Here is a 128,710-nt window from a genome sequence, read left to right on the forward strand (position 1 = left end):
CCTTCCCAGGGAAGGGCCACAGGCTCCGCAAGGAACCCCGAAGCACCTGAATGTGCTGTCAGGTGTCACTCATGGGACAAAAACAAAAGACAGAAAATAAAGCACTGAGGGTCCTGATTGTGCTCAGCCTAAGTCAGAACAGTAGTCTGCATGCCAGCCAACATGAGGTTCGGGTGAGACAAGTACACAGAGACACTCCTGTCCCCCACCTGAATGACAAGCAAATGAGTTCATCTGAAGGCCTGCCTGGCCCTTATGGCCTCAGCACTACTGGTCAACTGGAGTGGGGGCAGTTTACAAACCAGGGAGGGACAAGTACTGTGAGAAGGAAAAATGGCTCCACCCAGGCTTCCTCCAAGTCCAAGTGTTAGAAGAGAATAGAGGGTCTCGGGCCCTGATCTCTGCTCCACCCTCCTCCTGGGCTTCCCAGCTTCCCCAGGGGAAAGTCAACAACTGCTCTTGAAGATGTGATTCCAAGTTCAAAGTGGAGGTCACTGAACCCAAAGGTTTCAAGTAAAAAGGGATGCTTCCCTGTCTGACAGTTTAGTCCTGCTTAAGCATGAACTTCTAAAAAGCCTTGCTACCCTAGACTATCCATCAACAGGAGTACCTTGGCTGCTGGGACTTGAGAGGAAGTGCTTTCATGTGGAAAGACCCCTATGCTGACTCCAAGTGAAAAGGGGTTTTTGGCTGGGTGCAGTGGCTCACGCCTGTAATCCCAGCACTTTGGAAGCCCAAGGCAGGAGGTTCGCTTGAGCCCAGGAGTTTGAAACTAGCCTGGGCAACATAACTATTAAAAAAAAAAGTGGGGGGGGGGGGGCAAAGGAAGGAACGAAAGAGAAAATATAAGAAATGCTGACAAGTCCTGCTCAACTAGCCATGGTTACTTTGTCCCCTCAGTGGGGCAGCAAGTTGCTACTTTCAAGGCTGGGCGGGGATTCCAAGCCCCTCATGATGACTGCCACACACATTCTTCGCAGATGCTGGATTCCGCTCCTTGACACAGATTTAAGCACAGCGGCTGGCACATGGCCATATGCTCCACAGAAACCCTTCATTCGCTTAATTTATGCTTTTGGCATCTCCATCTCGTTATCAGACTAGAGAGGGTGAGGACTCTTCTCACTCGGTGCAACACCAAAAGCATGCCCCGTGCTCTGTGATAAATGAAGAAAACCAAGCTGGCATCTCGGCGGCGCTCCTATTCATGAAAGCCTCCCATCACACCGACATGGGCCATGACATGCAGGCTGCCCCGGGAGCTCACCCGTCCAGCCTGTGGGTTTTCTAACTAACCATTCCAAGTCAGCACTGCGGGTCACCAGGAGGCAAGGTCCATGGCAGGCCCACTGCATCCTCCCAGTGCTGGTGGCCGTTCCAAAGTAGCCTTCCAGGTACACAGGCAAAAAGCCAGTGGCTAGTCCCATTCTATTACAGGATTCCCAGAACCTAAGGGAGTTACAAAGGAAAAAAACCCAAACGACAGATTCCAAAGGCCAGAGAATGGGGTAGAAACACTCTACTTCCTTTACCTGGTCTCCCATCACCTATCAGAACCAGAGCACGTAGAGGACAGGGGTCTTCAGAGAGGAAGGACAGGGATTCAGCCCTCAGGCTCTGCCACTTCCTTGTAAGATCTTGGGCTCTAGGATAAGGTTCCCAGGGTCCTTGGTTTCCCTGAACTTCCGTCTCCTCATCCTGGAGATGGGAATAAATGCCACCTAGTGAAGGTCAAGACTGAAATGGGAAATACGGATTCTCAGCTGCAGTAGTCCCGACACCCACTGCCTTCAACACCAAGCACTTAATACAATGGTTGTCACAAACCAGAATGTTCTAGAAGCATAAGAAGCTAGCCCATTCACTGGCACCTGTGTTTTGAGCCTCATGCTGGACCCAGGGAAAGCAGAACACAGTTCTTTCGGTTTACCATCATCCTCTCAGTACAAACTCCTCCTGCCCACCCCCCCCCCAAAAAAAGTCCCACTGGGTGCCCATTTTTAATGGTGGTAAAATACACATAACCTAAAAAAAAAAAAAAACCTTAGCCAGGCATGGTGGCTCACACCTGTGATCCCAGCACTTTGGGAGGCCAAGGCGGGTGAATCACAAGGTCAAGAGATGGAGACCATCCTGGTCAACATGGTGAAACCCCATCTCTACTAAAAATACAAAAAAAAAAAAAAAAAAAAAAAAAAAAATGGTGGCACGTGCTTGTAATCCCAGCTACTCAGGAGGCTGAGGCAGGAGAATTGCCTGAGCCCGGGAGGCGGAGGTTGCGGTGAGCCGAGATCGCGCCATTGCACTCCAGCCTGGGTAACAAGAGCGAAACTCCGTCTCAAAAAAAAAAAAAAAAAATCTTAAAATGGTAAAGTTTGAAGTGAGTGTAGAGCTCAGGGGCATTAAATACATTCATGCTGTTGTGCGACCATCCCCACTGTCCATTTCTGGAACTCTTTTCATCTTGCAAAACTCAAATTCTGTACCCATAAACAAGTAACTCCCTGTGTTTCTTGCTTTTTAAAAATCAGAAGTAGTCCGGTCACAGTGGCTCACGCTTGTAATCTCAGCACTTTGGGAGGCCGAGGTGGGCAGGTCACTTATGGTGAAACCCTGTCTCTACCTAAAATACAAAATTAGCCAGGCGTGGTGGTGCGTGCCTGTAATCTCAGCTGCTGGGAAGGCTGAGGCAGGAGAATGGCTTGCGCCCAGGAGGCTGAGGCTGCAGTGAGCCGAGATCATGACACTGTACTCCAGCCTGGGCGACAGAGCAAGATCCTATCTCAAAAAAAAAAGTCAGAAGATTTCTAAAACAAGACAGCTTCCTAAAAGACCAGAAGTCACATTTTCCTGAGTGTACTCTATTCCTTTTTCTTGTTTTTAAAATTTTTACTCTACTCTGGAGCTTTCCAGCTACTTTCTGGTTTTTTTTGTTTGTTTTGAGACAGTCTTGCTCTGTCGCCCAGGCTGGAGGTACAGTGACACGATTCAGCTACTTTTTAAACTTTTTCCAACCAAATCTGAACATACATTTGGATCTCAAAGTCACCTCATGAGTCACTCCCAGGCTCCATTTGGTTGTTCCTGACCCTCTAGGGCCCCCAAGGGTGGCAGTCCCCAGAGCCACCACGACAGCTGCTCCCACTGACCCTGTTCCCACGAACACAGCCACCTCCAATGGCTCCAGCTCTCCCTTCCTGAGACTTAGGAGGAATTCAAACAGACCCAGAACTTAACATGCTCTATAAACTCTGGCTTCGAATCAACCTTTCCTGCCACATGCCACCCCCGACACCCCGAAAAAAAAGAAAACCCTATCAGGAAACCTAGAGGTAGGAGTTGGTGGACATGGCGCTCTGAGGGGCTGACTTCAACCACCCAGAGCAGGGAAGGACCCCTCAATTAGGACTAGAGGAGGAGAACACTTTAAAGGGGAAAGAGAAAGGAGGAAGGCTTTAGCTAGTCACATTTCCAATTACTTTCTCTTTAAAAGGAATGAGATCAAAAGGCTTGTCAAAATGGTTTTGCCTTTAAAAATCAATTTACCTCTTTTAAACCCAGAGCCAATAATGACCCAGGGTTTCCCTACCAGGGATGCATAAAAGGAGGAACATTTTAGAGTCGAGCTGGCCTGGCCCAGCCCCCAGCCTGAGGACCTGGCCCTGTGGAGTTCTTAGAGATGACACCAGGGATCCCGGCAAGGACAGCCCCTCACTGCCACCCCTTACTCTCACCGTGCTCCTCACTCAATGAGCCCCCTCACTGCACCTCCTAGGAGGTGCAGAGGCTGCCAGAATCCCCACCCTGAGTGAGCCTGCAATTTGGGGTGGGACACACAGAAAACAAGTCACGGCAAGGGGTGTGATGATGGCGATAATGACATTAAATTCCAGGCCGGGCGTGGTGGCTCATGCCTGTAATCCCCGCACTTTAGGAGGCCAACGTGGGTGGATCACGAAGTCGGGAGTTTGAGACCAGCCTGACCAACATGGTGAAACCCCATCTCTACTAAAAATACAAAAATTAGCCAGGTGTGGTGGTGCACACCTGTAATCCCAATCCCAGCTACTCGGCTACTCAGGAGGCTGAGGCAGGAGAGGAGCTTGAACTGGAAGGTGGAGGTTGCAGTAACCCAAGATCACGCCACTGCACTCCAGCCTGGGTGACTCCTTCTCAAAAAAAATAAATAAATAAAAATAAAATTCTAGAGGGTCCTCAAGGCCTCACAGAAGGTGCTGGGGCAGGAGAAACTGCAGGAGCAGGAAGTGTGAGGGAGGGGAGGGAGCAACAGGACCAGAGTCTGCTCCTGGAAACGGCCCATGGGCACCGGGCTCCTGGGGCACTGGGCTGGGCATTTCCTAGGCACCAATCGCTCACTGGCTGTCTTGGAATTGCTGCAACCCAGGGAGGGGGGTGCAGGCATCACCCCCATCTGACAAAAGAGGACCAGGCTAGGAGGGGTTGGACCACTTGCCCTAGATCACACCAGTGTCAGGGTGGCCCTGGAGGACAAGAGGAGCCGCCCCGGAGAGGCTGAGCTGGGAGATGACAGATCCAGGTGCCAGTTGCTCTGTCTGCAAGAAGGATGGGAGCGCCCCCCAACCCCCAGCCCTGCAGGTGGAGAGGCAGATGAGGCAGAGGTGACCTGAGCAAATTCTACCTCCCAGAAGAAGAAACAAGGGTCAGGTGGGAGAAGGGGGACGGACAAAAGCACCTGGATCTTCCCAGATGGCCCACACCTCAGCCCCCATCTGGTTCCCACTGAAGGTCTGGACAACCTGTTTTGGATTAACTGCTCCAGGTGGTTATCAAAATCGCCCAGAGTTCTCAGAAACCACTGCATCTTTCTTCCGGCATCTAAGCTTGGGATACTCACCTCTACAGCTTAGTCCACTGCATCTGAAATACTCAACTTCGTCAGCTCTACTCTGTAAAATTTGAATGCCACAAATTCTCACCCCAAAAACAGGGTGCTAGGAGACTGACCGAGCACAAAAAGTACCGAAACTGCTCCGGAGTTTCTGTCCTTTCAGCAGCCAGAATTCCACACTTTAAAGGCATGTAAATCTGACTTACTGGACAGGAAGGTGACCCTGTTTGGTTATTAAGGGTTGGAAAGGTGGCAAAAATTTTACTCTTAAAATTTTAAAGTCATTAAGCCTCAACCTTAGAAAGCTCAAGGGAGCCAAGCTGGCTAGACAAAGTTGAAAACAATCAATTTAATTTCCACCCCCCAGGGACTGAGCCTCCCGGTACCTGACATATGGCATTTCCATCAACAAAGCAAACACCACATGAAAAGCCTACAGGTCTGCGTGAAAACAGTAGGGGAGCCCTAAGCTCCAGCCCAGCCCCCTCAGAGAACTGCGCCTCCATCCCGGTTTACCCCCTTTTACCCCTAGACAGTCAGGGCCTGGGTCCCTGCCATGTGCCAGGGACACAGAGGAACAAGGCAGGCCCCATCCTCCAATTACTCAATAGTCTAGAAAGGGTGGCAGGTTGGGGGCGGGGCCTTAGCAGTGTCATTTTAACCTAGAGACAGGATTCCCGGCCCAGGCCTGGTGCGACACCGAGTTCCCTGATGGTAATGACTTATTCTCTGAATTATTTACTCCACTGAATGGTGGCCTCTGTCGTTATGTATCTCGTCATTAACGCGTGCTGACTGATGGCAGACAGATTTCCATGCTGGTGCGGTGACAAACAAAAAGACTCTGCCTGCTTTTAAGGAATTCTGTTGCTGAGGGATAAAAGCGCGAGGCTTCCTTTGATGAGATAATATGTGTAAGTCACTCAGCTTAAAATAAAATGATCATACAGGAGAAAGACGTGCAGTGCTAGAGACAGGCACACGTGCACACGCGCAAGACTAATCCGAATGAATCAGGGTGCATTACTCCGGGAGGGGTCCTGGGATAATCTGCTCAGTACAGATGAACAATGTGGCGTAAGGAGGGAGCTTGGAGCCGGGCGCTGCCCATCACCCCTCTCCCAGATGGGTGGGCATCCTCCCCTCCCACCCACATGTCCCCCGAGTACAAGGCCCTCGCAGAACCCCTCCTACAACCCTCCCAGGCTGCCACTATTAATATCTCTACTCTTCAGATAAGAAAGACTCTCAGAGACGAAGTAACTTACCCAACGCCACCAATCTAAGGGGTGCACTCAAAGGAACCCGCCATTCAACCTTGTGCCTCTGCAGATGGTGAGGCTCGTGGTTGTTTGTCCATTTCTATTTGGATGTGTCTCCTGCCTCCCAAGTCCTCTATCTGCAAGTAACTGCCCCTCCGCCTGCAGAACCCAGGTGAACCAACGCACCCCCTACAGAGCCAGCCTGGGACGAGGGGCTGCCACTATTATTCACTCATTCAAGAAACGTTTTCTGATCTCATTTGAGCCTCACCACCACCTCTAAGGTAATTTTTACCCCTGCTTACAGGTAAGGCTGGATGATGCTAAGTCACACTGCCGGGAACAGTGACACACAAGCTTCTAGACCACAGATCCAAGCTGACACCGGGGTAGAGCACTCACCATTCCTGCCTTCCCGCCCCCCATCCCACCTAGTTCTCTGGCTCTACTTTCCTGGCCTTCGGGTAACCAAAGAAGCCACCCCACAGAGCTGGCTCAGCCACTTCCCCCAGGCACTGGCCAACCTCCTCCTCCCCCAGCTGAGAAGGCAACCCTGCTCCCTCCCTCGCCAACACCAGGCCCTGAGCCAGGCTTGCCCTGCCGCGGCTAAAGGAAGCAACAGGAGGCTTCTCCCTGGAGCTGCCTGGTACCCCATCTCTCCCCCAGAGAGCACGCCTACATGCACCCCTCAACCCTTAGCCTCCTGGAAACCCAATCCCAAACCTCACGGTGGAACTTGGCAGCCTCAATACTTTACCTGAAACCCCTGCCTCCCCACCCAAATACCACCAACTCAGAACTGGGGGTACAGAGTGTAGCCCCTTCAACTTCTACAGTTCTGGCTGAACTCACCAATTTCAGACCAGCACTTTCTCATCCTCCTTACCTCAACATTCCCCTCATTACTGAAAAACAAAACTACAATTTTGTGTGTGTGTGTGTGAGTCGGAGTTTTGCTCTTGTTGCTCAGGCTGGAGTGCCATGGCACAATCTCGGCTCACTGCAACCTCCGTCTCCTGGGTTCAAGCGATTCTCCTACCTCAGCCTCTCAAGTAGCTGGGATTACAGGCACGTGCCAACACACCTGGGTAATTTTGTATTTTTGGTAGAGATGTGGCTTCTCCATGTTGGACAGGCTGGTCTCAAACTCCCGACCTCAGGTGATCCCCAGCCTCCGCCTCTCAAAGTGCTGGGATTATAGGCGTGAGCCACCACGACCGGCCAAGACTACAATTCTACCCGTAAGGACAAAGAGGCCCTGGATGCCAAGGTGAAGCAGCAGAGAAGCTCTGATTTTCCCAAAAGAGCAGCTGAATAACAAAAACGTATTAGCCCTGGAGGGGAGCCACGCAGCCGGCTTCATGGAGAGGCAGGGCCTGCCTGGGCAAGTTCTTCAGAAACTCCTTTGACAAACCAGTGAGAACAGCAAACATGCTGATCCTGGCATTTAACACCAAACCCAAGGCCAGGGAGAAACCTCAGGGTTTTTTTCCTTTTTAACAGCTTGAGAAATCCATTTCTCTCCTTTCTGTCACAAAAGGAACTGGTCCCCCCGCCACTTCCTCCCACTCCGGCTTTCAGGGTATGTCCATAAAGTAAGCTGTGTTTCCAACCTTCATTCACACCCGAATCACTCGATTCCCGGAACACTCCACACCCAGAAGCGCCGTTTTCAATTGCAGCTGAACAAGACCTAACCAACAATGAGCACAGCAAGTACCCACTGGGAATACCAAGCAGCAGGAACACCAAGCACCACTCACTCTTGGCTTCTGCAAGTTTCAAATTCATAGTTTTTAGCCATAATTTTTCTGGAAGCACAAATTCAGACCCCTTGCCCTCCAATCAGGGGATCACTCAGCTTCCACTCCCAGAAGCTTTGTTGTTCACTTTGCGCTCCCAAGATGGGCTCATAAACACACGTCTCTATAAATAAATGACCATGGATTAAGAAACAACCAGGTGCAGTGGCTCACACCTATAATCCCAGCACTTTAGGAGGCCGAGGCAGGTGGATCATGAGGTCAGGAGATCGAGACCATCTGGAATAACATGATGAAACCTCGTCTCTACTAAAAATACAAAAATTAGCCGGGCGTAGGTCCCAGCTACTTGGGAGGCTGAGGCAGGAGAATCACAGGAACCCGAGAGGCAGAGGTTGCAGTGAGCCGAGACTGCGCCACTGCACTCCAGCCTAGGTGACAGAGCGAGACTTTGTCTCAAAAAAAAAAGAAAGAAACAACTTCAGGGGTTTGAGACCAGCCTGGACAACATAGGGAGACCCCATCTCAACAAAAAATGAGTAACATAAACTATCCAGAAGTGGTGGTGCATGCTTGTAGTCCCAGCTACTGGGGTGGGGGTGAGGAGTGCTGAGTCAGGAGGATTGCTTAAGCCCAGTAGGTCAAGGTGGAGCCTGCAGTGAGCCGTGATCGCACCACTGCACTCCAGCCTGGGCTACACAGAGCAAGACCTTGTCTCAAAAAAAGAAAGAAAGAAAACGACTTGAACAAATGGTGAAAAAGTCAATACTTGACATGGTAAATCCTGTGAGAAACAGGATTCTCGAACAAACGCCATTTAGGAGAGGGAGCGGGGCCGGGAGGGAGTCCTGATGTGTCAATGTGGGGACGTCTCCAGGCAGGCCCTGTGAGGATGCATGTTCTGAGCGTCTGGGCTCGGTGCTGTACCCAACAGGCACAGGCAAGGGGACAGCCACAGGGGCCTGGGTGGCACCCCCAACACCAGGAGAGAAAGCAAGACTCCTGAGCCACGCCTCCTTCCTGCAGAGGCAGAGGAAAGGGTGACCACTCCTGGGATGGGAGGGAAGCTCCAGCAAATCAAGGTCTAGACTCAAGTCCTGGAGAAGGAACCCTCAGAGAACAGAGACTGGGTACGCACACTCATGCACACACATGTACACACTCACACTCATGTGCACTCACTCTCACACGCACACATACTCACTTTCCCTCCATCACCTTGCCCTGGCTAATCTCCAACTCTGCTAATTACATCAAACCCACCTTTCGCCTCCACACCCCGAGCAATTAGCCCTGAATCGCCGCTTCCTGCCGCTCTGGGGTGAGAGGTGAAATCTGAGGACAGCTGCTCCCCGTTCCACCCTCTGCCAAACCCCGGAAGTTTCAGAGGTGCCTGAAGCAACCCAGTCCCTTCCCCTGAGCTCCAGGGAAGTGTGAAACCTGGTTATCACGGGAGCCTATGCTCCCAGCTGGGGGCACACCACGAGCAGCATCCCTGCCCCACCACGGGTGCAGATCCTGACTGGCCCTGCCAACCTTCGCAAGGCAGCCGGAGCACCTGCAGCAAGTTATCTCCCTACACGATTCTAGAAAGCCTGGCTTTTAGAAAGAAGCTTCTCCTAGCAGCTGATGATTAAGAAAACGTGCACCTTTCTGGGGCTGTTTCCTTGTCTCGTTCCGTGAGCCTCGGTTTCCCAATCTGTAGAGTGGGAACAGTAATTTCTTCCTTATCATACCGAAGTAACAGTGAAAAATGAAAAGGCTCTAAAGCCCCCAAAGCCCCCAGCACGGGCACTCAGTAAAGGTTAGGCTCCCTCCCATTCATCGCTCAGTCTTTTGATTTGGGCATATCTGAGTCCCACAGTTCCTCGCTGCTATCTGATAGGCCTGCACAGCATTTCTTCCAACAACAAAAAGGAGAGGAGAGAAAGGAAAACAAGTCCAACTGGCACTCTAACAGCTTAGAGAAACCAAACCTGCCTCCCGAGAGGTTTGGGCGTTCAGCACTTCACCAGGTCCTCAGCCCGGCCAACAGCGGAACCACTGAGCTTGTAACACAAACATTGGCTGGCACGGCGATTCACGCCTGTAACCCCAACACCTTGGGAGGCCAAGGCAGGAGGGTTGCTTGAGCCCAGGAGTTCGAGACGAGCCTGACCCACACAGCGAGACCCCATCTTTACAAAAAATTCAAAATAATTATCTGGGCATGGTGGTGGGCACCCGTAGTCCTAGCTACTTGGTTGAGTCCTAGATTGAGGCCGGAGGATCGCTTGAGCCCAGGAGTTTGAGGTTACAATGAGCTATGGTTGCACCACTGCACTCCAGTGTGCTCAACAGAGCAAGACCCTCTCTCAAAAATAAATAAAAAGGTAAAATGAATAATTGAAAGAAACACAAGCAGCAGGAGGCAGCAGGACAGGGAGCAAGCTGGGAGTGCAGGCCTTTTGTTAAGTGTGGAAAGGGAATTGTAGTGGGCCTGAGAGCTGCAGCCGTCTTGTCTGGCTGACCAGCAAGCTACCGCCACCAGCCTGCAGCCCAGGGGGTGCATAGGTCTGCTGCAGAGCACAGCTTTCCGGGGGCCGATGGCCGTTCACGCTCCCCTAGGGTGCTTGCTCCAGGTGGGCACCGAGCGGCCTGCAGCTGAGTGGTCTGCTGGGCCTCGGGCAGCCCTTTGTGCTGATGCCCTCTCTCCTCAGGGCTGCTTCTCCTCTCTGCTGACCACTCTCCCTCTGGCCCTCCCACTTGGGGGGCTCCTGTCTCCTTGGGGAGTCCCATGAGCTCTGCCCAGCCCTAACCCTGGGGCCTGCTCCCACCTCCTCGGCCGTGGGCAGTTCTCATCCCCCACGCCTGCTTATTTTCCCATGGCTCCCATCTGCATTCCCAGCCGGGAACGCTCAGATCTACCAGTCCGACACTGGTGACACCCAGCTGGCATGCTCCCCATCAAGCCCACTTCTCCTCACCCAGAGCCCCAGGCCCACCCAAAGAGCAACACCAACACCCGCCCCCAAGTCACATCAGGATCCCAGGGACCCCTCACGCCAGGACTCCCACATCCCGGCTGGATCCCCATGGAGTCTCCCAGAGCTCATCCCCTCTGCCACGGTGGCCTTGCTCCAGGCCCCCGAGACCTGCCAAACCCTCCCAACACCTGTGCATTCTCCAAATGGGAGCAGGCATTTTCTTTCCTAAGCTCTCTCTTCTAGAAGTTCAGGTTCCTAGGCCAGGTGTGGTGGCTCACGCCTGTAATCCCAGCACTTTGGGAGGCTAAGGCGGGTGGATCACCTGAGGTCAGGAGTTCAAGATCAGCCTGGCCAACAAGCGGAAACCCTGTCTCTACAAAAATACAAAAAAAAATTAGCTGGGCATGATTGCAGGTGCCTGTAATTCCAACTACTCAGGAGGCTGAGGAGGGAGAATCACTTGAACTGGAGGCAGAGGTTGCAGCAAGCTGATGGGGCCACTGCACTCCAGCCTGGGCGACAGAGACTCCATCTCCCCGCCAAAAAAAAAAATTCAGGTTCCTAAGCACCTAAGCATGGCCTCACCCCCATCACCCCCAAGAGATGCCCCAACCTTCAGGCTGCTTTATGTCTCCAAAGCTCGGCAGGTGCCTCTCTTCCCAGAGGACACCCCCTCCCTGCCAGTCAACCCCACCAGTCTCAGGCAGGCATCTCCCCTGAGAAAGCTCTCCAGGATCCCTGCTCCCCGGGCCTTGTCTGGCCATATCCCATGTCCTATGTACACAGATGTTGCAGCTGGTCTACCTGGCCGCTCTCCCACCCCACAAAACGTGAGCATCTCAGGCATGGAGAGGACAAGAGAAACAGAAAGAGGAAGAGCTGGTAACCTGGTGAGTCCCACCCACCTCTGGGCCACCAAAGCTCCCACATTTGCATTTCCTTCTATTATACAAGCTCTAGCAAGGGAATCGGGGACTGGATGGGGGGGTTCCCACAGACCACTGCCCTCCTCAGGCACACCTCCCAGCAGTCTGGGGGATTCCCTTCCAAACTCTGAATTGACTGACAGCAAACCTTCAGATGGAAGCTGACTGTGACCTCCGGATGGTCGGGGCCACAAAACCTCCCTGCCCCTAATGGCCGCCTTGTTCCCTAACCCCCCTACGATTCCCTCAGGCAGTCCTGCTGTGGAGAGACCCCCAAAGAGCACTCAGATCCTCCAGCACACACCAAGTCCATCCAGACGAGCAAACACAACCTCAGGACCTCACGGGCCTGGCAGGGACTCCAGAATCTTCAGCCTGCAACAGCAATTTGTTAAAATAGCTGCATTTTAGCAAACAATCACAGTGGGCGAAGAACACAAATGAGCAACTGACCAAAGGAAAAGGCGAACACCTACAAATAAGGCCATCTGGGCAATAAATAGCAAAAATTCTCAAAGCATTCATGTCCCTTGACCTAGGAATTCCCTGCTAAGGAAATAACACTTGTTGAAAGACTTCTGCACCAAGCACATTCACAGCAGCAAGGTTTATAATCCTGAGACAACCACAGTAGTTACATCCACAGGACAAAACGTTACACAGACACAAAATTCGTATTAGGAAAGAATATTTAATGGTGGGGAAATGCTTGCCCACTACATGGTAAATGAAAAAAAAAAGGCAGGTTACAAACAGTATGATACGAGCCACACTTTAGAAAAACACACACACACACACACACACACACACACACACACACACGGGCCGGGCATGGTGGCTCACACCTGTAATCCCAAATCCCAGCACTTTGGGAGGCTGAGGCAGGTGGATCATGAGGTCAAGAGACCAAGACCATCCTGGCCAACATGGTGAAACCCCGCCTCGACTAAAAATACAGAAATTAGCTGGGCATGGTGGCGCAAGCTTGTAGTCCCAGCTACTGGGGAGGCTGGGGCAGGAGAATGGCTTAAACCAGGAGGCAGAAGCAGCAGGGAGCCAAGATCGTGCCACTGCACTCCAGCCTGGCGACAGAGCAAGACTCTGTCTCCCAAAACACACACACACACACACACACACACACACACACACACGAGAGCAAGCACAAGTACCGAAATGCTAGCAATGGCACCCCTAGGTGTTGAGAAAACAGGTGAATTTAACTTTCTTTCCATTTCCTAATCCATAGTAAGAAAATATTTTTATAATCAAAAATATTATTTTTAATTTCCTCACAATGTGGACACGAACTACAAAATCAAAAATACAGCTCTCCTCTTTAACCTCTAAAGTGAAAAGGAGAGAAACTAATTTCTCCTCTGCAAATTCATTACAATATATTCCTCCCTAAAGCAAATGCGTCTTGTACGTGCAGCCACGGCCTGAGTGACTCTGCGTTCCCTTGAATCCGGTCCCTGCCCATCAAAGCAGTTAGGCAGACCAAACCCTCTGGACCACACGTCTAATGTGTTGTTTCCAACAACAATGTCAAATGTACATTTCCTTCTATTCCTGCTTTTGACAAAAGATTTTCCGTGCTGGCTCATGCCTGTAATCGCAGCACTTTGGGAGGGTGAGGCAGGAGGATGCCTTGAGCCCAGGAGTTTGAGACCAGCCTAGACAACCTGGCAAGACCTTGCTTCTACTAAAAATCAAAACAATTAGTCAGACGCGGTGGTGCACACCTTGATCCCAGCTCCTCGGGAGGCTGAGGCGGGAGGATTGCTTGAGCCTGGGAGGTTGAGGCTGCAGTGAGCTATGATCATCACTCCAGCCTGGGAGACAGAGCGAGACTGTCTCAAACAACAATAAAAAACACAAAGATTTTCCTTCTTCAAATGAAATGTCCACACTTCTTAGAGATAATTGTAATTTTTGGTAAACAGAGCATGCTTATCTAATGCAACTACCACAGAGGCTGACATCTCAGAAACGAGGCTGAGCAGAGGAAGAACCTACAGGCAGGGTGCTACCATTCATGGAGGTCTGCTCTAAAGACCACGCAAAGCTCTATGTGTGTGTGTGTACATAAGTGTGTCTAGTGTGCACACACACATATATACAACACACACACACAGAGCAAGAGGACAAACATGTTAAGCGGATACCACACAATTAACGGCAGGCGCTAACCCCACGAGGGGCGAGGACAACAGGACTCAGTACTGGCTCCCGGGAACGTCTATCTTAACAGAACATTTTTATTTCTTAAGAAAAGGTCTCAAGCAAATATGGAAAAATAGAACCCTATGTTCATATTCATTGTGAACAACAGGTATGTGAGTGTTCATTATGACCATGTGTACCGTTTTAATTCTTCAAAGCAATAAAGGAAAAAGAAAAGGGCTTAGAGAAGCGAAGGCACTTGGGCTGTATTTATTCTGCTGTTTCGCTTGAGATAAGGAATATTCTGGCCTTGTGCCCATGCTAGAGGCCAGAAGTCAGAGAGCTGAGTTCAAGGAACCCAGAAAGCTAAACTTCCTTGAGGTGATTGTAAACTCTAAATCTCGCCGTTTCTGGTCACCATGCAACTGGAGTATTTCAGGCCCACCCCTTCACTTGACGGAGAGCACTCAGGAGGCCCAGAGAAGGAGAGCAGCCTGCCCAGAGAGACAGCGGGAATACAGCCTTGCAGCCTCTGCGAGGTGAGGCATGAAAAGAAACAGCAAATGCCTCATTTTAGAGTAAGTCCTATGGGTAAGTCCCCACATCCAGCCAAGGGTCCTGATCTCACTGGGAAAGGTATCCACATGAGGACTTGATGACAAATACATCAAATACAAATTCCATCAACACACGGGAGTATATCCAGGCCACCGTCTGAAGGGCTTCCCACCACACAAAGCCAAGGAAAACTCAGCAATGTCACATGACAATTAGGATCTTTCGGGACAAGGCACCAGACTGAGGTGTCCAGGGTGGGAACAGGGATGGGATGCCAGGCACAGGCCAACAGCACAGACAGACATGCCAGCCGCTGCTGCACGGGGTGCACTTCTGCTGCAACAGCCTCATTTTCAGCCTGACTCCACTATCTGCGTTTACTGTAAATATTCAAGGTTTCTTAATAAAAAAAGTGAACCATTATGTAAATCCAAAAAATTTAAAAAAAAAAAAAAAAAAAAAAAGCCAGGCCAAACACTGTGTGCCTTACAGGCTCATGCCTATAAGCCCAGTACTTTGGGAGGCCAAGGCAGGAGAACTGCTTGAGCTCCCAGGTTCGAGACCGGCCTGACCAACATGGCGAAACCCTGTCTCTACTAGAAAAACAAATAGTAACCAGGCCTGGTGGTGCATGCTGGTGGTCCCAGCTACTCAGGAGGCTGAGGTAGGAGGATTGCCTGAGCTCAGTTGGAGGAGGAGGTTGCAGTGAGCTGAGACTACGCCAGTACATTCCGGCCTGGGTGACAGAGCAAGACTTGGTCTCAAAATATTAAATAAAAAAATTTTAAAGCCAGCTGAAAAGGACGTTGGCTGTGGAATGAGTAAAACAAGCATGGGGGGACACAGGGTAACCCTGGCCAGCCAGGCTGAGGCTGGCTCCGGTCCAGCCTCACCTGCCGTCCAGGCTGCTCAGCAGATGTCCCATTTGAGGGTGCTGTTCTAGAGCCAGTGCTCCCACCTTGGACAGGCCAGCCTTTTCCTCTCCAAAATGCAGAGACTGCCCCAGTGCTCTCTCTCCAAGGCTCTGTCCTACTCTGGCTTTTTCTGCCCCTTCCCAGCAGCTCCCTCAACACTCCCTGCTCCCTCTGATAACCTGGTCACTGCATCCTCTCCTTCCCATCCCTCCAGGCTGAGACCCTCCTTCCTGTCCTGGGGCGATGAGACGTGCATCTAGTGTACATATGGAGAAAGGTCTCCTGGTGGGACTGAGCTCCTTCTGCCCAGGAGATCTAGCTCAACGTGACTCTTCTAGAAATCGCCAGAAATGTTCTAACCCAGTGGTTCCAGTGGTTCCCATGGGCATGTGCCTCAGAATCACCTGGGAGCCTGTTAAAATACAGACTCCCGACTTACACCCAGGCCCAACAATCTGCATCTCCAACAAGTTCCCAGTGAGGCTGCAGATCTGGGGACCACACTTTGAGAACCATCGCTTTCACCCACTGATTCTCAATCCTGTTGGGATGGTGAGACTCAAGCAGCTGGGGAACTTTTGAAAATGCAGATTCCAGGGCCCCGATCCCAGAAGAGTCCAATGCAGTAAGCCAGGAAGGCAGAGAATCTGGCTTAGATGCTGGTGCTGGGACAGGATCTCAGCCACACTGGTTTCCACCCACTTGCTGACCTATGCCCTCTGCCTTCCCAGGTCAGAGGTCAACTTGAGCATCCTAGTAACCCAGCCATGCTCCTTAGGAGAGGCCCAGTCTGCCAGATTGTCACTGCTCCAGTATGCTGCAGAGAAGGGGACAGTTAGGAGCACAGAGCCATCTCCTGGCAAACCAGACCCAGAGCCAGACCACAAGACCTTGATGTGTCTACCGAAAAGCCACAGGCGAGAGGGAGGCCCACCCATGCAGCCACCCCAGTCAGAGTAAGGAACTGAGGGAAGGTGTTCTCTTCCTTGGTCCACAAGGGGGCGTAGTTTTAAGGGAAAGAACTTCCCAGCGCCATATCCCCCTTCCATCCATCTCTCTCCATCTGGGAGATTTAATGGTTTCTGTTTTAATTTTCCAGGTGTGGGAAGACTCAAAAAGTCAATCACTCCAGCGGAAGTTCTAAGGAACTCCTTTCATTGGCCAGAGGTCTTGGAGGTGGTGGGGGTTCCTCCCAGGTTAAAAGTCCCCTTCTTCCACACCCCTTCGGACTCTACGTTTGGGTCCCCTTACACACACACACACACACACACACACACACTCTCTCTCTCTCTCTCTCTCTCTCTCTCTCTCTCTCTCTCTAAGTTCTCTCTCTCCTCCTTTTTTTCCCTTTCTCTACCTGAATAAAATCACTTTTCCACAACACTGTTTGGGGTCCAGTATTTACTGTGCGAGTGCACCTGGTCCCCTCTCATTCTTGAGAGAGCAGGAGACCAAGAACCTTGGAGAAACGTCCTCTCAGGGGAGCTGAGGACTCCCCTGAACCCCTGAACCCCAACAGAACGATGTCGGTCTCACTTCATTCCAAGCTCTCAGGACCTTTGGGGCTACTGTCCCAAAAAGAAGCTGGGCTGCAGCTCTCACGGAGATGTCCTAGAATATCCCTTTACTATAATAACCGGTTATGTTTGTGCTACACCATTAGGTGAGAGGGGGGAAAAAAGGCAGGATACGCCACTGTATATATGGCCACAACCACAAAGGCATAAAACAAAAACTATTCACTCGAGAACTGAAAGGAAATACTACAAATGTTAACAGTGATTGTCTCTGGCTGCTGGGCTGACGGGCGGTCTTTTCTCATGCTACTTGCTTGTTTTCCAAGCTGTTTAGAGAGTACATACAGTACGACCTGTACGACAAGAACTCTATTTTGTCATACATCAGAAAGAAAAAAATGACCCAGAACACGGTCCACACGGAGCGTGCCGGCTCCGGACACACGCGTCTTGTCAGCTTCCTTCAAGTGGCAGGACTGACAGGCAGTGACCTCTCCCTGCCAGTAGCAAGTGCTGTCAGCAAACATTTACCGACCATTTGCTCTGAGCTGGGCCGAGACTGTCAACACACACCAGCCCGGTCCTCCAAGAGCTCCCAGCACAAAAGGAGGGAGAGCAGGGACACAGGGTCCTCTCTCCACCGGGAAGGCCTTCTGGACCCCAGGGTGGGCTGGCCATCTTTTACTCTGTGTGGCTATTTCCCATCTCTGGAACTCTGCATAGTACCCCATGAGCAGCGAATTCCTTCTCAAACCCACAGTCTCAAGTGTCAAGTCCCTCTGGCCCAGCCCAGACGTGGACCCTCAGAGTGGCTGGTCACCAACAGCAGAAGTCCTCCTGGGCTGGCAGGGCCAGGGGATGGCATCTTCATGGCCAAACAGCTTGCAGCAAGAGCCCGACTGCCCCATGCTACTCACAAAAAGCTGCAGACACCTCACCTCCATTTGAGACCTTCAGCACACCCAAGCTCACCCAAAACTCACAGTGCAGAGGGGGGCGGGGAAGAGGGACGCAGAGACACTGTCCAGTGCTATGCCACTGGCTCTGGCCAGTGTTGCCCATTCCCTCCCATGACCCTCCAAATTGGAAACTCATTTGCCCACTGAAATGCCACTCAGGTATCACCTCCTCCAAGAAGCTCCCCGCATGCAGGCTGGGTTAGGGGCATCACCTCCTCCAAGAAGCTCCCCGCATGCAGGCTGGGTTAGGGGCATCACCTCCTCCAAGAAGCTCCCCGCATGCAGGCTGGGTTAGGGGCATCACCTCCTCCAAGAAGCTCCCCGCATGCAGGCTGGGTTAGGGGCCTTGCCTCCTGAACTTTCAGCACCCTCTGCTTCCCCTGGCACTTAGCACACAGTCCTGAAAGCATCTGCTGGTCACGAATGGCACCTGCAGACAGGGCCCATCCCCTGCGTACCTCCTGAGCAGCTGGTAGAGCCACCAGACCCTCATCACAGACGCCCAGGTCACTGGCAGCACCACTGCCTTTGCCCCACTGCCCCCATGTATGGCTGTTGCCAGGGAGACAAAGCAGAAACGCTCCTGCCTACAGCATGCACTGCGCTGAGCGTGGCTCCCCTTCCGCTCCCCAGAGCCAGCTCTCACAGGCTCGCACACCAGTCCTCCAGGCCTCTCCCTGACCCTCACCCCCCTTCCTCAGACATCTGGAACTAAAGGGATGGGGCTGGTTCTAAGCTTCCAGATGCGATGTCCAGAGGGCCCACGGTGCCCCCCTCCCAGTGGTCTCTGGACTGAGCACAGACAGCGGACTGAACTGCTCACCCACACAGGCAAACTATGCCAGCCCCGCACCCAACGGGAGGAGGATGCAAACAACCATGTCGGAAAACCCAGCCCATGGTCCACTCCCTCCCTCTCACGTTCAGTTTCAAATTTGTGTTGAAACAGAAGCAAGAGCTCCAGCAGCAACCACAGCCCTCAACAGGAACTGGGCCCAGCACAGCCCCAATGCCACAGTGCGCACTCTGCCTGGCAGCCCACCCAGCAGTCCCTCAGCGGACCCCAGAACCAGCAACCACGGAAAAAGGGCAGAAGGGCATCACAGCTGGCCAGAGGCCTTCCTCATGTCCATAGAGGCCTCACAACATCCAAAGATGCTCCCAAATCCCAGAACCAGGACTAAGTTCCAGCCCAGAGAGGCACATGCAAGAACAGGTCTCAGGCGGAGTCTGGTCACATGCTGAATGAAGCACTGGCGTGAATTTGGGAGGCAGCTGTTCTTGAGCAGGTCTCCATCTGTGTCCCCTGGAGTCCCGGGAACCCAGACAGATGCCCTGGAGGCAGGGGAGACAGCTGAGCACAGTGCACTGGGCTTCACCTGGGGTCTCAAGAAAAATCACACCGGGGGGAAAGTTTCAATGCTAAGGAAAGGTTTGAAAACCAGGTCTCCAAGGTACACAGTTTCAGTCCATTTCCACCGTGCTGGCCATACAGAGATCACTAACACCATCAGAGATTCTCAACTGGCCTTCCCAAGACTGGGATGGGTTTTTAAAGAGCGCGTCCCCATCAGGCCCACTTGCCTGACCCACTGACCACACAGATCGGACGCAGTAAGCACTTGAAAGACAGACGCTCCCTAAGCCGAGTGCTCCTGCTTGCAGCCTAGAGGCGGGTCAGTTACATTCTTAGTCCTGTCTTCACAGCCCTTCTGTGGTTTCTCCTCTCCACCAACCCTTGAATGACTCCTGTGCAAAGAGCCACTGAGCCAGGGGCTGTGGACAACAACCACATCAGGGTCACCTTCAGGGACCACATTCCAGCACATCCCCATTCAACTGCATTCATTCTCAGGGCAGAGGCTGCAAACCGAGGCCGCTCTCTGGTGCCTTCACAGCATACAGCACGATGCTACACACAGCCCAAAGAACACTCATCAAGCAAGGGAAAGCAGCGCAACACCTCGCCCTCACACACCCCAACAAAGGGTTCTCGTGAAAGCACACCAGCCGTCAGCAAGTAGACGCCTAGACGTAAGCACCGTTTCCTCCCGGCCTCCTGCGGGAAAACCGTTCCAGCAACTACCCTGACGGACACGCATCACCACTCCTGACGGCAGAACTGCCCTTACCTGGTAGTAGGTCTTAATGTTTCTCACCAAGATGGTCAAATTCTGAATGCGAAGGTTCACATCATTGTTGACGTGCTTATTGATGCGTTGATTTGTGGGCCTGGGATCTCTAGGGGAAGAAACAAGAGAATGTGTTGAGAAATATCAAGTTTATGAATATTAATGAATGCTGAGTATATGACAGAACGTACTGTTTGCTGCGAAGAACAGTGGCAAGGAAAACCTAGCCAACCCCCTCCCCAAGTGGAAAACCATTTGGGACATTCCAAAGTGGCAGGACAATGTATAAATATCATATACCAGTGAAAACAATTCTTTGAGCTATCTGCCCCTGCCCCCGTGCTTCCTCGAGAAGAATACCATTTAGTTTGTCTATGGCCAGTGGCAAGCGGGTAACAGCTGCCTACCTGGTATATTCTTGAATTATAAGAAAATACAGAACACCTGTTTGTTAATAATGATCATCTGTTCAGAGAGAATAAATGTATGATCAGAATCTGCTCCAGGCCTTCAGCCTGGAATGCCATCAGCCCCTGAGGCTCTCAGCTCAGACGGCTGCTGGCCCCCCCAGATACACCCACTTTATTGTTCTCTCTGGGTGTCTGCCTCTCACTGCCTTCAGCGCCACCTGGGTAGGGGTCTCCCGGCCAAGCTGGTCCTTGGTAAGAACAGAACTGCATCTCCCAGCAGCTGCCACACTTCCCTTCCCAGCCACAGCATGCACTGTGCTGAGCGTGGCTATCCTTCGGCTCTCCAGAGCCAACTCTCACAGGCTCCCACACCAGCCCTCCAGGCCTCTCCCTGACCCTCAGCCCCCTCCTCAGACATCTGGAACTAAAGGGATGTGGCTGGTTCTTTTTTTTTTTTTTTTGCGACGGAGTCTTGCTCTGTTGCCAGACTAGGGAACAGTGGTGCAGTCTCAGCTCACTGCAACCTCCACCTCCCAGGTCCAAGCGATTCTTCCGCCTCAGCCTCCCAAGTAGCTGGGACTACAGGCACTTGCCAAACGCCCAGCTAATTTTTGTATTTTCAGTAGAGATGGGGTTTCACCATGTTGGCCAGGATGGTCTCAATCTCTTGACCTCGTGATCCACCCGCCTCGGCCTCTCAAAGTGCTGGGATTACAGGCATGAGCCACTGTGCCCAGCCAGGGCTGGTTCTAAGCTTCCAGACTCAATGTCCAGAGGGCCCATGGTGCCCCCCTCCCAATGGTCTCTGGACTGAGCACAGACAGCTGGCTGAACTGCTCACCCACACAGGCAAACTATGCCAGCCCCCCACCCAATGGGAGGAGGACAGAAACAACCAGCCATGATCCAGCATCTTGCCCTCCAGTCCCGAGGTGACCATGAGGCTGTGCTGTGGCAGTGAGGTTCAAGCCAAATCCTAATCCTGCCACTGCTAAGCCAGGACTTCAGGTGGGCCACCTCGCCCTTGTGCAACGACTCGAGTACCTGGCCTACCGCAGGCCCTCAGTCAACACCGTTTCCATTCCCAGCATTCCTAGCTCCACAAAGAACAATCACATATCAGTGCAGACCCCAAATGTTATATTGTATAAAACCAACCTAGCCAAAATATATTTAAAGATTAAAAGAATTAACAGCTGAACAAGGCCAGACACAGTGGTCACGCCTGTTATCCCAGCGCTTTGGGAGGCCAATGTGGGCAGATCACCTGAGATCAGGAGTTCAAGACCAGCCTGACCAACGGGGTGAAACCCCATCTCTACTAAAAATACAAAAATTAGCCAAGCATGGTGATGGGCACCAGTAATCCCAGCTACTTAGGAGGCTGAGGCAGGAGAATCACTTGCACCTGGGAAGCAAAGGTTGCAGTGAGCCAAGATTACACCACTGCACTCCAATCTGGGCAACAGAGCAAAACTCTGTCTCAAAAATGAAATAAAATAAAAGCTGAACAAAGAAAAATACATGAAATAGCAAGAAAGACGGGGAAAAAAATGGGAGTTTTTGTGTTTTTAACAGAGACGGGGTCTCACTCTGTCACCCAGTCAGGCGTGAAGTGGCACCCATCATAGATCACTACAGCCTCGAACTCCTGAGCTCAGGGGATCCTCCTGCCTCAGCCTCCTAGGCAGCTAGGACTACAGGCCCAGCTAACTTTTTATTTTTTATTTTCTAGAGAGACAAGGTCTCACTATGTTGCCCACACTGGTCTCGAACGCCTCAAGCCATCCTCCTGCCTCAGACTCCCAAAGCACTGGGATTACAGGCATGAGCCACCGTGCCCAGCCTAAAATGATACATTTTCTTTTTTTTTTTGAGACAGAGTCTTGCTCTGTTGCACAGGCTGGAGTGCAGTGGCACGATCTCAGCTCACTGCAACATTCGCCTCCTGGGTTCAAGTGATTCTCCTGCCTCAGCCTGCCAAGTAGCTAGGATTAGGTGTGTGCCACCATACCCAGCTAATGTTTATATTTTTAGTAGAGACAGGATTTCACCACGTTGGCCAGACTGGTCTCAAACTTGACCTCAGGTGATCCACCAGCCTCGGCCTCCCAAAGTGCTAGGATTACAGGCAGGAGCCCCACTGTACCCAGCCAAAATGATACATTTTCTCACTTAACACACCAATGAAATCATAATGTTCCGCTAAACACAGGTCTCCCTCTGTCATGCAAATTGGTCTTGGGCTGGTCCTCCCTGTAATTTACAATCCAGGAACAAAAATCCTATCTTAAGAAACTGACATGATCAATCTATGACACTCTATGGTGTACAATGAACCCTGTAAGAAATGCTAAGAGACACAATTAATTCATGTGGGAAATCCCCAAAGTGTCATTTATTTTCCAACCTCAGGCAAAAGTCGGGTCTGGTTGTGATGACACTAGAAATCTACATCAAGTGATGAACATGTCCCTCCCTCATCTATATACAGGACATGTCTCAAAATGCTCAGTGTCAGAAAACGTTTCCCATTAGATGACAGCACTCCGCATTACTGAATTCGCATCCACCCTTCCATAGACTGCGGACTGCTTTTCATAACAAAGGCCACCCTTCCATCTTACAGTCCCAAGACACCACGAAGGATGCCTAATTCAGAAGAGGGACTGTCTCCACAGTTCCTTCTGTCATCTAGGCCCCGTGATGAAGGTGCTGAGCCTCTTGGGGGTTGGCGTGGGGAGTTAAGGAAATCAACCTCAATGCCATCTGGCTCATTCAAAGCCAATAATTAGTAGCAAATTGACAAAGAAAAAAAAACCTAAAAATCGAAATCGCTTCAAATGTTTCTGGAAGTACAGTGATGGAGTGTGGCCAAGTCATTTACATGTTACATGTTTCTCTTGGAGTCATGCATAACTGAGAAGATAAAGGTTAAGAGTTCTGTGGAAATTAATTCAGGAAAAGAGGAGGCATTCAGAACTTAAACTGCAAAGGCATTTTAGCTGCAGAAGTGTTCCTGGCATCATAAAGTAATTTCTCTTAAAGGTACAATTCTCCTTCCTTTACTGTAGATACCTTAAAAGATGAAAATCAATTTCATAGTGACAAATGCACTTCTTGAAATACCAGAACCCAGAGAACATGCAGCGCTTTTTCTGTGTTGTGTTTTGTTTTCCTTTCTCCATCTTTGTCATTGGAGTCCTGGCTTTCTTTGAAGTCAGATGGGACCACCACAGGAGTGCCTAGAGCGGAAAGCCTCAGTACACAGTGTGGACAGCTCCAGCACGTGCAGAGGCATAGCATACACTCAGGGTCAGGAACCTCGGAGTCCCCTCACATCACAGTACAGAAGCCTCTGACCATCCCTGCTATTGTTCTCCCCAGTTCTGGGAAGAAATAGCTCACTGAAACAACACTCTAAAAGAAGCCTGGCTGTGAGCGGTGGCTCATGCCTATAATCCCAGCACTTTGGGAGGCCGAGGCAGGTGGATCATCTGAGGTCAGGAGTCCGAGACCAGCCTGACCAACACTGCGAAACCCCATCTATAGTAAAAATACAAAACATTGGATGGGCATGGTGGTGCGGGCCTGTAATCCCAGCTACTAGAGGGGCCGAGACGGGAGGATCTCTTGAACCTGAGAGGTGGTGGTTGCAGTGAGCTGAAAGAGAGTCACTGCACTCCACCCTGGGCAACAGAGAGAGACTCCGTCTCAAAAAAAAAAAAAAACAAAAAAACCCTGACATTTACTGTATGAGTAATTAAGCTAAGTGTCATGATTGTTAGTACTGCCTCCTTTAACCAGGGCTCTCTAGGTAAAGAGAGGCTATTAGAACACTAATCAAAACAAAAGCCTCAACTACCGTTAAGGCAGGCCCAGCTCAGTCTCCCCTCTGCCCAGCACCCCCGTGACTCCCACCTTTCCATGCTGTAGGAAATGGGAGTCAGGAGACGTGGGTTCTAGTCTAGGTCCCAAGCCTAGACAAAGTTCCCTGGGCTTCAGTGTGCTCACATGCAAAATGGCTACAGGATCCTTCCGGCCCTCAAAGACGGTGGTTCTATGAAGCTCACGTCTGCATCAGCAAACTTGGACCGTACTTGGGTCTGTACCACAGGAAGATGCTTTTATGACCGTTACATGCATGCACTTCCCCAAAAGTTGTCATTCAGAACAACAATCGTCTTTAGGTAATAGTCCTAAAACATAAAAGCTCGACACTCTAGAATTAGGATGTCAGAGGACAGGACACAGATATGGATACATCTGGTGGCTCCTCGGAACATAGGGAGTTCCAAGTCCAAAATGTGGGCCCCCCCCGCCAGGGATTCCTTTCCATAAACACTTCCAACTAGAAAAAAGGAAACCAGCCAAGCACGGTGGCTCATGCCTGTAATCCCAGATCCTTGGGAGGGTGAGGCAGGCGGATCACTTTAGGTCAAGAGTTTAAGACCATCCTGGCCAACATGGTGAAACCATCTCTACTAAAAATACAAAAATTAGCCGGACGTGGTGGCATACGCCTGTAATCCCAGCTACTGGGAGGCAGAGGTTGCAGTGAGCCGAGATCAAGCCGCTACACTCCAGCCTGTGCAACAGCGAAAGATTCCATCTCAAAAAAAAAAAAAAAGAAGAAGAAAGGAAACCAACTCTTGCTAGAGTTTTAAAGAGTTATAACTGGCTGGGCGCGGTGGCTCAGGACTGTAATCCCAGCACTTTGGGAGGCCGAGGCGGGTGGATCACGAGGTCAAGAGATCAAGACCATCCTGGTGAACATGGTGAAACCCCGTCTCTACTAAAAATACAAAAATTAGCTGGGCATGTTGGTGCACGCCTATAATCCCAGCTACTCTGGAGGCTGAGGCAGGAGAATTAATTGCCTGACTCCAGGAGGCGGAGGTTGCGGTGAGCCGAGATCGCGCCATTGCACTCCAGCCTGGGTAACAGCAGCGAAACTCCGTCTCAAAAAAAAAAAAAAGAGTTATAACTTAGCTTAACAGTAATCTTGCCCCCTTCCTTTGGGAAAGCCAGCTCCCAGCTTTTGGTTGTATTCCAATATTCCAAAACCTTCCTAAATTTAAAGCTAAATCAAGAAACTATGTATTGATACAGTCCATAATTTATTATAGGTTAAAAAACATGCTAGGTTGGATGCAGTGGCTCATGACTGTAATTCTAGAACTTTGGGAGGCCAAGGCGGGCAGATCACCTGAGGTCAGGAGTTCGAGACCAGCCTGACCAACACGGTGAAACCCCGTCTCTACTAAAAATACAAAATTAGCCAGGCGTGGTGGCGCATGCCTATAATCCCAGCTACTCAGGAGGTTGAGGCAGGAGAATCACTTGAACCCTGGAGGCGGAAGTTATGGTGAGCTGAGATCCTGCCATTGCACTCCAGCCTGGAGCAACAAGAGCGAAACTCCATGTCAGAAACAAAAACAAAAAAACAAACAAGCTAAATGGCTTTATACACGTATTTGTATAAAAATACGTTGTATTTGGACCCATGCTAAAAAAACAATAGCATGAGTTCCTACGTTTGTATAAAATATTTATACATTAAGGACATGTATTAATATATATCACAGATAACAATTGGAAGGCACCAGCGTATTAATATTGCTGCTTCCACATGGTAAGATCACAGGCAACTTTTATTTTTCTCATCTGTGTATGTTCCCATTCTCCTGGGATGAACATAAATTGTTTGTGTAATTTGGAAGGACTCAAAGCCCCCATGCATCATATACTGCAGTCAAAAGATGGAAATTACTGAAGTTCATAAGTAAAAATCATTTTTTCCCAACATTTTTGCACCAATACAAATTCATTCAACCAACAAGTAAAATCTGCCTTTTTATCCTAAGTGTCTATATCTGCAAAATGGGAGCATAAACTCTCCTTCAATGCATTGGGGGAAAAGTTATTCTTCAAATGCTTTTTGGAAGGTGAAGAAACTCTATTTCCCTAAGGATGTTTCTCCCCTAATGAATAATTAACACAGTATCCTGAATTTTGCAGCTAGCACCAGGGGTCACAAACAAGACTGAACAAATACGGTTGAACTTAAAGGGCACAAGCTGTTAGCCCTAGTACCAAGTTCCAGCTTCAGCCACTGCATACAAGTGGGCAGTTTATCCTCACAAGTACAGATGTACTGCGTTGAGGGTATGGGGACACATACATACACACACACACACTCAGATCTGGGCCTCATCTGCACAACGACAGACATGTGTTGGACTTTTTCTATGTACATAATTTTAGTTAAACCTCCCCCAAATCAGTAAAACACCATTGCCTTATTACAGATCAGCAAACTGAGGCTTAGAGAGTTTCAGTCAGGGTCTGGTGTGGTGGCTCATGCCTCTAATCCCAGCACTTTGGGAGGTTGAGGCAGGCGGATCATGAGGTCAGGAGTTCGAGACCAGCCTGACCAACACAGGGAAACCGGTCTCTACTAAAAAGGCCGAGGCAGGAGAATCGCTTGAACCTGGGAGGTGGAGACTGCAGTGAGCCAAGATGGCATCACTATACTCCAGACTGAGCAACTGAGCGAGACGCCATCTCAAAAAAAAAAAAGAGAGGAGAGTTTCAGTCATTTGCCCAACATAACAACACCAGGAATTGGCAAGTGGCAGAGTGCTGATTTGAACTTGTCTGCCTGATGCTAGGGCTAAAGCTCTTAATTTTCCCACGAGAGAATGAAAAATGTGTCCAACGTTAACCAGAGAAAACTTGGTTTTCTCTTGGGTGCTGCTAGGTACCGGAGACCCCATGGGGGCAGAAGAGCTACTAAGCAGACATTCCCAGGCCTGTCCCTCCAGGCCACCCAATGCCTCACTTTCATTCACGAATTCTCCTAGCCCAGGGCCTCCCCAGAAAGCTGAACCTGCCGGGCTTCCCTGCTTCCAGGTGCTGATGTCACCAGGAGTCTGGGAGCCAAGAGATTGGAACAGCCTTCTCAGGTTGCCAGAGACAATGGCCAGGTGCAGTCACGTGACCCCCAGCCAACCTCCACGCGGCCCCAAGGTGTTAGCTAACAGCCTCTTATCTGAGCTGTTAGTAGTACTGCTCAATGCCATTTCCTCAGCTCCTACCAGCTTGGGAGGAAGGAATCAAAACAGGCAAATAGCAGTCTGGGAGCTCCTGGCATGGGAGATGAGGCAGAACAGCCTCACCCCTGACCTGCTGGTTAGTGACATGTCGCCATTTGGTAGAAGTGAAAACAGGCTCAAGTGCAGTACAGTCTAAATGCGGGGCTAGGACTTGGGTCCCAGAGTCCAACACTGCCCTAGACCTCACTGATAGAGGGCTAAGGGCTGAGAACTGTGGGGTAATCCAAGAATCTAAGACTGTGGGGCAAAGGCAGGCCAGAAAAAAAATAAAATAGAACTTTTACTTGGTGCCTCATCTCCTTTCTGGATTGAGACGGCACCTACACAGACAAATAGCTAAATGTTAACACCTGGTCTCATTCTGTCCTCACAACCATCTCTTAAGGAAGGTACTTTGTGTCCCATTTTACAGATGAGGAAACTGAGGCACTGAGTGATGTGCCCAGTGTCACGCTGCTGGTAAGAGGGAGATTGAGGGTTTGAATCCAAGCTGGGTAATCTACCCGGGCCAGGGCTCTTGCCTTTATTTTTTAATTGAGGTAATTTTACACAGCGTGAAATGCATCAAGTTATAATTCGGGGAGCTTTGGAAAACGAAACATACTCCAGACACTCTACAGGACATTTCAGCTACTCTGAAAAGGTCCCCCTGGGTCCTTTCCAGTCAGTCCTCATCACTTCCAGACGCAAAAACACTGTTCTGACTACTATCACCTGGAACTGGGGTATTCTGATCACCCATGCAGGAAACCACGCCCATCCAACTCTCTCTTCTCTTTCCTCATTCTGGAAAGCCAGCCATTCGGCCTCCCCATGGCCCCTTCCTCTGCACCCAAGCCATCCAGAGGGACCCAGGAGCACTTCTTGAAGTCTTATGAGCTTCAGTTTACCAGTTCCCACTTCTGGAATGATTACCCCGGCATATCACAGAGAGAACATCTCAAATTGCCCAGGGAAGGGGAGAAGTCCCTCCCCTGAATTTAGCCAAGGGCCAAATGCCCAAATTTGAACAAGTGATGAGCTGGCATTTCTCAAAAGAATGGTCCAACCGGCTTTCCTGATTTACAAGCAAGTGGGAAACACTTCAGGAATTCCAAAGGTCAGGAAAGAAAGAGAAACAGTCCCAGTGCTTTTGTTACCCCTTCTGCCTGGGTGTAGGAGCTGAATGAAAAGACTGGGGACACTGCTGGTTTTTTTAATTAAACAGCCTTGCGCTTGGGGAAGGACAGGTTGAAGTTTCACCAGTCATTGCACCAATGGAATCCAGTAATTTTCAGGGTCTAACAGAATGAGGGAAGAGTGGCCAGAGCTGGAATATGACACGAGACAGCCCCTGGGAAACAGTTTCAACCACATTAGCTAAGAAGTGCTGCCAAAGCTGGCAACAGATTTATGTTGTTCAATCTAATCAAACACTGAAGGCTGGTAAGATTGGTAGTGACTTTTCTTCCTACATCCACAGCTGTGTACCTTTAAAAAACAAAACATTAAGCAGCATGACATCAAGTGACCTATTAAAACAAAAGGAGCAAGGTTCTTGATTTTTTTTTAAACAGGCCATTTAAGGCAATTTATTTAGCCCTTTCTGGATATGCCAAAACAAACTGCTCCTCTGCCTGTGTGAGCCACAAACGAAGCTGATTTCTCATTAGCTAATGGATTTATGCTCCAGTATGAGACAACTTGCTCAGTTGTAGGTGAATAGGTGAGCACACAAGGCTGATCCACAGAGAACATGAGGATGTTTTATTTTGCTTCACGTGCCTGTGAATCATACTGACACTCAGTTCCCTGCAGGTTCTGAGTTAAAAACAGAATGCAAAGGTAGGAGCCAACACCTACACTGTGGCAAGCTGTCAATCAGACAGGCTGTGCAGAACTCAGCAACAGGAAAGGATGTGGTCGGATGTACTCGCTGGCAAGCGTGGCTTCTACCAAGACCCTGTTTAGGCTGCATGCTTCCAAACGAACAGCACCATTACCTCTAACTCCCTGGGCCCCTCCGAACACTATGACTTTAAACTCAGTCCATACACTGGGACTTAATCAACTGCACTTGCTCTGGGACAACTGCAAAAGGAAGATGAAATGTCAAGGAGCTCAGAAACTCAAGCGACCTCATCTAAAATGAAACTTTATAGTCTCCCTCGGATGCCTGGCCCACCCCGACACTTCCTGTAACCAGACACTCTCCGTTACAGCTCCTTGCCCTCCAAAGGGGACTTTTTCATTTCATCGCTCAAACCACAATTAAGTCCTTGAGTCTGAAGTCAATTGCACTATCTACACCAGGTAAATGACAGTCATTCAATTCCAAATTCCCTTCACCAAACGAACTGCCCAACCCACGGTCCTGGAGTTCTTCAAACACCTACGAATGTCCAACATACCAGGGTCTCCATCTTCAGCGACCTCCCCCACCCTCCACCCACCCAACCATGAAACCTTACTCTGTATTTCTACTCTCTTAAACTTTCTCACGCACCATTATTTCCTTCCTCCGCGAAGAAGGTAACTTACATTTGCAGCATGATTTGGTTCAAAAAGATGCCGTCCACTAAATCCATGTACATAGTTAGGTTGTCCTGGTTGCCGCTTCCGAACGGGCCAAAAGTTTTCACCTGCGGGGAGGAAAACGAGTAGAGAAAGGCAGGAAGTTACCCCAGGCGCACAAACGGCCCAGATCGCTCCCAGGCACAGGCGGGCCGGGCCCGTGTGAGCAGAAAGGGGTCACCCACGCCTCCCCCACCCTTCAGCAGGCACCGAGCCCGGCCTTCTCCCAGGGCCTCTCTCTCCTCCCCGCGCCGGGCAACAGACACGAGACGGGAGAAGGAAAACTTCCTCGCCACTTTTCTCCAGCGTTCCAAAGCGGAAAACAAAAGGACTTTTCAATAAATGTCTCACGTCACAAATCCATTGTAAATCAGTGCGCCCACCCCAGTCTGTTCACGTTCCCACTCGGCGCCCCCCATTCCCCACCCGTCACCGCCATCCACCGGCTGGTTGCAGGGTTTCAGAAACTACAAGAGATTTGGTTGGGAAGAATGGGGTCCTTTTCGGGAGTGGCTAAGCCCGGGGGACAGGAGTGACCACTAAGACCCGGTCCGCCCCGAGGCCGCCAGCCTAGCGCCCCGGCGGGAACAGGTGTACCCACCCGCCCGGCTCCTGGCCCGGCCGAAAGCGCGGCGGGGTCCCGCGCCGGACGCACAACGGGGGCGCCGGCTCCAGAGTTAGAAAGCTCCAGACTCCAGGACTCGGCCCAGACCCGGCGAGGAGCCACTTGCTGCGTCCCCCGCGTCCCGGGGCCACCCGGGGCCCCGGCCGGGTCGGTCTGCGGCGCCCCTCGCCAGGCGAGAGAGGAGCCGGTGCACCAACAAAGGGGCGGGGAGTCAGGCGCACTCACCCAGGTCACCAGCGGGCTCTGCAGGAAGAGCTCCAGGAGCTCCGAGACCGTCACGTCCATGCTGAGGCTGCACCCGCCGGCTCTGTGCCCCCCGGCCCGCGCCCCGGTGCCCCCGCGCCGTGGCACAAAACGGATCCGCAACGAACGGCGGCACGGGGCTGCGGCGGCTCGCGCCCGGGAGACAAAGGCGGGGCGCGCGAGCCCACGTTCCGCGGCTTTGGCGGCCCCGCGCCCCGCCCGGGGCTGGGGGAAGGGGAGGGCCCGCCGCTCGGGGAGGAACAATGCGGGCGGCCCCGCCCCTCAGCAGCCCTGGGCGACCGGCGCGCCGCCTCGCGGTGCCAGCCCGGGAGCCAGGAGCCCGGGCGCGGGACGCTGCTGCGCGGGGAGCTGGGAGGGCGCTGGTAGCCCGCGGCGGGTGGGTCGCGGAGCCCGGTTCCCTGCCTGTGGGACCGCGCGCCCTGGCGGAGCACACAGCCTCCCCGAACGTGAGGCCCCAGCACGTGGCGCCTCCCTGCGCGCGTGCGCCTGCAGCGGGGGCAGGAGCGCCACGTGCGGGCTGGGGCGCGCGAGCACTGGTACGCGCCGGTTGCGGGGACGCCCTGCCCTCCGAGGTCGCCCCCAGGCCGCAGCCCGCTCCGGGCTTGGGGAGCTCGGTCCTGCGCCTTTGCGCACTCCTGGCAGGTGCAGCCCCAACTGCCGCCAAGAGGCCCCGCAAACCCGCCCTCCTCATGGTCGTGCCAGGCGCGAGAAACGGGTTCCAGCCCTGGGGCCGGGCCGGAGGGCAAAGGAGGAAACTTTATGATGAGTTTACGCAGCAGGGGCGCGGTCCCTCGCGCCCCACCGTACCATTTTCCGGGCTGCCTGCCTTCTAGAAGTTCCTGCAGGAAGCAGGTGTTGTGGCCTCCACGACCCAGGCCCGCCCCCGCCACTTTGCCGGAGGGGAGCTAAATTCCAGCCCGGGTTCCTAGCAGCAGCTTAGTGGCAGGCGACAGGGGAAAGGGCAAAGGCTCCAACTGGCCGGAAGGCAAGGTCGGTGGCCGGACCCCCGTGCGAGACAGCACGAGGCAGGAGCGAGGCCACGGCTCCAGGCTGGTTTCGGCCTGGTAATAATTTCACACCACCAGGTCATTGTTCAAAGCACTGTGGACCATTTTACTCATTTAACCCTCACGATGGCCGCATTTCTCAGCTGGGCCAACTAGTGCAGGGTTGACCCCAAGCGCTCTGCGTAGCGCTGGGCAAGTATACAGCAAGCACTAAATGGCTGCCGACCGGCTGGGTGGAAATTTTGAAAGTTGGCTTTGTGGAGTGTTGGGGCTGCGGCATCTGCTGGTGGCGCATAGTATTACAGCCCAGTGCTGGCGGACCCCGTTGGGCTGGGAGGGTTGTGAGATTATGGCCTGGGAGCCAAGAGGGCGGTTAGGGGTCCCTGGAGGCTATGGAAAGAGGGGTAGCATAAAAGACAATGGGGGACTGCGGAGGAAGTAAAATTTCGAGACTACATGGTTTTGTTGTGCACCAGAAGCTCATTAGAAGAGTTCCTTAATTGCTTCTCCACCCGCAGAGATGGCATTCAACCCTAGATTAATTTAACAACGCTAATGGGTTGCTCTGTGAAATTTGAAAAACTGGCTTAAGCAAAGACCACAAGAAAGAAGAATTGAGATCGAAGAGGAGTGTGTGCCATGGCTGTGGAGGAGTTTCCGTTGTGAATCATGAAATGTCCTGTAAACCATTTCAAAGAGTTTGATTTTTATACCAGAAACAACGGGAAGACACCACAAGTTTTGGAGCAGCATCTCAGACGGGTCGAAAAAGATGTTTTGATTCCCAAAATAATGAGGGGAAAGGTCAGAGAGAAGTCTTCTGACAAGTTCAAGATTTTAGCAAATGTTGCAAGAAGTCTGGCATATTTATGGTAGTAAAATGCTGGAAAGAAAATTCTACATTTGGCTGGGCGCAGTGGCTCATGCCTGTAATTCCAGCACTTTGGGAGGTCGAGGCGGGGGAATCACCTGGGGTCTGGAGTTCAAGACCAGCCTGACCAACATGGAGAAACCCCATCTCTACTAAAAATACAAAATTAGCAGGACGTGGTGGTGCATGCCTGTAATCCCAGCAACTCGGGAGGCTGAGGCAGGAGAATCACTTGAATCTGGAAGGCGGAGGTTGTGTGGTGAGCCAAGATTGTGACATTGCACTCCAGCCTGGGCAACAGAGAGCAAGACTTCATCTAAAAAAAAAAATTAAATAATGGACTCAAGAATGTGTGTTTGCTAATTAAGTGTGTATCCTAGTTATGGAAATATTAATTTATCTGAAATAAAAAATTTTTATTAAAAAATTTATTGCTTATAATGTAAGTTGATGCAAAAATAGGTATGATGTGTGCTCACACTGCTGTTTGCCTGGAAGCTTCTCTTCTGGAAAGTAAGGAATGCAGACTTGGCCAAAGTTTGTTTTTTTTTTTTTTTTTTTTTTTTTTTTTTCCTAATTTTTTTGGAAAGGCAAGGATGAGGGATCTTTAAAGTTATTTATTGAGGCCAGACGCAAGTGCCTCACACCTGTAATGGCAGCACTTTGGGAGGCTGAGGTGGGTGGATCACTTCAGCCCAAGAGTTCAAGACCAGCCTGGCCAAAAAAATACAAAAATTATGCTGGAGAGGATGTGGAGAGATAGGAACACTTTTACACTGTTGGTGGGAGTGTAAATTAGTTCAACCATTGTGGAAGACAGTGTGTTGATTCCTCAAGGACCTAGACATAGATAGTCCATTTGACCTAGCAATCCTATAACTGGGTATATGTCCAAGGGATTATAAATCGTTCTACTATAAGGACACATGCACAAGAATGTTCATTGCAGCACTGTTTACAATAGCAAAGACCTGGAACCAACCCAAATACCCACTGATGATAGACTGGACAGGGAAAATGTGACACATATACACCATGAAATACTATGCAGCCATAAAAAACGATGAGTTTGTGTCCTTTGTAGGGACATGGATGAAACTGGAAACCATCATTCTCAGCAAACTGACACAAGAACAGAAAATCAGACACCACATGTCACCACAATGAGAACACATGGACACGGAGGGGAGCATCACACACTGGGGTCTGTCGGAAGGAAATAGGGGAGGGACAGCAGGGGAGTAGGGAGTTGGGGAGAGAGAGCATGAGGAGAAATGCCAGATGTAGGTGATGGGGAGGAAGGCAGCAAATCACACTGCCATGTGTGTACCTATGCAACAATCTTGCATGTTCTTCACATGTACCCCAAAACCTAAAATGCAATAAATAAATAAATCATACAAAAATTAGCTGGGCGTGATGTTGCACACCTGTGATCCCAGTCAGGAGGCTGAGACACGAGAATCACTCAAACCCGGGAGGTGAAGATTGCAGTGATCCGAGATTGCACCATTGCATTCCAGCCCGGGTGACAGAGCAAGACTGTCCCCCCCCCAAAAAAAGGGTGCAATGGCTCACCCCTGTAATCCCAGCACTTTGGGAGGCCAAGGGCCAGCAGATCACAAGGTCAGGAGCTCGAGACCGTCCTGGCTAACATGGTGAAACCCTGTTTCTACTAAAAATACAAAAAATTAGCCCGGTGTGGTGGCATGTACCTGTAGTCCTAGCCACTTGGGAAGCTGAGGCAGGAGAATCACTTGAACCCAGGAGGCAGAAGTTGTAGTGAGCTGAGATTGTGCCACTGCACTCCATCCTAGGCAACAGAGCGAGACGCAGTCTCAAAAAAAAAAAAAAAAAAAAAAAAGTTATTTATTGAGTAAGCTTACTCTCTCACACTAAGAAATACAATGGACAAATGCTTTCTGACAGTTGTGAGACTTTTCCCATCATGGCGAGGGAAATTTCCCCTGGGGACATTGGCAAGGCCTTGGGCCACAGCCATGTCAGGAATGTCTGATTGGAGTCAGCTGCTGCGTTTGTTCATGATCATTGCTGTATCTGCCACCATGCCTTGGCTTGACCATGCCACCAGGATTAAGAGGATTTAACTCAGCTCCCTTATTCCCTAGGAGGCAACGAGGCAGGCAAACTGGATGATGCCCCAGGTAGCAGGGTTGTCAGGCTTCAAAGGACTGGGTGACCTGGACAAGTTACCTCCTAGAAGTCACTTAATCTGCAAAATTAGGTTAAGACCATATTCCCCATATGACTTGACAAGACAATTTTAGAGCTCAAGATGATGCATGTAAAAAGATTGTGGAAGCCATAAAGCTTTACAGAGATATATCATCACTGTCTCTTCCTTGCCTGCTCCATTCTGCTACCCCTGCTTTAATAAAATTGTTTCCCCAAAGTCTCCAGCGGACTTGAACACAAGCTTCAGGGAGCAAACACACAGACCCTCCAATGACCACTCCATCCTTCCTGAGGATGTGAGGGAAACACCCCTTGGCTTTCACTCCATCCATCTGACCCTTAACTCTTTATTTTTAAAGTTTTCTTGTTCATCTCTGGCTATAAATGTATCCATTGCTTAATACGTTGCTTCCTGGATAGAAACTATTTTGTGTTCTTCTGATAAAGGAGAAGAACTTCTACCCTCTCGGAAAATACTGACTCAGCAGTGTTAGCTAATGGCATTTCCGCTTTACCTGAGAGGAGCTAAAATTGCTCCTACAACTTAGGGTGGGGAGAGGGAATGGCTTTTTTTTTTTTTTGAGATGGAGTCTTGCTCTGTTGCCCGGGCTGGAGTGCAGTGGCCTGACCAGCTCACTGCAACCTCTGTCTCCCGAGGGTCAAGCGATTCTCCTGCCTCAGCCTCCTGAGTAGCTGGAACTACAGATGTGCACTACAACGCCCAGCTAATTTTTGTATTTTTAGTAGATATGAGGTTTCTCCATGTTGGCCAGGGTATTCTCAAACTCCTTACCTCAGGTAATCTGCCTGCCTCAGCCTCCCAAAGTGTTGGAATTACAGGTGCGAGCCACTATACATGGCCACAAAAGATTATGTTCTATGGTAGTTCTATATTCTGTCATAGATCTGACATTTTGGAACATTCTTTTATTTACATTTATTTATTTGTTTGTTTGTTTGTTTGTTTTTGAGACAGAGTCTCGCTCTGTTGCCCAGGCTGGAAGTGCAATGGCTAAGCAATCATAGCTCACTGCAGCCTCAGTCTCCTGGGCTCAGGTGATCCTCCTGCCTCAGCCTAGTCTGAGTAGCTAGGACTACAGATGAGCCCCACCATGGCCAGATAATTTTTTTTTTTTAAACAGAGTCTTGCTCTGTTGCCCAGGCTGGAGTGCAGTGGCACGCACGATCTCAGCTCAGTGCAACCCCTGCCCCCTGAGTTCAAGCAATTCTCCTGCCTCAGCATCCCCTAGTAGCTGGGATTACAGGTGTGTGCCACCCTGCCCGGGCTATTTTTTGTATTTTTATTAGAGACGGGGTTTTGCCATGTTGGCCAGGCTGGTCTCGAACTCCTGACCTCAGATGATCCACCTGCTTCAGCCTCCCGAAGTGCTGGGATTACAGGCATGAGCCACTGCACCCAGCCAACCCGGATAATTTTTAAAAAATTTTTTAAATTCATAGTAGAGATGAGGTTGCTATGTTGCCCAGGCTGGTCTCAAAGTCCTGAGCTAAAGTGATCCTCTTGCCTCGGCCTCCCAAAATGCTGCGATTACAGGCATGAGCCACCATGCTGGGCTGGAACATTCTTAAAATATTGGAAATTAATATTATTGTCAAATTCAGGAAAAACATAAAGGATTTGGGGTCCTTTGGGATGCAAGGCATAGGAGAGTATCTGTGTTTCAACCTCCTCGTTAATGTGAAACATATTTTGGGGAAAATTTCAAACTATTTCAAAACTTTTTTTCAAAGAATAGGAAATAATACACTAAAACATGGAAATGCTGAAGTATACACATGATATTGGAAACCAGGATGCTTGAGTGAACATATTTTCAACCATTTTATTTTCCTTTAACTTTTTCTTAAGGATGTAAGTTAAATCATATGAAATTGCTGGTATTTGTCAAATTTGGGCCTAAAAAAATGGCAATTTCATATGGTTGAACCTAAAGACTAATAAAAATTAAAAAATAAACATTATTGAATTTCTGCTAAGTGCTAAACAGGATCAGCACTTTAAACAAGACATGAACCTGCTCTCAAGAAACAGAGTGCTAGGTGTGGTGGTCCATGCTTGTAATCCCAACAGTTTGGGAGGCCAAGGCAGGAGACTGCTTGAGTCCAGAAGTTCAAAACCAGACTGAGCAAATACAGTGAGACCCTGTCTCTACAAAAAATAATCTAAAAATTAGCTGGGTGTGGTGGGGTGCACCTGTAGTCCCGGCTACTCGGGAGACTGAGGTGGGAGGATCACTTGAGCCCAAGAGGTAGAGGCTGCAGTGAGCCATGATCATGCCATCGCACTCCAGCCTGGGCAACACAGCAAGATACTGTCTCATTTTTGAAAAAAAAGTGAAAAATAATCACAGATACATTTGAACCTTTATTTATTTATTTATTTAGAGATGGAGTTTCGCTCTTGTCACCCAGGCTGGAGTGTAGCAGCACGATCTCGGCTCACTACAACCTCCGCCTACCGGGTTCAAGTGATTCTTCTGCCTCTGCCTCCTGAGTAGGTGGGATAATAGGCACCTGCCAGTGCGCTCAGCTACTTTTTGTATTTTTAATAGTGACTGGGTTTCACCATGATGGCCAAGCTGGTCTCGAACTCCTGACCTCAGGTGATCTGCCTGCCTTGGCCTCTCAAAGTACTGGGATTACAGGCATGAGTCACTGTTATATGCAGACTAATGAAAATAATAAAAGTTTGATCACTTATGATGTTAGATGCATCTGAGGCTGGATAATACAATATAGTTATTTTTGTGGGGGGCGGGATAGACTCTCACTCAGGATGGAGTGCAGTGGTGCAATCTCAGCTCACTGCAACCTTGGCCTCCCAGGTTCAAGCAGTTCTCCTGCCTCAGCCTCCCAAGTAACTAGGTCTACAGTCACACACCACCATGCCCAGCTAATTTGTGTATTTTTAGTAGAGAGGGGGTTTCACTATATTGGCCAGGCTGGTCTTGAACTCCTGACCTCGAGTGATACACCTGCCTCAGCTTCCCAAAGTGCTGGGATTATAGGCATGAGCCACTACACCCAGCCATACAATATAGTTTTATGTAATAAGAAAACCTTACATGAAACCTTATTAGAAAATGCATAAATTTGGGGTCAGCAGAGATGGGTTTGAGTCCTGGCTGTGCCATCTACTAGCAGTGTGACTTGAAACCAATTTCTTAATATTTCAACATTAGCAATTGTTTTCTTGTCCAAGCAATGTAGCTCCTGCTGCCTCCCTCCCAGGAATGCCTGAGAATTAGAAACAGCCTATGTAAAGTACCTGGGTATAGCCTAAGTGTTCAGGGAAAAGTAGCTCTTTTGATCATTGAAATTATTAAATTGTTACAATTATAGCACTGGATATTTCTCAAAGCATTTTCACTTCTACTGTCATTTATCATAACATCTCAATGGAAAAGAGAGGTTAATTAATGTGATCTGCCTAAATCAGCTGAGCAAATTTAGATCTGGGACTAAGCCAGGCATTCCGAATGATTTCATGCTCTCTCTTCTGATTACATGTACTGAAGACATGAGCTGTATGGTAAAGCTTTGTGTCTGGCCGGGCACAGTGGCTCACACCTGTAATCCCCGCACTTTGGGAGGCTGAGGTGGGCGGATCACCTGAAGTCAGGAGTTTGAGACTGGCCTGGCCAACATGGAGAAACCCCATCTCTAATTAAAAAAAAAAAAAAAAAAAAAGCTTTGTGTTAGCTCAGAGCTATGTGTTCGGGCTGGGCGCAGTGGCTCACATCTGTAATCCCAGCACTTTGGGAGGTGTATCACCTGAGGTCAGAAGTTTGAAACCAGCCTGATCAACATGGAGAAACTCCATCTTTAGTAGAGACTAAAGATACAAAATTAGGACAAGAGTGGTGGCTCATGCCTGTAATCCCAACACTTTTTGGTAGGCTGAGGCAGGCAGATCATGAGGTCAGGAGTTCGAGACCAGCCTGATCAACATGGTGAAACCCCGTCTCTCCTAAAAATACAAAAATTAGTGGGGGTGTGGTGGCGCATATCTGTAATCCCAGTTACTCAGGAGGCTGAGGCAGGAGAATGGTTTGAACTCAGGAGGCGGAGGTTGCAGTGAGCCAAAATCGCACCACTGCACTCCAGCCTGGCAACAGAGTGAGACTACTCTGTCTCAAAAAAAAAAAAAAAAAAAAAAAAATAGCCGGGCGTGGTGGCGCATGCCTATAATCTCAGCTATTTGGGAGGTTGAGGCAGGAGAATTGCTTGAACACGGGAGATGAAGGTTGCAGTGAGCTGAGATTGCGCCACTGCACTCTAGCCTGGGCAACAAGAGCAAAACTCCATCTCAAAAAATAAAAAAGAACTATGTGTTCAGTGACAACATAATGAAGACTAGCTGTGACCCTTGATTTTAAGAGCTCGTTGGTGCATAGGAGGGACAGCATCTTGGAAAGCATATGTAAGGTACAGAAATAGTACAGTGGAGAGTGTATTTATACCTTAACTTCTTTTGGGGAATCGTAAAAGGCTTTGCTGAGGATGTAATATTTGGCCAGAGTACTTAAGCCTGAATAAAAGCTTGTCTTGCAAATAGGAAGTGTTGCATGTGGCAACTTTCTGGGGCCACTGTCATGATGGTGGTAAAAAGAATTTACTAAGATACTAGCAGGTAAAGAAAGGCAGATTTGTAAGAGAAACTAGGAAAATGTTGCAAGAGAGCAACAGTCAGGTCAGCAAGAGAAGATCTGACTCAGACAACGGCTTGCTGGGGATTGTATGGTGTGATGGTCTGGTGCTGGGGATTGTATGGTGCGATGGTCTGGTGCTGGGGATTGTGTGGTGCGATGGTCTGGTGCTGGGGATTGTATGGTGTGATGGTCTGGTGCTTGTGCTTGTGCTGCAGTGCTGATAACACCAAGGTTGCAGTGAGCTAACTTGCATTTTTTTTTTTTGGAGACGGGAGTTTCACTCTTGTTGTCCAGGCTGGAGTACAGTGGCACAATCTCGGCTCACTGTAACCTCCACCTCCCAGGTTCAACTGATTCTCCTGCCTCAGCCTCTAAGTAGTGGGATTACAGGCATGCACCACCACACCTGGCTAATTTTGTATGTTTAGTAGAGATGGGGTTTCTCCATGTTGGTCAGGCTGGTCTCAAACTCCTGACCTCAGGTGATCAGCCTGCCTCAGGCCCCCAAAGAGCTGGAATTACAGGTATGAGCCACTGTGCCCGGCCTAGCTTGCATTTTTCTATTAACCGAGGGTCTGCTGATAAATTAAGTGCAGGAAGTTTGTGAGTTATTTGTGAGGGAGGGCTGTGTGTCCTGGACCACACACAAAGGCTGACTTACAGCTTATCTGCTTTCTCTTTTAGCTTTCCCTTGGTCCCACCAGCCTAGCTCCTTTTCCCTTACTAGGACTCCACAGTAAGGACATTCCAGACAGAGGACACACCATGTGGAAAGGCACGTGGGAACCACAAGTAGCCCCACCTTGCCGAGACAGAAGGAGGAGATGATATTGGGATTTGGGGGAGTAGGGGAGGAGCCAGCTTGTGAGAGGGCCAAAGCGCTCAGTTCAGGAGTTTGGACTTTATCTTAAGGAAAGGCAGGAGCCATCAAAAGGGCTAGCTAAAGCTGGGCTGGCCCTTGACTAGGTTTTCTTTTCTTTTCTTTCTTTCTTTTTTTTTTTTTCTTTGTGACGGAGACTCTGTCTGTCACCCAGGCTGGAGTGCAGTGGTGCAATTTTGGCTCACTGCAACCTTTGTGATATGGTTTGGCTTTATGTCCCCACCCAGATCTCCCTTGACTTGTAATAGTCCCCACATGTCACGGGCAGGGCCAGGTGGAGGTAATTGAATCATGGAGGCAGTTTCCCCCATACTGTTCTCATGGTGGAGTAAGTCTCACGAGATCTGACTGTTTTATAAACAGGAGTCCCCCTGCACAAACTCTCTTGACTGCCGCCGTGTAAGATGTGACTTTGCTCCTCTTTTGCCTTCTGCCATGGTTGTGAGGCCTCCCCAGCCATGTGGAACTGTGAGTCCATTAAACGTCTTTCCTTTATAATTCACCCAAGCTCAGCTATGCCTTTATTAGCAGTGCGAGAACAGACTAATACAGTAAATTGGTACCGGGTAGTGGGGTGCTACTGTAAAGACACCCAAAAGTGTGAAAGCACCTTTGGAACTGGGTAACAGTCAGAGGTTGGAACAGCTTGGAGGTCTCAGAGAAGACAGGAAAATATGGGAAAGTTTGGAACCTCCTAGAAACTTGGAGGGCTCAGAAAGGAAGATGTGGGAAAGTATTAAACTTTCTGGAGACTTATTGAATGGCTGGACCAAGATGCCAGTAGTGATATGGACAGTAAGGTCCAGGTTGAGGTGGTCTCAGGTGCAGAGGAGGAGTTTGTTGCGAGCTGGAGTAAAAGTCACTCTTGTTTTCTTTAGCAAAGAGACTGGCCATATTTTTGCTCTTGCCCTAGAGATCTGTGAAACTTTAAACGTGAGAGTAGATGATTTAGGGTATCTGAAGGAAGAAATTTCCAAGCAGCAAAGCATTCAAGAGATTTGGGTGCTGTTACAAGCATTCAGTCTTGGCTAGGTGTGGTGGCTGACACCTGTAATCCCATCATTTTGGGAGACCAAAGCCAGTGGATCACTTGAGTTTGAGACCAGCCTGGCCAACAGGGCAAATCCCCATTTCTACTAAAATTACAAAGATTAGCCAGGCAAGGTGGCATGCACCTTTAATTCCAGCTACCTGGGAGGCTGACGCACAAGAACTGCCTGAACTCAGGAGGCAGAGGTCGCAGTGAGTCAAGATTGTGCCACTCCAGCCCGGGTGACAAAGTGAGACTGTCTCTAAAAAAATTAAAAAATCAGTTGTATGTATTCACAAAGATATGGCTGGGAATTGGAGCTTCTGTTTAAAAGGGAAGCAGAGCATAAAGGTTTAGAAAATTGGTAGCCTGATGATGCCATAGAAAAGAAAAACCTATTTTCTGAGGAGAAATTCAACCTACCGCATAAATTTGTGTAAGTAACGAGGAGCCAAATGTTAACCACTAAGACAATGGAGAAAACGTGTCCGGGACATATCAAAGGTCTTCATGGCAGCCCCTTCCATCATAAGCCTGGAGGCGTAGGAGGAAAACACGGTTTCCTGGGCCTGATCCAGGGCCCTGCTGCTTTGTTTAGTTTTGGGACTTGGTGCCCTGCATCCCAGCAGTGGCTTAAAGGGGCCAACACAGAGCTCAGGCCATTGCTTCAGAGGGTAAAGCCCCAAGCCTTGGCAACTTCAACTGTTGTTAGGCTTGAGGGTGCACAGGAGTTAAGAATTGAGGTTTGGGAGCCTCTGCCTAGATTTCACAGGATGTGTGGAAATGCCTGGATGTCCAGACAGGTGTGCTGCAGGGGCAGAGCCCTCAGGAAGAACCTCTGCTAGGGCAGTGCAGAAAGGAAATGTGGGGCCAGAGCCCCCACACAGAGTCCCCACTAGGGCAGCACCTAGCGGAGCTATAAGAAGAGGGCCCTGTCCTCCAGATCACAGGTTACTAGACCCATCAACAGCTTGCAGCATGCACCTGGAAAAGCCACAGACACAACACCAGCCCATGAAAGCAGCTGGGAGTGGGGCTGTACCCTGCAAAGCCACAGGCTGGAGCTTCCCAAGACCATAAAAACCTACCTCTTGGTGGGGAGTGGGGGGTGAAAAAAAAAAAAAACTTACCTCTTGTATTAGTGTGACCTGACTATGAGGCATGGAGTCCAAGGAGATCATTTTGGAGCTTTAAGATTTAATGACTGCGCTGCTGGAGTTTGGACTCACATGGGGACTGTAACCCCTGGAATTTGGCCAATTTCTCCCATTTGGAACAGGTGTAGTTACCCAGTGCCTGCACCCCTATTGTATCTAGGAAGTGACTAACTTGCTTTTGATTTTACAGGCTCTTAGGCAGAAGGGACTCACCTTCTTTCAGATGAGACTTTAGACTTGGACTTTTGGATTAATGCTGAAATGAGTTAAGGCTTCGGGGGACTGTTGGGAAGGCCTGGTTAGTTTTGAAATATGAGGACATGAGATTTGGGAGGGGCCAGGGGTGGAATGATATGGTTTGGCTCTGTGTCCCCCACCCAAATCTCACCTTGAATTGTAATAATCCCCACGTGTCAAGGGCAAGGCCAGATGGAGGTAATTGAATCATGAGGGTGGTTTCTCCAATACTTTTCTTATGGCAGTGATTAGGTCTCATGAGACCTGATGGTTTTATAAAGGGGAGCTGCCCCTGCACATGCTCTCTTGCCTGCCACCATGTAAGATGTGACTTTGCTCCTCATTCACCTTCTGCCATAATTGTGAGGCCTCCCCAACCATGTGGAACTGTAAGTTAGTTAAACCTCTTTCCTTTATAAATTACCCAGTCTGGGGTATGTCTTTATTAGAGCGTGAGAACAGACTAATAAACTCCATCTCCCGGGTTCAAGCAATTCCTGTGCCTCAGCCTCCCAGGTAGCTGGGATTACAGGTGTGTGTTACCATACCCAGATAATTTTTGTATTTTTAGTAGAGATGGATTGCACCATGTTGGCCAGGCTTGTCTCGAACTCCTGCCCTCAGATGATTCATCCGACTCAGCCTCCCAAAGTGCTGGGATTACAGGTATGAGCCACCATCCCTGGACAAGGTTTGCATCTTAGAAAGATCTCTGTGCAACCTCAAACACAGGATTAAAGAGGAAAAAAGGCAAGGAGATAAATCAGTAGAGTTTTGCAATAATTCCTGTGAGGGTGATCAGGGTCCAAACTAGAGCAGGGGAGGTGGAGAGGAGGGTTTGTGATTGAATGTGGAGGGGTTGGGGGGTTTGGATGGTGGAGAAGACTGAGTTGTGTCACCAATCCTGAGGAGCCCACCCAGCTTTTTTTCATGGCCCCTTGCTTGGCAAAGCCTAGTCTGTGGATCAGCCACAAGCTTGGTAGAAATGCAGTCTCAGAACCCTCCTAAGGCCTACTTGAATCAGAATCTGCATTTGAGTGAGCGCAGTGGCTCATACCTGTAATCCCAGCACTTGGGAGGCTGAGGCAGGTGGATCACTTGAGGTCAGGGATTTGAGACCAGCCTGGCCAACATAGTAAAACCCCATCTCTACAAAAAAAAAAAAAAAAAAAAACCCAAAAAACAAAAATTAGCCAGGCATGGTGGCAGGCATCATGGCTACTTGGGAGGCTGAGGCACAAGAATTGCTTGAACTTGGGAGTAAGCCGAGATTGCGCCACTACACTCCAGCCTGAGCAACAGCGAGGGTTCATCTCAAGAATAAAAAAGAATCTGTGTTTGAACAAGGTCTCTGGTTGATTCCTAGGCACCTTTAAGTTGAAGCAGCGCTCAGGAAAGCATTGCTTTCACTCACCCTTTCATAGCCAGCTGGCCTCCAGCACAAGCCTCAGTTTGGTAAAGGTAGGTTTACTGTACATAGCTTTTTTTTTTTTTTCAGAGACAGGGTTTCGCCATTTTGGCCAGGCTGGTCTTGAACACCTACCTCAGGTGATCCGCCTGCATTGGCCTCCCATAGTGATGTGATTACAGGTGTGAGCCACTGTGCCCTGCCTTTTTTTTTTTTTTTTTTTTTCTTTTTTTGAGACAAGAGTCTCACTCTGTTGTCCAGGCTGGAGTGCAGTGGTGCGATCTCAGCTCACTGCAACCTTCACCTTCCGGGTTGAGGCGATTCTCCTGCCTCAGCCTCCTGAGTAGCTGGGATTACAGGCGTGCACCACCACACCCGGCTAATTTTATTTTTAGTTGAGACGGGGTTTCACCATGTTGGTCAGGCTGGTCTCAAACTCCTGACCTAGGGATCCGCCGGTCTCAGCCTCCCAAAGTGCTGGGATTATAGGCATGAACCACCGTGCCTGGCCAGGTAGGTTTACTGTAAACGTGCTGGGTTAAAGAACATATCACAATATAATTGTGTTCAATAGTATCTGGTACCAGAAGTATCTGGGTAATGGAAAAGAAACAGGTTTGAAATGTACAAGGCCAGCCAAGTGAAGCAGAGTAGACAGCTGGCAGGAAGAAGCCAAGAGGGAGATTTCTCTGAGCCCCAGCCCCTGCTGGTTCATTTCCACATTTCAAACTTGCAGCATGTGTAACAGTCATGTGTAACAGTCAATAAGCAAGACTAATGTTTATTGTTTAACACCTAAGACGGAGCACATTTTCCACAATGGCTTACTTGTTTAAAGGGATTGTTTTAAAAATCAACAGGGAAGTGACTTTGAGACTTGGCACTGAAAAGTTTCCTGTAATCTTTGCTCTTGTAGCTGAGGCAGGACAGAACAAAGCATTTTTAGGACCTGATGCAGGCTTTGAATGGGGGTCCTAACTCTGGGGTTCTGAAAACACCTTTTTATGATTAAATGTTAAGACCAGGCCAGGCACAGTGGCTCACACATGTAATCCCAGCACTTTGGGAGGCCAAGGCGGGTGGATAACTTGTGGTAAGGAGTTTGAGACCAACCTGGCCAATATAGTGAATCCCTGTCTCTACTAAAAAAAAAAAAAATTTTAGTCAGGCTTGGTGACACACGCCTGTAATCCCAGCTACTTGGGACGCTGAGGCAGGAGAATCATTTGAACTCAGGAGGCAGAGGTTGCAGTGAGCCAGGGTCACACTACTGCACTGCAGCCTGAGTGACAGAGCAAGACTCTGTCCCAAAACAAACAAACAAATGAACAAACTTTAATTTCTTTTTTTTTTTTTTTTTTGAGACAGAGTTTCGCTCTTGTTACCCAGGCTGGAGTGCAATGGCGCGATCTCGGCTCACTGCAATCTCTGCCTCCTGGGCCCAGGCAATTCTCCTGCCTCAGCCTCCTGAGTAGCTGGGATTACAGGCGTGTGCCACCATGCCCAACTAATTTTTTGGATTTTTAGTAGAGACGGGGTTTCACTATGTTGGCCAGGCTGGTCTCGAACTCCTGACCTCGTGATTTGCCTGCCTCGACCTCCCAAAGTGCTGGGATTACAAACAAGAGCCACTTCTTGTTTCTGATTTTAGGTGGAAAATATCTAGTCTTCCACCATTATTATGTTAACTGTAGGTTTTTCTTAGATGCTCTTTATCTGGTTAAGTTTGTATAGTGTTTTTATCATCAAATGATTTTGAATTTTGTCAAATGCTTTTTCTGCATTTATTGAAATGATCATGTGGTTTTGTATTTTATTCTTTTGATATGGTTTATTACATTCGTTGACTTAAATATGTTAAACCAACCATGTATTCCTAGGATAAATCCCACTTGGTTATTATGTAAAATTCTTTGTTGCTGGATTCAGTGTCCTAGCATTTTGTTGACAATTTTTGCAACCATATGCAGAGGTATTATTTTGTAGTTTCCTCTTCTTGTGACCTTTTTGTCTGGATTCTGTTATTAGGGTAATACGGATCTCACAGAATGACTTGGGACGTAATCCCTCCTCTTCTGTTTTTTGGAAGAGTTTGTGAAGAATTGGTAAAATTCAGTAATGAAGCCCCTCTGGGCTCCAGGGTTTGTGTGTGTGTGTGTGGGGGGGTAGTTTTATGGGTTACTAATTCAATCTCTTCACTATAGATCTCTTCAAATAGGTTTCAGAAGTTTGTCTCTAAGAATGTGTCCATTTCATCTGAGTTACCAAATTTCCTGGGATACAACTATTCATAGTATTCCTTCAAGGTTGGTAGTAATGTCCCAACAAAATGTCTTTTATCTCTGATGTTAATAATCTGAGTCTTTTTTTTCTTCTTGGTCAAGCTACTGCTTCCATGAACAACCAAGGGTGTGTTTTTTCCTCCACTCGAAATCAAGTCAGCCACTTCCAGCAGTGAAGCTGCTTGTTTTTAAGGCTATCCTGCTTCGTAGACCTACCTAGCTGGTTGAACTGAGGGGTTGGGAGTGGGGAAGGAAGGTGGTTTTGGGGGATGGGAGCAGCTCCAGGCCAAAATACTAGACTCCCAGTGTTCTTACCCAAGATAATTATTTTTTGAGACAGGGTCTCACTCTGTCACCCAGGTGGGAGTACAGTGACACGATAACAGCTTGTTGCAGGCTTGACCCCCTGGGCTGGGGTGTTCCTCCCACCTCAACCTCCAGAATAGCTGGAACTACAGGCACATACCACATACAGTCACGGCCAGCTAATTTTTGTATTTTTTGTAGAGACAGGTTTTTACCATCTTGGCTGGTCTTGTCTTGAACTCCTGACCTCAAGTGATCTGCCTGCTTCGGCCTCCCAAAGTACTTGCATTACAAGTGTGAGTCACTATGCCTGGCCCACCAAGATTCCTGACTTTTCTTAATTCGTTCTATACCTTTGATTTCTGCAGTCCTGAATGAAATGGTTGGTTTTGGCAATTTTGCTGTTTTGTTTGTTTGTTTGTTTTAAAGACACAGTTTCGCTCGTTTCCCAGGCTGGAGTGCAGTGGTGTGATCTGGGCTCACCGCAACCTCTACCTCTCGGGTTCAAGCAATTCTCCTGCCTCAGCCTCCCAAGCAGCTGGGATTATAGGCATGCACTACCATGCCTGGCTAATTTTGTATTTTTCTTTTTTATTTTATTTTATTTTATTTTTTTGGTAGAGACAGGGTTTCTCCATGTTGGTCAGGCTGGTCTCAAACCCCAAACTCAGGTGATCTACCTGCCTTGGCCTCCCAAAGTGCTGGGATTATAGGCATGAGCCACTGCACCTGGCCTCTTGTTTGTTTTTTGAGACAGAGTCTGTGTCGCCGAGGCTGGAGTGCAGTGGCAAGGTCACAGCTCTCTGCAGCCTGAGCCTTCCCCACTCAAGTGCTCCTCCTGCCTCAGCCTTCTGAGTAGCTGGGACTACAGACACACCATCATGCCCGAAATTTTTTGTAGACAGGGTTTCATCATGTTGCCCAGGTTGGTCTCCAAGTCCAAGAAATTTGCCTGCCTTGGCCTCCCAAAGTGTTGGGATTACAGGTGTGAGCCACTGTGCCCAGCCAATTTTGCTGTTTTAACATTGCTTTTTGGGGAGAGATTTGCCAAGTTCCTCACTCAGCCGTTTATGGATATATAATCTTAACCAATATATTAATTCTCACTGTATAGACTATGAATGACTCCTAAAAGCAGATGATTTTCAGGCTTGTTTAGACTATATTAATATAACATATTAAATAGCTACTACCTATTGAGTACTTACCACTGGGATAGCTGTTTTATAGATACGTCTATTCCACAGCCCTCAATGTTGTTTCATGGATATTATTCCTATCACAAATGAGAGAAGCAAGGCTAAAAAAACTTGCCTAAGATCTTTTTTTTTAATTGCATTTTAGGTTTTGAGGTACATGTGAAGAACTTGCCACTGCACTCCAGCCTCGGCGACATAGACTCTGTCTGAAAAAACAAACAAGAGGCCAGGTGCAATAGTTGCATAGGTACACACATGGCAGTGTGATTTGCTGCCTTCCTCCCCATCACCTATATCTGGCATCACTCCCCAACTTTCCACCCCCCGCTGCCCCTCCCCTATTTCCCCCCGACAGACCTCAGTGTGTGATGCTCCCCTCCCTGTGTCCCTGTGTTCTCATTGTTCAACACCCACCTATGAGTGAGAACATGCAGTGTTTGATTTTCTGTCCTTGTGTCAGTTTGCTGAGAATTATGGTTTCCAGTTTCATCCATGTCCCTACAAAGGACACGAACTCATCGTTTTTTATGGCTGCATAGTATTTCATGGTGTCTATGTGCCACATTTTCCCTGTCCAATCTATCATCAGTGGGTATTTGGGTTGGTTCCAGGTCTTTGCTATTGTAAACAGTGCTGCAATGAACATTTGTGTGCATGTGTCTTTATAGTAGAAAGATTTATAATCCTTTGGACATATACCCAGTAATGGGATTGCTGGGTCAAATGGAATTTCTATTTCTAGGTCCTTGAGGAATCACCACACTGTCTTCCATAATGGTTAAACTAATTTACACTCCCACCAACAGTGTAAAAGTGTTCCTATTTCACCATATCCTCTCGAGCATCTGTTGTCTCCAGATTTTGTAATGATCGCCATCCTAACTGGCATGAGATGGTATCTCAATGTAGTTTTGATTTGCATTTCCCTAATGACCAGTGATGATGAGCATTTTTTTATATGTTTATTGGCCTCATATATGTCTTCTTTTGTAAAGTGTCTGTTCATATCCTTTGCCCACTTTTGAATGGGCTCGTTTGTTTTATTCTTGTAAATCTGTTTTAGTTCTTTGTAGCTTCTGGATATCAGCCCTTTGTCAGATGGATAGATTGCAAAAAGTTTTTCCCATTCTGTTGGTTGCCAATTCACTCTAATGACCGTTTCTTCTGCTGTGCAGAAGCTCTGGAGTTTGATTAGGTCCTATTTGTCTATTTTGGCTTTTGTTGCCAATGCTTTTGGTGTTTTGGTCATGAAGTCCTTGCCTATGCCTATGTCCTGAATGGTTTTGCCTAGATTTTCTTCTAGGGTTTTTATGGTGTTAGATCTTATGTTTCAGTCTTTAATCCATCTGGAGTTAATTTTAGTGTAAGGTGTCAGGAAGAGGTCCAGTTTCTGCTTTCTGCACATGGCTAGCCAGTTTTCCCAACACCATTTATTAAACAGGGAATCCTTTCCCCATTGCTTGTTTTTGTGAGGTTTGTCAAAGATCAGATGGTTGTAGATGTGTGGCGTTGCATCTGAGGCCTCTCTTCTGTTCCATTGGTCTATATCTCTATTTTGGTAAGAGTAGCATGCTGCTTTGATTACTGTAGCCTTGTAGCATAGTTTGAAGTCCGTTAGTGTGATGCCTCCAGCTTTGTTCTTTTTGCTTAGACATGACTTGGCTATGCGGGCTCTCTTTTGGTTCCATATGAAGTTTAAGGTGTTTTTTTCCAGTTCTGTGAAGGTCATTGGTAGCTTGATGGCGATAGCATTGAATCTGTAAATTACTTTGGGTGGTATGGCCATTTTCACGATACTGATTCTTCTAACCATGAGCATGGAATGTTTCTCCATGTGTTTGTGTCCTCTCTTATTTTGTTGAGCAGTGGTTTGTAGTTCTCCTTGAAGAGGTCCTTTACGTTCCTTGTTAGTTGTATTCCTAGGTATTTTATTCTCTTTGTAGCAATTGTGAATGGCAGTTTGTTCTCAATTTGGCTCTCTTTCAGTCTGTTATTGGTGTATAGGAATGCTTGGGATTTTTGCACATTGATTTTGTATCCTGAGACTTGGCTGAAGTTGCTTATCAGTTTCAGGAGATTTTGGCTGAGATGATGGGATCTTCTAAATATATAATCATGTCCTCTGCAAATAGAGACAATTTGACTTCCTCCTTTCCTAATTGAATACCCCTTATATTTTTTCTTGCCTGATTGCTCTGGCTAGAACTTCCGATACTATATTGAGTAGGAGTGGTGAGAGAGGGCATCCTTGTCTAGTGCCAGATTTCAAAGGGAATGCTTCCAGTTTTTGCCCATTCAGTATGATATTGGCTGTTGGTTTGTTGTAAATAGCTTGTATTATTTTTAAGATACATTCCATCAATACCTAGTTTATTGAGGGTTTTAGCATAAAGGGCTGTTGAATTTTGTCAAAGGCCTTCTCTGCATCAATTGAGATAATCGTGTGGTTTTTGTCTTTGGTTCTGTTTATGTGTTGAATTACGTTTATAGACTTACGTATGTTGAACCAGCCTTGCATCCCCAGGATGAAGTCTACCTGATCATAGTGGATAAGCTTTTTGATGTGCTGTTGCAATCGGTTTGCCAGTATTTTATTGAAGATTTTTGCATCTATGTTCATCATGGATATTGGCCTGAAGTTTTCTTTTCTTGCTGAGTCTCTGCCGGGTTTTGGCATCAGGATGATGTTGGTCTCATAAAATGATTTGGGAAGGATTCCCTCATTTTGGATTGTTTGGAATAGTTTCAGAAGGAATGGTACCAGCTCCTTTTTGTATGTCTGGTAGAATTCGCCTGTGAACCCATCTGGACCTGGGCTTTTCTGGGAGGTAGGCTCTTAATTCTGCCTCAACTTCTGCCCTTGTTATTGGTCTATTCAGGGTTTTGACTTCTCCCTGGTTTAGGCTTGGGAGGATGCAAGTGTCCAGGAATTTATCCATTTCTTCCAGGTTGACTAGTCCATGTGCATAGAGTTGTTTGTAATAATCTCTGATGATGGTTTGTATTTCTGTGGAATCTGTGGTGATATCCCCTTTATCATTTTTTATTGCATCGATTTGATTATTCTCTCTTTTCTTTTTTATTAATCTGGCTAGTGGTCTATTTTGTTGATCTTTTCAAAAAACCAGCTCCTTGATTTATTCATTTTTTTTTTGAAGGGTTTTTTGTGTCTCTATCTCCTTCAGTTCTGCTCTGATCTTAGTTATTTCTTGTCTTCTGCTAGGTTTTGAGTTTTTTTTTTTTTTATCTTGCTTCTCTAGCTCTTTCAATTTTGATGATAGGGTGTCGATTTTAGATCTTTCCTTGCTTCTCGTGTGGATATTTATTGCTATATATTTTCCTCTAGACACTGCTTTAAATGTGTCCCTGAGATTCTGGTATGTTGTGTCTTTGTTCTCATTGGATTCGAAGAACATCATTATTTCTGCCTTCATTTCATTGTTTATCCAGTCAACATTCAAGAGCCAGTTGTTCAGTTTCCGTGAAGCTGTGCGGTTCTGAGTTAGTTTCTGAATTCTGAGTTCTAACTTGATTGCACTGTGGTCTGAGAGACTGTTTGTTATGATTTCCATTCTTTTGCGTTTGCTGAGGAGTGATTTACTTCCAATTATGTGGTCAATTTTAGAGTAGGTGTGCTATGGTGCTGAGAAGAATGTATATTCTGTGGATTTGGGGTGGAGAGTTCTGTAAATGTCTATTAGGTTTGCTTGGTCCAGGTCTGAGTTCAAGTCCTGGATATCCTTGTTAATTTTCTGTCTCGTTGACAGATGGGTGTTAAAGTCATAAAATATTGACAATGGGGTGTTAAAGTCTCCCACTATTATTGTGTGGGAGTTTTAAGTCTCTTTGTAAGTTATTAAGAACTTGCTTTATGTATCTGGGTGCTCCTGCATTGGGTGCGTATATATTTAGGATCATTAGCTCTTCTTGTTGCGTTGATCCTTTTACCATTACGTAATGTCCTTCATTGTCTCTTTTGATCTTTGTTGCTTTAAAGTCTATTTTATCAGAGACGAGAATTGCAACTCCTGCTTTTTTTTGCTCTCCATTTGCTTGGTAAATCTTCCTCCATCCCTTTATTTTGAGCCTTTGTGTATCCTTGCGTGTGACATGGGTTTCCTGGATACGGCACACTGATAGGTTTTGGCTTTTAATCCAATTTGCCAGTCTGTGTCTTTTGATTGGGGCGTTTAGCCCATTTACATTTAGGGTTAATATTATTCTGTGGGAATTTGATCCTGCCTTTTTGATGCTAGCTGGCTGTTTTGCCCATTAGTTGATGCAGTTTCTTCATTGTGTTGATGCTTTTTACCATTTGGTATGTTTTTGGAGTGGCTGGTACTGATTGTTCCTTTCTATGTTTAGTGCTGCTTTCAGGAGCTCTTGTAAAGCAGGCCTGGTGGTGATGAAGTCTCTGAGTAATTGCTTGTTCGTAAAGGATTTTATTTCTCTTTCACTTATGAAGCTTAGTTTGGCTGGATATGAAATTCTGGGTTGAAAGTTCTTTTCTTGCCGGGCGCGGTGGCTCATGCCTGTAATCCCAGCACTTTGGGAGGCTGAGGCGGGTGGATCACGAGGTCAAGATATCGAGACCATCCTGGCCAACTTGGTGAAACCCTGCCTCTACTAAAAATACAAGAAATTTGCCGGTCATGGTGGCACATGCCTGTAATCCCAGCTACTTGGATGACTGAGGCAGGAGAATCTCTTGAACCCAGGAGGAGGAGGTTGTGGTGAGCCAAGATTGCGCCACTGCACTCCAGCCTGAGCAACAAGAGCAAAACTTCGTCTCAGAGGGAAAAAAAGAAAGTTATTTTCTTTAAAGATGTTGAATATTGGCCCCCACTGTCTTCTGGCTTGTAGGGTTTCTGCTGAGAGATTTGCTGTGAGTCTGATGGGCTTCCCTTTGTGGGTAACCCGACCTTTCTCTCTGGCTGCCCTTAGCATTTTCTCCTTCATTTCAACCCTGGTGAATCTGACGATTATGTGCCTTGGGGTTGCTCTTTTTGAGGAATATCTTTGTGGTGGTCTTTGTATTTCCTGCACCCAAATATTGGCCTGTCTTGCTAGGTTGTGGAAGTTTTCCTGGGTAATATCCTGAAGGTTATTTTCCAGCTTGGATTCATTCTCTCCATCACATTCAGGTACACCTATCAAACGTAGATTGGGTATTTTCACATAGTCCCATATTTCTTGGGACTTTGTTCATTCCTTTTTACCCCTTTTTCCTCTAATCTTGCCTTCTCGTTTTATTTCATTGAGTTGATCTTCGACCTCTGATATCCTTTCTTCTGCTTGGTCAATTCGGCTGTTGAAACTTGTGTGTGCCTCGTGAAGTTCTCTTGTGTTTTTCAGCTCCATCAGTTCACTTATATTCCTCTCTAAGCTGTTTATTCTCGTTAGCATTTCGTCAAACCTTTTTTCAAGGTTCTTAGTTTCTTTGCATTGGGTTAGAACATGTTCTTTTAGCTCAGAGAAATTTCTTATTACCCACCTTCTGAAGCCTGTTTCTGTCAATTCACCATACTCATTCTCCACCCAGCCTTGTTCGCTTGCTGGTGAGGAGTTGTGATCTCTTGGGGGAGGAGAGGTGTTCTGGTTTTGGGTGTTTTCATCCTTTTTGTGCTGGTTTCTTCCCATCTTTGTGGATTTATCCACCTGTCGTCTTTGTAGTTGTTGACATTCAGATTGGGTCTCTGAGTGGACATCCAGTTTGTTGATGATGAAGTTCTTTCTTTCTGTTTCTTAGTTTTCCTTCTAAAAGTCAGGCCCCTCTGCTGGAGTGGACTGCTGAGGTCCACTCCAGGCCCTGCTTGACTGGGGATCACCTTCAGCGGCTGTAGAACAGTAAGGGTTGCTGCCAGTTTCTTCTGCTCTCTTTGTTCCAGAAGGATACCCGGTAGATGTTAGTCTGAGCTCTCCTTTATGAGTTGACTCTTTGGATATACGTGGGTCAGGGAGCTGCTTGAGGAGACAGTCCATCCTTTATAGGAGCTCAAGTGCTGAGCTGTGAGCTCCATTGTTCATTCAGAGCTGCTGGGCAGGTATGCTTAAGTCTGCTACAGCAGAATTCACAAACACTTTTTTCTTTTTTTTTTTTCCCAATATGCTCTGTCCCAGGGAATTAGGGCTTTATTTATAAGTTACTGTCATGCTGCTGCCTTTTTTCAGTGCTGCCCTGCCCAGCGAGGAGGCAGTCTAGTCACAGTTTGCCTGCAGAGGTTTTGCTGAGCTGCTGTGGGCTCCACCCAGCTGTCATGTGAACTTCCCTGCAGTCCTGTTTATATGGGTATAGTTACAACTGCCTTGGCAATGGCGTACTCTGTCTGTAATGGTGGACTCTCTCTGTAATGGCGGACTCTCTCTGTAATGGCAGACTCTCTGTGTAATGGCAGACTCTCTCTGTAATGGCAGGCTGCCTCGGTAATGGAGGATGCCCCTCCCCCACAGAGCTGGACTGTCCCAGGTTCAGCTGTGTTTGGTCTGAAACTCTCAATCCAGAGCGTTTCAGATTGCTGTTTTATTGTGAAGGTGGGACCAGCTGAGCCTGATCACCTGGCTCTTTTAGACACCCCCCTCTTTTTTTTCAGTTGAATGGGCAACTCTTGTCTCCCAGGCATTCCAATTGTCTGTTGAAAAGGCACCAGGATCTGTATGATTTCCCATGCGGCGACCCACTGAGCTGGCTGAAACAGCTGTGCGGAGATTCATGGCGCTTTTTTTGGCCCGGGAATCTCCTAGCGTGGCTCCCTGTTTCAGTCCCCTTTTTATCTGTTGAATGGGTGACTCTGGCTCCCAGTAGCTCCAATCGCCAGCTAAAACTGTGCCCAGACCCGTGTTTTTTGTGCAGAGACCTGCTGTGCCAGCCAGAACAGCTGCGCTGGTGATCCATGGAGCTCCTCCGCCTGGAAATCTCCTGGTTTGTGGGAAATAAAAATTTGTCTGGAAATGTGGCGTCTACTCACCCTCCATGCTTTCGCTGGGAGCTGCAATCCTGAGCTGCTCCTAATCGGCCATCTGGCATCCCTCTGGAACTTGCCTAAGATCTTAATAACAGAGTAAGAATTTAAACCCAGGCCTTTCTCTGCTCTTGCTGTTCCACTTTGTCCACAACTTTTCACTGCTGTTTTACCAGGAAATATGTTCTTAGAATCAACTTATCAATCAACATACAAGTATGGAATACATATCGTGGGGTTTCCCGAGTGCTGCTTTAGCCTTTTATTTTGCACCCTAATCCCCTACCCCACTCCAGTCTTCCAAAGTAGGCCCTTGAAGGGCTTCAATTGGGGCTTTTGGGTGAAAGGCTTTCACTAATTCCTTATTTTCTACCTTTGTTGAAAGCCACCCCAAGCATTCCAAAGGCCAAATATTTCTGGGCTCTTAGTTTTGGAGAGATTCTTACTTTTCACAGTATGAGGCAATCAGAATTATCTTGGAGGTTGGTTAATAAAGTATCACTCTTTCTTCAACTTCCTTTAGCAGTGGTCCCCAACCTTTTTGGCACGAGGGACTGATTTCATAGAAGACAATTTTTCCATAGACTGGGGTGAGAGGAGAGGGAAGGATGGTTTCGGGTCACGTGCATTTACATTTATTGCGCACTTTATTTCCATTATTATTGCACTGTAATATAGAATGAAATAATTATACAACTCACCATAATGTAGAATGACTTGGAGCCCTGAGCTTGTTTCCCTGCAACTAGACTGTCCCATCTGGGGGTGATGGGAGACAGTGACAGATCCCTTGCATGTGCAGTTCACAATAGGATTTGTGGTCCTATGAGAATCTAATGCCACTGCTGATCTGACAGGAGGCAGAGCTCAGGTGGTGAGGTAAGCACTAGGAAGTGGCTATAAATACAGGGGAAGCTTTGCTGGCTTGCCTGCTGCTCATGTCCTGCAGTGTGGCCCAGTTCCTAACAGGCCATGGACTGCTAGTAGTCTGTGGCCCGGGTATTGAGGAACCAACCAGCTGATGACTAGGTCTGGTGATAAAAGTCCTACCTAGGAGTAAAGACCTATGACCAAATGAACACTGAGTTAAGGAGTTAAAGGTTCTGGGGGCAGAGATAAATAAACCAGGAAAGCCTAAGTAAGTGCGATTATAGGTGTTGCTGATTCAACAAATGTTATCCTAACAAGGGAGTATTTTGGGCATTTAGAATTACCCTAAGGTCTCTTTCCAGCTGTTCATGTGAAAAAAAAAAAAAAAATTACCCAGGCCAGGCGCGGTGGCTCACACCTGTAATCCCAGCACTTTGGGAGGTGGAGGTGGGTGGATCACGAGGTCAAGAGATCAAGAGCATCCTGGCCAACATGGTGAAACCCCGTGTCTACTAAAATACAAAAACTAGCTGGACGTGGTGGCGCATGCCTGTAGCCCCAGCTACTCAGGAGGCTGAGGCAGGAGAAGTGGTTGAACCCAGGAGGTGGAGGTTGCAGTGAGCCGAGATTGCACCACTGTACTTCAGTCTGGTGCCAAAGACTGTGTCTCAAAAAAAAAAAAAATTACCCTGAGGGTACAAGGGATGGGGAATTCTGTGGTCAAGAATAAGTCAAACTCTTGACTGTGTAAGAGCATCAGCTAAGGCTTTCCTAATGTGTATTCTGTGTGCACATTACTCAGTCTTTCCTTCACTTACCCAGATTACCCAGAATCTGCCTGTGGGTTTGCTGTCATGTTAGATGCTAGGGATACAAAGTTGAAAAGGATATAGCCCCTTCCTTCAAGAAAGGAGTGGGATATCAGGGGATCACTTTTGAATGTTGAAAGAATTCAAGTTCATCAGCAGTCAAGGCAGGGAAAAGAGCACTCAAGAAAAGGGGCACAATACAGGTTAAGGGCAGATCCTTTAGGGCACGGCATGATTATGTCTTATTATATTCATAAGAAATGTGGTCTGGCCAGAACTTGGGAAGTTGAGTGCACAAAGGTGGAAGCCTAATGAATTCCAGCATTGAAGGGTAAAGAATGGAGCCATCAAAAGATATAACAGGTCTGGCATGCTGGCTCATGCATGTAATCTCAGCACTTTGGGAGGCTGAGGTGGGAGGATCACTTGAGGCCAAACATGTGAGACTGCCCTGGGTGATAGCGAAATCCCATCTCTTAAAAAAAACAAAACAAAACATGGTGGCACACACCTGTAGTCCCAGCTACTATAGTCCCAGCTATTAGAGAGGCTGAGGGAAGAGGACTGCTTGAGCCCGGAAGTTCAACACTGTAGTGAGTGATGATTGTGCCACTGCACTCTAGCCTGGGCAACAGAGTGAGACCTTGTCTCTCAATCACCACCCCCCTAAGCAACATGGTGAAACCTAGTCTACAAAAAACACAAAAATCAGCCAGGTGTGGTGTCACATAACTCTAGTGCCAGCTACTCAGGAGGCTTAGACGAGAACTGCTTGAACCCAGAAGGTCAAGGCTGCAGTGAGCTGGGCTCACCCCACTGCACTCCAGCCTGGGCAAGGAGTAGGACCCGGTCTCAAAAAGTTAAAACATAAGTGATTACAGAAACCAAGAGAAAGACATCAAGAAAACAGTGGTTCGTAGCTAATGCTGCCTCAGTGTCAAATAATAGAAAACAAAAAAGGATCCAATGAACCTGCAGGTAGGATGTAACTTATACCAGAGCACTTTCTTTGAAATGGTAGGAGGCAGAGGAAATAAACAAAAGCCCATGTGGCATCATGCTGAAGTAACCACTATTTCCTGTGAGTCCACGGAAGAACCCTTTATCCAGCAGACTGAGAAAGGTCAAGGAATGCTGTGTGTCTATCAAGAACTATTTGAAGAAACAAGACAACTAACTCCAGCGTTAACATACTTAGCTGAAAAGAGGATCTCTACAGTTTTCTTCCAGATTTATCATTCTACAGAGCCAAAATAAGATATGAAGCTGTAAATTTTCCTCCAAAAGGAACTTTGACAATGCGGTTTTAGCAGTTATTTATGGTTAAATATCAGAAATCTGGTGACAACCTGAAAAACTTTCCACTTGAATCTTTCAGTTTAAACCCACTGCCATTCTAATCTTGCAGCCTTTACAAAGACCAGTTGTCATATCAATTAAGAACAAATAGTAGAGAATGTTTTCCCCTGCTCCATACCTCCCCTGCATTTCCAAATTCAAAAAGATTGACTTGCAAATTGGAGTTCTGGAAAAAATTAGATGCAAAATTTAATTTTTGTACAATTACAAAAGTTAGGCACAATTGGGCAGAAAAAAAAAAGCCATCTCGACATCTTTTTAATACATGTCAAGGTGTTTCCTGTGATAATTAGAAACTGTGGAGTTCACTCTGGGACGTGAAAATGTTTTCATTTTAAACACCGCAAAATGACCAAAAGAACCAATTGGTATCGTTAGTGAAAAATAATTTTTGACCACATTCATGTTGGTTACCAAGATGATATCTATGATTAAGGGTTTGGACTTTTGGTCAGGCACAGTGGCTCACACCTATAATCCCAGCATTTGGGAGACCAGGACAACATGGGGAGATCCATCTCTACCATTAGCTAGTAGGCAAGGTGGTATGCCTGTGGTCCCAGCTACTTGGCAGGCTGAGGCAGGAGGATCAATTTAGCCTGGGAGGTCAAGACTGCAGTGAGCTATGGTCATACCACTACACTACACGCCTGGGTGACAGAGTGAAACAAGCATGGACTTTTGAATCATATAGAACTCTGTCAAGTGTTGTATTTCTAGCAATTGCTTTCTAACAGTATTCCTTCATAACATGACAAGGTATTTCTGACCTAATTTCTTCTACTCTTTTAGAAACACTTGTGTTAAGTATCTATTTCAGTAACCATAATCACTAATAACTAAGGGTATACAAATGTCCATCAATAAAAAGTCATCTCAACTATGGAAGGCTAGCAGTTAATATACTGGACTACAAAATGAAAGCAAGTGATGCTGCTTCCCTCTAAGAACCTGCAGAATACCAAGACAAGTGTTTCAAGAATCACCCAAAAAGGTCAGTTTTAAATTGCAGGTTTAAGACAGAAACATTACCTGACCTGGGACTTTCTAGGTAAAAAAGGAAGACACTGACTTAGAGCCTAAGAGTTTTTCTTCTCTTTATTTGCAAGATAAGTTGATTAATTTAAATTCTTAATAGCCAAAACTTGTGACTCCGAAGTAGATCTATACTCTGGTGAGATATGCTTACTCATAATTATGCACTCAACGTTTTTGTTAAAAAAAAAAAAAATTATCAGCCAATAATAAAACTTTTAATGACTGTAGCAAGTTGACACTTTCTGGTTTTCTATGCAGCTATTCAATATAGTCTTGTTTTTGGTACCACCATTAGAATTTACTGAGGAATAAACAAGACAAGACAGAGAAGCACACAGCGCTTGCTAGATACTCACTTAAAGTATATGATACTTAAAATAGCATCCTTTCCTGGATATGAAGTTTTATTCACATTTGAAAATATATTCAATAAGTTCTAAATTCTTCACTGTAAAAAGTGAGGGTAAGTAGATTTATTTTCATTTTCCTTGAAAGAATTTGATCACATGTAAGACAACAAAAAGAACCTATTTAAAAAATACTGTTTTAATAAGGTGACAGGTGATGGTCCTCTGGCCAGGTATTTATTTAGAAACCACCACTTACAACTCAAACTGGTATTCCAAAGGGAGTAGTTAAAAACAAAAACAACAAAACATACAACTACTACAATTTCTCTTACTCTTCACTTTTCTTTTTATTATTCAAAAGTCAAATGTTATTTTTAAATCATCCATCCTCAATTTTGATTTAATGTACCGTCATTTCCCCAAGATATGAAATTTCAGAATCTCTTTGGAATACTAATTTCATGTTTCTAGATTTAACAAAACTGCTGAAGTTTTAAATTCCACTCTATTTCCCTGAATTCTCGACAGTTGCTGATGTAAATTTTAATATAAAATATTTAGTCACAAAATAGTATTGCTTTTGTATGCACATAGTTGTAAGATTACTTTGCTTTTGTCAATAAAAACTATACCATCTTTCATAAAACTCTAAACAAATTAAGAACTGTGATGTAAAACAAAAATTACACATGGTAAAACAGGTACCAGCACAACGTTAGGTTATATTACATCAAAAAAAGTTTTAATGGTCCCAAATATATATATTCAACAACTAAGCATACACTCAGGGGAGGAAAAAAAATCAAAAACAAAATAAAACAAAAAAAAATTATGACACAAATGACCACATCTATAATTCCACTCAATCTTTAATCAAGTAGGGACAAATCCCCACTTTAAAAAAAAATCTGCAGTTTGAAGGGCAAAGGGAACAGATAAAAAAGAGGAAAACTTTATATTCGCCCCTCCCCCACAGAGGTTTTCCAAACCTGTTGTAGCTTGACTAAAATGTTCAGAATGTATGATTTTAAAGGCAGGTCTCTTTATACAAAGAAACTGCTGGCATTCTTAACTAGTGAAGAATTATGGCAGAAAGGCCCATTCTTCTAAGTGTCAAACATGGTCCAAGAAAGCATATTCTGATTGTAGCAACTGACCAGTCAATCCAGAGTTCCACTTACAAAACCCCTGCCCTGTTGGCTTTTTGTTTCCATTTCCTTCCCTGAGAAAAGGGCAATGTGTGGTCCAAGCTGGAGAGCTCAAAGGCTTGTCTTTTCCCCTAAATGTATGATATCCCCTCCTCCTGCTCCATTGAATTGGCACTTGATGAGCAGAAGTCAAGTGTAAGAGGCTGATCTGTGTCAGTCATTCACAAGAGACCACTGCGCTTTGTTGTGGATTTTGTATGGGGGAGGGGTGGAGAACCAGTTTTTTTCAACAGGTACTGATCCTAGGCCGTTGCCATTATTATGAGTCAAATTTTGCTTTCTTTGACAATGGTAACGTATCTTCCTTATCTTCATCCTCATCATCATCTTCATCATCATCAGGGTAATCTACCAGACCCACGAGGCCTCCCTGTTCAGAAATAAGGATCAGACAACAGAAAACAAAACACATGTAACAACACTGGTGTTTTATGACTGGAGAAAGAAACCAGATCCTAACTCAACATGGTAATTGTGGTTATTTCTGGGTGGTGGGACTGTGTTAAACATAAATTCATTATGTTTATGTATTGTCTAAATTTTCAGTAATAAACAGGCATACTTTTTTTACATAAGGGAAAACTTTTTTGAGTTAATTAAAATTAAAGCAAGAAAACTCATTTTTTCCCCCATCCCACCCTCAGACAGAGTCTCACTGTGTCACCCAGGCTAGATGCAATGGTGTGATCTTTGCTCACTGCAACCTCCACCTCCCAGGTTCAAGCAATTTTCCTTGCCTCAACCTCCCAAGTAGCTGGGATTACAGGCGCCCACCACCATGCCCTGCTAATCTTTGTATTTTTAGTAGAGACGGGGTTTCGCTGGGCAGGCTGGTCTTGAACTCCTGACCTCAGATGATCCACCTGCCTTGGCCTCCCAAAGTGCTGAGATTACAGGCATGAGCCTCTGCACCTGATCTAAGGCAAAAAAAATTTTAAGTAGTTTATAATTCTAGCAAATTACCCAGGAGTTAGAAAATGAATGAAAATGTTTCAAGACTTAACAGCACATTAAAATTTTTTTAAACATAAAGTCTAAAATAGTATCAAAATGAGGCTGAGTGTGGTGGCGCATGCCTATAATTCCATCACTTTGGGAGGCTGAGGCAGAGGGATAACATTAGGACAAGAGCTGGAGACCAGCCTGATCTGTTAACATGGTGAAACCCTGTCTCTAACAAAATTACAAAAATTAGCCAGGCCTGGTGGTACACGTCTGTAATCCCAGCTACCCAGGAGGTCGAGGCCCAAGAATTGCTTTAATGTAGGTGGAGGTTGCAGTGAGCCGAGATCACACCACTGCACTCCAGCCTGGGCGAGACTGAGACTCTGTCCCCCCAAAAAGTATCAAAATGAAAACTGCAAAAGATAAAGAAAGCAGTTCTGCCCCAACTCTTTCTCATTATTTCATCTGGGTTTCCTCTTAGCCCTGGCTCCTTCACCAGAAACCACTGCAGCTCACTTTAGATGCTCACATCTAAAAGAAAAATTCACATTGCTCTGCTCTCAAGCCTGCCTCCTCTTTTCAGCATGTCTCAGATTCACTTCTTAGCCACAGGGGTCTCCTACTCACTCCAGGAAAAAAAAAAAAAGATGGAATGGGCACTACATTCCCAATTTAGGTCAGTGATTCCCAAATGCCAGTCTTTTAAATGCTAGTCTGCTAGCCCAATTATCTACATTGTATCTCAAAAGAAAAAAGGGGGGGGCAGCATAAGGAGCCCCAAAAGTTGGTTTTACTCTGAGATTGCATCTTTTCTACATTTTTCTTAAGATTTTGTTCCTTTCTTATATGAAATATTAGTGACAGTAGTAGATGGTTTCCTTAAAAACAAAACTTAACTGGCAAAGTAAAGTTAGGAGTATCCAGATATTCAGATTATCATTTCCCCGCAAAGCCTTTATCTAGGTGCTAGGAAAATTTATTAAAGAATAACTGAAAACCTTAACATTTCTGTAAATGTTTTGACATACAAACTTGAAGTCGTACTTCTAAAATGCAAAATGCCAAAGTAAGAATTCATAATGATATGCAGACTTTTGCATTGGTCATAAAAACTTTCAGAAATTTCTCAACTTTTAGATAAGTTCAAGTGGTGGTAGGGGGGAGTCGATGAATCAGTTCTAGGTGGCAGTAACCAAAGGGAATCTTAGTCAAAATTATTGCTGAGAAAGCTTAAATTAGAGAAAAGGCGGGGGGCAAACTATGAGTCAAAATGTACCTTTGTAGTAATAGCTGCCGTCTGAGATGTATTTTTAGGTACGGATCCAGGAGAGCCTGGAGATCCTGGAGATCCAGGTGATCCTGGAGAACCAGGCAGATTTGTTGCAGATGACTGGCTGGTGAGGTTAGTCTTTGTTCCACTGGACAGAGAAAGCTTGAAACTTGGGCTCTGCCGTCCAGAAAGATTTGTTTTCAGAAGCACTTCCTTTTCCTCGCTTTCTTTTACTAAAAATGAGACTAGTGTCAATAGTTGTCCCCCATACTCATTCTTTAAAAATTTCCCCAAGTGAGGTAACACTAAAACACATTTAACTAGCTTATAGCTTACTCTGTTGGGTAGAACACTGAAGTTCAATTTATAAACGAAGCTTACCAAAATACTAAATACAACTCCATTCCTTGGATCTTACTTCAGAGAAGAAATGAAACCTTCAGAATCATATTCAGTATTCCTACCCTTCCTGAAATAGTGTATTCCTTAATCGACTCAAATTAAGAAAACTTAGTCTATGCCTGCACAACACTGCTGTTCAGTCACATCCCATAAAGCAATGGAGTCTTTAAAACCTATGCCATCACATATTCAAAGCAAATACATCATTTTCTCAAGAAGTAAGAATAAATCTAGAGTGAGAAAGCCTTCATATATTCTTGCCCATTTTTTTTAAACATACATTTCTTTCTTTCCATGAATTTACTTATTGGATCCATTATATCATCATCATTTTTAGTTTTGTCAGATGGAGACACTACAGCTTCTCCATCTTCCATGTCATCTTCATCTGTGTTAAACCACATCTCTTCTTCATCTTCTAGTGTTCTGGCATCTCTTCGATATCTATGATTCCTCAAAATGGAACGCATACTAAGAGTAGAGAAGAAAGAATATAATCATATATGGACTTAACTGTTCTGTTACAGATGCCTTATTAAACTTGTTAACATTTGGAATTAACAAGGAATTTACAGATATTAAAATATAGTATCAAAGTAAATCTAGGTATTTAATGTACAAGATTTTAAAGAATAATTTGTAACATTAGTAACTTGTAAATTCAAAGCAAATAATATAATACTCTGGAACACATGAAGCCTCACTGCCGCTGTTTGGGCTTTTTGTTCATTATCTACCTTGATACATGCCTGAGGGTCTGCAGTATTATACTAAAAAACAGCTAAATCTTCAGGAAAACATTTATGTTGACCTTTATGGGAAACTACAATTTCTATTTGCTATCTGCTTATTTCCCAATTCCTTGTCATGCCAAAGAATATCAAATAAACAATAAAGCCACTACCATACAACTTGATGCTGAATGAATAGGTTCAAATATATGGTAATTTACCTGTCAAGTTTGGGATTATCTTGTCTTTCTCTTTGTTGTTCAAACCTCAGTTTTAATCCTTTAAATGTTTGTACATAATCTACATCTTCCAGTGCTTTCCAGTAATTTTCAATTACATGAGCAGTTAATGATTTTATATCTTCCTACAGAAGAGAATAGTAATGAAAAAATGTCATCTTAGCAAGATGAGGCTTAATAAATTCATACTCACCAAAAATAGGTTAATTTCATAAAATTATATAATCTTAAGAGATGGTCAAACCAAAAAAATGGGAGTAACATACATCGGCTACTATAGTAGTCCCCAATTTATCTATGGGTCTTTTTTTTTTTTTTTTTGAGATGGAGTTTCGCTCTTGTTGCCCAGGCTGGAGTGCAATGGTGTGATCTTGGCTCACCACAGCCTCCACCTCCTGGCTTCAAGCAATTCTCCTGCCTCAGCCTCCCAAGTAGCTGGGATTACAGCATATGCCACCAAGCCCAGCTAATTTTATATTTTTAGTAGAGATGAGGTTTCTCCATGCTGTTTAGGCTAGTCCTGACTACTGACCTCAGGTGATCCACCCACCTCGGCTTCCCAAAGTGATGGGTTTACAGGTGTGAGCCACCACTCCGGGTTATCTATGTCTTTACAAAGTAAATGTCCAGGTCTTGCCCTAGGTGATTTTGATTCTGATATGGGGGATGGGTATGTGATTTAGAGATGGGTTCTTACTCTGGGACCCAGGTTGAGGTATAGTTGCATGATCACAGCTCACTGCAGCCTTGAACTCCTGGGCTCAAGCAGTCCTTCCACTTCAGCCTCCCGAGCAGCTAGGACTATAGGCACATACCACCATATGGGGCTAAGTTTTTTTGTTTTTGTTTTTGTTTTTAAATTTTGGAGAGATGGGGTCATGAAATGTTGCCCAAGCTAGTCTCTAACTCCTGGCCTCAAGCAATCTTCGCAACTTGGCCTGCCAAAGTACATATAAGCCACTGTGCCTGGCCATGGGCATGGGCATTTGTATTTTATTAATGAAATTTTATTTTAGGTTCGGGGGTCCATGTGCATATTTATTATATGGGTAAACTACATGTCATAGGGGTTTGATGTACAGATTATTTCATCACCCAAGTAATAAGCACTGTACCCAATAGATAGTTTTTTAATGCTCACCTCTCCCATTCACTACCCTCAAAATGGCCCTGGTATCTGTTGTTTCCTTCTTTATTTCCATGTGTACTCAAAGTTTAGTTCCCACTTATAAGTGAGAACACACAATAGCCATCTGTATTTTAAAAGCATGTCACAGGCCGGACGAAGTGGCTCATGCCTGTAATCCCAGCACTTTGGGAGGCCAAGGTGGGCAGATCACCTATGGTCAGGAGTTTGAGGCCAGCCTGGCCAACACAGTGAAACCCTATCTCTACTAAAAATATAAAAATTATTTGTTTATACAGGAAAGGTGAAACAAAATACATACACACACATATATATATATTTAGCTGGGTGTGGTGGTGGGCGCCTGTAATCCCAGCTACTTGGGAGGCTGAGGGACAATAATTGCTTGAACCCGGGAGGTGGAGGGTGCACAAGGGTACAGTGAGCTGAGATTACGTCACTGTATGTCAGCCTGGGTAACAGAGTAAGGCTCTGTCTCAAACAAAAAACAAAACAAAACAACATCTTATAGAAAAGTTCTGAAGATGGATGATGGTGACGGCTGCACAATAATGTGAATGTATACTTAAAAAAGGTTAAAATGGCGAATTTAATATTGTATATTATTTACCCCAACTTTTAAAGACATCCAGGTACTGTGGTATGCACCAACAGTCTCAATTACTTGTGAGGCTGAGGTGGGAGGATCGTTTGAGCACAAGAGTTTGAGACCAGCTGGGTAACATAGCAAAACCCCAACTCTTTAAAAAAAAAAAAAAAAAAAAGCATGCCAGATAAATTTGCATAGCATCCATGTTTGAGAACCACTAGCTTATTACATTCTTAGATAATGAACAGTATTATGAAATTGCTCTTTAGAAATGTGTAAGTTAAGAAAAACACATTCAAATGCTTATCTGTCAAGTATAGTTTTGCTTTCTTAATATGACTACTGTGACCATCCTACAAAGCAGCAGTCCTTAACCTTTTTGGTTTTGTGAAAGACAATTTTTCCATGGGGTGATTGATGGTTTCGGGATCAAATTGTTCCACCTCACAGTTAACCACAGGGTTCATGCTCCTGGGAGAATCTAATGCTGCTGCTGATCTGACAGAAGGTAGAGCTCAGGCAGTAACACTTGCTTGCCTGCAGCTTACCCCCTGCTATGCAGCCAGGTTCCGAACAGGCCATGGACTGGTCTGTGGCCAAAGGGTTCAGGACCCCTGCTATAAAAGATTTGTAGCTGGCTGGGCATGGTGGCTGACACTGTCAGGAGATCAAGACCACCCTAACCAGCATGGTGAAACCCCATCTCTATTAAGAATACAAAAATTAGCTGGGTGTGGTGTTATGTGCCTGTAATCCCAGGTACTCGGGAGGCTGAGGCACGAGAATCACTTGAACCCAGGAGGCAAAAGTTGCAGTGAGCCAAGATTGCATCACCTTACTCCAGCCTAGGAAACAACAGTGAGACTCTGTCCTGGAACCCGCCGCCAAAACAAGATTTGGAGCTGCTGAAAGGTTAAGATGTAGCTTGAATCAAATCTCTCAAAGGCTTTTGGTAGTTTCATTATTTAAAAAATTCTCTCCAAATATAATAATCTCAAATAAGCCAAAATACTAGGTAATGCAAATTCAATTTTTCTCAAACAATTAAAACGAAAATTCTAATTAAAAATACAGAACCTACCACTCTAATAAATTCAAACATCTCTATTATGGCAGAGTTCATCAGATTGTAGCGGGATCCATTGTTGAGAAACGCCTTGACTACTGGTTCAAACAAAAAACTTTTCATTATGTAGCGGTTGTAAAACTCATCTTTTAATCCAATAATCTTTCTCTTAAAACGAAGGGCACCTGAAACACAGAGGCACTGTTGTTTAAATCACATACCACTCTTCCATACTTTAGACTTACCAAACAGAGAAACCACCAAACCAAAAAAACCTGTTTAATGCATATCAATATTTGTGTAGTGATGTCTGTACTTCCAGAACTATGAACCTAAAGATAAGGATTATCAGAAAGTGTTATCAGAAAAATGTCTTCTAAAAGTAGTATATGTCATCATAGAACACAAGTCTTGGAAAGCCAGAAGAAAAATCCTGAAAATAAAAGTTACTAATGACCAAACTGTAATTTACATCTGGAATAAGAGCTAAGACAAACAAATGCGCCTATCACACTATTTGAGATGAAAAAAATTCAGCATGATCTTTTATATCCACCATAACAGGAAAAAAACGATGTTTTATTAGGGCAATTCACTGTATAATTTGATCTTCAATATTTTTGGACACTCTTATTTTGCTTCATAGTTTGTGAAAATTTATTTATTTGTGGATGTGGCTGTAGAAAGGCCATAAACCCACAAAAATCTGCATGACCCCAAATTTGCCTTGCCATAGTTTAGAAATAAATTGAGAGGATGTTATTTAAAATGTGGTCCTCTATGCTTATTGTAGCGAGTATGCTTTTTAATTTTTTTCCAGTTTTCATTTTCATAATTAATTAGGCTTTAACTTACAGATTAAAAGGTATATTTACATCTTGAGGTATGGGGAGTTACTTAAGTCACCATTCATCAAGATACAAATATACTCAGACAGCTAGACTTCAACAAAGCCCTCTTTACCTAAATGGAATCATCAGTAAGTTAATGCCCCAGTTATTGTAAACAGTGCAAAAAAGCATACTCACTTCATGCAGTCACATCGTCTTCGGTTGGCAAGATTAAATATTGTGTTTGTATTTTGATTTCTTTGGAGATCATAGAAGTGGCTCGTTAAATTGCCAATTTGCTATTAATCAAGTCCTTCATGAGCAGGTAGCCAGGCAACCATGCTGACACGGTTTCTGGGTGGGAAGGCAGAGGAGTAAAGCAGCTCAATTTTTCTTTAGTTGGCAGAAAAGAGGTCCACAAGTGAATGCCCAATTAGGTACAGTTGATTATTAACTGCCTTAACAATGCAACTTATTTAAGAGTGTATCTTTCTTAAGAAACACTCTGGGCAGGGAGTTTCAAAATAGTTTATAGAATAGTAATTGCATTTTATTTTTTAAACTACGGAATATTTTTAAAAACATAATCATGGTGAACTAAGACATTTTAAACACTAAGAGGCATCTTTCTGTGTGGTAAGTCAAAGCCTGACAAGGGTTTATTTTCCCAAAATGATATTTTCAGTTTGGATTTTTAAGGTTATTTGGCAAAGGAACTTACTGAGGCAATTCCATTTGTTAGGAATAAAAATCAGTACTTAGAGATCATGCTAACAGACCACATTTTAAACTTTTAGTAATTAAGGCAGGAGTATTACTATTTTAAGAATTTGTACTCCAACTTTTTGGGCTTTGTGAAGACTTGTGTCCTACCATACACACACTGACCCCTTGTCTGACTATAGTTCCTACGTGAGTAAAAAACTCCCTTCCTGAAATTCACTAAGACAAGGGAATGCAGATAGCACCATTGCACTTCTTCAAGAGCACTTCTATCCAGAAACTGCTGGCGTAGACAGAATGCGGTTCTAGTGGTCTTTTTGTTTTAGTCCTTACTTCCATTTGCTCTTACATTTTCACATCAAGAACTTTGTGTTATCACCACTCAAATCCATCCCTTAATAGAAACCTGTATCAAAAATATCCAACCACTCACTATTCTTTGCTGTTGAGTAAAAAGTTGCTTTCAAAACTTTACCAGAAAGATCCAGGAAGTCAAGTCATTCAAAGTAGAGTGGAGAAAGCTTTTAAGATAGGCCAAGTTAGCACTGCCACTGGATTTTTCAATGTAAAGCACATTCTGCTTCCACTCACATCTCTAACCTTCATTAACATTCCAGGAACCTCTTGTGCTTAGTTTCAACCATCTCTAAAAACCACTATTCATCTTTACTTTATATGAGATTTCATGTGTGGCTTTTTACCTTGTAACTAATGATAGCTGAGTAAGTGCCTCTACAATAAAGCTTTATTTCATTCCTTTTTAAGATTTCCATATTTTTAACAAGAACAACAAAAACACCCTCAAACAACATAAAGTATGTGCCAATGGGCTACAATGTAAGATCCAAGAAACTTCATAAGGCCAAGGAAACTGACAGAACCGATATCTAGCCTGTAAAGACTGGGTTTAGAAAGGATTGCCGGACCCACCTACATACTTAACTAGCTGTCTTTAAATATGACAAAGTATACTAATTAAGCAGCAGCAAATAAAAAAAATTAGGTTGGGTGTGATGGCTCACGCCTCTAATCCCAGCACTTTGAGTGAGTGAGGTGGGCAGATTATCTCAGGTCAGGGGTTCAAGACCAGCCTGGCCAACATGGTGAAACCCTGTCTCTACTAAAAATACAAAAATTAGCTGGGTGTGGTGGTGTATGCCTGTAACCTCAGCTACTAAGGAACTGAGGCAGGAGAACTGCTTGAACCCGGGAGGCAGAGGTTGCAGTGAGCCGAGATTGTGCCACTGCAGTCCAGAGCCTGGGTGACAGAGCAAGACTCCGTCTTAAAAAAAAAAAAAAAAAATTAAAAGCTCCCTAAATCCCCAAATTGTTTACATTTAACTGCTCATTACTGTCTGCATTTATATGTGTGCAACTAAACTAAAATATCGATAAACCCTCCTTTAAAATACTATACCGAATACTTCAATGTACACTTTTCTCAGAAGAACCACAAATATATTTCCTGAAATTTATATTTAGTTCTTGGAAATCTTTGACAAAAACTCCTACTGCATACAATAAAGCCAGTTCAAAAAAGCTTGTTCCTAATGACAGGTGTCTTTGTTAGGAAGACACTTATATCCTCAACCCTGGGAAGAGAGGTAGACGAAGAAGTCATTTGGAAGAGTCAGATTTAATGATAACCTGACTCAGTTTGGAAAATATCAACAATGAAACATAACTAAGATTTTGCTAACATACTTAGTTTCCAACAATAAACTTTCATTTGCTTAAAAGATTCTCTCCCATGGTTCACTAAAAACACAAACATTAGCTGGCATGGTGGTGCACACCTGTAATCCCAGCTAATACTCAGCAGGCTGAGGCAGGAGAATCAACTGAACCTGGGAGGCAGAGGTTGCAGTGAGCTGAGATTGCGCCACTGCACTCCAGCCTGGGTGAAAAAGAGAGACTGTCTCAAAAAAAGTTTTATTACTTTTGTGAAAATTTTCATCTGCTTCATTAAATTATAATAAATTATTTCCACTATGCTTCCAAACACATCTTAATATAGTGTTTATAACTGTTGTATTTTGATTCCCCTCATGGCCAAGTCCAGGTCATAACGAACTTCATTTTCCTAGTACACCAGATGTAGAGACAATAATCAAATCTAAGATGCCATTGAGCAACTACCAATTATAATGAATGCCATTAACTCATTTATGCCAGAAGTTGCAAATTTTTTTGTAGAACATCAGACCTTGGCGATGACCTGGAGCAGGATATAAAACTCCCACAAGCTTGGCATTCCAATAATGGAACACTAGGCATAAATGGATTAACTGTAAGACTAATCTTGATTTCAGAGATAATGTGTAAAAATGCACATACTTGAATCAATGTATGGTTTTAAATATATTTGGTAAAACTATATTTATTCCTTTACTTAGTTTTTCCATTCTGTTCTCAAACCCCCTTTTCCACACTTGCACAAAACCCTCTATTGTCAACATGAAAGAAGAAGTCAAAGAGCTATAAACTCCCCTGCTAAACTTGGCCTGGATGTTCTCAATCTGTGATAGGTATATGAGAAAAATGAATACAATGTCACTGTGATAGGAAGTTTAATGAATTTTAAAATAAAGCAATGTTGCTTTTATAAAATTTATCATTTCGTTGGGGGGTGGTGGCAGGTGAAACAGAGTATGGCTCTGACGCCCAGACTCGAATGCAACGGTGTCATCTCAGCTGACCGCAACATCTGCCTCCTAGGTTCAAGGGATCCTCCTGCCTCGGCCTCCCGAGTAGCTGTGACTACAGGCGTGTACCACCACACCTGGCTAATTTTTGTATTTTTAATAGAGACGGGGTTTCACCATGTTCACTGGCCTTGAACTCCTGATCTCAGGTGATCTGCCCACCTCGGCCTCCCAAAGTGCTGAGATTACAGATGTGAGCCACTGTGCCTTGCTGTTTATTTATAAATTTTAATTTATAATTATTTTAATAATCTGTAATTATGATTTAAGGATTTTTGAAAAATCAACTAAGCAAAACAATTAGAAATCAAGATTAGCAACACACACACACACACACACACACACACACGCACACGCACGCGTGCATGTTCAGGTCTCTAGTGGATGACTACAACTGCTTAAAACAACAACAACAACAAAACAATCACACTTACCTTTAAAACCCACAAGGCAAAAATAAGTTACCAGCAAAAAATCTCTTACAGAACCTCTAGGGTGCCCCCTAAATTTGGTCTAACAACTTACCAATAAAGCCCACTTACATAAAGAAACTCATTACCTGAGATGTCTGGCTGCTGCTTGATAAAGAACATTCTGGATTAACCTATTTTCAATTCAGAAACATGGTTTTCTCTAACAAACCAGGGTCTTAAGAACACTGTGAAAGTTAATTGTTGAAAAACTTATGTCTAAGAACAATCTTGTTTTAAGACTGTATTGCTCTGCAAATGTTTTCATAAAGGTTCACCTAGTACATATTTTAAGCTTTGTGGGCCACATATATGGTCTCTGTAGCATATTCATTTCCCTCTTCTCAGGCCACCTCTTAAAAACAAAACATGTTTCAGCTTGTAGACTATACAATCACAGGCCATGGGCTGGATCTGGCCTCAGCTGTAGCTTGCCACCTCTGCTATAAAATATCCAAGGTAAAATGATCAAAGGTGCTGTTTTAATAATGGAATATAACACTGTAGATAGATACATTCTACTCCCTTCCTGTATATTGAGTTAGAAGAGAGTCAAGAAAAACAACAGCTCAACGTTGCAAACCATTTATATAATCAGTGGCAGAGCTAGTATTACCACCTAGGTCTCTTGACCTGTGATTAGGTCTTTTCATTTGGGCAATAAAATATAAAAATACCAAAATGACAATATACAAAGACGATAAGTAATTCTAACACTTACATAATGCCAAGAAAGCATGCTTTGAGGCCATAAGAACTAGCACTCTCCGGAGGATATCCTTATTAATAATGTAGTTCTTTATATGGTAGGTATGGTGCTCCACACAAAATGTTAACAATTCCAATACAAGTGCCAATAGCTGGGCAGTCTGAAAATCATCTAAAGAAACAAAACACAATTAATTATATTTAATGGCTAACATTTTTTCTTCTAAAATACAAGAAATCAAATTCCAATCAAGTAAAATCCCTGCTACTCACCATATATTTTAACATTAGGGAGCAGGAAATCAGCATTTACTGAATGCCTACCATGTACCAGAATGGTGTTTTTTATTTTTTACATTTAATTTTAACAACCCTATAGGGAATTGGTTTCACATTATGAATCTATTAACTAAGTAGACCCAAGTTGGAAATGTTAGTAAGGCAGAGTTAGGATACAAATCTAGAGTATCTGCTTTATTCTGAAATTCAAGGACCCTTTACCAAGAGTCTTAGAATATTCTCCAACAGATGTACACATAGCATATGAGGTTCTACCAGACACCATGTCATTTTTAGTGCAACTGCTCTCTCTCCCTGCTCCTTTGATTTTGGGAAGGAGGTAAACAATGTGTTTTCTGCCTCCTTTATTACTTGTAATGAGTCTATACTGAATTATAATTATTGACTTATCTTTACTCCTGACCAGTCAGTAAGCCTCTGAAGGGCTCAGTTTCTTTCATTCCCCCACATTAAGGTAATAACACAGTCCTTCCACAAAATCACAATGAGTTCTTATCTATTAAAGGTTGGAGGAATAGAACATGTGGTTTGGAAAGACGCCTCAAGCTTTACCCAGTATGAATAAAACAGTTAAGAAAAATGGATATTCACATTTCATGAACTTGATTCTGGAGTTACACAAAAAGTAAATTTAATGTATTTTATGTGAGCGCTATGCTGTAAATTAACTATGCTACATTAAGAATTCAAGGTTGGGTGTGGTGGCTCATGCCTATAATCCCAGCACTTTGGTAGGCCAAGGCACGCAGATCACTTGAGGCCAGGAGTTAGAGACCAGCCTGGCCAACATGGTGAAAACTCTGATCTCTACTAAAAATACAAAAATTAGCCAGACATGGTGGCGGGCGCCTGTAATCCCAGTTACTCCGGAGGCTAGGGCAGGAGAATTGCTTGAACCTGGGCGGCAGAGGTTGCAGTGAGCCAAGACTGTGCCACTGTACTCCACCCTGGGCAACAGAGCAAGACCCTGTCTCAAAAAAAAAAAAAAAAAAAAAAAAAAAAATCAAGTAACAAAATAATGTATTAACTCCTAAAGCTTAAATAAGGAATTCCCCCAATGAATACCTTAAAAGTACTTCCTAAATTAAACACACACGCACAAAAGCTAAAGCTCTAATGGGTAAAATGCAAAAAAACAAACCCTAATGTATCTTTAATATAAATAAAAATAGCTTAATATTGTGCAAAAATCCTAGCTCTGTCTATATATCTGGAGTACAAACAATTAAAAATGAATTTTTCATAGCTACTGCCTTCTGTTTATATTTCACCAGTGTAGACGCAAACTGAATGCAAATATTGTTTAACAAAAAATCATTTTAAAATTCGGAAAGAAACAAAAATGATCTTATTTCTTCTTTTACATGTTTCTGTTATCTGGGTATAGTACTTTTAGGGAAATTTTTATCATGAACCTTTCTTTTCAAAATACATTATTAATACTCCAGGTTGCTTTCAATAAAACATACAAACAAATAAACATTATTAAGACCTCTGATGTTAACCTGATGGTTTGAACTGTTAAAGACTGCTACTTTTTAAAAGGTTTGTACTTCCAGCCTCTACCTCCCTCTAACTGCCTCCTAAAAACATTTACTTAACACCAACTTTAAATTCAGCATTCAAGAACAGAGAACTTAACTACCAACCTGAATTATCTTACCTTTACTAGGTTTGTCTTCTGTTGTATTTGCTAGTAAAGGAGCAGTGAGAACATGCATACAGTGCTTGTAGAAGAAACCCAGAAATTCAGTCTTTTCTGTTTTCTAAGGAATCAAAAACACTTCCATGAACTTTAACTGCACTGGTTCCTACCAGCAATACACAATATACTAGCTATGAAAAAGAGGAAAAATACTCATCGCTTACATTGGCAGTGGCTAGCATGTTCTCTGGGTCAACTAAAGTTCGAAGCAGGCCCATAAGTTGGACTGCTCCTCCAAGTTCAGGATCTGTATCACAAATCATATGTTCTATAATGAGGTTGATGAGCAAAATATCCTGGAGAGAAAAACAGACATACTAAGGATCACTTATTATAAGAAAGAATGGAAAAAGCAAAAACTAAGACACATACTATAGCATTATACCCAGGCTCTAGCTGTTTTGTTAACTGTAAAGTGAAATGTTTATTATCAGTTATCTGAGAGGACATATGACAATGTTTTATTCCTTAAAGTGTGGTATAGGGATGTAGCTTTAAGGAGTACCAAAAAGAAATTTGCCTACTATCTTTAAATTTCTCTGATTTAAATCAAAAGCAAAGTTTCAGTTTGGCGATAATAGATCTTTATAACTTTTTAATAATGTAATCTACCTTTTGAAGAAAGCCAATGGATTTTACAACCATAGTTTTAACATAAGAATATTTAGGTAGGATTTAGATCATTCTACTTTCGTTTCTTTTATTTTTATAGTCATTCTATTTATAGCCAATGATATACATTCTCCATTTGTGTAAGTTGCTATAAAATTTCCTTTTAAAATAAATTTAGGAAAAAATTAGTTGTTATCTGAATGCCTGAAATTGGAGAAAATGAGACTGGTATTTACAGAGTGCAGAGAACAAATAGATTATATACATTCTAAATATCAAAGGTAATAGATGGCTAGTTTTCCTGAGGTCCTATCATGACTGGTATTCCCTGCCTAAGTAGTAAATAAAATTGATAGGGATCCAGTGAGAAAACCCCTGCTCTTGCCTGTGTGTATGCAAAGGCAGGAAGGACAAGGGACAGAGAAAATGCAGACAGTATATAAAAATGATAATCAAGAAGAGTGGAATCGAAAGTCCTACAGATTGAAATGTTATTCTGTGGCAAGAGAGACAGAGAGAGAGAGAGAAAGAGAGTTCAACTGTGTGAGTTAAGTATTTTTGAGGTTATCAATATATGTTCATATGTTCAGCTCATGGGTTAATGGGACCAACAAGAACAGCCTTTATTTACAATAATACAGATATTTTGGTTCTCAAGAATTTTGTCTGAGATGGGGTCTGGCTTTGTCACCCAGACTGGAATGCAGTGGAACAATCATAGCTCACTGCAGAGTCAGACTCTTGGTCTCAAGAGACCCTCCCATCTCAGCCTCCTAAGTATCTGGGACTACAGGTGCATGCCACCATGACTGATTAATTTTTAAAAATTATTTTTGTAGTAAAGGAGAGTGCTGCTATGTTGCTGAGGCTGACATGAATATTTTACAAAAGAAAAACATAATATTCAACAGTTCAAACTAGTGCTTTTTTGTACTTATCCTGAACTATACTTTAAATATAAAACCTTAAACAGCAGTTATATGGCATTCCATTTCCTTTTGACGTCACAACACATTAATTAGGATCTTTTCAAAAAGTAAGACAGTCTATTTTCTTATTTTGTAAAAATACCATAGGCTGGCATCCTTCTGCTCAGATTTTTTCCCCCCTCTTCCCTTAAGAAGGAGCTAAGGGCAGACTATCTTATTCATTCTTAAGTAAAAAAGTTGCTTCCAAAATGATATAGAAGAAGCAGGAAAAAAATCAGAATCATTGGTTCAATTATTTTAAAATAAAGAACACACACATTTAGTGCTCTCACACATCACACACTTTGTGATCCAGAAGCACCCTTCACATTACCAGGATATATTCTCTATTACTTTAAAATCTGGTGTATCTCAGATGCGAATATGTGAGTGTTTGTGAACAATATAACAGCTTGTTCTTTACGGCTAGGCAGTAAAGAAATAGTGCCCTGTGTATTTTAAGGAACCGTGCTTCATTTCTTCATTCTTGACAATTTTGAGAACCTACCCTAAAGTCAATGTTCTCCTAAGTAACTTACTCAGGATTCCCTAGATACAAGAACTGATTGACTAAATAAAACAACATAGCAAGTTGACTTCAGAATTGAAAACAAAAAAAACCCTAACATAAAATTTTAAAAGGCAATTTAAACACACATAAGTAATTGCTATATGACAAACTGATAAACTGAGGCAGGAACCAATTTAGGGAACACTAAGCCATTTGATATTATGGCTACACTTTTCCCAAACAGCAACAGTTAAATCTTAAAAATGAATAAATACAGTTATAGCTTCCTATGTATAAATACTTACTATTAGTACAAATAATATTTACCTTGCTGGTTATTTTTTGCTCTGTTAACTTCTTACTTACATCATCATTCTGTTGTGCCTCCTGCATGACAAACTCTCGTACCATGGATGGATTATATTCAACCAAGTATGAGAATATATCAGTAGCAGCACTTCGCACCTGTGTATCATCCATGCCCTGCAGACAAAAAAAGCATTTATTTATCCTATAATTATAAAGATACAACACCTATAATTATGTAAGTATCCAAACCTAACAAAACAGCATATTAAAAAAACTGCAATGTGCCAGGCGCGGTGGCTCAAGCCTGTAATCCCAGCACTTTGGGAGGCCGAGGCGGGTGAATCACAAGGTCAAGAGATCAAGACCACCCTTGTCAACATGGTGAAACCCCATCTCTACTAAAAATACAAAAAATTAGCTGGGCATGGTGGTGTGCGCCTGTAGTCCCAGCTACTCGGGAGGCTGAGGCAGGAGAATTGCTTGAACCCAGGAGGCGGAGGTTGCGGTGAGCCGAGATCGTGCCATTGCACTCCAGCCTGGGTAACAAGAGCGAAACTCCATCTCAAAACAAACAAACAAACAAAAAAAACTGCAATGTAAAAGAAAAGTCAAAAAAATTCGTCTGCATATAAAACTCTTATTGTATGGATAAAATTATACTTTCTAAATCATTTATTTCTGTTTGCCTTTATATTTTAACATTTCAGCTAATAAATTGCAAAGCTGACAAATTATCATCAAATTATGGAAAATTCCTTAACTGTATTTTTTCAATACTGTGTGAAAACTGTCTAATACTGGAATTTTATAGGTTCTTTAAGTTAATGAACTACCCAGCTAATATTAAATATTGGCTATAAAAGAATATTTGCATGTTACACTAAAATATTAATTTTAGGATACAAAATGGTAACTAAAAATGAGGAGACACAAACTTACAAGGATGACTTCTAAAGCTGGTAGTATGCCCATGTTTGACAAAGTCTTGAAAAAAGCATCTCTGTTTTGAGGCTGTAGCGTTTGGGAAAATGCACAAAATTCTTTTAAAAAGTTAACCTGAAATTAAAAAAAAAGATTGTCAATATAAAACGTTTGTTGTTTTATTTTTATGCCTTTCATAATTTCTAATTTCTTACCAATTCCTGTCTTTTTTCCTCATCTGTTGCTTCATCTGTTAGTTGTGCAAACAAATCTGTCAGGAATTTTTCATCTTCCTGTGAAACAAAGGACATATGCAATTATGTTAATGCTAAGATTATACAAAAAAAATTTTTTTGAGTTGGAGTTTCACTCTTGTTGCCCAGGCTGGAGTGCAACGGCATGATCTTGGCTCACCACAGCCTGCCTCCCAGGTACAAGCGATTCTCCTGCCTCAGCCTCCTAAGTAGCTGGAATTACAGGCATGTGCCACCATGCCAGGCTAATTTTGTATTTTTAGTAGAGATGGGGTTTCACCATGTTGGTCAGGCTGGTCTCAAACTCCTGACCTTGTGATCTGCCTGTCTCAGCCTCCCCAAGTGTTGGGATTACAGGCGTGAACCACCGTGTCCCGCTCTAAAATATAATTTCAGGACACTATAATTTAAATGACAATAACTGAAAAAAGGAAAAGTAGTATTGGCAATGCTCTTTTGTTGTTCAAGAGAAGGAAAAACCAAACTAGTAAAGAATACAATTTTGGCAAGACTCTATTTTCTAAGCCTATTTAAAGGTGAGATAGTAAATATTTTGAGCTTTGTGGGCCATGTGGTCTCTACTATTAGTACTCAACCATGCTCCAGTAGTATGAAAGTAGTCACAGACACCTGTAAATGAATGGGTATGGCTGTATTTCAATAAAACATTATTTACAAAAGTAGGCATGCACCATCCTTTGTTGACCCCTCACTTTTATAAGTTTTATAACCTTAACTTTTAAAAGGTAGGTTCTACAATCTCTCAAATGAGAATGAAAATGAAGATAAAGCTACTTTAGTATTTTAAAGATACAGAGGATAACTCAATTATTTAAAAAGTAAAATTTAAAACTTTTTGTATTACTTCCTCATTTTATAATTGAGACACGGATTTTAAAATTTACCCAAGCCCAATACCCTTCCTGATTGCCTGGTCAGTTTCTCACCACTAGTTTTTCATCAAGATCTTGGTTTTTGTTTTGTTTTGTTTTTTGAGACAGTCTTGCTCTGTCACCTGGGTGGAGCACACTGGTGCCATCTCAGCTTACTGCAACCTCTGCCTCCTAGGTTCGAGCAATTCTCCTGTCTCAGCCTCCTTAGTAGCTGGGACTACAGGCATAGACCACTATACCCAGCTAATTTTGTAGCAGAGATGGAGTTTGCCATGTTGGCCAGTCTGGTCTTGGAACTCCTTGCCTCAAGCAATCCACTGGCCTGGCCCTCCTGAAGTGCTGGGATTACAGACATGAGCCACCATGCCTGACCCAAATTTTATTTTAATTACATACTATCTCAGCAAGTGGAAGTAGAGTCAATACCACTCCAGCCCAAGACATGCCTCACTCTAAATACACACACACTAGATTACCAGCTCCACATTCACTGTTGTGAATACTCCAGAAAAATCTTTTGTGGCCCTACTAAATTAGTTTGGTTATTACTTCCCTCTTTACTTTTTCTAAAATGTACAAACAGGTCATACCTCATTAATATGATCTTCACCATGTTTGTTACCCAAATAGGATCCAATTTCAAGACGTATCCCTAATATACTATATTCTACCAACTGGATATCAAATGGTTAAAAAAAGGCATTCTCTGAACTGCTGAGGTTGAGGGTATAGAAGTAGAGAAAATAAGGATGTTTATGGTACTACAAAGGAATAAATCAATCTTAACAAGAGGGTGTGATATTATGTGTGCGTGGGGCTACACAAGTGGGCAGGAACCTGCACTAAACAGTACCTCAATCACTTCTTGCTAAAACATTTGTAAAATGTTCACAGCAGCACTTTGGATAGAAGTGTCCGTCATCAAGAAAAACAGACATACTGGCAGCCAGTATTTTACACAGCATATTGCAGTGAAGCAAAGATTTGACAACTTGAAATTATTCATACTTAATGAGTAAAACTGGCATTTTGCATGTATGAAGACCAAGAAAACACATAAGTGACAAATCACCACATAACAAAACAGAACCATATGAAGCTAAAGAAAATGATCAGGAGAACTCAGGACTATCCAAGGAAATTAGGAATCAAAATTGGACCAGAACAGCGAGGCTCCATTAGCTAGGGAAAACTAGCTCCTCATTAAAGAACAAAAAGAAACTGGAACCAGAACCCTACTCCTTCCTCCATTATCAATCACGAGATGCTGTATAGAGGACTACTATTGTACTTAGCAGACTACATTGCCTATATTGTTTGTTTACACGTGTATCTTAAATGAATGGAAAACATGTCAAATCAGTCAATATGAACTAGAATTATTACTAGCTCTAGGAAAGCAGTTATAGGTAAAATGGCCTTTTCTATTTTAATTCATACTTTTCCTTTTTTTGCCCATCACTAGCTATTACTACTTAAGAAATAAAAAACTTTCTAAACAGGAACAGACACGAAGATTAAAACATATTGTTTCATATGTAATGTGTGCTACCAAACAGCTCCCATTACATTTATTGGCTTCCTTTCTATACTTAATAAATTAAGATTTCAAGTAATTATTTTACTTGAAGACCTGAGGTAAAGTCTTAAAAGATCTTCCAAGTCATAATACATTTATCTGCAGTGGTACAATCTTGGCTCAATACAAGCTTTACCTCCCAGGTACAAGTGATTCTGCATCTGTTTCCAGATTAGCTGGGATAGAGGGATGGACATCTACCTCCTGGGTTCAAATGATTCTCCTGTCTCAGTCTACCAAGTAGCTGGGATTACAGGCACCTGCCACCATGCCCAACTAATTTTTGTATTTTTAATAGAGACGGGGTTTTGCCATGTTGGCCAGGCTGATCTTGAACTCCTGAGATCAAGTGATCCACCCGCCCCCAGCCTCCCAACCTGTTATTCTTACAATATCATAGGCATCAAAGATTCAAAAACAACATGGATGTGAGCATGTGTGCCAATAACAAATCTTTCTTTGTACGACATAAACTTATTTGTTGTTGAGATAGAGTCCCACTCTGTTGCCCAGGTTAGAATGCGATGGCATGATCATGGCTCACTGCTGCCTTGAACTTGGGGGATCAAGAAATTCTCCCAACTCAGCCTCCCAAGTAGCTGGGATTATAGGCATGCACCACCATACCTGGCTAATTTTTAAATTTTTTTTTCTTGGAGTCTATTGTTGTTCAGGCTAGTCTTTTTTTTTTTTTTGAGATGGAATTTTGCTCCTGTTGCCCAGGCTGGAGTGCAATGGCATGATTTCAGCTCATTGCAACCTCTGCCTCCCAGGTTCCAGAGATCCTCCTGCCTCAGCCTCCCCAGTAGCTGGGATTACAGGTGTCCATCACCATGACCAGCTAATTTTTGTATTTGTAGTAGAGACGGGGTTTCAACATGTTGTCCAGGCTGGTCTCAAACTCCTGACCTCAGGTGATCCACCTGTCTCAGCCTCCCAAAGAGCTGGGATTACAGGTGTAAGGCACTGAACCCAGCCCAGGCTAGTCTTTAACTCCTGGGTTTAATCGATCCTCCTGTCTTGGCTTCCCAAAGTGATGGGATTACAGGTGTGAGCCACTAGGGTAAACTTTTATTTCAGTTAGAATAGACATTCACACATTTGGATGACACAGTGAGAGGTTTTCTAATTTTAGGGGTGTTACAAATGAAATTATCATCTAGCTCTTAGAGACTTTGACTCTGTGTTTTGTGTAGAATTCAGGATACTGCACCCTAGGGGACTATGATGCAAATACCCTAAAACACCAGATCAGAGAGATTGGGCATACTATAAGAAAAAAATTTACATTTTAATATGCAACTATCAATAGGTATTTTTTTTAATTATCATGAGTCTTACATTATATTAAACACTTTCTTTACATTAACTTCAGTTAATTTTCAGACAACTGTACAGGGTAGGCATTAATGTCACCATTCTTCAGATGGGGAAACTGAAGCTTTAAGAGGTTAAGAAGGCTGCCCAACTCACATAGCTACTGGGAGTTATTAAGTAACAGATGGAGCCAAAACTCAAATTCACACGAGTTTAACTCACCCACCCGCATGCCCATTACCAAAATGTGGCTTTTGGTAGGGATACATGCAGTTATAATTGCCTCTTCTGCTACATTCCCTAGACCCTGAAACTAGACCTCTACTATCATTACCTGTGATTTTTACAAATTCATTTAAATTTTTTTGGTAGAGACAGGCCACAGCACTTAGCCCACAACTCTCATTAGAATTTGCATTCCGTATTTAGTGACATTTCTCTTGACTTCATGCTTCACTCTTTCCTCTTCCAATCTGTTCTATTCTGTGCATAATTCATTGATTAACAAACCTGAAGTTCAGCATTCAACCATTTCATTAATATTATCCCCCTGTAGCTGGGTATGGTAGCTCACACCTGTAATTCCAACATTTTGGGAGGCTAAGGTGGGAAGATTGCTCGAAGCCAGCAGTTTGAGACCATTCTGAGCAATGAAGTGAGATCCCATCTTTACAAAGCATTTTTTAAAAGGTGGGCATGCATCTGTATTCTTAGCTAGGCTGCACTGGAAGGGTGAGGTGGCAGAATGGCTCAAGTCTAGGAGTTCAAGTTTGCAATAAGCTATGACTGTGCCACTGCACTCCAGCCTGGGCAACAGAATAAGACCCCATGCTTACTAAAAACAAAAAACAAAAAACAAAAAATCAGGCTGAGTGCAGCGGCTCACACCTGTAATTTCAGTACTTAGGGAGGCCAAGGCAGGAGGATTGCTTGAGCTCAAAAGTTTGAGACCAGCCTGGGCAGTATGACAACAAACTCCAACTCTACAAAAAATATAAAAAACTGGTTGGGCGTGGTGGTGCACACCTGTGGTCCTAGCTACTCAGGAGGCTGAGGTGGGAGGACTGCTTGAGCCAGGAAAGTGGAGGTGGAGGCTGCAGTGAGCTGAGATCACATTACTACCCTATACAGCCTACGCAACAGAGCAAGACCCTATCCAAAAATCAAAAACACATCCCCTTGTAATTTCTTCAAACTATATTTAATACTTCTCCTACCCCAGATACAATAACCTTCTGGTCTCGTGGTATTACTGTATATCATAATCTCTTAAAATATCTCACAAATAACGTTATACATGAACAAAATTAAAACTCAACGTATGTACTTAAAGGAGCAAATTGTTTTTGCTACATCTCTTGAAGTATGAAAAAAGGAATGCTCTGACTCACCTGCAACATGCCAACAATCTCTACCTTATTGAAAAAGATGAAAGAGTGAAGTGTTGATAACATGTTTTCTTCAAAGACTGAAGGAGTTGGTAGAACCATATCTTGTATATATTGAACCCTGTATGTCTGATGAATTTTTTGTTTCAGCTCAGGATCTGATATGGGAATCACTTCTTTAAACTTGGCTGTTTTTGTTAGAAATTCCCTGTGTTTTCTTGGTTGTGATAAAGCAGGATCATATTCTAAACATCCAATGACGTCCATTATACATTCCTCAGAGAACATAACTTCAAAAAGAGCGGTTCTATTCAAGAGGAAGATGCCTTTGATAATTTCATACAAGTGGTGAAGTCCTTCTATATTTTCCAAATCCTCACACACATGAAAAAGCTCCAGGAGCTTTTTAATATAACCCTCATTTTCTAGTGCCAGTGCAAGTTTTTCGCGACGAAGAGGTGAAGGTAAAGATGATGCCACAAGTTCTGCAATTTCCTCAAGGCGACTTAATTCGCAAGATGGCAATTCTAAGCCTGGAGATGACATATCATCAAAACGCTCCTCTTCAGATTCATCCACAAGGTCCTGAGTGATGTCCACCGAAGGGTCCTTTCCTTGAACCTATGAAAAAAAAATTTGATTGCTAACAAAATATATAATAGCTGACCAACAACACTAAATGATATTCTAAGATGAATATAAGAGATGTTGTAAGAAACCTATAACAATAGTTTTCAAGACAAAATTGTCTACTTTTCTACGTTACATTTCTCCAAATAAAGTACACTTTAAATTTTAAGGAAGTTAGTCAAAGTTCAAAGACAGAATGAGCTTCTTTATAAAGTATAAGGTTTGCTGGCAAGAACAACTTTCTAGGACAGGCTAAACTAAGTGAGACTGTTACGAAACAGCCCTCAGCAGACCCACAACATAAAAGCTTGATGCTAAAACAGCCACTAACATCTCCTATCCCTGACCCTCTTTTCCAGCAGACAAAGGCAAGTCTTAGAAACAGTCCTAGAACTGTGCTGAAGAACAGGTGCCACCACGAAGCTCTTTAATATTTAACTCTGAGGTGAAAACCAAATAAATACCAAATATCATAATGTTATGATCACAGAAAAAATATATAATTATAAGCAAAAAGGAAAATATTTAACATCAATTGATTGTAGATACCAAGGGCCAAAGAGCATGAACAAACAGGCTTTGGACCAAAGTGAGTCACTGATTTGCTATAAATACTGACAGCCCAAAAATAGAATTTAAAAAACACCAGGTGGAATACAAGTGTACCTACATAAAATGAAACCACATATAAAGTAAATACAACCTATATGTAGTAGAGTTATCTCCAAAAAAGGTCTGCTGAAGGTTAAGTAACCAAACCAGGAACACATCTTCCTTTCTATGCACCCTAACCTGTGGCCTTCATGATCCCTCCAGAAGCCCGAAAATGTGTCATAAAACCCAATTTTATGCCACTGTAGGGGTTCTTATTATAAAGGTAACTTACATTACTGAATACATTTTTTTTTCTTTTGAGATGGAGTCTTACTCTGTTGCCCAGGTTGGAGTGCAGTGGTACGATCTCAACTCACTGCCACCTCGGCCTCTCATGTTCAAGCTATTCTCCTGCTTCAGCCTCCTGAGTAGCTGGGACTACAGGTACATACCACCACGCTCGGCTTTGTATTATTAGTAGAGATGGGTTCCACCATATTGGCCAGGCTGGTCTTGAACTCCTGACCTCATGATCTCCCCTCCTCGGCCTCCCAAAGTGCTGGGATTACAGGCGTGAGCCACCATGCCCAGCCTTGAATACATTTTAAAGGCTTTTTTCCCTTCTTTGTAAAGAAAGATCAAGGATAAACTTTGAAATGAAACGAATTTTGTTAAGCTGGCCCTAGAATTTGGGACAGTGACCACTAAAGCAAGCAGGAGGCTAAGTAGAATGGCAAAGGGATGGAAAAAAGTAGACCTTATATGAAAAAAGACAAGGAACTTAAATTGCTTAGTGCAATGAAGAGAAACATTGAAAGATACTAGAAGAGATGATGACCTAGAATACTTTCCTTGAAACGTGCTGCAAGGTAATATGGTCTTTACCGTAACCACGTGGACAGCAGCACTGAAAGGAAGCAAGTCACATTCGTGGTTTGTATCTGGCATGGTCTCACACTGGTCCTGAATTTGTTAATTAGATTTTGATTAGCAAACCAAATGAAAAGTGAGGAGTTCTCTTATTAAGAATGACATATTTTTGAGTTGAGACAAAAATTGGTGAACATGGTTCAAGAAACAGAGAAACATTTAATATCTCAGCAAAATATAATGACTTTCTTGGACTGATCTAGGACCCTGAACATGATTGAGAAGTTCAGACAGAACCCATAAGAAGAGTGACTGAGAACACCTTGAACATACTCAAACTATGTAAAATTTGGGAGGGAATACCAGGAAAGAATATAAAACAGCTAGCGATAGTATTATTATTACAGAGAAAGCATCCAACTACTATGATCTGTGCCCAACTTTAGATGATGGAAAGCTTTATGGCATTAAAGATCAAGGAAAAGTAGAGTAAATATCAGACAATAAGCTGGGCGTGGTGGCTCACACCTGTAAATCCCAGAACTTTGGGAGGCTGAGGCGGGCAAATGATCTGAGGTCAGGGGTTCAAGACCAGCCTGGCCAACATGGTGAAAGCCCGTCTCTACTAAAAAAAATACAATTAGCTGGGTTTGGTGGCATTCTATTGTAATCCTAGCTACTCAGGAGGCTGAGGCAGGAGAATCCCTTCAACCCGGGAGGCAAAGGTTGCAGCGAGCTGAGATTGCACCACTGCACTGCAACCTGCTAACAAAAGTGAAGCTCCATCTCAGGAAAAAAATATTGAGTTCAGGTCTGAGTTAAATACTGGCATAATAGAAGACTGTATCCAGAGTGAGACTGTTTGATTCAGAAAGATGAAAGCGAGGAGAACAAGATTTGTCTGAATAACAGATGATATTAACATAGTCTGAACTCATTAATGTCACCTCTCTTTTCTTAGGAGAACTCTACAAGACAAAATCTAGAGAAATTGCTATAAATATAATAGTTGGACAGAAAGCCAAGAAAAGCTAAAGATGGATGGTATTCATATATAAATGTTAGTCTTTTCTGTTTCAGAGAAGGAAAGGGACAGCTTAACAGGTTAATTTATAAAAAGCACAGCTGAGTAGAATATATGGTTGAAATAAATACCAAAGTTAAAGAAACACTGTGTTGCTTTCCCTTCCTGCTCTCTCTCCCTCCGGAAGTGTGGGCACGGGGAGGCGGGAGCGTGCCAGCGCCACGTGTTGGGCTGTGGCAGCTGAGGTTCACAGATGGACAATTAGGAGCATCTCAGGATTGCAGCTACCAGCAAAAGCACGTAGGCTGCTGCAGGTGATCCCCAGGCAAGCAGGGCCTGGAGTGGACCTCAGCAGTCCACTCCAGCAGAGGGGCCTGACTTTTAGAAGGAAAACTAAGAAACAGAAAGAAAGAACTTCATCATCAACAAACTGGATGTCCACTCAGAGACCCAATCTGAATGTCAACAACTACAAAGACGACAGGTGGATAAATCCACAAAGATGGGAAGAAACCAGCACAAAAAGGATGAAAACACCCAAAACCAGAACACCTCTCCTCCCCCAAGAGATCACAACTCCTCACCAGCAAGCGAACAAGGCTGGGTGGAGAATGAGTATGGTGAATTGACAGAAACAGGCTTCAGAAGGTGAGTAATAAGAAATTTCTCTGAGCTAAAAGAACATGTTCTAACCCAATGCAAAGAAACTAAGAACCTTGAAAAAAGGTTTGACGAAATGCTAACGAGAATAAACAGCTTAGAGAGGAATATAAGTGAACTGATGGAGCTGAAAAACACAAGAGAACTTCACGAGGCACACACAAGTTTCAACAGCCGAATTGACCAAGCAGAAGAAAGGATATCAGAGGTCGAAGATCAACTCAATGAAATAAAACGAGAAGGTAAGATTAGAGGAAAAAGGGGTAAAAAGGAATGAACAAAGTCCCAAGAAATATGGGACTATGTGAAAATACCCAATCTACGTTTGATAGGTGTACCTGAATGTGATGGAGAGAATGAATCCAAGCTGGAAAATAACCTTCAGGATATTACCCAGGAAAACTTCCACAACCTAGCAAGACAGGCCAATATTTGGGTGCAGGAAATACAAAGACCACCACAAAGATATTCCTCAAAAAGAGCAACCCCAAGGCACATAATCGTCAGATTCACCAGGGTTGAAATGAAGGAGAAAATGCTAAGGGCAGCCAGAGAGAAAGGTCGGGTTACCCACAAAGGGAAGCCCATCAGACTCACAGCAAATCTCTCAGCAGAAACCCTACAAGCCAGAAGACAGTGGGGGCCAATATTCAACATCTTTAAAGAAAATAACTTTCTTTTTTTCCCTCTGAGACGAAGTTTTGCTCTTGTTGCTCAGGCTGGAGTGCAGTGGCGCAATCTTGGCTCACCACAACCTCCTCCTCCTGGGTTCAAGAGATTCTCCTGCCTCAGTCATCCAAGTAGCTGGGATTACAGGCATGTGCCACCATGACCGGCAAATTTCTTGTATTTTTAGTAGAGGCAGGGTTTCACCAAGTTGGCCAGGATGGTCTCGATATCTTGACCTCGTGATCCACCCGCCTCAGCCTCCCAAAGTGCTGGGATTACAGGCATGAGCCACCGCGCCCGGCAAGAAAAGAACTTTCAACCCAGAATTTCATATCCAGCCAAACTAAGCTTCATAAGTGAAAGAGAAATAAAATCCTTTACGAACAGGCAATTACTCAGAGACTTCATCACCACCAGGCCTGCTTTACAAGAGCTCCTGAAAGCAGCACTAAACATAGAAAGGAACAATCAGTACCAGCCACTCCAAAAACATACCAAATGGTAAAAAGCATCAACACAATGAAGAAACTGCATCAACTAATGGGCAAAACAGCCAGCTAGCATCAAAAAGGCAGGATCAAATTCCCACAGAATAATATTAACCCTAAATGTAAATGGGCTAAACGCCCCAATCAAAAGACACAGACTGGCAAATTGGATTAAAAGCCAAAACCTATCAGTGTGCCGTATCCAGGAAACCCATGTCACACGCAAGGATACACAAAGGCTCAAAATAAAGGGATGGAGGAAGATTTACCAAGCAAATGGAGAGCAAAAAAAAGCAGGAGTTGCAATTCTCGTCTCTGATAAAATAGACTTTAAAGCAACAAAGATCAAAAGAGACAATGAAGGACATTACGTAATGGTAAAAGGATCAACGCAACAAGAAGAGCTAATGATCCTAAATATATACGCACCCAATGCAGAAGCACCCAGATACATAAAGCAAGTTCTTAATAACTTACAAAGAGACTTAAAACTCCCACACAATAATAGTGGGAGACTTTAACACCCCATTGTCAATATTTTATGACTTTAACACCCATCTGTCAACGAGACAGAAAATTAACAAGGATATCCAGGACTTGAACTCAGACCTGGACCAAGCAAACCTAATAGACATTTACAGAACTCTCCACCCCAAATCCACAGAATATACATTCTTCTCAGCACCGTAGCACACCTACTCTAAAATTGACCACATAATTGGAAGTAAATCACTCCTCAGCAAACGCAAAAGAATGGAAATCATAACAAACAGTCTCTCAGACCACAGTGCAATCAAGTTAGAACTCAGAATTCAGAAACTAACTCAGAACCGCACAGCTTCACGGAAACTGAACAACTGGCTCTTGAATGTTGACTGGATAAACAATGAAATGAAGGCAGAAATAATGATGTTCTTCGAATCCAATGAGAACGAAGACACAACATACCAGAATCTCGGGGACACATTTAAAGCAGTGTCTAGAGGAAAATATATAGCAATAAATATCCACACGAGAAGCAAGGAAAGATCTAAAATCGACACCCTATCATCAAAATTGAAAGAGCTAGAGAAGCAAGATAAAAAAAAAAAAAACTCAAAACCTAGCAGAAGACAAGAAATAACTAAGATCAGAGCAGAACTGAAGGAGATAGAGACACAAAAAACCCTTCAAAAAAAAAATGAATAAATCAAGGAACTGGTTTTTTGAAAAGATCAACAAAATAGACCACTAGCCAGATTAATAAAAAAGAAAAGAGAGAATAATCAAATCGATGCAATAAAAAATGATAAAGGGGATATCACCACAGATTCCACAGAAATACAAACCATCATCAGAGATTATTACAAACAACTCTATGCACATGGACTAGTCAACCTGGAAGAAATGGATAAATTCCTGGACACTTGCATCCTCCCAAGCCTAAACCAGGGAGAAGTCAAAACCCTGAATAGACCAATAACAAGGGCAGAAGTTGAGGCAGAATTAAGAGCCTACCTCCCAGAAAAGCCCAGGTCCAGATGGGTTCACAGGCGAATTCTACCAGACATACAAAGAGGAGCTGGTACCATTCCTTCTGAAACTATTCCAAACAATCCAAAATGAAGGAATCCTTCCCAAATCATTTTATGAGACCAACATCATCCTGATGCCAAAACCCGGCAGAGACTCAGCAAGAAAAGAAAACTTCAGGCCAATATCCATGATGAACATAGATGCAAAAATCTTCAATAAAATACTGGCAAACCGATTGCAACAGCACATCAAAAAGCTTATCCACTATGATCAGGTAGACTTCATCCTGGGGATGCAAGGCTGGTTCAACATACGTAAGTCTATAAACGTAATTCAACACATAAACAGAACCAAAGACAAAAACCACACGATTATCTCAATTGATGCAGAGAAGGCCTTTGACAAAATTCAACAGCCCTTTATGCTAAAGCCCTCAATAAACTAGGTATTGATGGAATGTATCTTAAAAATAATACAAGCTATTTACGACAAACCAACAGCCAATATCATACTGAATGGGCAAAAACTGGAAGCATTCCCTTTGAAATCTGGCACTAGACAAGGATGCCCTCTCTCACCACTCCTACTCAATATAGTATTGGAAGTTCTAGCCAGAGCAATCAGGCAAGAAAAAAAATAAGGGGTATTCAATTAGGAAAGGAGGAAGTCAAATTGTCTCTATTTGCAGAGGACATGATTATATATTTAGAAGATCCCATCATCTCAGCCAAAATCTCCTGAAACTGATAAGCAACTTCAGCCAAGTCTCAGGATACAAAATCAATGTGCAAAAATCCCAAGCATTCCTATACACCAATAACAGACTGAAAGAGAGCCAAATTGAGAACAAACTGCCATTCACAATTGCTACAAAGAGAATAAAATACTTAGGAATACAACTAACAAGGAACGTAAAGGACCTCTTCAAGGAGAACTACAAACCACTGCTCAACAAAATAAGAGAGGACACAAACACATGGAGAAACATTCCATGCTCATGGTTAGAAGAATCAGTATCGTGAAAATGGCCATACCACCCAAAGTAATTTACAGATTCAATGCTATCGCCATCAAGCTACCAATGACCTTCACAGAACTGGAAAAAAACACCTTAAACTTCATATGGAACCAAAAGAGAGCCCGCATAGCCAAGTCATGTCTAAGCAAAAAGAACAAAGCTGGAGGCATCACACTAACAGACTTCAAACTATGCTACAAGGCTACAGTAATCAAAGCAGCATGCTACTCTTACCAAAATAGAGATATAGACCAATGGAACAGAAGAGAGGCCTCAGATGCAACGCCACACATCTACAACCATCTGATCTTTGACAAACCTCACAAAAACAAGCAATGGGGAAAGGATTCCCTGTTTAATAAATGGTGTTGGGAAAACTGGCTAGCCATGTGCAGAAAGCAGAAACTGGACCTCTTCCTGACACCTTACACTAAAATTAACTCCAGATGGATTAAAGACTGAAACATAAGATCTAACACCATAAAAACCCTAGAAGAAAATCTAGGCAAAACCATTCAGGACATAGGCATAGGCAAGGACTTCATGACCAAAACACCAAAAGCATTGGCAACAAAAGCCAAAATAGACAAATAGGACCTAATCAAACTCCAGAGCTTCTGCACAGCAGAAGAAACGGTCATTAGAGTGAATGGGCAACCAACAGAATGGGAAAAAGTTTTTGCAATCTACCCATCTGACAAAGGGCTGATATCCAGAAGCTACAAAGAACTAAAACAGATTTACAAGAATAAAACAAACGACCCTATTCCAAAGTGGGCGAAGGATATGAACAGACACTTTACAAAAGAAGACATATATGAGGCCAACAAAAATATGAAAAAATGCTCATCGGCACTGGTCATTAGAGAAATGCAAATCAAAACTACATTGAGATACCATCTCATGCCAGTTAGGATGGCGATCATTACAAAATCTGGAGACAACATATGCTGGAGAGGATGTGGAGAAATAGGAACACTTTTACACCGTTGGTGGGAGTGTAAATTAGTTTACCCATCGTGGAAGACAGTGTGGCGATTCCTCAAGGATCTAGACATAGAAATTCCATTTGACCCAGCAATCCCATTACTGGGTATATGTCCAAAGGATTATAAATCATTCTACCATAAGGACACATACACACGAATGTTCATTGTAGCACTGTTTACAATAGCAAAGCCCTGGAACCAACCCAAATGCCCATCAATGATAGACTGGACAGGGAAAATGTGGCATATATACACCATGGAATACTATGTAGCCATAAAAAATGATGAGTTCGTGTCCTTTGTAGGGACATCGATGAAACTGGAAACCATAATTCTCAGCAAACTGACAGAAGAACAGAAAATCAAACACCACATGTTCTCACTTTAGGTGAGACATAGGCATAGGCAAGGACTTCATGGGTGGGTGTTGAACAATGATGAGAACACATGGACACAGGGAGGGGAGTATCACACACTGGGGCCTGTTAGGAGAAAATAGGGGAGGGACAGCCCGGGGTGGAAAGTAGGGGAAAGATAGCATGGGGAGAAATGCCAGATATAGGTGATGGGGAGTAAGGCAGCAAATCACACTGCCACGTGTGTACCTATGCAACTATCTTACATGTTCTTCACATGTACCCCAAAATCTAAAATGCAATAAATAAAAAAAAAAATTAAAAAAAAAAAAAAAACACTGTGCTAAGGATACTGTATCTTCTGTGAATGCTGTGGCTCTCAAATGTCAGGGTACATCAAAATCACCAAAAGCAGAGGGTGACAAATTGCAGCCAAATTTGTTCTGCTACCTGTTTTTGTAAATAAGTTTTACTAGAAGACAGCCCCTCTCTCATTCATTTATGTGCTATCTATGGCTACTTCCAAACTAAATTAGCAGAGTTGACCTAGCTGTGACAAGAGACTGTAAGGCCTGCAAACCCTTGAATATTTGCCATCTTGTCCTTTACAGAGAAAAGTCTGGCCTATAGGGCTTGTGAAAAAAGAATTCCTAAAATAGAATTTTAAAAAGCAATGATTGGACCATACTCAAAGTTTTTGATTCAGTGGTTCTGGGGTCAGGGGGTGGAGATGGTCTCAGAATTTGCATTTGTATCAGTTCCCAGGTCATGTTTGTGCTGGTGATTTGAGGGCTACACTCAAAGGAATTAGGGAATCTGGTGAAGATTACTCTCCAGATAAAGTAAACATAGAGATGGAGAAACCTTCTCTAGAAAAAAATGGCCTAAGCGAGTGTATAACAAGAGCCAATTGCATTTAGGTACTAGAGCACATAGAAATACACATTCACAAAATATTGCGATTATGTTTCTAGGGAAGCTCCAGAGTAAATTAAAAACATTCAAGCTTAGAGGCTGGGTAAGGTTGAACAGTCAAGAGCCACACTGCTCAAGACAAGTACAAGGGTGGGTTTTCTTTCAAGAGCCACAAGAAGTTAAAAACAAAGAGTGATGCGATCAGACTTGCATTTTTAAAAAGATCATCTTCCTCTCTCTCTCCTTTGTTTTTCCTCTCTCTGTACTCTCTTTTTGAAATAAAAAATGATTACCTAATCACTCTAGCTACAATGTTGATTTAGGAATATAAGTCAAGACAAAACCAAAAAAGCAGGCAAAAAATGATGGGGGCTTGGAAAACTATGATAGTGAAAATGAAGATAAGCCAATGGATCTAGATTTATTATTGTGGGACTGAATGGATATAAGGGATGACCGAAGGATAAACATGATCCACAAATTTCTGATTTAAGCAACTGGATGGCACTTACTGAGAAGGAGATGAGATAGATTTATGTGAGCAGATTATGTTTGGTTTGGAGTAGTAAATTTAAGAGGCTAGTGAACACACAAGGAGAAAATTTCAAAAAGGCAGTTGGATATACAACACTGGAGTTCGCAAAGGTATGAGCTAGAGAGTTTAATGTCAATAAAGTATACCTTCCTTTAAATCAAACTTTTTCAAAGACAGCAGTGATTTAAAAGATTGATTTCAAATTTATTGAAGGTCTTGGGCATTAGTTAAAGGCATGGGAAAAAAACTAAACACTTAAAAAGAGAAAGCATGCTGATTTTCTATTTAAAAAAATTACCTGACATATTTTCTCCCAAATTTCATCACATCCAGCTTTTTCTTGAAAGCTAAGGGCCAAGTCATAATTTTCTGCTTCAGACCACACAATTAGAGTGTCCTTTGGAGACATAAAAGGAGTCTGAATGATTAACATACATTATCACAAATGAAAATGAACAAACAAAAGGAACTGAAACAGTGCTCATTTTTACTTTTTCCAACACTAATATTGGCAATTATCGATGTCTTTCTTTTTCAAAACAATGACTTTTTATACTTTACTTCCCCAATCTATAAAATTAGTGTTTCCTTAAGGACAACTTAAACCAATCTATGAAATATATTCTGTTCATGCACTACAGAAGATAAAAACAAAACATTATACCAATGGTACCCAAGCATCATGACTTACATTTTATGCTCTCATTAAAATGTCGAAGAGGACATCTAAGCATAAAATAACTAGGGCATGTTAAGACGATAGGGTTAATAAAACTCTTTCTCTCTTCTCTCTATTGCGAGCAGGTGTTTTCACCTGGAGCTTCTGAGATCCATGAAGCCCTTAAAATTATTCACTAAATTTGTAGTACATGAGCAGTTACCTGCACATAGGTTTTTTTCTAAAAAAAAAGTTAGCAAAGTGCTGTGGTTCAAGAAGAAGCAAGCTCCTAGCACCTACCACCCTTTCATTCCTATTCAGAACTTCTTAGTTTTACTTTTTGTAGAAATGGAGGCAGGGTCTTGGCCCTGGTCTTGATCTCCTGGCCTAGGCCTTCCCGCTTTGGCATCCCAAAGCACTGGGATTACAGGCACGAGCCACAGTGCCTGGCCATCTAGACTGAACTTAATAATGAAAGTTTAATAAACAGTTCAACAGTTTTTATTAAAATGTAATCTCGGCAAGATACTGCACATACAATACTGAGACCACTTTATATTCCTCAGAGTACAGAGTATATATTCTACAATATGCATGGTATAATAAAAATATTTGGCTGGGTGCAGTGGCTCAAACCTGTAATCCTAGAACTTTGGGAGGCTCAGGCGGGTGGATCACCTGAAGTCAGGAGTTTGAGATCAGCCTGGCCATCCCTACTAAAAATACAAAAATTAGCTGGGCGTGGTGGCGTGCACCTGTAATCCCAGCTACTTGGGAGGCTGAGGCTGCGCCACTGCACTCCAGTCTGGGCAACAGGAGTGAAACTCTGTCTCAAAAAAAAAAAAATATATAGAGTCAAAATAATTATGATGTCTAATATATGCTTTTGGCTGGGTGCAGTGGCTCACACCTCTAATCCCAACACTTTGGGAAGTCTAGGCAGGCAGATCACCTGAGGTCAGGAGTTCAAGACCAGCCTGGCCAACATGGTGAAACCCCATCTCTACTAAAAAAAAAAAAAAAAACAAAACAACAACAAAAAACTAAGCCAGGCATGATGGTGGATGCCTGTAATCCCAGCTACATGGGAGGCTGAGGTGAAAGAATCACTTGAACCCAGGAGATGGAGGTTGCAGTGAGATGAGATTGCACCATTGCACTCCAGCCTGGGTGACACAGTGACACTCCATCTCAAAAAAAAAAAAAAAAACAAAAAACAAACAACCCCCCCCCACATATATATCCATATCCTTCCAAATCTTACTGGCAATAAATAAATATACATACTGTTTAATAGCAATCAACCATTTTAAAAAAGGGCCCCTCTCACTGAGAGCAGCCTATAAATAATCTCACAGAAGAAATGTTGAATGATACTAGGGAGAGTTACATTTAATGGTTGTCTTCAAAATCTGAAGGACCATGTCACCGTTTTTTCAAGCTGGTCCAAAGAGAATTTAGAAGATTAAAAGATGGATTTGAGTATGTCATAAAAAAAATAATAATTCAATCTAAATAGTAAGTAACCAAAAAGAACCATGCAAAGGCTGACTGGGCATCCATCAGAATGATAACGGTTCCCGTATTGAGACTAGCTTAAGGTTCCTTAAAGGACCTATGATTCTATTGCAGTGGTTTCTAATCTTTCTCACTAGCAATGACACTACTTCTTTTTTAGATAGTGTCTCCCTTTGTCACTCAGGCTGCAGTGCAGTGGCACCATCATGGCTCACTGCAGCCTCTACCTCCCTAGGCTCAGGTGGCCCTTCCACCTCAGCCTCCCAAGTAGGTAGAACTACAGGTATGTGCCACCATGTCCGATGTTTTTATTTTTTGTAGAGATGGAGGTTTGCCATGTTGCCCAGGCTGGTCTCAAACTGCCAGGCTCTAAAAGTGCTGGAATTACAGGCGTGAGCCACTATTTCCAAGCAAGGACACTTCTTAATGAAACACAGATGGATTCTATGTTTAAAAATCTGTCTATGTGAGACACAATGGTGTATCCCTGTAGTCCCAGCTAGTCAGGAGGTTGAGGAAGGAGGATTGCTTGAGGCCAGGAGGTGGAAGCTGCAGTGCACTATGACCACCCCTGTGAATAGTCACTGTACTCCAGCCTGGGCAACACAGCAAGACTCAATCTCTTAAAAAAACAAAAAAGAAAAGAAAAAGAAAAAAAGAGAAATTGATTTGCTAAACTGCATATTAACTCTGTTCAGTCATTTATATAACTGTCAATCATGAGACCAGTAGTCTCACTGAACTAAAGTGCTGCCAGCCAGAAATAAATAAATAAGAATCTGACTTGGTTGTGCAGCATCACTAAGTCCATAATTTTTATTCAGAATTTTGGAAAATACCTCAAACTCCCCTTTTTATACTATCTTAAAGGACTTCCAGATATCACAAACCCCAGGCAGGCAATCTGATCCAGACTGAGGAGCAGTTCAAGCTCAAAACTATTAACATTCTAAGATCAACATGCCAGAAATTAGTAAGGTTTCATTTTTAGTTTCCCTTTATAATTCACCAGGACAGAACTTGCAGAAGAATTTGCAGTTAATCTATAATTCTGGCAGCCTAAATACTTTACAAGGTCATCTGTTCAGTAGATACTGAGCACTTTATATTATAAGGCTCCACATAAGACAAAATTAAAATTGTTACTGTCCCTCAAAATAGCATGGAATAAAAATACTAAGAAATTTAGGAGGTAAAGAGGCCACAGTATAAATTCTAATACCACCATCTATGTGGTAGGTGATGCTTAGATAGTTAGTAACCTCTCTGAGCCTCAGTTTCCTCAACATTAGAATGGGAAAGATACATACTGTTGATAACATAGGTACTATTTCTTAGTGATGAAAATAAAGTTGGGGGAAAATAACAATTGTATTGGGAGTAAGGGGAATAACTCGCCCAAATTAGATGGCTCCTAAAATTCTGATAAATATTTACGATTATCAGCTCAATAAAGGCTACTAGGATAAGCATAAAGCCACTATCACATTCTGTTATAATGTATATTCAGAACCATTTGCAGGCTGATGCTTAAGTCCGGGTACAGCTAAACATGTGCTTTTAATTACCCACCCATTTGACAAATTTAGCAAGTTTATAAAATTTTAGAAACTGCTTTCTGTTTTCCTTGAAGATTCTAGATTTTCAAGGAATCTTCCTTGAAATTCTTCTAATTCTAATTTCCCTGAAGATTACAGTGACTTTTCTCCAAATTATCTTATCACTCAACAACCTATAGGCTTGAGACACATGAATTTATTCATTCTCAAAACAAGTTCAATCTTTCCTTTTTCTTAAGATATGCTTTTACTCTTCAGCTGCATACAACTTCAAAACACAAATTTAATGTATTTAAGTATGGAAGACCAAAGCCAAATATTCCAGGCTCTATATTTTTCCATCACATTTAAGCTTTCTTAAGAACACTAAATGCATCACGGTATTGTATTAGACTATTAAACCATTAAGAAAATATATTGTATGAATGTTTGGTGGACAAATAAATCACTAAATATATTTATGATTTGATAACAGCATTCCTATCCACTATTTGTGTGATATAAAACAAGTCACAAGCTTTATGCAACATCTAATGGAAAAACTAAAACCAATACTAAGTTCTCGCTAGTATTTTCAAGGTCAATGATGAAGCAAAGCACTTTATAAACAAGTTGGTAATATTCTTTCTTCAAAATTAACTATTTTGTACCTGCATCTTCAGGGCAATGAGGGAACTGATCTTGACTTCACTGGCTATACAGAGCACTCATCTTTGTGTATGTGGGTGTACTGAAGTGCAAGCGTGTGTGTGTGTGCGTTGTGTGTACTGAATTAATACCATTTAATAACAGCACTAGTTGATACTAAGTGAGAGATTTACTTTCTGATATTTCTTCGGATATTAGAAAGGTTTAAGAAAGAGTATACTTTGAGTACACTGTACTGTGAAGTACAGTTACCTTCAAAACTGTAATATCATAAGACCATATTAAGGAATCTGTAAATCAGATTCATATGACAGATTCCTATCTACACAGTGCTGCTGTAGAAGGAGATACTAAAATGTTCCTTCTGCACTACAGTCTACAATGGCAAAAGGAGGGATTTTCACCATTTAATTGTGTTAGTAGCAGCTTATCACATCAATGGTCACCTTTTTTTGTTAGGTAAAAATAAGAAAACTTAAGGGCTCAGTTGCTATATGTGTAACAAAAACTCCATTTTAACTAGTGGCAAGCTTTTTAAATTTAAGATTATTATGTTAAACACTGTAGAAATTGGCAGAAATCCTATTTGAGAATTTGACTGGCAAACTGTTGTAATTTGTTCTAAATTCTTCACTGCAGGGAATCAGATGATAAACTTTCATTTACTCACCAAGTGAAAGGAAAATATGCAACATAAAATATATCATCAAAATTTTACCTGTTGTTTCTGGTATGCAGTGTTAGGATTTATTTTGGACTCTAAAAGTAGAGAACCTAGGAAACAGAAAAAGATAATCCATTATGGTACTGTAAAACAGCAAAATTATATTCCCTTACATACATACATATTTCCTTTAAATACATTTTTTTTTTTTTTGAGACAGCGTTTCACTCTGTTGCCCAGACTGGAGTGCAGTGGCGTGATTGCGGCTCACTGCAACCTCTGCCTCCCAGGCTCAAGTGATTCTCCTGCCTCAGCCTACCGAGTAGGTAGGATTATAGGTCTGACTAATTCTTGTATTTTTAGTAGAGATGGGGTTTTGCCGTATTGGCCAGGCTGGTCTTGAATTCTGGAACTCAAATGATCCCAAGGTGCTGAGATAGAGAGGTGTGAGTCACCCTGCCCAGTCAAAAAATATTATTTTATTTTTTGAGACGGAGTTTTGCTTTCTCGCCCAGGCTGGCATGCAGTGGTGCCATTTTGGGTCACTGCAACCTCTGCCTCTTGGGTTTAAGAGATTCTCCTGCCTTAGACTCACAAGCAGCTGGGATTACAGGTATGTGCCACCACACCCAGCTTATTTTGTATTTTTAGTAGAGATGGGGTTTCACCATGTTGGTCAGACTGGTCTTGAACTCCTGACCTCCAGGTGATCTACCAGCCTCAGTCACCCAAAGTGCTGGGATTACACAAATGAACCACTGTGCCCATCCTTCAAAAATATTTTTTCCATTTTTTGTAGAGATAGAGTCTCACTATGTTGCCCAGGCTGGTCTCCAATTCCTGGGCTCAAGTGATCCTCCCACTCCCCACTCCTCCCAAAGTGCTAGGATGGCAGGTACAAGCCAATGTGCCCGGCTGTATTTCCTTTTTTGAACATTTGATGCACACTCAACTTCAGTCATAGAAAAATTATTTTTAAAACAACGTAAGTTTAATTACAGCAACTTGTAACCTAAAAAATCTTTTTTTCTGAGACAGAGTCTAGGATCTGTTGCCCAGGCTGGAGTGCAATTGTGGGATTTCAGCTCACTGTAACCTCCACCTTTTGGGTAGCTGGGTCTACAGGTACCAGCCAAAATTAATCATGCCTGATTAATTTTTAAATTTTTGAACAGGTGGGTTCTCACTGTGTTGCCCAGGGTGTTCTCGAACTCCTGGGCTCAAATGATAAACCCATATTGGTCTCCCAAAATGCTGCAATTACAGGCATGAACCACTGCACCCAGTCAATAAATGTTTTATATATGTGCTTACTTTGAACAGGAAACACACGATAATCTGATGAGTAAGGACTGGATAACATAGAAATCGACCAATTTATGGGCAGCACAAGGCAGTTAAACAGCACAGTGTAAAGCCAGATGATCTTGGTTAAAATATCTGATATACTATATGACTTTCAGTATCCATCTCCTCTCATCTACTAGTTCTAGTTTATACCTGCAAGTACAACTTGCAGACAAACTCTAGCCCAAAACATTTGAGAAAAAGCAGTTTCCTCTGCAACTGTCTCTTATACAGAGCTTTCATTTCTTCTCATATTCTACTTAAAAATTGCTTTACCCATTCCAAATAGTGGCTAGATGGCTAAGAGTGCTCTTAACATTTCCAAATTTAGTTTGCTTTTACATCAAAATTCATTTGTTTTATGATGCTGTCAAATAATAGTGATTTAATGACCATTCACTACTGCGTGCTCAAAACAGTACCAATACCAAACATAGTAAATTAACCAAATTCTGGTAACTCAATTTGTGTATGTTACGCACATCAACAGCTTTCCACTTCAGACCAAGCTACCACTATGTCTGGGACAGGTGACCTGATTAATCCAAAATCTCTTTTTTATCCTTTGAGTACTTAAGGTATCTAAACATTATCCATATATATTTTTTCCATTTATATTCCCTACAAACCCCATTTCTTTGGGCTTTCTTTACAAAAACTGGTTTTGGCTTAGGAGGCTCAGATAAGCATTCTCATATTTTAGAGAAAATACTGTTTTAATCTTCCTTTTTTCCAACTTTTGACCAGATTAATCAAAATATATATCTTCAAGTGCCCCTTCAATTCTCCTTATGCACCATTTTCAGGTTTTATTTTGGTGGTTATTAGGAGCAGTTTTAGTGATACATTCATAACAAGAAAAAGCAGCAAGCAGGTGGCCAGGTGTGGTTCATGCCTATAACCCAGCAATTGGGAAGCTGAGGTGGAAGGATCGCCTGAGGCCAGGACTTTGAGAACAACTTGGCTAATAAAGTGGGACTTGCCTCTGCAAAAATAACAATAAAATAAAAGTAAGAAAAAATAGGTCGGGTGTGGTGGCTCACACTTGTAATCCCAACAATTTTGGGAGGCTGAGGCGGGTAGATCATTTGAGGTCAGGAGTCTGAGACCAGCCTGGCCAACAAGGTTAAACCCCATCTCTACTAAAAATAAAAAAATTAGCCGGGCATAGTGGCAGGCGCCTGTAATCCTAGCTACTTGGGAGGCTGAGGGAGGAGAATCGCTTGAACCCAGGAGGTGGAGATTGCAGTGAGATGAGATTGCATCACTGCACTCCAGCCTGGGCTACAGAGTGAGACTCTGCCTCAAAAAAAAAAAAAAAAAATAATAATAAATAAAGAGAGAAAAAATAAATTAGCACGGTGAAGTGGTGCATGCCTATAGTCCTAGATACTCAAGAGACAGGCAGGAGGATTGTCTGAGCCAGGATTTCAAGACTATAGTGAGCCATGATTGTGCCACTACACTCTAGACTGGATGATAAGAGATCCTGTCTCAAAAAACAAAGGCAAGGTGCAGTGGCTCAGCCTGTAATCCCAGCACTTTGGGAGGCTGAGATGAAAGGATCACTTGAGGCCAGCCTGGTCTCAATAGTGAGACCCCCATCCTATATATTTTAATACAGAATTTTTAAAAAAGCATAAAAGTCTCCAAACTATCTTTGTAGTCCTTCGTTGTTTTAATTACTAGAATACAAATTGCATTCTATTATTCTCCACTGAATCATAAAGCATATAAAGTACATTATGAATCAATCTTATTATTATTATTTTTTGAGATGGAGTTTCACTCTTGTTGCCCGGGCTGGAGTGCAATGGTGTGATCTCGGCTCAGTGCAACCTCTGCCTCCTGGGTTCAAGTGATTCTCCTGCCTCAGCCTCCCGAGTAGCTGGGATTACAGGCATGCACCACCACACCAGGCTAATTTTGAATTTTTAGTAGAGACCAGGGTTTCTCCATGTTGGTCAGGCTGGTCGCAAACTCCTGACCTCAGGTGATCCGCCTGCCTAGGCCAATCTTACAAAAGTACAGCCTATGTAAAAGAAAAAATTAGGCATCATCAAAATTAAAAGCTTTTAATTGTTTGTGATGCAAATAATACCATCAAGTAAAAAGAAAGCCCATAGAATGAGAAAAAGATTTAGAAACCACGTATCTGATAAAGAACCTGTATCCAAAATATATAAAGAACTCTTACAACTCAATATTAAAAAGTAGACAATGAGTTTGAATAGAAGTTTATCCAAAAAGGATATACAAACAACTAGTAAGCATATGGAAAGATGCTCAGCATTAGTCATTAAGGAAATGCCAATGAAACCCATAAATAAGGGCCAGGCTCACACAAAGTGGGAACAGAAGCAGAGGGCAGGAAGCTGGGTGTGGTGGCTTACACCTGCAATACCAGCACTTTGGGAGGCAGAGGAAGGTAGATCACTTGAGGTCAGGAGTTTGAAAGCAGCCTGGCCAACATAGTGAAACCCCATCTCTACTAAAGACACACAAAAAATTAGCTAGGCATGGTTGTGCAAGCGCGTTATCCCAGTTACTCCGGAAGTAGAGGCAGAAGAATAGCTTGAACCCTGGAAGTGGACTGCAGTGAGACGGGATCGCAACACTGCACTCCAGCTTGGGAGACAGAGCAAGACTGTCTCAAACAAAAACAAAAACCACAAATGAGATATGATTTAATACCCACTACGATATCTACAATCAAAAAGACAATAAAAAGTAGGGACAAAGCTGTGGAGAAATAGGAAGCCTCATATGATTGCTCCTAGGAAAATGAGGCATCGATTTTGGAAAAGTTTGGCAGTTCCTCAAAAAGTTAATTGCAGTTACCTTGCAATTCCCCTCTTCAGTATATATCTAAGAGAAATGAATGTATGCCCAAACAAAAACTTGTACATTTATGTTCCTAGCAAGGTTATTTACAACAGCAAAAAATGAACAGATAAATATAACGTGGTATATATTCAGCTACACAGAGTAACACATTACAATACGTATAAACCTTGAAAACATGAAATTAAAGCAATTATACAATACATATAAACCTTGAAAACATGAAATTAAAGAATTTTACCATCACAAAATACCACATATGTCCAGATAGGTAAACTAATTAATTTACTTATTTATATTTTTGAGACAGTCTCATTCTTGCCCAGGCTGGAGTACAGTGATGGGATCCCGAGCTCACTGCAACCTCTGCCTCCCAGGTTCAAGCAATTCTCCTGCCTCAGCCACCCGAGTAGCTGGGACTACAGGTGTGCATCACCATGTCTGACTAATTTTTGTATTTTCAGTAGAGACAGGTTTTCACCATGTTGGCCAGGCTGGTCTCTCAAGTGATACGCCTGCCTTGGCCTCCCAAAATGCTGGGATTACAGGTGTGAGCCACTGTTCCCGGCCTAGACAGGTATATTTAGACGGAAAACAGAATAGAGGTTTTTTAGGGCTGGGAGGAAGTGAAAATGGGTAGTGATTGCTAATGGGCACGTGATTTTTTTCAGAGGAGACAAAATGTTCTAAAATTAGATTGTGGTGATGGTTGCACAAACCTGTGATTACACTAAAAAACAATGAATTGTACATTTTGAATGGGTGAATTATATAGTATGCAAAAACTGTTAAAACAAAAACAAAACAGGTAAAGTGCAGCCTAGGCAATATAGGGACACCTTGTCTCGACATAAACATTTAAAAAATTAGCTAAGTGTGACAGTGCATGCCTGTAGTCCCAGCTGCTCAGGAGGCAGAGCTGAGAAGATTACTTGAGCCTGGGAAATGCAGGTTGCAGGGAGCCAAGATCATGCCACTGCACTCCAGCCTAGGCAAAAGAGCAAAACCCAGTCTCAAAAAAAAAAAAAAAAAAAAAGGAAACAATAAAGTATAAACACTCATACAATGGATACCACAAACAATGTTAATATATGAATCAAAGTGTGAACACAACAGATATTAATTTTACAAACCTGAGTAAAAGACAGCTGAGATAAAGGTATTTACCACAGAATTCCATTTACACAAAGCTCACAAAGTGGCAAAGTTAACCTATCAGTAGGCTAGCAGTTATCTCTCAGTAGGATAGTGACTGGGGAGGAACATGAAGTAGGCTTCTAGAGTACTGGTTATGTTGTTTCTTCAACCATGTACTGGTTATTTTTTGAAAATTCATCAAATTGAATACTTATGATTTGCATACTTTTTTGATGTATACTGCAATTCAAAAATTTTTTTTAATTTAAGAAGTCAAAAACACATAGCACAAGGGACTGAGGTTGTTATTCAAGTTGTACTTTCAAGAAAAACATGCCTTTTACAGTTGTTAAAAACCACAGCAGTGCAGTGGTGTGACATTGTCAGCCACCCAATCCCAATTAGCAATTATGTCTCAAGTACTAGTACCTTTTGCAATTTCTTCAAAACTCTCAGTAGTGTTTACAGGATCAGGAAAATTGGAAAGGGAAAACAAACAAACAAAAAAGTCTGACATATTCCCTTCCAAAGTCCTGGCTATAAAACAAGAACTTTAGAAGCTTCTGGTGTTGGGAAATTTCTTTTTTTCTGGGCCATTCAGGATATTAGAGGGAAGTAACCTCTGAAACTCTCTTTTCAGCCATATCACACAGTTTTAGTCTAGGAAGTCCAGCTCTGATCCCCCAATACCATATTCCCAAAGAGGTAAGTAGGCAATAGAGGCTAGACCATGGGAAACGGTCTTTCAACTTAGGGCTCAGTAAGACAATAAATAAAAGACACAATACTAGGTTTACTCCTAATCTAGCTATTAGGTTCCCCCGCCTCACCTAATAGGTTTTATTGAGCCAAGTTATAAACACTTCACCAATCAACTATAAAAGGTCCAGTTGAGTATTAATACGAATTAACACAATCCTTCCCTCCAACAAGTTTGTCTGTATTTTGTTGCTATAGCTACAGTATTAGAAACAGTAATTCTATCCTACTAATGTATAATGGAGGGAGATGCAGAGTTCAACTTTAGGAGAGGGATTTATTTAATACCATGGTAGCAGAGATGACAGGAGAGAAATGAAGATGATCCTTAGCAGGAGACCTCATGAACATTAAGGGGGAGGTAGAGAAAGTTCTAACTAGGAGCAACACATGTTTCTGGTAACTGTTATGTCTAGTGGAACTTAATAACTGAAGCACACACTCAAGACAGACCCCATTCACCCAAACTCATTTGAGAAACACATCTATCCTCTCCAATGAAACAGATGCGCTTATCTCCCAAGAGCAATCTCTTACACACGAGATACCTTTTCCCACACATCTGAGAAAGACACTGTTACAAAGACCAAAGAAAGGAAATCCTACACTCCAATTTAAGAAAACTCCCAACACTGAGACTCAAGAAAGGTCTCCCCACTTCCAACCTGAAATATGAGAAAGGAAATACAGAGAATGGAAATCAAGAGACTGCTCAGCTAAGAGGAATGATCAGTACTTCTAACTAAAACTGTCACTGTGGAATCTATCATTCCAAACAAGTTCTAATGTCTACTAATTGATATGTACACTTGGACTTCCTCAGAAAGATGAGTCCTTAATACTCATTTACACCAGTAACAAGACTGAAAATTTAATCATCTTCACCTACCCAACATTTAAACACATTTCTTTGGGCCAACCACTCTTCTTCTAGGAAATTACCCTACATCCTCAGATAAGTGCCAAGGTATACGGATAAAGATTTCATTAGTAGAGTCTGTAATGACAAAACACTACAAACCATCTATACCAGCCATTCTCGAAGGCTGAGGACACAATGAGGCCTGTAAAGTTAAAATTATTTTCAAAATGGTACTACAAGGTTATCTGCCTTTTCCACCATTCATTCTCTCACAGAGAGTCTATACTGATACTGCAAAAGACTGTATGCAGAAGCAGATGAGAATCTTTCTGGTTTTTTAAAAATGAGGCCAGATGTTGAGATTTGTAAAAATATAAAACAATGACACTTCTCACTAAATTCTTGTTTTAGAAAAGTTATTTTTTCTTAATGTTATTTTGTTAACATGCTATGTTACAACATTATTTTTAAGTGAGTTAATGTTTTTAAAAATCTGTTTTAATTTCAAATATGGTAAATATCAATAATATAATCCAAATGAACATTGGGGGAATCCTCAATTTAAGAGTATAAAGGTATCTAGCTGGGCATAGTGGCATGAGCCAATGATCTCAGGTACTTGGGAGTCTGCTGTGAGAGGGTCACTTGAGCCTGGGGGATTGAGCAAGACCCTGCCTGGAAAAAATAAAGTAAAAAGTAAAAACGAGGCCAGGCTTGGTGGCTCATGCCTATAATCCCAGCATTTTGGGAGGCTGAGGTGGGCCGATCACTTGAGGCCAAGAGTTCGAGACAAGCCTGGTCAACATGGTGAAACCCTGTCTCTACTAAAAATACAAAAATTAGTTGGGTATGGTGGTGCACGCCTGTGATCCCCGGTACTTGGGAAGATGAGGCAGGAGAAATACTTGAACCCAGGAGGCAGAGGCTGCAGTGAACTGAGATTGCACCACTGCACTCCAGCCTGAGCTACAGAGTGAGACTCCATCTCAAAAATTTAAAAATTAAAATTAAATAAAAAAAAGAAAAAAACAAAAACTAAAAGGACATGTTCTTACAACCTATTTTGCCAGCAGAAACCTATTTCTGCTATGGATAAGGATGCAAGCCAAGAAATGGGCCCAGAAGCTCAGTGGGACATCCCTTTCTTCTATAGCAAGGTATGATGAGTGCCAAATTACTCAGTTTTGGAAGGAAAGGGCATACAGTACTTACCCAGACAGCCCTGTAACATGAAGGCCACAAGTACTTCCATTTAGAAATTCCCTTCTGTGATTCTTGAATGAGCATATAAGCTCCCCTAATAAAAACTGAACCTTCAGTTGAGATAACATTATAGCTTCCCTTTCCTCAAAGACAGACCAAATAGAGAAAAATTTAAAACTAACCAGCCTATCTACACACATTATAAAATTCCTAAATACTCTGTAATTACTAAGTAGTGTGTACAGTTTAAAATGAATTGCCTGAATTTGAATCCAAACTCATACCATCTTAGTAGATAAATGACTTTGGATATGTTGTCATCTTTTATGAGAGATTCTATTTGAAAAAATGAGGCTGAGTGTGGTGGCTCACGCCTGTAATCCTAGCACTTTGGGAGACTGAGTGGGGAGGATCATCTGAGGTCAGGAATTCGACACCAGCCTGGCCAACATGGTGAAACCCCATCTATACTAAAAATACAAAAATCAGCAACACATGGTGGCATGCACCTATAATCTCAGGCCTGAAGCTTGAAGCACAAGAATCGCTTGAACCCAGCAGGTGGAGGTTGCAATAAGCTGAGATCATGCCACTGCACTCCAGCCCGGGTGACAGAGATTTTGTTCCCCCCACCCCGCCCCAAAAAAGATACCACCACCTACTTCAGGGTATGCAAAAGCTCCTATCATCCTACCTAGCACTGGTCAGTTTCTCACCAAATTAGCTGAACTGGGAAATAGCCTATTTCAAAGGTGGATGATTAACACATCATAAAAGCTTATTAATTTTATGGACCACAAAATATTTCAAAAGTGTTAAGAATCAAATATTGTTTTAAAGAAATAATCTAAAAATCAAAAGAATTTGGGGGGGGGAAGCTACAAGTAAGTTAAAAAAAGAAAAGCTTCAACACAATAATGACTAGATCTAGCTCAAGTACGGAAAAGCTCAAAATTTTAAGTTTCTGTTGGACGAATGACTCAAATTATGGAAAATCAGAAATACTTTCCATTTTGCTCATGACAATAAAAAGAAAATGTCAATTATCCTATGATGGAGAATGGAGCAAGCACACAATAATGGCTGACCCAAACTAGCAGTCAACACAAAAACATTCACGTAAAGCTTGTAGATAAACTACAGTTGAAAATATCTTTAGACTAAAAGTTATTTTCATTTTCTTTGAAATAAACCTTCAGGCTAAGAATAAAGCAGCAAATGCAAGTAGACAGTAATATGGGAGTTTAATACGGCTAATAGCACTAACTAAATCAGAGCATTGCTGTGAGAATTACATAAGTCAATTTAAGAACTGCTTAAAGACTTTCTGGCACATAGCAGGCACTCAGTAAATTGTGACTTATTATTATCCCTATTTAGACATCAGAAGAAATGTTAATCATGAAACTACACATTAATGACAGTACTTCACAAGTACTTGGAATTTCTTCTAAGTCCACTGTGTGTGTGACACAGGGTCTCCCTGTCATCTGTCACCCAGTGCTGTGGCATGATCACAGCTCACTGTAGCCTCCATCTCCTGGGCTCCAGTGATCCTCCCACCTCAGCCTCCAGAGCAGCTGGGACTACAGGCCCATGCCACACCAGCTAATGTTTGTATGTTTTGTAGAGACGGGGATTTGCCATGCTGCCCAGGCTGGTCTCAAACTCCTGACCCCAAGAAATAGTCTGCCTCAGCCTTCCAAAGTGCTGGGATTATAGGGGTGAGCCACCACACCCAGCCTAAGTCCATTCTTTGGTTTCAGTTTTCCTTACAACCTGTATTTACAGTAATTTAGTTAAGTTCTCTCCTTGCTAGATAAAAACTAAGTAATTTTGTTTTAGTCATTTAACCTCCAACCTATGAAATGGAGGAAGAGAGATTTGGGGCTATTTCTAAAATGGTAAAAATATAAATGGAGGTAGGGGCACAGGGTTCATATCTGTAATCCTAGCACTTTGAGAGGAGGAGGCAGGTGGATCACCTGAGGTGAGGAGTTTGAGACCAGAGTTGCCAAAATGGTGACTCTGTCTCTACTAAAAATACAAAAAAATTAGCCAGGCGTAGTGGCACATGCCTGTAGTCCCAGTCCTGAGGAGGCTGAGGTGGCTGAGGTAGGATAATTGCTTGAAACCAGGAGGTGGAGGTTTCAGTGAGCCAAGATCGTGCCACTGCACTCCAGCCTGGGCGACAAGAGCAAAACTCCATCTTTAAAAAAAATACACACACACACACACACACACACACACACACACACACAGAAAAAAGAAACAGATTTTTATATTAACATGGCAGAAGAGCATAATTCTGATAATATGACATTAAGCTTTTATCCTTAAAAATACCGGCTGGGCGCGGTGGCTCATGCCTGTAATGCCAGTACTTTGGGAGGCCAAGGTGGGCAGATCACGAGGTCAAGAGTTCAAGACCAGCCTGATCAACATGGTGAAACCCTGTCTCTACTAGAAATACAAAATTAGCCAGGCGTGGTGGTGCATGCCTGTAATCCCAGCTACTCGGGAGGCTGAGGCATGAGAATCGCTTGAACCCTGGAGGTTCAGGTTGCAGATCCATGGTACCACTGCACTCTCGCCTGGGCGACACAGCAAGACTCCATCTCAAAAAAAAGAAAAAAAAATCTTAATGCTTTCATCTCAAGAGAAGCTGATACAAAAAGCCCATACCTTCCAACATACTTGTAAAGTTTTCAAAATGCGTGAAAGATCTAGAGTAGGTTACTATGTGAGTCACAAACCCACATGAACACTTGACATTCAAATTGTATTTTAAGAAGCCAGTAATAACTCAGGCTCAGAAAAACATACTTAACATATTCAAAAATTTTTAAATGCCCCCAAAAGGAAATAATTTCTCTCCAGTTTTAAGTTATTTTGGGTAACCTTATAATCTGTGGGTAATATACTCCAGATTACCACCTTCAATTTAAACCCAACACAAATGTTCCCAGGGTGGGTCTTGATTTTTCATGGAATTGGAGTTCTGGGCAGAGTCCAATTTAAAAAAATTCCCTGAAATTAGTTTGTTAATAATTCTGATACGAAATCACCACAATCATACTAAACCGACATCGTCAGCAACTATAAAATATAAACCAATGCACCAAGATAGGTGGGAGAGAACTACTTTCACGTTTGGAAGCAACAATATGACTAAAAGTTTTACCCCGCGTGAGCATTTTAAGTGAAATTCACTGCATATCACCAAAAACTGTGGCAATTCCTAGAGAGAAAAAGTGTTTTTAAAATATGAAACACTCAGAACATGTGGAAAAAAGAAAAGAAAAAATGTGAAACACTTATTTTCAAACACCTTAGTCTTTGAACCTTGAGGGCTGCTTCAAAATATGTGAAGCATAATCAGTAGGGAAGATCTGAAAGGTTTTAAAAATTATCTGCCAACTTCTCTAGACCTGTTAACCAAATTATGAACACTCATTTAAGCGATCAAAAAAAAAAAGCTCATGTACAATGATTCCAAATTTGCAAGATGTTTATATAGTGAGCTACACACAATATCCTGCATTACTATAAAAAAGACAACCAACACCGGTGAACAAAAAAAAATCTATCTTCGCAAGGTAAAGTGTTTTCTCTGCTTAGTGTAGTTGCCAGTGTAGTGTTACCAACCTGCAGCAGGATGAGAAATATGGAGCAGAAAGATGTTTAAAAGGAAGAAAAAAAGCACAGCAAGTGAAACGTCCAAGAACTTTCTTAGCTCCAAGCAAAGTTTCATGCCTGCTGTACAGATGGGTGAACTAAGGCAGAAGATCGGATTAATGAGTGCCTTTCTCAAGGTCACTCTAGTGCGAAACAACAGCACACCCCCTATCTCAGGTCCTCGACCTCTCCGCGCTCCAGGGCGGCCCTGCTCAAACACGCTCGGCCCTCCTCATACCCCAAATGCCACCAGGCACTCAGAAAGGAAACATTTCAAGCTCTCTCCCAGGAGGTCCCGCAGGACCGGGGTACCTGGGGCCCGCCCTCCCCCGAGGTGGCTGCCGTCTCCAGCCGTCCCTCCGTTCTTGTGGAGCGAGTGCCAGGCCCCGCAAGAACCAGGGAAGTGGCCCAGGGCTGTGGGGGCTGCCAAGGTCCCGCCGCGAGCGGCTTCACTCACCGTCGCTCTCGGCCCTGACAAGCAGGGACATGCCCTTCAGCCGCTCCACGTAGCCGGACGACACATGCCCGGTGCCCCGGTCGTCCCACTGCCGGTCCTCGTTGAGCGTGTACACCTTCACCCGCCGCCGGGTGTCGGTCATCGTGCCGCCCGGGGACCGGGGCGGGGGCCCCGCCGGTAGACGCCCAGGAAGGGGCCCTGGAGAGGCGAGGGGCGAGGCGTGAGGGCGCCCGCGAACGGAGGGCTCCCCGGCCTCACTGCCGCTGCTGGGCGCCTCGGGGCCGCGCCGCCGCCTGCATGGCCCGCTCCCGGGCCCAAGCTCTGGGCCGCCGCCTTTCCTCGCCTCCGGCTCCCCGGTGCTATTGTCCAGACCCGGCGAGCCCGGCGCCCGGCAGCCCCGATGGGGCCGCGCAGCGCTTCGCAGCCTCCCGCCCCGCCGAGCTAGGAATTCGAGTCTCCCGTCACTGCCCTGCTCCCGCCTCCGCCATGATCTCCGCAAAGCAGCTTCCCGCGCCGCCGCCGCCTCCTCAGGCCACCGCCGCCGCCGCCATGTTTTCCTTCCTTGTACCTGGCCCTGCCACCGCGGCCAGTGGCTCCCTTCCGCTCCGCCTGCTTCAAACGTCAGAAGCCGACAGGCGCCTGATCCTGCTGCAACTGCTACCGCTGCCCGGGAAACTCCGAGGGCTCTTAGCCGGCCGAGCGCCCCGGGCTAGTGGAAATCGCTTTCCCTCCGCCGCCGCCTCTTCCGTCTTCCTCACAGAGCCAAAGCCGCCGCCATTTTGGCTCGCCCCTCAAAAGCGGCGCGCGGGGCCACCCAGGGAGCAGCTGCAGGGGCGGCCCGTAGCTCCACCATTTAAAGAGACAGCAGCGAGGCCGGGAGCCTTACTGCGGCGGAGGCCTCGGACGGAGGCGGGAGGCGGGCGCGGACTTGCCAAGGTGGCGGGAGCGAGGGAGCGGAGGAGGCGGGACGCTAGTTGCGCCGGTGACAAGCCGGGACTCCCTCCCCGCACGTACCGTCGTGCGGGCGCGGGGCGGCGTGTGCGTCCGTCGCGCCCTGTGTTCGTCATCAGCCCGGCTCCGGGATGCGCGAGGGGCGTGGATCCGTCTGCGGCCTTTGCGTGGGGGCCCGGCGTCTGGGCTAGGATCTGTTCGCCGCCGCCTACCCTAGTCCCTGCCGGGTCTGCGGATCCCGGGCGGCTGGCGCCTGGGCCTCTACCCTCTTCTAAGAGTGTTTCCCCGCGGCCGCCTTTGCGGCTGAGTCGGGCGCTTGGGACCCACCGGGCGCTTTGCGGACTCGAGGGAATGAAATGGAAACGCTTCAGGGGAAGGTCGCTGGTGTGGGCCGCGAGGTCGGCGTAGCCTTGAGAGCCGTAATGGGTCGCGGACTGGCGTGGCCAGTGTGGAAACTTGGGACTGTTTGCGTTTTCTGGGCGTGGGACCGAGCCCCAAGTGACAGTTCTAAAACTTCAGCTTACAATCTAGCCACGCCCCAAGTGCTCTATTCCTTCATCCCTTTGAGAGCTCTGCCAGCCTTCCTTGTCGGTAAAAGAACTTGAGGCGCTCAGAGAAACAAATGCGACACTGTCTAATCGGGAGGAGTGATTCTCAGCGTTAGATAGTCCTGTGTTTTGAACACCTACTTGATGTCAAACATTGCTAATCTTCACAAAGGAGTAACATTACCGTTTCTGTCACGCAGCTCATATGCCACCATTGTAGTGGCTTTTAGCATTTGCCAGGCCTGCCAGGTCGGTCCTGCCCATTAGGAGTATAATGTGAGCCACACACGGAATTTTAAGTTTCACAGTAGCCACTCTCTTTAAAGTAGAAGAAGCTGATGAAATTAGTGTTAACGTTTTAGTGCAGTATTTTCAAAATTTTATTTCAATAATCAAATTATTGATAGACGTGCCTTACTTACTGTACAATATCTTAAAAATGTGATGTCTTGGCCAGGTGTGGTGGCTCATGCCTGTAATCCCAGCGCTTTGGGAGACCAAGGTGGGTGGATCAACTGAGGTCAGGAGTTCAAAACCAGCGTGGCCAACATGGTGAAACCCTAACTCTTTTTTTTTTTTTGAGACGGAGTTTCTCTCTTGTTACCCAGGCTGGAGTGCAATGGCGTGATCTCGGCTCACCGCAACCTCCGCCTCCTGGGTTCAAGCAATTCTCCTACCTCAGCCTCCTGAGTAGCTGGGACTACAGGCTGCGCCACCATGCCCAGCTAAATTTTGTATTTTTAGTAGAGACGGGGTTTCACCATGTTGACCAGGATGGTCCTGATCTCTTGACCTAGTGATCCACCCGCCTCGCCTCCCAAAGTGCTGGGATTATAGGCGTGAGCCACCGCGCCCTGCCGAAACTCTATCTCTTAAGAAAAAATTACAATAAAAAATTCAGCTTGTGAGTCGTACTAGCCAATATTTGAAGGCCCAGTAGCCACATGTGTCTAGTGACCACAGTTTTGGAAGGTTTGAGTGCTTGACATTGCCAGGAATCTTGTATTAAAAATGCAATGTGGCCTGGCACAGTGGCTCACACCTGTAATTCTAGCACCCTGGGAGGCCGAGGCAGGGGGATTGCTTGAGGCCAGGGGTTTGAGGTCAGTCTGGGCAACGTGGCAAAACCCTCTCTCTACTAAAAATACAAAAATTAGCCAGGCGTGGTTGAATGCCTCAGCTACTTGGCTGTCTGAGGCAGGAGAATCACTTGAACCTGGGGAGCCGAAGGATACAGTGAGCTGAGATTGTGCCACTGCACTCCGGCCTGGGTGTTGGAGCAAAACTCTGTCTCAAAAAAAGAAACGGAAAAGTAACACGGTGGTTTCCAAATAATTTTTTTTAATAAAAAAAAGAAAAAAATGGAAAAAAATAAACCTGTAATGTAATTGGTGTTATACCCATCTATTCAGAAGGAGGCTAATAGCATGAACAGGGCTGAGGGGTTTCTGGGATACAGGACTTTCAATTTTAAAATCCTTTAGAGGCTGGGCACGGTGGTTTATGCCTGTAATTCCAGCAGTTTGGGAGGCCGAGGCGGGTGGATCACGAGGTCAAAAGATCCATACCATGCTGGCCAACATGGTGAAACCTGGTTTCTACTAAAAAATACAAAAGGAGGCTGAGGGAGGAGAATCGCTTGAACCTAGAAGGCAGAGGTTGCAGTGAGCCAAGATTGTGCCACTGCACTCCAGCCTGGCGACAGTGAGACTCTGTCTCAAAAAAAATAAAAAATGAAATCCTTTAGAAGCTGGGACCTTCCTCCCCAACAACTTCAAGTATAAATATAGAAACAAGGGTTGCAAAGACCAGTCTGAAACTCTTTATTCATGAACAAAACTGGGAAATTATGAAAACAAAGCAATTGCTTTTTCTTAAAAAAATCAAAAAAGGAAACTTTTTTTTTTTTTTTTGAGATGGAATCTCGCTCTGTCGCCTAGGCCAGAGTGCAGTGGTGTGATCTTGGCTCACTGCAGCCTTCGCCTCCTGGATTCAAGCGATTCTCCTGCCTCAGGAATCAGATATTCCCCTCCCGAATAGCTGGGATTACAGGTGCCTGCCACCACACTCAGCTAATTTTTATATATTTAGCGGAGATGGGGTTTCGCCATGTTGGCCAGGCTGGTCTTGAACTCCTGACCTCAGGTGATCTGGAACTCCTGACCTCAAGTGGCCTGCCTGCCTGGGCTTCCCAAAGAGCTGGGATTACAGGCGTGAGCAACCACACCCAGCCCAGATTTGCTTTCAAGGCATTTAACTGATTGGATGAGACCCACCCAGATAACTTGGGTTAATTTTTCTTTGAAGTCAACTGGTGGTGGATGTTTAATCACATCTAGAAGTACCCCCACAGCAATGTCTAGGTTAATGTTTGGTTGGATAACTGATTACTGTAGCCCAGTGAAGTTGCCAGACAGGCTGGGTGCGGGTTCATAATATAAAAACGCAATCCCAGCACTCTGGGAGGCTGAGGCAGGCAGGTCACCTGAGGTCGGGAGTTTGAGATCAGCCTGAACATGGAGAAACCCCGTCTCTACTAAAAATACAAAATAAACCAGGCATGGTGGCATATGTCTATAATCCCAGCCAGTTGGGAGACTGAGGCAGGAGAATCACTTGAACCTGGGAGGGACGCAGAGGTTGTGGCGAGCTGAGATCGTGCATTGCACTCCAGCCTGAGCAACAAGAGCAAAACTCTTAAATTGCCACAAAACTAATTTATGATAACTTAATCATATGCCGTGCACAAATGGTTATATGGTTAAGAAAAATTCCTAATGGAATTAAATAAGGGAGGTTGCAAATCACAAAAGAGATATGTTGTCACAGTGGTCAAGCCTGTGGAGGATGGATCACGAGTCTAGGTCCTGCCTCTTAGCAGTTATGTGATATTTCCAAGCTTCTTCAGCTCTCTGTACCTCAGTTTCCTCATCTGTAAGATAGGAATAATGTTGACTTCTAGGGTTGTAAGAATTAAATAAACTGATTCTTCATTCTTCCTGTGCTCTAAACAAAGCTTTCCCACTGAACCTTTCTACCTTCACCTACATACATAACATGCATTCCTAAAGTACTACCGGAAGGAGCCTGTTCATTACATAGTATTTGTACTTATGTTACTTACCTTGATCCATGTTGGATTTATCATTTTATAATATTGCCTTCCTGTCAAGAAAGTAAAGTGGAAAAAAAAGTATGTATTGCCTGCCTTAGATTTAAAATCCTAGTAAGGACAGGGACAAGGCTGCCGGCTTGTACACTGCCCAGATTCAGAAAGTGCCGTCCACCCAGATGACCTCGATGTTTGCCAGTGAAGATGGTGGTGTCTGTGTGGTGAAAAGGGCATGCCACCAAAAGTTAGAGGAGTCGAGTCCTCATTTTGGTTCAGCCACCAAGTTGGTGGTTTAGGCCTTAGCCTTTTTTGGCCTTAGTTTTCTAATCCTGATAAGATGATTTAAAAAATTTTTAACTTATTTTTATTTTATAACTTTATTATTATTATTATTATTTTTTTTTCAAAATACAATTTTTTTTTAATGGCCATGATGCTATTGGCAGAAGAATCACTGTGACTAAAATTCCAGCAATCCAAAACGTTGTTTCTATGCACCACCCTCTTTGTGGTCAATTTCAAAAGACAGCCCACTTTTATTTCAGTTTAATTGGTTCTCTAGCTCTTTTAGGAGAAATTAAACTTCCTTTTAGCTGAGTTCATGTCACAACAGATAAGTTCATTCATTCTGGTTTACTTCTTCAGGGCTGTGGAAAGGAAAGCTGAAGGATAATGGGAGCAAAAATAATCCATGTAAGAGGTGCGGTGTGAAATGGAGAATTAGGTTTTTAAACATGCTGTTTCCCAGAGCCACACCCCAGTGACCAGATGGGATCAGTGGTTGGGGAGGGGATCCAGGTTATGGGATGCACTGTGCAAATCGTAAAGGGAGTGATGAAGGGTGGGTTTCTGTAGCCCAGAGAAAGGATCCTCTGCTTCAACTGTGTGTTTCATGCAGTGAGGAAGCCAGGCTTTCGATGACATTGACACTTAGAGGCTTAGAGAGGAGGCTCTGTTCAACATTTCTCAGTTATTGAAGTATTTCTTATTGAAAACCCAAATGTTAACATTTTTATCTCCAAGGGAAAAAAAACGGCTGCTGGAAACCTGACCTGAGAATGTGCCTCTGTAGTTTCAAAGAGACCACACACAGCAAGACAAGGTAGAGACAGGCCAGAAGCCGTTTGACTGGTAAGTCCGCCTTGTAAGGTAAGGAACCAAGGAAGCTTTATTAAAATCGGATTTCAAATGGAGGGGCCCTACTGTGCCTACTGGAGATCAGGGAATAATAAATATTTCCTTCACTGAAAATTATCTCTTATTGCCAAACCTCAGAATTGAAGCTTATTCAGAAACAGACTTAAAAAAAATAAATGGAGAACTGCTCCCAGGTACATACGCAGAAAAGCTTCAAGTCAACGTTTGGGAGGTTTTTGTTGTTTTGTTTTGTTCTGTTTTTTTTTTTTTTTTTTTTTTTTGAGACTGAGTCTCCCTCTGTCAGCCAGGCTGGAGTGCAGTGGCGCGATCTCGGCTCAGGGCAACCTCCTCCTCCCAGGTTCAAGCGATTGTCCTGCCTCAGCCTCCCGAGTAGCTGGGATGAAATTTTTGCATTTTTAGTAGAGACGGAGTTTCACCATGTTGGTCAGGATGGTCTCGATATCCTGACCTCCTGATCCACCCGCCTCGGCCTCCCAAAGGGCTGGAGGTTTTTAAACATCGATTTGGGTTTTGTTCAAGTGTTACTTACGCAAACTGCTGCATTTCACTGTAGACAACGGTGAGCGTGGACTGACCGCTGTTTTCAAGGTGAGTTGTATTGCCTTTAGCAGTAGAGCCACATTAACAGCCAGAAACAGGAAAAATAAAACAAAACGCAGTCATATTTTATCTGCAACTGGGAGGACGGCGCGGTGGTGGACGTTCGAGTCAACCTCTATTTCCGGGGGTAAAAACTGCCTCCTCCGATTGATTTTCACTTCCCCGACCACGTGCTAATGCCGGGCGTCCGGGCGCAGGAGGCTCCACGTGGCTTAGGCGCAGCGCCCCGCGGCCGGGCTGAGGGGAGAACGCGTGGGGAAGGGGGCCCGGGGGGCCGGGCTGAGGGGAGAACGCGGGGGCCGGAGGCCCGGGCTGAAGGGAGAAGGCCTATAACTTTATTTTTTATTGACATATAATACTTGTAAATATGAGGTACAGGTGGTATTTTGTTACATGCACAGAATGTGTAATGATCAAGTCAGGGTATTTAGAATATCTATCACCATGAGCATTTATCAATTCTGTGTGTTGACAACATTTCAAGTCCTCACTTCTAGCTATTTTGAAGTATATAATACATTGTTGTTAGCTATAGTCACCCTGCTGTGCTACAGAACATTGTAACTTATTCCTTCTGAAATCACCTTTGCAAGATTTTGAGAGTAAAAGAAATCTGGCATAGTTGACTCCATCTTGCTTCTGACCTCCAAGCTGTCCTTAGTCACTCCTGGGCATAGGCCAAGCTAACTTTGGGAGGAATTTAGTTTATAGTTTAACTTGAAAGAAGGACAATAACAATTCCTCCTTGAAACTAACCCCTTCCTTGCTCAGGGGCAGAAAATTGCATTTTTAAGACTAATGAAAGGACACAGAAATAGCATTATGGGAGGGGCATGAACTCTGCTAAAACATAGGTATATTTTCTATAAGCCCTTACTGCACAGGAGTCCTATGACCTTCCCAATTGCTCCTATAGATAACAACAGTATTGTTGAACCTAAGATTGTTTTTTTTGCGATGTCTTTCAGACTGACCCCACCCAGACTCATGATTCATGACACAACTGGTCCTGTGGCCCCACCCAGAGGCGGACTGAGCACACACCTTTATGATTTCATCTTTAAGCAGTCAGCAGCACCCTTTCCCTAGTCTCCTGCCCACCAAATTGTCCGTAAAACCCTAGCCTCTGAGCCTTCAGGGAAGCTGATTTGAGTGATAAATCCAGTTCTCACAAGTGGATGGCCTCTAGTCAATTACACTCTTTCTTTTTCTTTTCTTTTTTTTTTTTTTTTTTTTTTGTGACAGAGTTTCACTCTTTTTGCCCAGGCTGGAGTGCTGGTGATATCGGCTCACTGCAACCTCCAGCCCGCTCCCCACCACTCCTGGGTTCAAGTGATTCTCCTGCTTCAGCCTTCCAAGTAGCTGGGATTACAGGCATGCGCCACCACACCAGGCTAATTTTGTATTTTTAGTAGAGGTGGGGTTTCTCCATGTTGGTCAGGCTGGTCTCAAACTCCCAACCTCAGGTGATCCACCCGCCTTGGCCTCCCACCGTGTTGGGATTACAGATGTAAGCTACCACGCCTGGCCCAATGACATTCTTTCTTTACTGCAGTGCTGTGGTCTCAGTGAATTGATTTTGTCTGTGCAGCAGGCAGGAAGAACCTCTTGGTGATTACACTTCTACTTAGTATAACTGCATGTTTGCATGTTTGTACCCCCTTTTTTAGGCAGAGTCTTACTCTGTCACCCAGGATGGAGTGCAGTGGTGCAATTTCAGTCACTGCCTCAGCCTCCTGAGTAGCTGGGAGAACAGTTGCTTGCCAACATGCCCAGCTAATTTTTGTATTTTTTTAGACACAGGGTTTCACCATGTTGCCCAGGCTGGTCTCAAACTCCTGAGCTCAAGTGATCTGCTCACCTTCACCCCACAAAGTGCTGAGCTTATAGGCATGAGCCACTGTGCCCGGCTGTTTGTACCCATTAATTAGCCACCTTCATCCTCACCCTCAACATCCTTTCCAGGCTCTGGTAACTAATGTTCTACTCTGTACTTCCATGAGATCAGCTATTTTAGCTCCCACACCAGTGAGTACATGTGATATTTGTCTTTTTGTGTTTGGCTTATTTCACTTAATGCAGTGACCTCCAGTTCCATCCGTGTTGTTGCGAATGACACGATTTCATTATTTTTTATGGCTGAAAAATATTCCATTATGTAAATATGCCATATTTTCTTTATCCGTTCTTCTGCTAATGGACATTGTTGTGAATAGTGCTGCAATAAACATGGGGCTGCATGTATCCCTTTGAAATCATTTCTTTTCCTTTGGTTATATGCCCAGTAGTGGGATTGCTGCATGGTATGGTAGTTCTATTTTTAGGTTTTTGAGAAATCTCCATACTGTTCTCCATAGTGTCTGTACTAATTTGCATTCCAACCGCAGAGTATGAGAGTTCCCTTTTCTCTGAATCCTTACCAGCATCTGTTATTTTTCTGAAATGATGATGATTTTCAAGGACACTTCTAGCTTTCAGGTTATGTTAAGTGTGCAATGATAGTTGTAAGAACAGTAGAAATCATAAATTCTCCCCATAAAGGTGAATGTTGATATAACCACACATTAGCATTTTTATGACATTCATTAGAATCTTACTACAAAGCCCCATGTAATATATATATATGTGTGTGTGTGTGTGTGTGTGTGTGTGTATATATATATATAATGTGAAAATAATCACCAGAGAAAATACTCAACAAAGTAGGTATTCCAACAATCATCTCATCCATTTTTGGCCTATTTTCTTTCTTTTTTTTTTTTTCCTTTGAGACTGAGTTTTGCTCTTGTTTCCCAGGCTGGAGTGCAATGGTGGGATCTCAGCTCATTGCAACCTCCACCTCCTGGGTTCAAGTGATTCTCCTGCCTCAGCCTCCTAAATTGCTGGGATTACAGGCACCCACCACCATGCCCAGTGAATTTTTTGTATTTTTAGTAGAGACTGGGTTTCGCCATGTTGACCGGGCTGGTCTTGAATTCCTAGGCTCAGATGATCCACCCACCTTGGCCTGCCAAAGTGCTGGGATTACAGCCATGAACCATCATGCCTGGCCTTTTGTCCTATTTTCATAAGTTATATACATACTTAATTTGCAGTGTAATATTTGTAATAAAATTATTAAAGAAAAATTATTCATGACACTATTAAAGATAATAAGGCAGACTTTATTCAAAGGGAGCCATGGTGACAGGTATAAGGACCATTGCAATGGGGTCTCACAGTAGGGGAGAGCGATTGCACTCAACTCTGACTCCAACAAGGATGAGTGAGGATTTATCACCAAGGAGCAGGGTGGGAGTGGGTGGAAAATTACTAAGAAGAAACATAAAGGATAAGGGGTTTCTGGCTAAACCGACTTATAGGATTATTGCTAAAGGCAGATCAGGGTGATAAAATGTGAAGGCTGGTCAGACATAAGCATGGAAGATTTTCACGAAACCCAATTTATCAGGATTCTTGCTCAAATTGGATTCAATAGGGCAGAGAAAGAAGCCTAAGGTCAGACCTAGTGCAGGGAGGACTCAGGAGCCTGACTGAGGTTTTGATCTAAGGAGAGTCTTTGACAAATGTTGAAGTTTCCCTTATCATACCCTTAACATAATGACACTGGGAACATATCAGAAAAGAAACATAATTTTACATGAAAGCTGGAGCAGCCACAAACTAACAGCTTGGAAATCACTGCTATTCACAGTTGATTCCTTTATACATAAAAACAACCTCACAAAGTGCTGACAAGCAAGTCTTCCTAGTTTACAATGATCAAAACAAATGGGAAATATACTTGTAAAGAACAAAGCAAATCAGAGAAATGCCTGAAGTCTGTCTGTCATTCAGTTAGCATGTTTGGGAATTATTCAAAATATTGCTAGGCTTGGTACAGTGGTTCATGCCTGTAATCCCAGCACTTTGGGAGGCTGAGGCAGGTGGATCATGAGGTCAAGAGATCAAGACCATCCTGGTCAACATGGTGAAACCCCATCTCTACTAAAAATACAAAAAATTAGCTGGGCATGGTGGCGCGCGCCTGTAATCCCAGCTACTCAGAAGGCTGAGGCAGGAGAATTGCTTGAACCCAGGAGGCGGGGGTTGTGGTGAGCCGAGCTTGTGCCATTGCACTCCAGCCTGGGCAACAAGAGCGAAACCCTGTCTCAAAAAAAGAAAAAAAGAACTACCTCACAAATTGCTGACAAGCAAATCTTCCTAGTTAACAATGATCAAAACAAATGGGAAATATAAAGAACGAAGCAAATCAGAGAAATGCCTGAAGTCTGTCATTCAGTTAGCATGTTTGGGAATTATTCAAAATATTGCTAGGCTTGGTACTGTGGTTCATGCCTGTAATCCCAGCACTTTGGGAGGCTGAGGCGGGTGGATCACTGCTTGAGCCCAGGAGTTTAAGAGCAGTCTGGGCAACAAAGTAAGATCCTATCTCTATCAAACTATTAATAATAATAAATATAGAAAATGCTTCTAGGGGGCTGGGTGTGGTGGCTCACGCCTATAATCCCAGCACTTTGGGAGGCCAAGGTGGGCGGATTGCTAGAGATCAGGAGTTCAAGACCAGCCTGGCCAACATAGCAAAACCCCATCTCTACTAAAAATACAAAAATTAGCTAGGCATGGTGGTGTGTGCCTGTAACCCTAGCTACTCAGGAGGCAGGAGAATCACTTGAACCTGGGAGGCAGAGATTGCAGTGAGCCGAGATCACACCACTGCACTCCAGCCTGGGCAACAGAGTGAAACTCTGTCTCAACAAATAAAAAAATAGGCTGGGCACAGTGGCTCATTCTTGTAATCCCAGCACTCTGGGAGGCCGAGGCAGGTGGATTACTTGAAGTCAGGAGTTTGAGACCAGTCTAGCCAACATGGTGAAACCCTGTCTCTATTGAAAATAGAAAAATTAGCCAGATGTGGTGGCAGATGCCTGTAATCTCAACTACTTATGAGGGTGAGGCAGAAGAATCACATGAACCTGGGAGGCAGAGGTTGCAGTGAGCCGAGATTGCATCACTGCACTCCAACCTTGGCGACGAGAAACTCTGCCTTAAAAAATAAGTAAAATAAAATGCTTCTAGGGAATGAACATTGCAATTGGAATTACTATGATCCATTCTCTGTTCTTTTCATTGTTCAGGTTTTTATAAAAAAAAATTAAGATCAGACATGGTGACTCACACCTGTAATCCCAGCACTTTCGGAGGCCAAGGGTGAAGGATCACATGAGCCTGGGAGCTCGAGGCTGCAGTAAACCAAATTGCATCACTGCACTGCAGCCTGGGTGATAGAGCAAGATCCTGTCTCAAAAAAAAAAAAAAAAAAAAACCAAGGAAAGAAGAAAAAAAGTTTTAAGAGGAAGGTAATTTGTCCTTATTCTTCAAAAGTTTTCTATATGGATTCCATATGTGTTCATCATTCATTTGCATCAAAAATTTGACAAATACCAGTCCACCTAGAAGTACAACTGTTGTTGTAGTAATAAGCGTTGGTGCCAGAAACCCAGCAGGCTCTTCATCAACTTCCATATCAAAAGGAGCAGAAGTCTGCGATATTTAATTTTTATGAATTGACCAAAAGTTGTATTCATGCTCAGCTGTCATAATAAACATGACAGTCTAGTCTTAGTTTATTTATTTATTTTAATTGAAAATATACATTTAAAAAAATAGAGATGGGATCTCACTATGTTGCTAAGGCTGGTCTTGAACTCTTGGCTCAAGCGATCCTCCTGCCTTAGCCTCCCAAAGTGCTGGGATTACAGGCATGCACCACCATGCCTGGCCAACAGTCTAGTCTTAGAAATATCCATTTGTGTGTGTGCCCAGTGAATAATAAGAAAACAAGATAAATAGAAGTCATTATTTTGCTAGTGATGTATATTAAAAGGAGCAGTTATGAGTTATTATTTATTTAAATGTTTTTCCTTCTATCCAGGGAATGTCCTGCTGTCAGAATCGTGTCTATTAAAAATACATATATATCCTTGTGTACAGTGATATGCAGTATATGCTAGAAAATTGGCTGGGCCTTGTGGTTCACACATGTAATTCCAGCACTTTGGGAGGCTGAGACAGAAGGATTGCTTGAGCCCAGGAGTTTCAGACCAGCCTGGGCAACATAGTGAGACCCTATCTCTAAAAAGAAAAAAATTACACATGCACACACACACACACAGGAAAAAAAAAAGAGAAAGTCTTCAATAGATTCCCATTTTACTTATATGACAAAGGCCAAAATACTCAGCATCTCCCTTCATAATCGATTACTTGCCTTGAATTTTACACACTAGTGATGTTGCCTGCTTCTAGTTGCCCAAACATCAGTTTTCATTTTGTGTCTTTAAGCTTCATGGGTCTGCTAGAATGTCCTTTCATCTTGTTTTCTTTGAAATCTTGCATAGGCATCCCAGCACTACTCTGCTACTTTCCCTGACAGAATCCATCTCAGACAGCCTTAGTTATTACCTCTGTTATAACAAATCTGTGCCCTTTCAATACTTATACTATCACCTCTCCACTATTGGTTTACTTACATGCCTGATTCTTTTATTTTTTTTTTTGAGACAGTCTTGCTCTATTGCCCAGGCTGGGGTGCAGTGGCATGATCTCGGCTCACTATAACCTGAACCTCCCCGCTTCAAGCAATTTTCTTGCTTCAACCTCCCTAGTTGCTGGGATTACAGGCACAACACTCTTGCTGTATTGCCCAGGCGGGAGTGCAGTGGTATGATCTCAGCTCACTGCAACGTCCACCTTCCGAGTTCAAGTGATTCTCCTGCCCCAGTCTTCTGAGTAGCTGGGATTATAGGCACACACCACCATACCCAGCTAATTTTTGTCTTTTTAGTAGAGACAGGGTTTCACCATGTTGTCCAGGCTGGTCTTGAACTCCTGACCTCAGGTGATCCACCCGCCTCAGCCTCCCAAAGTGCTGGGATTATAGGCATGAGCCACTGTGCCCAGCCAAAATGTACACTTATAAGAAAACAATTCCATTTACAATAGCATCAAGAGGAGCAAAATACTTAGGGATAAACTTAACTGAGGAAAAGAGAGACTTGTTCACTGAAAAATCACAAAACATTGTTAAATGAAATTAAAGATATAAATAAGTGTAAAGACATCTTGTGTTCCTGGGTTGGAAGACTTAATATTAGCTGGGTGTGGTGGTGCATGCCTGTAATCTCAGCTACTCAGGAGGCTGAGGCAGGAGAATCACTTGAACCCTGGAAGTGGATGTTGCAGTGGGCCGAGATTGTGCCACTGCACTCCAGCCTGGGTGACAAGAGCAAAACTCTGTCTCCAAAAACACAAAGAAAGAAAAACAAAATGGCGGTGTTTCAAAAAGCAATACAGGGAACTGCCATATGATCCAGCAATTCTATGTCTAGGTATATACCTGATGTGGTTTGCCTGTGTCCCCACCCAAATCTCATCTTGAATTGTAACTCCCACAATTCCCATGTGTCATGGGAGGAACCCAGTGGGAGGTAATTGAATCATGGGGGCAGGTCTTTCCCATGCTGTTCTCATGGTAGTAAGTCTCACGAGATCTGATGGTTTTAAAAATGGGAGTTTCCCTGCACAAGCTGTCACTCTTTGCCTGCCACTATCCATGTAAGATGTGACTTGCTCCTCTTTGTCTTCCACCATAAAGGCCTCCCCAGCCATGTGAAATTGTAAGTCCATTAAACCTCTTTTTCTTCCCAAGTCTTGAGTGTGTCTTTATTAGCGGCATGAAAACGGACTAATACAATACCCAAAAGAATTGAAAGCAGTGACTCAAAGAGACGTTTGTGCACCCATGTTTTAGCAGTATTATATACAATAACCATAAGGTAAAAATAACTCAAAGATCCTTCAACAGATGAATAAAACAGATTTTATTTAAAATGTATTATATACATTGGAATATATACATGGGACATACACACAAAATAGAAGATTATTCAGCTTTACAAAAGGAAGGAAATTCTGACTCATGCTGCAATGTGAAAGAGCCTTGAAAACGTTATGCTACGTCAAATAAGCCAGACACAAAAGGACAAATGTATGATTCCATTTATATGAGACACTTAGGATAGTCAAAATCAGGGATACAGAAAGTAGAACGGTGGTTACCAGGGGCTGGAGGAGGAAGGTTGGGGAGTTGTTGCTTAAAGGGCACAGAGTTTCCTTTTGTGATGATGAAAAAGTTCTGAAGCTGGATTGTGGTGATGGAAGTGGGAATGTATTTGTGGTGTTATGCTATATATTGGTTGGTTTTCTTTCATAGTGCCTGGCTTATAACCCAATAGACCTTGTTACACTCTCTTCCTATAATATCCAGTATGTTAATCCTCAGGGTCAGGCCTCAGGAAACTGAATCTCTTTGACCTTCTCCTGCTCTCCTTCCACCTGCTCTAAGGCAGAACTCTAATATTCCTCCACCTTTTTGATTGATTCCTGTCCCCTAGAGTGTCCTGACCTATACCCTGACATCATGAAGCCTCCATAAAAACCCAAGAGGACTGGGGTTGGACAGCCTCTGTGTAGCTGAACCCGGAAGGTTCCTGGAGGGTGGCATGCCCAGGGAGGACATGGAACCTCCGTTCCCCTTCTCCCGTTCCTCCCCCTCTGCATATCCTTTATAATAAACTGGTAAATGTGTTTCCCTGAATTCTGTAAGCTGCTCCAGCAAATTAATTGAACCCAAAGAGGGGATCATGGGAATCCCAACTTGAAGTCAGTCAGTCAGAAGTTCAGGAGGCCTAGACTTGTAACTAGGGGGTAAGGGGCAGTCTTGTGGACTGAGGCCTCATGCTGTGGGATCTGACACTATCTCTAGGTAGATAGCATCAAAATTAAATTTGGGGACACCCAACTGGTGTCTGCTGTGTGGTGTGTGGGAAAACCTCCCACGCCTTTGGTCACAGAAGTCTTCTGTGTCAATTGTTGTCGTATGAGAGCAGAGGAAAAACAGTTTGAGAATTTTTTCAAGACAGTATTTAATGCCACTAAATTGTACAGTTAAAAATGATTAAAATGTATGTTTGTAGGATGAACAAGTTGAAAGATCTATTGTACGGCATGAAGTCTATAGTTAAGAATAGCTTATTGTAGTCAAGATTTTTGTTAATGGGCTGGGCATGATGGCTCCCACCTGTAATCCAAACACTTTGGAGGCCAAGGTGGGTGGATCACCTGAGGTCGGGAGTTCAAGACCATCCTGACCAACATGGTGAAACCCTGTCTTTTAAAAAAAAATAATAATAAAATAAAATAAAATAAAAATATATTTGTTAGATAAGTAGATAGCTGCTCTTGCTACAGGAGGGGGAAACGGGTAACTGTGTGAGATGACGAATATGTTCATGTGTTTCACTGTATTAATGATTTTATTATATATATCAAATATGTTGTATATTTTATTTATTTATTTATTTTGAGATGGAGTTTTGCTCTTGTTGCCCAGCTGGAGTGCAATCTCGGCTCATCACAAACTCTGCCTCCTGGGTTCAAGCAATTCTCCTGCCTCAGCCTCCCAAGTAGCTGGGATTGCAGGCATGTGCCACCACATCCAGCTAATTTTTTTTTTTTTTGTATTTTTAGTAGAGACAGGGTTTCTCCATGTTGGTCAGGCTGGTCTCAAACTCCTGACCTCAGGTTATCTGCCCACCTCAGCCTCCCAAAGTGCTGGGATTACAGGCGGGAGCCACTGTGCCCGGCCCATTGTATATCTTAAATATACACAGTAATGTTTATTTTAAAACACAATCTGTAACTAAAAAATTAAGTGCACTATGCATACAAAAATGATTAAAATGGTAAATTAAGAACTTAAAATTTTTTTTTGTAGAGACAGGGTCTTACTTTGTTGCCCAGGCTGGTTTTGAACTCCTGGACTTAAATGATCCTCCTGCTTTATTCTCCCAAAATGTTAGGATTACAGGCATGAACCACTGTGCCTGGTCTAAAATGGCAAATTATCTTTTATCATGGTAAAATATAACACATGCTTATTTTACCGTGATAAAAGAAGTCTACATTTTAGAAGCTGAATTCTGGTGGCGATATTGAAGACAGATTGAAGAAGGTCAACATCGGAGTCTGGGAGGCCTGCTTGGACATGATGTACTAGCCAGCTAGAGATTCTCAGGAGGGCCTGCACCAGAACCAGGGCAGAGTTTTGGAAAGAGAAGGGTGATGACAGAGCTATTTTAGATGTACAGTCAAGAAGAATCAGACACTCACTGACCATCAAGGTGGGGAGGAATCATGGATTTCTAATATTTCCAGGTCACATGACAGAAATAATATGGGAAAGGGGTCACAAGAGAAAACGTGGTAGAAACGTGTGTAATTTACAAAATAAAAAATATGAAAGTGGTTTTAATGAAAGGAATGTGAAGCAATCATTGCCTCTTTATCTAGGTGCAGTGCAATCAACTCTGTTCTGGATTATTTGCAGGACCAAAGTTCATTAGTGGGACTAAGGGCAAAGTTCCAGATTCAGATTGCACTTTGCCATGCTTTATTCTTTTTTTTTTTCCAGACAGAGTCTCGCTCTATCCCCCAGGCTGGAGTGCAGTGCTGTGATCTCTGCTCACTGCAACCTCCGCCTCCCTGATTCAAGTGATTCTTGTGCTTCAGCCACCCAAGTAGCTGGGATTACAGGTGACCGCCTCCCACCCATCTAATTTTTGTATTTTGAGTAGAGACGGAGTTTCACCATGTTGGACAGGCTGGTCTCAAACTCCTGACCTCAGGTGATCTGCCTGCTTCAGCCTCTCAAAGTGCTGGGATTATAGGCCTGAGCCACTGCGCCCAGCCATATTCTTTCTATCCCTAAATTTCTTGACTTCAAGGTACAAGAGATAAGTCTATCAGAGAAGTTTAGTCTGTTTTAAGTTATGAAATGTATTATACATACACAAAAATATATAAACATATTGTACAGTTTATATAATAATAAGATGAACTGTGAATGATTGCATCTAAAATAGATCTTTCTTGTTTTTGTTTGCTTGAGAGAGAGTATCATTCTGTTGTCCAGGCTGGAGTGCAGTGGCACAATCTTGGCTCACTGCAACCTCTGCTTCCCAGGTTCAAGCAATTCTCATGCCTCAGCTCCCTGAGTAGCTGGGATTACAGGTGTGCACCACTGCACCAGGCTAATTTTTGTATTTTTTGTAGATACAGTGTTTTATCATGTTGGCCAGCTTGTCTTGAACTACTGGCCTCAAGTGATCTGCCCCCCTCAGCCTCCTAAAGTGCCAAGATTACAGGTGTGAACCTGGCCTTAGATAGATTTTACCAGTATTTTAGAAATACCCCATGTCAC

At 43.8% G+C, this 128,710-nt stretch overlaps 3 protein-coding genes across 12 annotated transcripts in view; 1 reads left to right on the forward strand and 2 right to left on the reverse strand.

Annotated features, from left to right (window-relative positions):
• The window catches only part of CCDC88C (coiled-coil and HOOK domain protein 88C), a 150,065-nt gene extending 118,915 nt beyond the window's left edge, over positions 1-31,150 (reverse strand). For 4 of the 8 annotated variants that reach the window (XM_035261282.3, XM_035261279.3, XM_078335611.1 and 1 more), the window contains exons 1-3: positions 30,962-31,150; positions 30,079-30,179; positions 20,031-20,139 (exon numbers count right to left, since the gene is read on the reverse strand). In XM_035261282.3, coding sequence (XP_035117173.2) covers positions 20,031-20,139; positions 30,079-30,179; positions 30,962-31,021 — 270 coding nt within the window. In that variant the 5' untranslated portion in view covers positions 31,022-31,150. Of the gene's footprint in view, positions 1-20,030; positions 20,140-30,078; positions 30,180-30,307; positions 30,424-30,712 lie in introns of those variants that run through there. The other 4 variants (XM_035261280.3, XM_035261281.3, XM_078335610.1 and 1 more) reach the window with 4 other exon arrangements.
• A 28,803-nt stretch (positions 31,151-59,953) lies between these two features.
• Positions 59,954-111,817, reverse strand: PPP4R3A (protein phosphatase 4 regulatory subunit 3A). Of its 3 annotated transcripts, none has more exons than XM_035261288.3 (16): positions 111,587-111,817; positions 111,019-111,216; positions 98,786-98,841; positions 93,983-94,081; positions 83,425-84,042; positions 78,206-78,283; positions 78,009-78,125; positions 77,127-77,243; positions 74,834-74,965; positions 74,628-74,730; positions 72,678-72,836; positions 67,244-67,413; positions 64,409-64,551; positions 63,737-63,927; positions 63,061-63,287; positions 59,954-61,209 (listed from the first exon to the last, which is right to left on the reverse strand). In XM_035261288.3, exons 2-16 carry the CDS (start codon positions 111,158-111,160, stop codon positions 61,099-61,101), a joined length of 2,463 nt encoding a protein of 820 aa, XP_035117179.1. In that variant the 5' UTR covers positions 111,161-111,216; positions 111,587-111,817; the 3' UTR covers positions 59,954-61,098. The 3 variants fall into 3 exon arrangements, with proteins under 3 accessions (XP_035117179.1, XP_078191752.1, XP_035117178.1); XM_078335626.1 differs by having other exon boundaries at positions 77,088-77,243; XM_035261287.3 differs by having other exon boundaries at positions 77,088-77,243; positions 111,019-111,817.
• LOC103795884 (uncharacterized) lies at positions 111,219-119,631 on the forward strand. The gene is made up of 3 exons (XM_017977304.4): positions 111,219-112,560; positions 116,653-116,760; positions 118,356-119,631. The coding sequence occupies exon 1, from the start codon at positions 111,316-111,318 to the stop codon at positions 112,375-112,377; it is 1,062 nt and encodes a 353-aa protein (XP_017832793.3). The 5' UTR covers positions 111,219-111,315; the 3' UTR covers positions 112,378-112,560; positions 116,653-116,760; positions 118,356-119,631.
• Positions 119,632-128,710: the final 9,079 nt, after the last annotated feature.

This window comes from Callithrix jacchus, chromosome 8 (assembly GCF_049354715.1).
Source record: "Callithrix jacchus isolate 240 chromosome 8, calJac240_pri, whole genome shotgun sequence".
Taxonomy (NCBI): domain Eukaryota; kingdom Metazoa; phylum Chordata; class Mammalia; order Primates; family Cebidae; genus Callithrix; species Callithrix jacchus.

Coding starts and splice junctions, on each gene's coding strand:
- PPP4R3A (XM_078335626.1), bottom strand. CDS start 111,160: ATGACCGACACCCGGCGGCGGGTGAAGGTGTACACGCTCAACGAGGAC. Junction 84,043..93,982: donor TTTGGGAGAAAATATGTCAG/GTAATTTTTTTA, acceptor TTTTTTTCATAG/GTTCAAGGAAAGGACCCTTC. Junction 78,284..83,424: donor AGATTGTTGGCATGTTGCAG/GTGAGTCAGAGC, acceptor TTTGTTTCACAG/GAAGATGAAAAATTCCTGAC.
- LOC103795884 (XM_017977304.4), top strand. CDS start 111,316: ATGGCCCGCTCCCGGGCCCAAGCTCTGGGCCGCCGCCTTTCCTCGCCT.